The following is a 138,879-nucleotide window of genomic DNA, read 5'->3' as shown; positions in this document are numbered from 1 at the left end:
CGAATTTCACGTTACCCTCCTTCACGGGTGATGTGAAAGGGAATACATGGGTGTATATGGGAGGTGGGAGGAATCCAGGGGCTGTTTGCACACCAGGAATCCTCGTGTTACTGGTCAGACAGTCATAGCGAGACAGGAATGAGTCAAATCAGAATGTCACCTCCCTGCCGAGAAAAGTCATCTCTCCCCAGTCCCCCACCAGCTTGTTCTCCAAACGTTGCAGGCTTTGGCCCACAGCTAAATCAGCCCCAGCACCTGATCCCCAAACGCCTGCACAGAGCAGCAATTCTGCAGCTCACGGTGCTGGGCAGCACAGGTGCAGGCTCCTGGTGCAGCAGAAATGTGTCTGTCCAGGCACGGGGACAGCCCTGAGCGCAGAGCCAGAGCTGGCAGATGGGTCAGCGGCTGGAGCTGCTGATGCTGCCCAGTCTCTGGGCGTGAGGGAGAAAGGACAGGAAGGTCAGGTCTGGGAATCCTCTCCCTGCTCATCCCGAGTGCCCCGAGCCAGGGAGATGCTGGCTCAGCCCCTGAGGGTCAGTCTGGGCAGCTTAAAAATCCCCTGAGTGAGGAGTGCTGAGGGAGGAGGGGGACACGGCGGGCTGGAGAGCAGGACTGACTGCATGCAGCCCCTTCCTGACAGCCTGAACATCTGCACGCACAGCCCGGCCCTGCTTCCCTCCCCTCTGAGCGCCGAGCACACGCCTTCAGCATCTCAGCATCACACGGACGGGCTGCAAGGAGGGAAGGGCACGGCAGGAGCAGCCCGAGGCCACAGCTGCCCCCCTCCTGTCCCCATGTCCCCTCTCTGCTCCAGCAAAAACTTTCCTGAGAGGCGAACTGGCACCTGGCAAACAGCAGCAGTGCAGGCAGGCTGAGCTTGGTTTTAAAAGTATTTACAGCAGGCCCGAAGAAATCTGTAGGCTTTCTTGGCTCCAACAGCATCTTTAGCGAGGACAATTTGTTGCTCAGATGTTCCCGATTGCAGGCCTTTGGGATTTGCATGTGTAATTCTCAGGCTCATTTAGGAATCCTGTCTTTAGCGACCAGCTGCAGAGGGAAAATAGAAAAGTCCACTTTGTATAAATGCAGCTCAGATGCACAGAAATAGAGGACTGGGCACAGAGTGATGCTGCCAGTGCTGCTCTGGGCTGCAAACCTCAGCGTGACCTTTTATTTCCCTGCACCTGAGTTGCCTTGTGTTTAAAACGAGGATTGGTACAGCCTGCCCTTGCTGGAATGTTTTGGGACAAAAAAGAAAAGAAAAAAAAAAAAAAAAGGAGTAGTAGCTGCTGCTGTAAACTGGTAGAATTAAACACTGCAGCTATATTTGAGAGCTTTTAGCTAGAAAATGATGGAAACAAAGATTTTTCCCTAGGAGGTTCACTGACATTTAACTGATACAAAAAAAAAAAAAAAGTTACCCGAACACAAGCAGGAATTGGTCTGTTCCTGCACTCTCTTTCTATAGACTCATTGCCATCTGAAGGCTATAAATAAAGACATTTAGGAGGAAAGGCCTCTTCAATGCCATTGAAACATGGGCTTGGAAGACCTTTACAGAGAGAGAGAGACAGGACACGAACCTGAGAGAAGGGATGGGCCAAGGCTTCAGCTGGTGTAACTGGATGTAATCCCACTGACCTCCACAGAGCTGCATCGACTGATGCCAGCAGAGTCCCAACTTTCCATGGTAGGGAGAGGCCACTGCCACATCCGTGTTTTTAACCCCTGTGGTGACTGCCAAACAAAAACCCCCAAATAATCAAAAATCAGTCATCCAGCCGAAGCACCAATACTTACAGTAGGCTTTGGATTAATTTTTCACTTCTCTGCTGGGAAGTTGTTAGCTGTGCATAAGCTGGCCATTACACTGAGGATGGAAACAGCTGAGAAATACTGGAGCAGATGGAGCTGTGCATAATGCTGCCATAGGGATGGGAGCTACAGAGGGGATAATTTAGACACGCACGTTTAAAGTGGCACTGACAATTTGGGGGATAAATGCAGCACTTTTAAATTTAAAGGGAGAGAATTAGAGCTCAGCTAACACATAATTGCTGGCATTACATTACATGTGAGTCAGTAGATGCTGCAGGGAACATGAAAACCCCCAGCAGGAAGGTGTGGATGTGCTCTCTGACCCCTCTCTGTGCAGGGCAGGGGCAAACTCCTGTGCACCCCAGGGCTGGCATTGCTGTTCCTCCCATGCAGGACTTCACCCTTGTCCTTAGGGAAGGATGCTGCTGTGCAGAGGGAGGCATCAGGATCAGGCCAGAGCTGTGACCTGAGCAGGAGCAGCTGGACCAGGTCCCTGCTGGCATCTCCTGGGCTGGGTGCTGGTTTCTGGTGGAACCTGTGTCAGTGCTGGGCCATGCTGGAATGGCATTATCCAGCCTCCTGCATCTCCATGGAGATGTGCAAGAAGCTGTGCAGATGGAGATATGCAAAAGAGAGAGATAAATAAATTGGAGTTGGAATATGATCAGCCAAGAATCTGGAGAAGTTTTCCTGTGGCTGTTTCTCCCCCTGGAAGACCGAACGGGGCACTTGCATCCTTACATCACCACTTCATCTTCCCAGGCATCTCTCCCTGGTGAGATTAAATCTTCCATGCCCTGCAGCAGGGACATAATGAACTCAAATTGTCAAGAGAATAAACCCCCAGTCCCCAGGAGGGAGGACACAATCAAAAAAACCACAAGGGCATCTTTTCCAAAGAAAGTGAAGGGAGGTCAGTTCACTGTGGGAATTTACTCCTCCAGGGATTCAGAGGAAAAGGCTTTGCTGCCCTGCAATGGCCCCTGGATCTCACCTGTGCTGTGAGCACCCACCTTAGCCCAGTTACATGGGTTGTCCACTTGAGTCTGCTCCTCTAAACCAGCAGAAATTGTTCCCTTTTTCCTAATGCCAGTGCTAGTTTCACTCCCTGACCCAGCCATCAAACACTGCTGCTGGTTCAAGAGATGAGGCAGGAGCACACAGCTGGAGGGTGGGAGGAAGAGGGACCACAGCAGCTGGGGAACAACATCTGAAATTTCCTTCCTGTTCTTCACTCTGACCCTGCCTTGGCTTGCCTGACATGCTGAAAAAGGTGAGAGAGGCACTGCAAAGGAGAATTTAAAATTAAGCAGCTCTGGCTATCAGGTTTTCTTTCTCTCAGTGAGTCCCCAGTGCAGGCCAGTGGTGGAGGGAGGCAGGAGCAGGGATGTGAAATGCCTGAGACAGAGTTTCACTACACCCACACATGGCCCTGGTCCATGCACCAAGCAGGGGCTGCGTCCCACAGGGGCTGCTCTTATTCAGGGAGCTTGGAGAGGAAGGTGTTGGGAAGCAGAAGGTTGTGCAAGTCCATCTGGCCTGTGACTAATTAGGAGCTGGCTTTAAGCAATTAGAGCTGAGGATGCAATAATGCCTGTCTGGAAAGGTTACCTGGATGTTCCACACTGCAGGATGCCCAGGGCTGGAGGCTGCTGGGCTGGGTTTGCTGTCACTGCCCTGGTGGGTGCTGTGGGACTGACATCTGGGAGCTCAGGATGAGCTGGGGGATTCGTTCCGTGTGACAGAAGAGGAAAAAAAGTGTCTGAATGAGAACTGGGAAGCTAAAACCTACATAAAGCTGCTTGGCTGTCAGCAGCAGGGCTCTGCTTGTACCACAAGAAATAGCTCAAAGTTCCTTCTGGTGGCAAGAAGACATTTGTTAAGAGAGGTTTCTTGGCAGCTCCAGGCTCTGGCGATGCCCACATTGGCTCTGAAGGTTTCAGAAGAGGCAGAAACAGGCTTGTCAGTGTTACAAGGCAGAACCTACTGATCTTGGAGCTGATCAGTGAACCCACGAAACCAGATAGCTTGGTTTCTTTTCATGCCTCCTTCCTGCTATTGTCAGCAAAGTGTTTACTGGGCACTTTCTGGTCTCTCCTTGGCTCGACACTACCAGAGAAAGATGCTGATGTAGCCAAAGATCATTCCACAGCATTCTTTCCAAAATCATCCAGTTGTTGGCATATTATTTAACATGGACACGCTCTGCAAGCAGAGGCTGCCAGCCTGGCTGGCACAGAGGCCTTGCTGGAGCATCAGGAAAGGGACAATCACCAGCAGCAGCCACCATGCAGCCTCTGCTCTGCTCCAGTCATGGGATCATCATGAGGCCTCCTTTTTCTGCTTGTTCCAAGCTGTGCAGATGAAGCATGATGATTTTGAAACCCTGGGGTTAACCACACTGGCTAGAATTAGGCACAGCGTGCTCTGTGAAGAAACACAGGCCAGTTTCTCCTTCCCCATTGCTGCCCACGCCTTTCCTCAAGCTGGGTGCCCTCCTGGGCCACCCTGAGCTCTGCTTTGTCCTGGGATGCTGCAGGCTCTGCAGGCACCATCCTGCTCAGGCCCTGACACAGCTCCACCCTTGTGCTCTTGCTTAAATCCTGGGCAAATCCTGAGAATCTCCTGCAATTCCATCCTGACCTGGGGCACTGGGAGTGAAGATGGGGGACAAGAGATCTTAGAGGACCTGCATTTACTGAGCAGAGTCTGCCAGTCCTCCTACCATTCAGCCACCAGCTCTGATCTGAGTAGGCTGGAGCAGCCCAGGAGGTTCTGAGCCTCTGTGGCATCTCAGCTCCTGGTTTGGCACCTCGGCACCTGCAGAGATGCTGTGGCTGCACCACGCCTGTCACCTCAGAGTCAGCCTCTGTCACATCTCAGCCCTGGGTGACAGCCAAGCTGAGTACCAGCCGCTGTCTGAATGGAAAGTAATCCTAAACCAGCAGCTGAAAGGGAGAGAAGAGCCCCCAGATGGGCTTTCGGAGCTGGGCTGTGCAGCAGGGTGGGGTGGGGGCTGCAGAGCACGACCTCCACTCATCCATCAGCGAGGGCTGGGTCACCCAGCACCCCCTGAGCCTTCCCTGAGCCTTCCCTGAGCCTTTCCTGAGCATTCCCTGAGCCTTCCCTGAGCCTTCCCTGAGCATTCCCTGAGCATTCCCTGAGCCTTTCCCGAGCCATCCCCTGCTCAGCTCTGCCTGAAGGGCGCGAGGGGTGGTGAGCCAGGATGACTCCGGTTTGCAGAGCGGAGCATATAAACATCTCTGCAGTGCACAAGGGTCCTGGCAGGACTGCTCAGGGATCTCCTTTTGGCTGCCTTCACTAAAAATTTTCTTCCAGGGAAAGGACTCCCTCTGCCTGCTGGCGATGAGCTCGGGAGGAAGGGATTGCTGCAGCTGCGGTGCCGGAGCTGACAGCAGCCTGTAAATCTGTGCAGGGAGATGTTGTGCTTGCATAACCCCTGGTCCTGCGGCTCAGAGCATCCCTGCATCCCCCGGTCCTGCTGCTCAGAGCATCCCCTGGTCCTGCTGCTCCCGGCATCCTGCAGCCCCCGGGGCACCCCACCTCCTGTCTCACACTTCGTCTCCCGCTGGGGAGGTGTTTGCCAGGACCCCCTGCTCGCATGAAAAAAAGATAAATGAGACCTTTAAATTCCCCGTGGTATCCTCTAGCCACAGCCAGACACAGCTAAGTGCTGAACGATCCAGCGGGCACAAACATGGAGGCACTTCACGGTCATTAACTAATTAACAGTCAAAACAGCCTTGTGAGACAGTCACATCAGCCCTGGCCAGAGCAGCTCATCCCAGAGCTGTGGAGGAGCCAGCCAGGCCGAGCAGTACCCCCAGCCACAGCCTCCTCTGCAATCAAGGGGCTATTTTAAGCTGCAGCACCAGACTTATGAAAGGCTTGGACAGTCACCCTGACCCTGAGGAGCCTCAGGGCGTCCCCTCTGTGTCTCTCCAAGATAAATCATTTCCCAAGTCCCAGCCTGCAGCAGGGAGCCACAAGGCTTGGGGGACTGGAGCGCAGCCAGTCCTATGGCAGGGTCAGGTGCAAACGCCACTGCTGCTGCCACCCAGCCCCTTCTGCCACCTCGATGGCTGGGACATCATCCCTGGGTGATGAGGAGTGCTGATTCATGAGCAGGAGGGAGAAGGTACATGAAGGCACCTCTGCCAGCCTGGTTTTTAAAAGACTGTCCTTAAAACAGCTGCTGTGCACTGAGCAAGTGATCTGTGCTTGTGCCGTCTCAGAGCAAACATCCAACCCTTCTTCTGAGACATTTACAGCAGTTTGCTTCTATTGGCAAATCTAATCTTAAAAATTAAATTGGAAGCTAATGAAAAAACCCGCTCCAAGTTGTGCATCAAGCAGTACAAGGTGACAGGGGACTGTTTTCACTTACATCCCTGCTGGAAACACTGACCTTTCCGTCCCTCTCGCAGGTGAGCGGCGCGGGCAGTTTTACAAGCAGCTCGACCTGGGGCTCTCTGATTACTGTAACACCATCCCCAGCCCAGAGCCTGGAGTGCAGCCCTCCAGCTGGGTCCTTCCAAGGGCTGCAGGAGGGTGGGTTACACTTCCAGCACCAGGCAGACAGCGGGGAGGGACAGTGGCTCATCCAGAGAGAAATTTAGGGGATGAAGGGATTGAGAGCAAGCCTGATGAGATGCTTTTAATGGCAGGGATGAGCTCTTTGAGCAGGATGGCACAAAGGGCACAAATTCCAGTAAAAGCTGGAGAGGGAATGCATCCAGAGCTCTTCCCTCTCCTTTCTAAAATCTGGCATATTTCTAAATGAATGAATGAATGAATTATCCATAATTTGCTATTGATTATGGCAGGTCAAGTTGGGAGCTTCCAGACCTACTGGACGGTAAAATCCAGGCCATCAGTGACTCAGACGGAGTGAACTATCCCTGGTACGGGAACACCACAGAAACCTGCACCATCGTGGGTCCCACCAAGAAGGAGTCCAAGTTCAACATCAGCATGAACGACAACTTCTACCCGAGCGTGACGTGGGCCGTGCCCGTCAGCGACAGCAACGTGGCCAAGCTCACGAGCATCCACCGGGATCAGAGCTTCACCACCTGGCTGGTGGCAACCAACACGGCCACCAACGAGATGGTGACCTTGCAGACTATCAAATGGCGCATGAGGCTGGGCATCGAGGTGAACCCCAGCAGGCCCCTGGGGCAGCGTGCCAAGCTGCAGGAGCCCTCTGCTCAAGAGCAGCCCCAGGTCCTCAGCAAGAATGAGCCAATACCACCCAGTGCCCTTGTCAAACCCAATGCCAATGATGCTCAGGTACTCATGTGGAGGCCAAAGGACGGACCACCGCTCGTGGTGATACCCCCAAAACATCGATAATGCACGCCTGGCGTCCCGGCACCGAAAGGGAGAAAACGAAACCCGAAGCAAAACAATCACTTAGGTATTAGGATACACACGTATAATCTGAGCAAAATCAAAATGCACTTTTTATTCATTCAACAAATGCAACCATTCTACCTTCTCCCATTGGGACGGATTTCACTGTGCTAAAGCTAAAGAGGAGACCTTGGACTGGGTCTGTCTCATCACTGGATTCCTAAGGGAAGAAACTAACACTGATGTCTACCCTATAGCTCTTTTTTTTTTTTCTTCCCTACTTTAGTTCCCGTTTGAACTTCAGCCTCATTAGCTTGTCCAGAACTGCCCAGAACAATAAGAACATTTTATTTGGGATTTTAAGAATTTTTTTTTTCTTTTTGGTTGAGAATGAAACAGGTTCCTGGAGCAAAAAGTTGACTATTTAAGATAAGGTATTTTTTTTTAAGCTGTAAGGTTCTGAGTTGCAAATCCAAGTCATGCGGCCTTATGTAGACTTTGCTTTGCATTGCCAAACTTTTGCCTTAAAGCTATGTTTGAAAAAAAAAAACAAAACAAAAACCAACAAAAACACCACCAGGCAGAATGTCCTTTCTACAGAATTCTGGAGAAAAAGTTTTGGAACAAGGAATAGATTGTCAGCGTGGCATGGGCTGATGGATAAAAAGGGCATGAAATTGGAAGAAGCAAGAAAATCTTCCTCTTTTTAAAACCTGGAACAAGGAAGCACGGAAATAATCTCAGTTTCAAAGCAATGCAAATAACAACCCTGCTGTCAGATGGCTCTCAAGGGGGAGCTCCCAGGCCACCTCCCTGCTTTGCAGGAGGGCTTGGAAGCTCCTCGTGCTGCTCACCCCTGGTGATCTCGGCCTCCCGTCAGCAGTTCAACAGGGAATAACCTCACAGCTGGAATGGTGGCCCTGGGAGTCAACACCAGTCAAGGGGGGGATGTCCCAGTGGGTTTGTCTTTAGGACACACAGATGTTTTCCCAGCCAGCCCACAGCCTCACCTTCTCCTGGATAAGAGCTCGTGTGCCTGCTGCTGTCGGGTGAAGCTCTGTGGCCCCGTTTGCTGTGAATTCTCAGTGGCGGGGCTGTACAAAGAGCAGGGTGTTCAAGGGATCTTCTGAAGTCACGGGAGACACACAGCTGTCAGAGAGGGCAGATCTTACCCACCCAGTCTGCCCAGCAAGATCTGTAGTTCAGGAGCAGCCACTAAAAATAACAGGGACCCACTCCTGGCAAACACAGCAACAGCTGAGGAAAACTCTTCCTTCTGTGGTAACTCTTCCTTCTGTGGTAATGAATCACATTGAGATTCATAGATCATTTTCTTCCCAATGACCTCATGATCTACCTGACTGTCAGGAACGAGGTACAGGCAGGGCCATGACACTGTCCCTGTCTGTCCTGGCACAAACATCCACTGTAGCAAAGGGTAACGCATGAGAAGGGGCAGGCAGGGCAGCACCTGAGCCCTGGGTGTGGATCCTCAGTGAGGAAGGAGCATTTGGAGGAGGAGGTGAAACCTGTGGGTTTTAATAAGGACCAGATGGCTGCTGAGATAACCAGATGCTCCTCTGCAGAGGAGGATGAGGCAGAAGAGCCTTTTGAATGGGAGGGACGGGTTTGAAGGCAGAGGAAGTTCTGTGGTAGAGGTGGCATCTGGAGGCCAGGGCACAGGGTGGGGAGTGGAGGATCTGCCCTGCTCCAGCACATGGCCCGAGGCAAATCACTTCCCTCTGCAGCTCCTTCCCCAGAAAATATTTCTTCCTCCTATTAACAACTTGCCTCAAGAGCTGGGACTAAGGAGAGTTCTGCATGCCAGCTACAAGCCTGGCCCTGCTGAGCTGGTCTGAACAGGTCTCACAACCCCACACACACTGCTCAAAAGGCTCTCCCCTCGGAGAGGCACCAATTAGCTGCTATTCCTATCCCCATCTTCCACACAGGACGTTACCAGCAAGAAATTCTCCTTCCTCACTTCTGCACAGCCACACCACCTCCTTTGGCAACAGGTTGAGCACCAACCCCTGCCTGGGGAATGCACGCCCAGAAGTTGTGTCCCCCACCAAGACAGCCTCAAACCAGCAAACAAGGATCCTGGGGCTCTGCAGCCATTCCCCTGCCTCCAGGGGAGCCCACCCTCCTCATCCACTGGCTTTCAGAGATGCTCGGCCACGGAGCTGCTCCTTTCCATGGGCAGAGCTCCCAGGTGGGACGTCCGGCTTGCAAGCGACTGGACTGGATCAAACCCAAACCCACAAGCCAAAGGGTGCCTAAATCTCGGCTTTGGGACTATAAAGGATGAAGCTAGGGAGACTTGGACTTGCACAGTCACTCTCTGTATTAAACTCCGTTTTCTTACCTGGATTCAGATCCAACTATAGCTCCACTGGCACAGCCCTTTGGGACTTGTCTGTATTTTCTCCGAGGCAATACATGCAGAAGAGGACAAACTGTGAGCTGTGGGTGAATAGCTGATCATGCTCTCATGTATCTTGGCTGCTGCTGAGTCCCATGGGTGGGAGCAGAAGGGGGATTTGTGTCTGGTATTCACTTTGTCTCCAGGTGCTGAGTACTTAGAGTTCTCACTGATGTCAGCCTGGGTCGAAGGAATTGGACCCAGTTGTCTTAATTAGCTGCACAAAGAAATTCCAAGGAAAGATTTCTTCTCAGTCACCAAAAACCACATTCAGGGAACACCTACGTCCTTTTCCACTTAGCTTTGTGTTGGACTTAGTCTCCCAGTGCATTAAGTAAATCTGGTTCCTCCTATTCCTATTCCCTCTACCTGGTGGACTGGATACATCCATGCAATTTGATAGTAACCTCCTGGCTAATTTGTCCTGTTGCACTGAACGGACCCAGCTAAGCAGTAAATACAAAATTCAAATTTCACGTTGGGGTCGGCTTTGCATGGACTTCTCCCTTCCCAAAGAATGCCTTTATCCCGTGCCTAGGTCAAAACGTGCCCCTTCACCTCCATCTGCATCACCAGACACGGCAGAGAGAGTGATGCTGCCTCTTTGGAGATTTCGTGCGTTGTGATTAAAAGTGATGTTTTTCCAATGCTGCTTCATTACAAAACTGATGGGGACAGGTTGTCTACAACAGGAAGGATGGCTGGAAGTAACAGGGGCTCTAAGACACCGCTGTTGCTAAGGCTGGTTAATATCCACGTGGTTAGAACAGGGATTGATTGACAGGGTTCCAGTGGGGACTTAAATGTCTGGGGACCCAGGGCAGAGTGGCACATGAGCAGAGGTGAGTCAAGCTCCTTCTCTGGCAGCTTTTTGCAGAACCAGGAATACACAAAGGACACACTGGGAAGGTGTTGGGGCACCGGCACGGGATACACGGATGAACGTGAGCGTGTCTGTGCCTCACCCTTCCCATCAGTGATGCTCTCAGCTCTTTATAGACCCAAACCCCCACAGGGGCTCAGAGTGCAGCCTGGCCATCCTGTCACAGCCCCATCGTGGTCCAGGGTGGGCAGCAGCCCTGGCCCAGACCCTCACCTGCACCAGGGGCTCTGAGCCCAAGGTGCCGAGTGGGTCGCGGACCTCGTGGTTCTCCTTCCCTACCCTTGACACCGAGATGAGCGTGGGAGGAGAGGGGCAGCCCCTCGGGGAGGCAGTACAGACCCTCAGCAGCCTTGGGGAGGGGTAGAGACCTGTCGAGCCGGTGCCAGGCTGGGTCCATCCCGGGGGGAAGGCGAGGCACCGCCGTCCCTCCTGCCCTGGCTCCCGGCGCAGCAATAAGAATCGTCCTTGGTCTTGCAGAGATACTGTGAAAACAAAACCAAGATGTACCGAGTCTGGACACTTACAGAGATGTAAAATACAAAACCCTGCTTTTATAACAGACAGAGAAATAAAGTGAAATTTTCAAATGTGTCTGCCTGGAGTCGTTTGGGCGGTGGCTGTTTTTAAATGCATAGCTCTGCGCTCACGTTTGGAGGCAGCGATAAATACCCTATTTACCACCAGTTCTCTCTCCGTGTCAGCTCTTGGGCTGCAGCAGACAGAGCCAGGAGGTTTCTGGTGAAAAACACCAGCCAACATCCTGCATTTTTCATCAGCAGGCTGCTGCACATCTCGGGGCGGCCGGAGCCGGGCTGGTCGGCGCAGGCTGCGGCTGAGCTTCCGCACGCTTCGGTTTCCTGACACAGTTTGGTTATTTAGCAAAACCCCGTCAGATGTTCGCTGAAAATACCACATCTGGAGAGAGGCACCACCGCAGAGCCCTGGGCAGGGGAGAGGGTGAAAGCTGCTGCAGTCCGTGACTGGTTTCCAAACAGCACCTGTACTCATTCCATTATTCCCTGCCGTCCCCGAAAATGTTCACGTTCGGGTTTTGTTTGCTTTCCAGTAAAGGAAAGTGCTGACATGGGTTCTGGAGAGCAGGGGGTGCCTGGCCAAGGAGCCAGCACAGCTCCACTGCTGATCTCTTAAACCCACAGGGCCCACGGGCACCTTCCAGTTCCTCCTGCCACAGCCCGACCCCACTGCAGGCTCCCATCCCACCGCTCTGCCCAAGCAAGACACACGTTTCTCCTTTTCACTTTTTTTTTTTTTGGTCTTTGAGAAGTTTTGCTGGTCTCTGATCCAGCTGGGAAAGCAGCATCCAAGCTCCTCCAAAAAGCACCAACCAGAGCAAGGACCTGCTGTGGTGTCAGTGCTGTGGCGGTGACACAAACAAACGCAGGTGGGGAGGAGGAGGAAGGAAACTCCCAGCTCGAGCAGAGGAACGTGCAGGGATGGAGCTTGAGCAGGGGAGAGGACAGATTCTGAGTGGGATTCCTTGCCACAGTGGAAACACTCCAGCCTCATCTGTTGATAGCAGGTTAAATTTAGATGTCCCAGTTTTGGAGGGAGGGAGGGGTGGGGAGGGGACACCAGCCAACTCACAGCTGCTTTGGTGAGATCCTGGAAAAGCCAAACGCTCCTGGTCACTTCTCCCTGCACAGGGAGACTGGAAAAGCCCCTGCGGGGGATGAGGAGGGCACAGGGAAGGTCGTGAGCTGCTGAGCCCAGCACAGCCCGGGTGATGCTGGAGCTCCCTTCTGCTGCTTGAGCTAACACCAATCCTTGACTGCAGCACATCTCAAACTTCACCTTTCTACAAGTTTTGTCCCTTGGTTTTGTGATTTTCTAACCTCAGTTTTAAGCAGACTGAGGCAACAGTTCCTTCATTTGAAGAAACCCTCTGACCTCCACAGTTCCTTCTTGAAACTCTGCAGGGACTTTCCTCTGCTGATGCAAATCAGATTTTGTTCCCTATTTCTTCTCTCACATCTCCTTAAGCTGTTAATGTGCAGCAGCTGCAAATACTCCTTTCATTTGTTCATGTTTTCAAGTTTTAAAGCCAAGCATGTTTAGCAATGCCCTGAAGAACCTTGAAGGACCTATTAAAAATAAAATAAAAACACAGTGCCATGAATTGACACATAATTGTAACAGCTCCTGAAACAACCTCACTGAGATTCTCAGGGCTACCTTTAGTAGCTTTTGTAAATTGGTCCCCACAAAGCTTTTGGTTGTAGAGTGTTGGAAGAAATGATTTCCCTGTGAGGGTGGTGAGGCCCTGGCACAGGGTGCCCCATCCCTGGAAGTGTCCAAAGCCAGGTTGGACAGGGCTTGGAGCAATCTGGTATAGTGGAGGTGTGGAAGGGGGTGGAATGAGATGGGCTTTAAGGTCCCTTCCCCCCCAAACCATTCCATGATTCTGTGAAGAACCCAAACATGAGAGAGCAGCACTGGAGAGCCAGCTCTGACTCAGCCACGATTCATAACTTTGGGGTTGCCCCAAATCCAGGAGAGCAGCACTGGACAGTCGGCTCTGACTCAGCCACGATTCCTTGGGGTTGTCCCACATTTCCCTGTCACCTCTGCCCTGCAGGGAGGTTCTTGAGGAGCCTGAGTGGAGGTGACTGCAGCACCCTGCTCTGAGAGAGGGTGGTGTGGGGGGCTCAGTGCTTCTGTCCATGCTGGCATGGCTCTGTGAGGAGGCAGAACTGCAGCCCAGGCCCCAGCACTTGAGCTTATCTCCTGTCAGGGAACACAGGAGTCCCACCGCAGGCCTGGCAGCACAGAGCCTGCACGAGATAAGGGCAGGCAGGAGAAATTCTGGCTCTGCAGCAGGGGACAGACACACACTGGCACAGGAGGAGCTCTGTGACCTGCTGGGAGCTGCAGGAGAAGGAGGTGGGGATGGAGCAAGGTGAGGAATGTGCTGGGAGTGCCCACAGAGCCCCTGGGGAGCTGAGCCCAGGGACACGTGTAGGAGTGCAGAGCTGGAAGATGTGTTGACGCATCCAAGCTCATCCCTGGGAGAGGAAGAGTCATGGAGTCACAAAGGTTGGAAAAGACCTCCAGGGTCATGGAGTCCAACCTTTGACGCCCATGTCAGTTAAACCAGAGCACTGAGTGCCTGTTCTCCATGGCTGCAATACCCCAGAGCCCCATGGCTGTGAGCGGGGGGACAGGGATGGACTCACTGCTGACCCAGGGCTGCTCATCCCTGCGAGCCACAGCCACCTCTTCCCAGCCCCTGGGGCTCCACACGACATTTATCTAGGAACAAAACTTGCCCTGGCACTCCTGGACTCACTCATGCCAAAGCCTCATGCAGGATTATTTTTCCTTGTAAGCAATGCTGGAAGCAATGCACGAGGGACACATGAAAACTAAGAAGGGATAAATAAAATGTCATTTCAGCCTCCAAGCCTGGACATGTACACAGCTGAGGGGAGAGGGAGCTCTGCTCCAGACTGCTGGCAGGGACAGAGAGCAGTGCCCTGATTCCTGGGCAAAGGGCTGGCAGGAGAGGTGGTGCCACCTTTCCCCAGGTGCCTTCACCTTCCCCAGCCTCACTCCTGCTCCCAGCACCTGGAGCAAGGGAATGTTCTGCAGCACTTTTCCAACCTCCTTCATCTCCCACAGGGACCCCAGGCCTGAACAGGCCAGAGCAGCTCCCTGCAGGGGCTGAGCAGCCCTTCCTGCCCATGGTCTGGTCCCTCCCAGTGCCAGGATTTTGGTCAGGGACACATCAGCTCTGCCCCTGCAGGAGGGTGCTGTGAGGGACAGGCAGAAGGGATGTGACCCAGCAGAACAGGATGAACTCCAGCCCTGCCATCCCTTCCCAGCTCAACAGCAGCAGGATGCCACTGGCATTTGTTCTCTGGTCACCTCCCCACTGTGGCACAGAAGGGCCAAGGGAATGATGTCCTTCCCTTCCCAGGAGATAAAACCAGACAAAGGGATATGGCCCAGACCACATTTTGGAACACCAAGCATTATACAGCAAAAGCCTTTCAAACATGAGATTTAAGTAGTTAATTTTTCCACCTCTGTGAGAAAGCTATGTCTTGGCCTTATTTTTCCAGAAAAAAAAAAAAAAAGCTCTTTTCTTTGTTGCTCTTTTAGCCTTCAAGGAAGCAGAAATCCCTGTTTTGGTCTCTCCATGAATTTGGGGAGATCCTTTTTGTGCCTGAGGCTCTCCTCTGCCCACCACAGTGACACCAGCCCTGTGCTGTCACAGCAGAGCCCTTCCAGCACTTGGCTCCCCACTGCCTTGAGGCCACAGTGTGGTCTCAGGGGAGGGGAAAATAAGTGTGTTCTTTCATTAGAAATAATTAAGACTTTGCCTTTGATAAAAGCCTTGGAAGATTTCTGCTCATACTTAAAGAGCAGGAAAAAAAAAAGAGGCACAGAAGGCAAAGCTCCTCCAGAGCAGAGTGAGGGCTGCTGGTTATCCAGGGATTATCCAGCATGGCAAACTACTGAGTGAGACTCCAAACTTGGCTATCCTTGAATTCTTCCCCCAGGACTACCAAGCCTGGGGTTTTCTGCATTAGCAGCTTTACTCTCTGGTGGATGTCCACCCACAGAGCACTGGGCAGAGGCCACTGAGCACAGGTGACACAGCCTGTGACAGCCTCTGGCAGCCACCAAGCCACTGCCACACACACTTACCAACTCCTTGAGTCATCTAATGAAAATGCAGATTTTCCAGAGCCAACTCTGCTGGGTTTTGTGCATTTTCCTGTGGGCTCGTGGTCACGATCAGCCTCTCCGAGCTGCTCAGCTCCTCCAGCAGCTGCTATGGAAACAGGGAGCAGCACCTGTTTCTCAAGGGCAGATAGTTCAAGGGATTGGGCTGTTTCAACCAGGATTTGGGAAAAATTGCAAGAAAATGTATGTTCAGTCAGGGTCTGAGGTAGTTCTAAGGGCACTTCACTTGCCAGGAGTTAAACAGGTACCAAGCAGCAGAGCAGGGACACCCCCCAACTGCTCCCATCATTCCAAAAGGGAAACTTTAAATGGCTCAGCCTGCCAACACCACATTCTTACCAAGCCAGTCCTCTCCATAGCAGGAGGCTTCTGAGCTATCTGGGGGAGCACAGCTGATATGGCCTCTGAGAAGGTGTCACATGCCACAGTGAGGGGAGATTAATGCAAAGAATTTAAGGTCAATGGTTTGGGCCAGCTGCTATTTATAAAAAGAGGAAAGAAAGCACAACAGCAGTGTCACCTCTAGCCTTAAGAAATGTTGTCTTGTCAAGGAGAACACAGTGGGAAGGGCATGCCTCAATCCATCTTCAGCTTTCCTTCACCTCCAGAGCAGCCAGTCTGGGAGTCTTCTCTCTGTGCCAGTGCTGTGTCCCTGGATCACCAGAACTCTCCCTCTTCCCCCACAGGGACTGGGAGGTCACACCCAAATCCCAAAAGTGCTGCCTCTAACATGACCAGGGTGTGAAATCCAGGGCATTGGAAAAGCCTTGGAGCCCATGGCCTTGCAAAGCCTCTCCACAGCTAAAAATAAGCCCTTGCACACTGAATTGCCCACATCTCTTCATTTTTAAAGGAAACCTGCCTAAGATCATTCCCAGGTACAGAGACAGGAAGGACACCTGGTTCAGCAAGGACAGGAGTTAGGAAAACATTTTTAGGCTGATTTGAAAATAAACCCCAATTTCTTCAGGAACTGTTGAAAAATATAAGTAGTTTATAATGGATATGAAAACAAGAAGTTACCAATTATTTACAATTCCCAAAAATGATCACATGTCCACCAAACCAGAAAATGTCACCTGTCATCGTATCAGGTGACAGTAAAGAGAAAAAGAAACATTAGAATGTTTCTGCTATGAATGTTTCTGACAACAGAAAATGCAGAACTCCCCAAAACATCCCAATAGGACCAAGGAGAAAACCCCACCCAATCTGCATGTACCCAGCTAACACAGGAGCTGCCATTTCAAACGTGTTATCCACAGAGCAAGAAAACCTGATTGCATCATTTGGAGGGTTCATGGAGGTTCCAAACAGAAAAAGTGTTTGGCCAGAAGTCTTTGGGGCATTCTTTAAAACATTTGTTGTATGTTCAAGTATAAACACATGAGAATTTCACAAATGAAAATGACTAAAGCCAAAAGCTACAGGGAAAAAGCACAATCTCATCTCTGTTAGAAAAAAAATAAATGTATCCAACAGTAGAATCCAACAACCAAAGCCAAAAAAAGCAAAATCACTAATGGCTCTAGATGGAGGTCGTGTCTGCTTCCAGGGCCAGAAGTTCTCCCCAGAACCTGAGTTCCATTTTTTGAGTTCTGTAAGATTTACAGAAAGGTAAAAATAGGAGAGCTTTTACTTCCCACCTCTTTGCTGAATGTTACTGCCATGGGAACGTGCTCTGCACGCTGCCAGCTTCTTCCCAGATAATTTCCTATTTCTCCACTAAGCCTCTGGCTCACACATGACTCAGTTTCAGCACTTCACTGAGATAAGCATGTGCCCCATCCTAGACTTAAAATTAGCAGGGCAAACCTCAGCCTCTTCTTCAGAGCCTGGGATAATCAGGGATTCTATTAATGAAAAATGTGCTGGTTTATGTCAGGAACCAACTGGAGCTACTCCTTTGTGTAGGCAAGGGATGGACAAGAAAAAGCTGAGCTCAGCACACATCCATCTCCTCTTGATGCAGGGAGATAATAAAGCTTTCCACCACAGAAAACATCAAGCCAGATAAAATAGTTTAATATAGAGCAAGAGCAAGTATTGCATAAAAATAAGCAAAATCTTTTTCTTAAAAAAAAAAAGAAGTCTGAGAACTCGTATTTAGAAGAAAAGCTGGTTGGGTATTGATCATGGGGGTGACTCATGAATGCAGGAGCTACAGGAAGAGTTCAGGATGTCCCTAGCTTCTCCATCCACTAAATCCAGAGGAAGATCTGTGGAGCAAGATAAAAAGAAAACCACAGCAGTGAGTGCTAGAGCCTCCCTCAGGCAGCATTAATTCAGCAGATCTCTCAATCAAACCTCCAGTCTCCCTAGTACCAGGAGCTTTTTATGAGAACACACAAGTATTTCCAGCCTCTTTCACCTGAGCCTGCAGCAACACACACTGACTAGATATAATTGTGCTTATTCTAGAGCCTGCCATCTGCAGAGATCCATGTTCTCTCTATCTGACAGGGAAACAAAGTTTAAGAAACTTGCTGGAAGGGATCCAGCCAGGCAGAGCAGATGACAGAGTTAACCTTTAACTGTAAATCATCATCTCACTTCAGCCACAGAAGTACCAATTTATTTCATTCCTTGTTTCAACCTGATAAATGGAGCAGACTCCTGATTCACACACGTGGCTTGAGCACACACATCATGTCCCTGAGAGGTGGAGAAGAACATGATCCAAGTGGAAATTTTCTCTTAAGAGACAGGTAAACCTCTCTGGAAAGCTCACACCCAGAGCCTGGACTTTGGCCTCTGCAGCATCACCAAAATGGAAATCAGAACTAGTATTTAAATGCTATTTTCAGAGTTTGCTCTTGCAAACCATTCCACTCTTTATTCTGATTTAATTCCTATTTTTAAGGAAGAGTTAAGACACAAAATGGTACTTACGTGTTAGGTGATCCAAAACCAAACCCTGAAAGAAAAGCAAGATAGAAAAATAGTTGGCAAAAGGGAAAATGAATGCTTAGGATTTGTAGTAAATGTCCCCTCCCACACACAGATTGAAAAATATTTCTTCCCTGCCTTAGGCCAGGAAAAAACGATGGGCAAACAATGAAAGTCAAATCTCCATCTACAAGAGAAGTGACTTGCCTGCCTCCTAAGAGAGCTTGGCTTTCACTGCTCATCAGCCAGGTCATTCATTAGCAGCCCTGCAGACAATGTGCCCGGTGTGCTCCTCTCTCTCTGAGCTGCTTTCTGGAGGAGGTCTGTGCTTAATGCAGGCCCCTGGTGTCAGGCAGCCACCAGGGAACGTGGCCTTGCACGGGCTCTGCTCTGAGCCCTGCCTAAATCACTGTGCCTTCACTGAACTGCAGCAGAAAAACATTTGGCTGTTGGTGTTCCAGCTCAATTTTTCAGTGCATATTCCTCTAACACTATGTACTTACAGCACAGATAGCCAAGCACGTGGTACAGAAGAAATATTCCTTATTTCTCAGTATTTTCCTTTGAGGAGAAAGAGCAACTCCACAAAAAGGGGGGAAAAGCAATAATCAGATGAGGTGTGCAGAGCAGTAGTGATGTGCTGACATTGCACCCAGCAGATCAGTGATGGAATTAGGAGCTGAAGGCTGAGAAGGTGCTGTACCCCACCCTGCACCTCAGTTCTCCTGGACATGGTGCCTTCCCTACAGCACTGGGAAGATTTTTGGCAGGGAGCTGAGGATTCCCACCCAATTTCCAGGGAAAACCAGAGACATGGGGGCTGTTAGGGTGATTTTAGCTTCTCCTACCTCCTCCACCTGTCCCAAAAGCTGAGAATCCACTGCTTTGTGTGCCAAAGCCTGTGCCCTGCTGGGACAGGGAGCCAAATGTGGGCGTGTTCTGGTTTGCCAAGGTGCCAAACGACGCCGTGTTGTTACTGGTACCACCAAACCTGCAGGTTTTAAAGAGAAAATCTGAGTTTGCAAACATCTCTCACTTACACTGATAACAGTGCCCCCCTTAAATGAGGATACATCAAAAGGTGGGACCAGCTGGTATGAATAATTGTTCAATTTGGAAAGAGATTCCCTGCTTTGGGAGAGAGTTTTGTACATAGCAAGTTCTGTTCAGCTCCCATTCTTCACACACACCAGGCAAATATGTTCATGTTTACACAGGGTATGTTTTCAGGTGCTTGGAAATACCCACTCCAGCCATCAAATGGAATATTTTAATTCACCCCTGTGTGTGGTTCTCACCAAAAGCACAGCATTGTTTTGCTTCACAAACAGGGCAGCAAACACAGAATTGGTGTGAGCTGCTCAAAGCCAGAGCACAAAGCAGAGCCCAGATATAGAACCCAGATTCCCAAATTTCAGAGGGTATCTTCCCCATTGCCCAGAGAAATGTGCAGATTTCTCAATTTCTTTCTCTCCCCAGCCCATTTTGAACCACACAAGGTTCCAGTGCTTCCCTGAAGATCTGAACCACCCTGGCACTTCTCCCCAACAACTCTAATCACTTCCCTAATTGCCTTTGGGGAAATGAGAAACACTTTTATATAAGAAAATGTGTCTTTCTCCACCCACTCTGTCCAACCAGGCAGCACAGAGCTCTTGGTGTGACACACTAATGAGACCATGGTATGCAGTGTTTCTCTGCCCTTCTTTCCATTTTGAATATAAGAAATGTTCTCAAAGAACAACTTTCAAGTTTAACTTAAACTGGGCAAAATGCAGACATAAGATTGCCAAATGACAAGCTCTGCAAGTGCACAACAATCCTAAAACCCAGCAGCAGCCTGAGCAGAGCTGGACACATCACAGTGTGCCAGCTCTGCAAGGCTGTGCCTCACACAAACTCCTGTCATTTCTCACTTAAAACCCAACCTGACAGCATGTTAACCCACCTCTCCATCCATCCACGTCTAGGAGACTTAAAAAAACCCAAAACACAGACCTACATCAAAAGCTATCACTCCAGACAAAAGACAGCCCTTGCAGCAATGTGACAAGCAATTCACCTGGCAAAGGACATCACCTCTCCTCTCCCTGACACTGCCAAGTGTGCACACTGCTTCCACAGGCAGCAGCAGAGACCAGGGGCAGCTCAGTGACTCTGCATCTCTGGCCCTGCTCTGGCTCCTCACCTCTGCTCTTGCAGGCAGCAATCAGAACCACAAATGTGCTTTTCTCAGGAAAAGCAGAACAGATTTTTTTTTTTGAGTTTTTTTACAAAAGCAGCAAGATTGGGTGATGTGTTTAGAACAAGAGGTTTTAGAGTGCTCCATCTTCTCAGGGCCATGCTACAACACATATCTTGTCTGTCTTGTGTAAGGAAGAGGTGAAAATAGTGACAAGAAAATTTGTGGTTCAAAGTGCTCCTTTCAGCTGCAACAAGAAGAGGCCTGCTGGAAAGGCTGCACACAGTTTAAGTAAGAAACAGCTTAATATGGACAGATTTTTTTCCATACACACAAAAGACATGAAATGCAGTCATTGCCTGGTAACAATTTCATCCAACCTGTCTTGCCCAGATTTTCAGGCCTTTTGTAAAGCTGCTGTGCAAAACACAACTGAGATGCACTTGAGGTCAGCATCTAAAAGCAAAACATTATTTGCCCACCAATAGTTGGAACTGCAGGCTCTGAAGAAGTGTAGTGGTTTCTATTTCTGACACCCCCATAATTTATCGAGTGATGCAGATTTTTCAGAATTGAAGCAGTATGAATCACATGTATTTAAGTCAGCAGAGTATTCTCAGGAACTTGGAGCTAATACAACACCATGTACTTGCAAGCAACTTCTTTGGAATTGGGATTTTTAAAGTTTCACTTCAAGAGAAAAGCAGAAATGGAAGTCCTGTATAGATGCTACATTATACTGCAGAATTAAACTATTACCCAACATTTTGTGGTGAGATTTGGATTTTTGTAAAGCTGCCTGGGAATTTTGCACACTCTTTAAAAGTTTTAAAAATCAACATCCTCAGGAAACTCTGAAAATATCAGATCAAGTCTGTACCTTTCTAGTAGAGAAAAAATTGTCAAAGCTTCCCATAAGTGAAGTCACTGAATTATCTTTCTCAAGTCTGCAGACTGCTTATGCAAGACCTCTTTTCCATCAACATGCTGCTTGTTCTGAATCCCATTTTATCTTTAAGCTCTCCATGTTGTCACTAAGCAGATCCAGTCTCAGTACAAAATCCTGCAGCACAATGGCTGGATGCTGGAACTGAACAAACCAGCAGTTGATTTAAGCTAAGTCATCCCTACAAACACATCCTTCTTTTAAGATTTAATTAAACTGCCTGTATTTTCACCCTTTCCAAAGGGACTCCTCAATCTCTGCACATTCTGGACAGCAGGAGCATCTGGCTGAAGCCTGCCCCAGCTCAGGGGTACCTGCCCACACCTCACAGGAATTAACAAGTTACACTTCTGGATGCTCCCCTGTGCTTTACATAAAGGCAGTTCCTCCTGAAACCAGACAGAGACACAAACACTTGTGAAATACATAAACACCAAGATTGGGGAGACATCCGGTTTCCTCTCCTCACTGGAAGTTTTTCTTTTTTTAATTGGCTCTGTTCAGTCTGACTGTAACTGCAGGACATGAAGGAGTGTTGCTGGCTGGTAGCTGAAGAACTGCATTTGCTGCCTCCTGCAGAAGCTGCTTGGCAAGGTTTGGAATTTTGTATTTGCTGAACAAAGCAAGGAATGATGTGCCGTCTGCTCTGGTGCCAAGCCCAGGCTTAGGGGATACAGGAACAGGTAAAAACAATCAGGGAGGGATAAATATAAAGAGCTCTGGGAGCACAGACTGTTACAAGTGCCTCATCCCACAGGTGAGAGAATTCACAGCCTGAATTCTCATTAGCATCTCTAGCCCAAATCTAATCAGAGGATAAAGTGTCTGGACAGAGTAACAGATAACAATAATTGTTATTTTCTTTGCTAGGCATAGCTTGTACTCCTAGATTTGCACTCATTAAATACACACAGAGAAAATACCCCTGCATTTCCTCACACAGTTGCAAGCTGACATCTCAAAAGCTAAAGATTCAACACAGGAGTTACCAGCATTAAAACGATCACACGCATTCTTTCCTTCGGGGTGCGAGTTTTAATTTCATACCTTAATTTTTTTGTCTTTTAAACAAACAAACCAAGGACACTTGGAGCTTACCAGTCAATGACAGAATATATCCCTCATGTGCAAGCAGAGGTAACCAAGCATAAGCATAAGAAGGCTCTTTGCCCTGGCTTACCCAAATCCTCCAGCGCTGGCTGCTGCCGTCCCCTCGCCGAACACTTTGCCTCCCGTTGAGCCCAGAGGGCTTGAAAAGGTTGGGGCTGAACCGAATGCTGGCACCCCTCCAAACCCAGGGGATCCCCCAAAAGTGGGAGGGCTGCCAAACACTGGAGCAGCACCGAAGCCACCTGAGCAAAACAGAGGCAAAAAAGGGGACAAGAATATCACATAAACAATAACGCAGAGAGAGAAAACAAAGAGCAGCTTTCCAGGTAGATAATGGGGTGTTCATCCTGTCATATGGACACCAATTTATAGAACTAATTCCAATCTGCAGGGTGTTTTGTTGCAAGAGATATGGGTAAGAGAAGTGCCTGAATGCATGAAAGAAAACTGCAACTGGCAAGTCTCCCCCATCTCTTAAGATCAGAGAGTAGATGCAAGCTTGGGTTTTAAGTGCTTCAGGGATGCAAAGATTCAGGAGGTAGGGTATGATTTAATTCTGGTTTAAGTGGTGGAAACTAAAATGGAAGGATTAAATGCCAGGTCAGTGGAACTGCCTGCAGGGAATCGAGAACTTATTTCTGCTCTTGGCAATTTCTGTTCAGGGGTTGGCTGCCTCGTGCAGCTCTGAATGGATTTCTACCCAGATTATTTTTTTCTATGTTCATCTGCTGATATTATTGGTCTGTTTCACTGTGGAACATGAAGGACACCTGCTCTTTTATTTGACCAGGGATGAGGATGGGATACCACTGCACCTTTTAATACCCAGGGTGAAATTCCAGTCCATGCCAAGGTAATGGATACTGTTTGGCTGTAAACACAAAAGGTCTGGAAAAAAAAATGCTAGGCCTGAATTATTTAAATGCAGATCACATATTTTGTTACCTCTATCTCTAGGAACTTAAGAGCATTTATCCCAGGAGCTGAAGCTTTGGTCAGCAAACACTCTCTTTAGCATATTATTAACATGTTTCACTTTCCTTTTTCCACTATTTTAAGTAGTGAAATGGGAATAAAAGAGGTTACAAAACCCAGAGCAAGGTTTGTAAGGTAATATTCCAAGGAAGTATCTAAAATAGGAAAAATGTATTCAGTTCCACGTTTTGTACTCTTGACTTTACAGAACATAAGACCAGAACTACATTACACAGATCTCAGCTCTTAAATTGCAATGGGAATTTCTGGAATGAACACCTGTGGATGTGGTGTACTGGATGCTGCATAAGAGAGAGTAAAATTCTGCCTTGGACCCACCAGCTAAAGCTCCATTCACTCAGCCATTAGTTATTTTTCATTAATTGTTCAGAGACAATTCTTGTCCATGCACCGAGTCCAGGCTGTGGTCAGCTAAAAGTTGAACAGCAAATATCTCCCAGACAGAGAGGGCTGTCCTACTGGGTGCATTCCCAAAGTACCTGCTTTGTTTGGACTGGAGAACCCAAAGCCTTGGGAGGCCACACTTCCACCACCAGAGCTGAAAGTGCCTGTAGGCTTCTGCTCTCCAAAGGAGGAGCTGCCAAAGCCAAAAGTCTTTGCTCCGCTGTTTCCAAATAAGCTCGAAGAATCTGGGGAGATGAAGAATAATTATAAACAGCCAATATTCAGAGCAGACAATATTCTACACTGCACTTCATTAGCTGAAGCAGGAGAAAGGAAAGTGACTTTTCTTTCCACAACCCCCAAGCACACAATGAATGTCACACTGAAAACAACACAGGGAGAAGCCAAGTTTTCCCTAATTCCTACAGGACTTTGTAGTTGCACCAAGATCCATTTTGGATCTGACAGACCACTAACAACCCTTTATTGCTGCAATCTAGTAAATCACCAGGAGGGATGATTTGTTTAGATGCATCCTGTGGCCCAGTCAGAAAAAGACAATTCCTCAAGTGAGAAATCCCAACAGCTACAATCAGTCTCTCCAGACAACACAAATATCAGCAAACCACAAATTAAAGGTTCTCAGCTGTTTTGGCAATGCTCAGTATTTCTACACAAGATTATCTAACAGGACCTTAAAGTAGGAGCCAAACTTCTCCAGCTTTACTGAGAAATAACTAATTTTCTTCATCCCTCATAAGCCTACAGGGAGTTTTTGCATCTAGAGGCAGGACACAGAACAACCAGAGGTTTTCTCTGGTGAACCATCTGTTTTGTTTCATCACAAACCCCAGAACTGCATTAAATGATTAAATTAGCAAGGTTAGAAAACTGACCTCAACCATTAATCCCAATGGATCATTAAAGATGTAATAAAATTAATGGATTTTCTCTCTTAAGGCTTGAAGTGCTACTTCTAACCACTTGCAGCACTAATTTTGCAGCTTTCCTTTGTTTTCCAACTTTCATGTTCAGCCACTGCTTCCCCTTCTTTGTGCTTTCTACCTGCCTACCATATGTCACAGCAAATTTTGATAATGTACCTTGCATGTGCTGCATAAAGATATTAATTTTTAGGCAGAGGTTCACAAAAATTCTCTCCCTCATATTGATTCTTTACAATTTTTACAGTCTTAGGGCAATGAGAGATGATCAAAGCTTTCCAACTTCCAACCACGTTGGAGGCAGATATTCAGTGACAAGAATTTTGAGTATTTCATTTTAAGGAAGGATTTAGACAAGAATTCTCTACAGAATATAGATATTATTCACACTTTTTGCATCTGCTTGTTTGTTTCAATGGCTTCCCTACTTGCTTTCCATAAACCTAGAAGGAAAATTCTGGATTACACATCACACATATTCCGGTTACTCCCTCAAAGCCTTTCATATTAACACAGAATTTACACAAAAACAATTAGCAGCAGAAAAGCAGATGGGCTCACAAAAGCAGATGGAAATCACAGCACATTTTGTATTCTTGTTTTGTGCACTTACTCTGAGAAGCTGCAGATCCAAATCCTCCACTGGAGGAACTGAAGGGATTCTTATTGGCTGCATCCTGGCTTGGCTTTCCTCCCAAACCACTGAAGAAGCCTCCACCTCTCCCACCACTTCCAGCTCCAAACAAGCTTCCACTGGAAGAAGATGGCTGCTAGAACACAAAAAGGACAAAAAAGGGGATTTTAAGCAAAGTCAAAGCAGCACGTGTTCTCCCCAAGGCTGCTCTGACTGGGCCTTTTCTCTGGATGTCTGAAAGGGCTGACAAACCAGCCAGCAATTACCTTCCAAAATGGAATGCCATGAAATTTTATTTAAGTCTGTCTTAAATCTTGTCCACAGCACAGTATAATGCCTTTGAGACTTGCCCTACACTTGCCCTACTTTCCACTTAGCATGGAATAAAGGCAGGAGACTTACTGCATCTATCTTATCTTGCATGTGATAAAATGTTTGTGTCTCCATGCCCCCTGGAGTATTCATGCAGATGCTGCTCTGGTGCTTACCACAACAGCCAATATCTCCAGTACACGCTGGGACACATTTTATTTAACACATCAAACTGTGTTTTTAAAAAATATATCAGAAATAGGGAACCCTGACCAAGTCCCCCACATGTAACAGTCTTTTGTTTCTACAAAAAGCCATAAGTACTTGCCTGGCCAAAGACACTTCCTCCAGTATTTGCTGCTTGCCCAAACACAGAACCTGTGTTACTGGAACCAAAACCTAAGAGAAAGAAGAAAAATTAACCACCAAAACTATTACCAGAGTGTAAGAGCAGGACAAGATAAGGACAGGTCTTCCATGCCAAAACACAGGGATACAAATGATGTCACCAAACATATCTAGGCTGGACAAATACAAAGCATGTGCCAACACACAAATAATAAATTACACTGAAAGTTTATATGAAAGTCATTCTCATTCTCTCTTTGGCCAACTTAAAAACAGACAAAAGAAGGCCTTTTCACTTGTGGGGTTGTTGCTAACACTATGAGAATTGGATTTCTGTTAACATGGCTACAATAATACTGCAAGTCGTGCACAAGCACTGGAGCATTCTGATTGCCCTTGTGTAAAGAGGATCTGAGCTTTGTTACCTGAAGACTCCTGTTAAAGATAATGAAATGTTTTGATTAAAAAAAGAACTCCCCTTTCCATTTCCCAGTTCAGTTAAATGTGCCTTTTGTAATAAAACTTGCATCTCTATAATTAGGAACACCTTTCTCGAGCAGAGTTCACTTCCCACAATTTAACTATTCTCTGCTACTGTAGTTAAAATGAGCAAGCAGTTGCCTGCAGTGCCATCATTTTTAATTAAATGAACCTAATTAGTTTTTCTTCCTTAGAAATACATGTTCTCCATTATTACTATGCACTTATCACTTTTCCCTGGGAGCTCTCTGAAGATTGTACAGAAAAACCTTTGGAAAAGCCCCAACAATACACTGAGCATGTGGAGAACAAAAAGGGACTGACCAAGGAGGTTTGGTCTGTGCAAGAATCCAACTTAACTGTGTGGACAGGTAGCTGATGCTCATGTTACTGCTATATTTAATTTTGAGATGTTTCCAAATGCAAAAGCGGATTTAACAGATTTTTCCCTGCAAACCCATCACTTTGAGGGCTTAATATTTTTTTTTTTTTGCCATCCTAGCTGATGACACAGTATTACAGTCAGTGTACTGGCTGGACATCCACTGTTGCATATGTTCAGTGCAGGCCACTGAAGGAAGTGCTGCATCTGTGTTTATTCATTGCCTTGGTTATGGTCTCAGAGCTGCTCTGCCCCTTTGGTGCAACAATTTACAACCCTTCCAGTTATTGTGCAACAGGCAGGACAGGATGTAATTCAAAATTAAATTAAGGTAGACTAGTAAGTATAAAATGAAGGCAGGACTGGATGACAAGGCTACATTCAGAGGCCTGCTGATGAATAGTGAAGCAGAGCAAAAGCTTCTTTTGCCTCCAACATTAGTCTGCTTCTCACATACACTGCAGCTCTTGCTCTTACTAATTGAAAACGAAACAGAACAAAACCATACCATACCAAAAAAATGAGACCCATCAGGGGAAAAAAAATGCATTAATGCCATTCTGCTTTCCTCAGGGATACACTCCAAGGCAGACAGTGCCACTGGGACAACACTCTGCTCTTACCTGAGGCCTGGCAGAAGCTGAACCCAGCAGAGGACGTGGTGGTGGTGACAGCAGCAGTGCTACCAAACACAGATCCCCCCTGCCCAAAGCCAGTGCTCTGCCCAAACACAGGAGGGCTGCTCTGCCCAAAGAGCACCCCACCCGTGCTGGCTGGCTGGCCAAAGGAGAAGGAGCTGGCACTGTTGGTGCTGGCTGGGGCTCCAAAAACATTCCCACTGCTCGAGGCTGCTGTAGAAGCTGCTGGCTGGCCAAAGGCTGGCATTGTCCCAAACCCAGACTGGCTGAAGGTAAAGCCACTTGAAGAACTGCTTGCAGGTTGTCCAAAGACTGGTGCTTGCCCAAAGGCTGGCTGGCCAAAGCCTCCCGTGGTGGTGGTGCCAAAAGCAGAGGTACCAAAGCCTGAGGTGGCAGCCTGGGTGGTGGCAGTGGCCGTGGACAGAGTGCTGGTGGTGAGCTGCCCAAAGGGAGAGGATGCTGTGGTACCTGCTGGGAGCTGTCCAAAAACTGGTGGCGTGGAAGGAGTGGCAGCTGCTTCCCCAGCAGGCTGGGTAAATGCTGAGCCAGAAGAGCTGGAACTTGGTGGCTGAGAGAACACTGAGGAGCCTGCAGAAGTGGGGGCAAACACAGAGGCACCAACAGCTGGACTCTGCACACCTGTAGTAACATCAGAGGTAGCAGCCAGAGCACCTGTGGCTTCTGCAGGAGAAGCAACACTTGCTGTGGAGGTTGTTGCTGAGACATTCTGATCTGGTGGGGTGGCTGTGGAGGCAGAGGGAGGCACTGGGGCCTTCAGATCGCTGGTGGAGGTGGGAGCAGCCACGGGGTCAGGGGCAGGTGGTGCCACTGTGGTCCCAGGGCCCTCTGGGACAGCATCCCCAGCTGTGGCCTGGGGTAGGGCTGGCTCTTTAAGTGGCTCTGAGAGCTGTGCCTGGGGCTGTGGCACTGCAGGTGAAGATCCAGCTGCTACAGCTTCGTTTTCAGGTGTTTTTTCTGACCCAGGTGGTAATTTAGCATCCCCTGCAGACTTGCTGGAAGTTGCAGCGGGGACAGCAGTTTGTGATGAACTTGAGAAACCTCCAAACGAGAGGGATGTTGAAGCAGGGAGAGTAGAAGGGGCAGAGGTGGAAGTGCTCATACTGTTTGTTTGCTGAATACCAAATGAAAAGGTGGGTTTGCTGCCACCAGAGCCTCCAAGATTAAACACCCCAGAAGACCCTGTGTTGGTTAACTGGACATTGCCAAAGAGACTGCCTGTGGCACTAGTGCTGATGGACAGGGATGCTGTGCCAGCTGATGACATGACTGATGTTGAAACAGCTTCTCCAGCTTTTCCTGAAGTCAGGGGAGCAGCAAAATTAAACCCAGAAGATATTGTAGACACTTTAGTTGACTGTGTTCCTGCAACACTGGTAGATGGTGCTTTACTGGTGGTCTTGGCATTATCATCTACTTGACCAACCCGTAGTCCTGAGAAGCTCCCCAGAGTTTCCCCAGCTAGACTGCCCTGAAACAAGTGATCTCCTGGTTTGGATGGAGCAATATCCAACTTTCCAGAGGTTGTGGGGGGAGCAGAAGATGATGTTGCAGCAGCTTTGGTTGACTGGGTGCCATCTGCTGAGGAGCTACCTCCTACTCCACCTCCTGGAGCACTTGCTGATTTGTGGGACCCAAACACAAAGGAGGCCTCAGGAATTGCTCCCAGTTTGGAACTCCCAGCAAACAAAAATGAGTCTGGCTGGGCTGATTCTTTTGCAGGGGCTGTCAGTGAGAGAGACAGAGGTAAAAAATCGAGTTAGGGTATGCAAAGCTCATTTATCATTCTTGCAATAATGGTCCATTTTAGTGCTTCACAGCATGTCAGTGCTCTAAAGCCTCTGCCCATCAGGGAACTGCAACCTTCATATCCATTCAGGACACAACAGTGACACCTGAAGCCTTTATGGCCAGGGTGGCAGTGACAAACACTGTTACTGTCACATCACAGCCTCCACTTAACCATCCCTCTCCCTGAGCACAGACAACTCCTGCCTTCGGCTCCTATTTCTTTTTCAGCAGTTTGATAAAAACATTAAAGACCTGGTTATTACAGATAATTTTCTACTGACACCACTTACACCTCTTCTTACTTGGTTCAGGTAAAAAATTCCTGACATTTACTACAGCACTTTCTTTTTAAACTAATGGCTCAGAACAGTTAAGGTCATAAAAATACTTTCTGACACTTGAAGAGTTTTCTACAAAATCAAATCTTTCTTTACAAATTCAGCTATTTATAGACCACCAACCAGTTTTGATACAGTCTGTTTCAGTTTTGAAAAACTAGAGAAAAATTCTCAAATGTAATTGCCAAAGGAGCTCCATTTCTAACCTACACTGCTGTACAACAATGTAAAACTGCTGAGGTTTTAAGGGAGACTGGGCTAGTTTTATTTAATGTACTGTCATTTCATTTTTGTGCACCAAACAAATTCTGACTAGAAAAAATTTCACTGGTGTTTGGACAAAGTACAGGAAATCTGCATGGAGATCAAACAACAAAGAGCAAAAGCTTCTTGCCAGATCTGGTATTATCATTCTGTTTTCCCCTATATTAAATATATTTAAGTAACTGACACTCAATAATGTAGCTTTTTTTCCTTCCTGAGGCCCTGAAATTACATTCTGTAGTTCTTCCATTACCAATTACAGAGACAAAGGTGCTCCTCCCAGTTCACAGAACACAGTGAAGTACCTGCCCTCACACAAGGCTGTGCTTTACAAGTCTGCCTCCTGTACCTCCCACTCCTGCTTTATCTGTGTTATTTACCTAAGCTTTTATGTTAATCTCCAAATTTTAAGCCCACTTCATCCTCTCTGCTTAACATCAAGAGTATCACTGTAGCTGTGATGGTCTAAGGATAGAAATGAGCCAAGATTTGTAAGAAGAGGTGCTATCTTTTATCAGAGGAACCAACAACATTGGGAGCAAATTTTTTGACTGTATGATCTCATCTGCAAGACTGAAATTAAAGGCAGAAAGCTTCAAAAATATTACAAAGCAGATTTTATCAGTTCCCTTTTATGAGACTCGACAAGAAGAGTCTACCTATGACATAAAAAGGCAGCTTATGTATTGTCACTTCAATTTTGGAAGCAACACAAAGCCATTCCAAGCACTTCCCTCTGATTACTAAATGCTCTCTGGGTAACAGTTCTATGTCAGTCCACCTCAGCAACTTTAAATCTACAGATTAAAAACAGCAGAGGAAATGACTACAGATGTTACCCTTTTCATAAACTAGTGCCTCTTAAATGTTCTTGGCAACAAATATTTTGCTTAATTGATAGGTGGGTGGCCCAGATTTCTGTGTATTACAGGGGAGAACCCAGCATATGCATGAAATGTTATTGCAATTTTAGTAATAGAAGTGCAACATAGCACAAGAACCACATGGATTAGGAAGAGTAAACACTGTTAAGAGGGAAGGGATGCTGTTTGCACAACTCTCCCAAACTAACCTTGTGAGGGAGCGAGGCTGGGCAGCGTCTGTGATGAAGCAGCTGATGTGACACCACCAAAATTAAATACAGACCTAGAAGGGGAAAGGAGAAAGGGAAAGAATGACTTAGCTCAAAGTGCAGAAATTTCCAGCCATATGATGAACACAACTCTGAGGCTCAGATTTCCAGTACAGACTTGCACAAAGCCAGGCACACAGGAGCAGTTTCTCCAAGGGCTACATAGGAAGAGAGAAGCACACATACACACTGTGCTCCATTTGTTACCTCTCTGAAAAGGCTTCTAGAGGGTTAAAGAGAGTCAGGGTTCAAAGTTCTTTTGACCATCTCATCCTTGCATGTTCTTTCCTTTCTGCTGTGTATTTCTTCCCCATGCAACAAAACCTGATGGATTTGGGGAGACTGGTGAGAGGAGAAACCACAGGGGCAACTAGAGTTTGAGGGAAGAATCAGTGCATGTGCAGAAGGGAATGGCTGGATAAAACCATCCATCAAAAAGGAGATCACTCAGAGCAAGACAAAAATGAAAAGTTACCATGACTATTTTACACTGAAAATATTTTGTCTTGCAAAAATACTGTGATCTTTCATAATGAGTCTTGCAGAGATCTTCATTCCCTGAGGCTTTTTAAGCTCTCTCTGATTCTCAAAGACCAGCTGCTGATACAGAAGTCAGGCCATGGGACTAAGACATCACTGACAACAGCACTGCATTTAGCATATGGCTTACACACTGAGGCACTGCACATGGGACAAAGGCAGGGTTGTTTGCTTTTTGAGTCTGAATTTCCATCACTCAAAAGGACTCTTTTAGCCCTCTGAAGAGCCCAGCAAAGCATTTGGGTAGCATCCACTTAAAAAAATGTGCAGAGAAATGGGTAAGACTGAAAGAAACCACCCATTTGAATGTGTGTGTATTCTGAAATACTTAATGTTGACAATTTCTTAGAGAAATTCACTTAAGTGTTAGACCAGTAAACATGCAGATTTTCAAAGAATCATTCCTAAGGAATTATCCCTCTCTCCTAAACATAAGATATAATCAAATAAACATTTTTGCCATCCCTGAAATACCATTCCATAAGAGAGATTTCAAAGCAACTGTATGTTCACAACATGTGCCTTGCCTTTGTGTTATTGTTATGTAACAGATATCACCAGATGGCTTGGGGCCCCTCTTGTCACCTTCATGAACTGATCACTTTTCCAAGCCAAAACACAAAATTTGTTCTGCTGTATTAAAATAAGTAAGTAATTCAGTGAGTGTGACCATCAGTACATATTTCAAGTCCTAACTGGGAACTTGCTCAACACTGTAGATAAACCCCAAAAGCAAGCCAGTCATCCTTTACTCTTGATTAGTTATACACTGAAAAATCTCAGAGCAATATGATATTGTGTCAGAGTCTCACAGACCTTCAGACCTCACTCAGGCTTCCACAAACAAGGTCTTCAAAGGACTCTGGTACAACCCCTGCCCTCCCAGTCTAACATCTGCAGGTGCCATTTTACAGTACTGCACAGCTTGTAGGCAACACCTGCTGTAACAGCCACTACTCATATTTAATGTCAACTACAAAGAAATATGAATGCTCATACAGACCCTGCAGAAGAAAACAAGGACGTTTTGTTAAGCTGTGAAGTTGTTGCTTGCACTGATGTCACAGTAGAAGAAACAGCTGCAACTGTTTTTACTGTCCCTTGTCCTGTAAGTTACAAGAACAACAAATAAATATACTTTTAAAGTAAATTTACAAATTAAAAAAAAAACAAAAACAAAACAAAGCACCTCGTCATCTATCCATTAGAAAAGCAGGGATTAGCTTGCACATACAGTCTATAATTTAATACATTTCTAATAAAAAGGAAGTGCTATCAAATTCAGGAGCTGACATTTTCAATAAACCAAAATTTAAGAAGCATTTGCCAATCAAATATGATTCCTAGCTATTTTTACTGCTTCTTACCCCTGGCTAAGAGGCAACCTACATCCACGGATTAAAGGCAAAAGACCAACAGTGATGGATTTCAGATATTTATGCAAGAGGCTTATAAAACCATGTCCAATGCAAGCATTATTATCTAATACACATTAAAAATCAATTGCTTCCTTCCCCTAATGTTTCCCCTTAAGTTGTAAACTGAGAATTCCTTTAGAAGCTTCCCAACTCTATGAGACTGATCGCTGTGTCTGAACTGGCTCTGAAGTTGGTCCTACAGCTCAGTGCTCAACAGATCCTGCACAGGAATTAGATCAAGTTTGTTCAGGTACTCCTATAATGCTGTATGTCTAAAAAGCAAATCATCACATTTAAAATGTTTAAAATCATTAGGATTTTAATGTTTTAAAAACAAAGGAGCTGCTTTTAATTTGCTGTTAAACCACAGCAGCCTTGTGGAAGATGTGCTTTCAGCATCTCCTGATATGAGTTACAAGGCCTGAGTGCACCCTGAACAAAGAATTGTGTCACTAAATTCTAGATGCAGGAACAGACAAAACACAGGGAGTATAGAAAACCACTCTCCTGCACTTCTGTACCTTTGTTTTACAAATTCTCCCCCTCAAGACTGGCACAGCAACTTCTCAGTGGAGGCAAATCTCTTCTCAGTATCCTCATTCTCTGGACTGCGCACACTTGTAAGAGACATCCAGGCCTTATTTCCATCTCCACAAGAGAAGGACAACTTACCTGAGATCTTGTTGCCAGATGATGTTGGAGCAGTTGTGGATGCCATAGGAGAGGGTGCACACACAGAGGAAGGTGGAGTCTGGCTCTTCATTGAGCTTGTCAGAGGTGTCTAAAAACACAGCACCACTTCAGGTCAGTGCAGTCTGTCCACTAACAAAGGTCCTTCTGACTTTGGTTTGCTATTATCAGTGTCATGCAGTGACTTAAGAATAAAACAGAGGTGGGTGGCTGCAGCACTTAGAAGAGCTCTGCACTCTTAGGCCCATTATGTCTTGACACTTAAATACAGGGTCAGACCTCAGCCTTTTCAACAAGTCAGCAAGCCTCCGTGGGCAGCAGCTCAATGATTGCAGAGGACAAAGACTTCTGCATTGGGTTTTTTTGATGGACAGATATAAAACCCAGCAGCTTGTCAACTATTAAGCAATATTTTCAGTAGGATAACAGGGTAATAAAGAACTCTCTTCCCTGATTTCCTGTAACTTTCTTTTTTTTGTGTGAAATTTAGTTGTAGCTACCTAACACAGCTTCCTTTGCTGTTAGCTGCAACCATCACTGCAGCAAGGCTGTGGCCATTAGAAAGCTGCATGTCTCCAGAAGTGACAAAAGGCAAGACATAACATAGATATGCCTGGCATCACACTGTCAAGGTCACAGATACAGAAATGGTTTGTCAAGAATGCAGGGCAAGCTATGAAAATTAAACCCCCAAACTCTGCTGAGCATGCCCAGGTAAGTATTCCACAGGGAAAGGGTTCTGTATCAAAATACCTGTTTGGCTTGATTTGTAGCAACAGTTGCCAAAACTTGATGGACTGCTTGGGCTGCAGAGTGAGGTACAGATGATCTTAAAAAGAAAAATTAAACAATTATATTAATAAGTAGTCTGAAAGAGGATTTCTTCTCCTCTCAGAAAGCACAGCTCACAGAAGCCTTGAACAACAGCCACTATTAAAGATTCCACACACAACTCCAAAAGAACAAATCTGATTAGAGAATAAACCTCTTAAATGAATCAGCCACATTTAACAAAGGAAGTCTGTAAATGTGTTTAAACCTCTAGACTGAAACGATCAAGTCTTCTCCAGACACTCTTGTCTCTGAAGAGAGTCAGGGCTTTCTATTTCACAGGGAGTTGATGAAAAATCAGCAGGTAAGGGGATTACAATTTTATGCCTAGTGGATAACAAATTTAAGCAGCTTCCTTCACAATGTGGAGTCCAGACACGTACACACAATGCTCAGAAATGCTGAGTAAGGAGGCAAAGTTGGGAGGGGGTGGAGGGAGCATTTCCTGTCTTTGAAGTGTACTATAAACATTGACAAAGTCATGGAAAGAACTATGATAAAATTAACCTGTATTCTACATTGTAAGTTCGGTATTTTTGACCATGAAATAAAAACCCCCAGACAATTGCTGCAGAATGGCAGCATCTCACAGGCTGCAGGATCTGACCTTGGCACTGTGGGGCACTAACAAATCACACCAGTGCAACTTGGGAACAGCCAACCAGTTTTAGCATCTCCTCAAGTCTATGGCCCACCAGGTGCAGGAGCTTCACTGCCACAAGACTTCAGAAGCTTAAATTCAACCATGATTGCACTCTCTTGGTGGCAAAGCCCAGCTGTCTTACCCAGGCAGGTAGTTTCCATCTTGACTCAGACCAGAAGTTCCCTAAGGCAATAACCAATCTCTGGCTGAGGCTGCAAGTCCCAGACAGTGAGCAAATTTGGGCATCCTGTCTGTCTGCTAAAGCATGAGGATTCCCGAAGTGCATTTACTGTTTGGTCAGCTGCAGGCCAATTCACAGGAATTTTCTACCATATTCTGAAGGAAAAGGACACAGATATGACACATTTTGCATGGACATTTGGTCTTGGATATGGTTTTGTGCCTTAAACAGCTCTGCTTTACTAGAAAGTCCTTTCATCCTTCCAGCCATGAGTACCCTCTCTAAATTGCCTGGCCTGGATTTGCCCTCTGCCCAAAACAGAAGTACAACAAACAATGAAAACTTCAAGATTAACACTGGAAAAAGTTGGTGTTGGGATGGTACAGCTGTAAATGTCAAGCTTGTACTGAACAAAAAAGAAAACTACAGAAAGCCTTTGAAATTCATGAGAGGATGGGACTTGATCTCAAGATCACTTGAGAATGCTGTGAAAATGCTGGGCTTGACTTCAGTTGTGGAGAAAGGATTTTTTTTTCATTGACAACTAGGTATTAGTAACTGGACTGGGACCACCAACACACCCAGTCACAGCCCACTGAACAACTGATAACAACTGAAAAATCATTCCTGCTTACCAACCAAAGAGTGTGCTGGGGCAGCAAAAGAGAGCCAGGATGTCTGAAGTAGCAAAAACTGGTGAATTAATTTTGCTGGGTGAATGCTTTTCATTTTAGTGCTGAATCTGACTGGCAAGCATGGTTCATTTGGGTAGAATTTTTAGAAAGTACATTTTTATGAGGTCAGCTATAAAGTAAAACTGTAGAAAGCTTCCAAGATATCAAGCTAGCTGGGGCTCTATAAATTAGAGAGATCAATCAATACTGCCAGTCTAAAACTACTTGAAAGTAAGACAGCTCTTTAACTACAGTTCAAGTGAAAACCAATCTCATTACATATTGCTCACTCACAACCTTCTCTGTGCACAGTCAGTACTTCCTACCTTTTTTCATCATAGTTCTGATGAAACAGAGAGTGGAAAACTCTTCCTGGTCACAACACTACTTTTAGCCAAAAAATTCCCAAGAAGACCTGTCTGCAAATTTGACTTTCAAAAGATGTAGCAATTCCCTTCCCCATTCCAGTTTATCACTTTTAGGAAGAAATAAAATAGCAAAAAAGCACCCAAGCTATTTCTCAATTAAAGTGCAAAAGAAACCATGAGGTAAATGTCAAAGTGTCCAGTTGAGTACCACCACTGCGAGACTGCTCCCTTTTTAAAAAGCTCAGTCAAAGGAATTCCATGTTTTTTCTTTGACAGTGAAGAGTACACACAAATGTGTGAAAATCAGTGGTGATGCAACAACAGCAATTGTTCCAGGAGTACATACAGTTCCCAGTTGTATGGATAAAGCATTTGGAACTCCATATATAATCAGAGATACGTGGTGAATTTATCCCTCTTCATGCAGTAAGCCCAACTTTGTACAGACTTCTCAGTGCTGCCCTTGCCTCCCCAGCCCAGAACTGGTCATGCACTGCCCTGGTCTTAAGCAACAGCAGGAACTTCAAGCAAAGACAGTTCCAAGGTCATTACAATGACAGGGAAAAAGCCTAGTCCTAGGCTGGTGACAGAGCTTGGTGATAAGGCAGAAATCTCTGGAATGAACTGAGCTGGCTGTTGTCTGCAGGAAACAGAGTAAGGAAGCCAAGTGTTACAGTTAACTCACAAGAAATGGTAAAAAATTCAAGGTTAAATACCAGAAGTCAACGTTCCTAGTTTACTCCCAAGGAAGAGCCCTGCAGCTCTGTAAGGTTCCAAAGTGACTGACCCTCAGTGACACCCAACCCTTCAGTCAAAATTCTGATGTCAAAACATTTGATACAAGCTTCCAGAAAAGCCAGAGCATAGTTCTCTCTCCCTTCAGGGGTGACTCTGGGAACAGGCAGAAGAGGCAGAACTCCAGAGAAAGTTCTCTCAGCAAAGGATGACAAAGTAGAAGGAAAACATCTGGACAGGCTGAAGTCACAGACCACACTCAGTGACAGAGGGCTGCAATTCCCTCACTGAAAGGGGCAGAAGAGAGGTAGTGATTTGAGAGATACCAGGACCAAATTTCATATTAGCAGTAAAGCCACTGAATCCCAAAAGGAGAGGATGTACATAAATGCATTTCACAGACAAATGGAGAAGGAGGTTAATACTGGTCTCATCATTTGTTCAGGACAAGCCATTAGCAATTCCTTGAATGACCTGGTAAGATCTTTTTTTCAATCCACAAATCCAATCTAAAATGCACCCATTTTAGGTCTTACACAGCCAGACTCAGTAAAACATTGCTACTGCTCCCCACTGGCAGATGTGCTCCAATGCAAATGCTACCAAAGGCCACCAGAAAGAAGGGCAGCACTCACTCACCCTATTACTGCAGAGACTGCTGGGGTCAGTGCACCAGACTTGAGTTCTCGAACATTCACCACCTGAGGAACGTTCTTCAGAGTTGATTCAGTCAAGGAGGTGCTCACAGCTTTAAGGAACAGAAAAAACGGGAGGGGAAAAAAAAAAACAGATGTAAAGAAAATCTCCATATTAAGCATTTAATTTCATTCAGTATGGCCTGAATAATTCCAAAAAGATCCACAAAAGATTCTAGAACATATATAGTGTACCTGGCCTGAAACATTTGGAACCTCAGATTCCATTAAGGACAAAAGAAGTGGGCAGCAATCTATATAGCTGGTACATTTTTTGCTTGCTGACCAAATCGAATTATTATGAACTCTCTCACCAACACTGTAACATCTTCTGTTAACAGAAATGGGAATTTCTCAGGTATTTTGTACCAGCAGCTTACAGGAAAAAGGAAGACAAAGGAACACTAGATAGCTCAGAGGTGCAACAACTACAGATGTGTGCCACATTTTGTTTGATGATCTCCTCCTTTGAGAGCACTAAATCCCTGTGAAAGCCCCATTCAGCTGCTCATAGGTCACTTGGGCAATTAGCCATCCTTTTACCTGGGGACTGGTTAGCAGCCATCTGCCTCTGCAGAGCTGCAGCAGCAGCTGCTGCTTGTGGTGCTGGAACAGTGACAGTGGGAGCAGGGGCTCCATGTTTCACAGTCTTTGTTGCAAGCATGGTACTGTCTGCCCCTTGTGGGATGATTCTGTTTGAAGATGTAGGCACTAAAAAAAAACAAATTAACAAAAGTATTAGTTCAATGTTTCTCTATAAATCAGGGAGTCTTCAAAAGCCTTTGCTGAACTGCAGTTCTGCTAAGTACACAGCTTCCTTCTGACAGGACTCACGTGCAGGCCATTCAAACAATCAACACAATCTGTCCCTGGCAGATTTTGGTATATCCCAAGGAATTTAGTAAGTCTCAAGAGATGTCATTTCAATGCATTAGAAGACTTCCAGTTTGCTGTAACAGACACTTCTGCTGACACCTTATTTTTCTCTCTGACTGCAGAGATTAAAGAAACCTCTCTTGCACAAGGAAAACTGAGTGTATGCAAATGCAGCTCTTACTGAGACTTGCTGGGCTCAGAACTCCTAACCTTGGCCACAGATGCAGTAGCATTCCAGTTTCTTAGTCTTTGGGCAATGTTTTAAGTTACTGCATTTTGAAAGAACCAGGGTGTCACAAAAACACAATCATTGAGTCAAGGTGTTTCAGTGCCTTTAGCTCAAGTTCATGAGGTTACAAAGCCACTCTGTTACTGCTCCTGGGAACCTGGCAAAGTAAATCTGTATCCTGCAATCTCATTTCTCCAGGGCCTGAAGCACTGGCAATGGATAATACAGTAGTTAAAGTACCCACAAGACCACATTGAGAAGAGACACTGCAAACACAACTCACACAAAGTACCCAGGGAGAGCTGTTGTTTCCCAAAGGATGGAGACTGAGCCATCAAACCAGGCTGGATTGAGGGAGTTCGGACCACAGGAGCATGACGAGGGACTTGGACTGGGGCAGCCTCTTCTTCCTGGTCCACTGCTTGGGAATCATCATTCTCCAGTGACTGGGAAACTGAGGATGTTGAGCTGACTTCATCCAAATCTTCATAATATCTTGTGGACAAGAAGGCAGATCGGGACAAATTTGCTGCAACATCAAAATTCAGTATGAAGTTGAGGGAACTACCCAGTGTAACAGCCACGACAAATGCACCCTATTTTAGGATGGTCTCCTATTGGCTTGTTTTATTCATGCATTGATAGGATTTGACTTCTTAACTGCCTGGAAAGGCAGCCTTCAACCAGACAGCAACTGAAGGCAAGCCCTCCTGAGAGCAGATGGGAGAATGGGAAAGGAGAAGTAGGGTTGAGTAGTCAAAAGCTAGTAACAGGTCTCAGTCACACAGCAAGTAAGTCACCTTCCCAGAAATATTAGCAGACTTCTATAGTCACTAAAGGTTTACCTGGAGCTGTAGACCTAATTGGTGGAGTTTTCCTCTTGGCTAGAAAATTCCTCAACTGTGCCTGCTTCACTGGGGATAACTTAGCTGGAAAATGGAAGGCAGTTATTAGTCTACAGTCAAACTGCAAGTCAGAAAAAATAGTTTATGCACATTTCTGGCAGGAAGAAAGAATAAATTAATTACCAGGTGCTTTGGGCAGAGGTTTGGCATGTGATTTCAAAGTAGTTTTCATCAAATCATTGCGCAGGCTTTCAAGGTCACTGTCAAAACTGGGACAAGGCAGAGCAGTGAAAAAAACAGCAGCAGCAGAAAGAAGCCAACCAAAGCAGGAACAAAATCAGGCCAAAGTAGCCACTAGAACCACAAGCATATCTGGAATTGGCTCCTCTAGATACTGCACGATGCACCTTTAACTATTTTGGAAACTTCAGTAGCCATTCACTTCTTCCCCTGAAGTCAGACAACCAGCAGTATCTCAGCCTGGAGCCTCTATTACCCCATTTACTAAAAAAATTCTTTAAAATTTTAGGGGGAATTTCTGCTAAGCATCAGTGTCCAAGAATCCAACCAATGAACTTCTGTATTACCTAGGCATGATTTAATATAATCCTTAAAACGTCCTGTCCTCCCTTACCATGCCCACAACACATCATTCTCTGAAGGATGCACCCTTGCACATTGCTGGGGTAAGAGAGAGGGAGGAATTGATGTTTCACACACCTCTGAGCACTGTTCAGAGGTGCATCACTGGGAACACTCCACTGAGATGTCTGGTTGTAGAGGCGCAGCTGCTGCAGGCTGTTCACCAGGTGGTTCAGTCTCTTCCTCTGCTGGTTGATGATTTCCCGGTTATTTGCCAGGGTGTTGAACAAAGTCTCTCGCTCAGGGACTATCAGACGCCTGCAGAGATCACATCAAGAGACAGGGATAAGGACCATTCTGTGCATCTGGGTCTCAGGCAGGCAAGAAAACACCAATGGTTTAGTGGTTCTGGCTACTGAAACTCAAGGTCAATCACTAAAGCAGTTCAGTTCATTTCAAATACAGATTTCTCCTTTGAATGTGCTGCCAGTTTATTTATTTAGCTCAATTGCTTTAAGATGTTTTATCTATTAGAAAGGTTTAATTAGCTGCCATCAATTAATTCTGCAAAGCTTACAGTCTTTTTCTATAAGCACTATTTGCACCGTGCACAGAGACACAAGCCTGTAACATGTATGAAGCCAGAGAGTTCAAACCTATGGCTCCCATTAGGTGTCTGAGACAAGCTTTACCCCCAGACCCCTCAAAAAAAAAAATTAAAAAAAAAAATCACACTTTTAAACAGAAAAAAGTCTTTGACTATTGATTATAGACTAATTCCCAATTCACAGATGTAGTTCTGTCCTCCACATTCAATTACTTACTTCTGCTTTCTCTTCTGCTCCAGGTGCCGGTCCCACTCCAAATCCAGGACGTCGTTCACATCCTGAACAGCAAACTTCACGTACTGGTGCAAGCGCCGGATTTCCTGCCACGCAAATAAAGGGAGTTTTAAATTCATTTCAGAAATCACAGTTTCAGTTGAAGAAGATTAAGACTCTTTGGGCTCATTCAATCCAAGCCACAGAGCACTTGCCTGTATTTCTGCCTGGAAACTTTTGCAGGCAAAACAGAACCCAACATGGTGAAAATTTATGTAGCAATCAATAGGGTACACACTGTCCAGGGTTTGCCCTGGACATTTCATCTCAGCTCTCAACTAAGAGTAATACTGTCCATAATATTTGCAAAACACTGTCAGGTTTTTACAAAAAGGATTTTACAAACACCAGGCATTATACAAAACAATCCTTATTTCAAATGCCACTACCAGAGCATGAGTCATTTGGTCCCATCTTACAACACTGAAACTTCTAACAATTGTAAGTGATCAAAGCTTTGCAGGCTGCTCAAACAGCTCTAGAATAATAGCATTCACAGACTATGATTCATGAAAGCACTCACAAATGCTCACACCTCCCACATTAAGGCAAGGAATTAATTTGACTTTTATAGGTAGGAAAATAAAAATAAATAAAAAGCAAGGACAGAGAGTAAAGTGACTTATCCATGACCATACAGCTGCACAACTGCATCAGCTATGCCAGAGACCTCTGGCCCCAAGCTCTGCTCCCTAAACAAACCCAGAGCTCAGTCTAATTCCTGTGATCCCTCCTGCCTGGCATGGCACGACCCTGGCTTGGACTCCAACCTAGTGAAATGGGAACTGCAGCTGGTTTCAGGTCATCTCAACAGAATGTTCACCTAAATACAATGAAGCAGCCAAGGAATACAGCTTGAGGAGAATTCCACTGCAAATGCTTTCAAGATACAGCATGGAATTCTAGTGGGACCTCTCCAACCTGAAAGCAAACCCAGTTCTGCTGTGGGCTTAGTGTTAAATACTGCCAAGCCCAGGTTTCCTTTCCCCAGCACCTACGTGGCAGCAACTCTCTGGATACCAAACTGGTAGAGCTGACATCAGAAAAGTCTCGGGTATCGAAAACCTCATTGAAAACTAAGACACAAAGCTGCATAAGGGAGCTTTCCTCACCCAGGAGAATGGGGATGATGTAGACTGAGCAAAATTTCAGAGTCAGCACACAGCTTTCTCAAAGCAAACTTTCACAAAGTTGACCCAAAAGCTGTCTCATTCCATTCAAATACACTTCCACTTCTCTCCCACTGTGTTCTTCTTTCCTCATGCTCCTTTCTCTACACAGTGAAACACATACTTCAAGATTATCATCTCTCTGAAGTCTCAAGCATAAGCTGTAAATGTCACAGAGACACCCTGGACATCAAAGCAGGCATGCAATTAAGACTGTGAATCAATCAACAGAATCCAGGTGAAGATTAGAGATCAGACCTAAGAGAAATTACTTTGTGTCAGCGGATTTCTAGTAACTGCATGCATGGTCTTGATACCTAATGCCACAAAGATGACATTCAATTATGCCTTCAACCTGCCAGTCAAACCTCTTGAGGGGAACTTATCAGTGAATAAAAGACCAAGTATCATTTGTAGGGCACATTCACTCTACTTTGCTTAGGGTTAAATAGCCTTCATCACCAGAGCTGTAACAAAAAGTGCTTCACCCCTACTTTCTTTCTTGTCTTTGAAAGCCTCTTTATGTACTGCTGGTTATTTTCCTTTGTGCTCCAGCTTTCAGAATATCATTAAGCTTTATGCTCCACCATCCATGAAATTAACCACACAATTCTGTAAGTCATAATAAATCATCAAATTGTTCCATAAGGCACTTGCTCAAGATAAAAATAATTCCAAGAACTCTTCTATAAAGTGTAGGAAAAAACCCAACATTCTTTTAACTAAATCCCTGAGCAAACACTACAGGCTGAGAAGGAACAGGATGTCAAGAGCCACATTCTAAGATTAGAATAGACATGGATCTCAGGTGAACTACATCCCCTTCAGAAGGAGTTTTGAATCATCACTGCAAATGGCAACAACAGAGAGGAGCTTCAGGAGAGGATTTCCAGCATCTCTTGCAATCTTATGGAAACCAAAGCTCACCACACATTTACTAGACTATTTACTGAAACAGCAAATACTTAGGGCAGAACAACAATGCTGAGCATTCGCACACACAAACCTAAGTTTTATTTTATTTAAAGCTCTCTCTCAGAAGTTGGCTGACATGATTCATACCTGAAGCTGTGCTTCACTCTTGGGATCCAAAGGTTTCTTATAAAGCAAGTGTAAATACCCTGAGCTATGATTCTGTTCATTCTGTTCTTTAGCCTCTTCTACCCCTGCAAATCCCTCCAGCAGGGTTGTCTTCAGAATACTGATATCTCCATGAAGTGACTGCAAAGTGAAATAGAACAGATGGGACAAGGTTCAAGGTAACATTTTCTACTGCCATTTCTAGCACAAGGGCTTCTGCAAGCATCTGCCTGAAAGCACAAAGGCAAATGCCCCCTCATTAACACAGCAGAGTGAGATATTCCATCTACAGCTCTGCTGCAGCAGGTTAAGGAGGAACATCAGGTGAGGAAGAGTCTCTGCTGGTTCACAGTTTGAAGATAGCCTGCTCACCTCTGTTGTCTCTTTAATTTCCAAGAGGAAGGTGTGAAGATCATCTGACTCAGTTCGCAGCATCTTCATTTCCTCTGGAGTTCCAACTTGGAAACAGGCTTTGGAAGTCCGGGCCTTCAGCTCCTCCATCTCCTTTTGGAAATGGGCAATCTGCAAGGCCAAGTGGAAGAAAGGGCAGCCACTGAAAACACAGCAGGGTCTGGAACAAATGTCTCAGCTCTTGGATCATGCCTCATCTACACCATAAACACTGGTCACTTTGCAGCCAAAGCAGGAAATTCTTCTTGAACATTAACAGGAAAGAATGCTCCATCTTCTCAACACAAGTGACTGAAGATGACTGAACAGGACACACAAACAACAGCTACAAACCAGGCTGATCATCTTAGGAAGAATTTCCGTTCTGATTCCTAAACTACTTACAGACACCATCAGAACACAGCTGAACTGAAGTGCTTGAAAATCTCACCTCTTCCCTGATTCCTGCTATGACAGGGTCTGACTCCTTCCACTGGTGGGTCTGTTTCTCTAAAGCTGTGCTGGGGAGTGCTGATTTGCCCTGGGGGCAAAAAAAATAGACAAAACCAAAACCAATATTAAGGATATATCCATTGCAACAGGGAGTTCAGAATATTAAAAAAGGCATGGTGTTAGAAACTCCATTCAGACACCCTGATTATAACATAGGTCAAAATACAGTTCTCTAAAGACATGCAGAGAACATTGTTTAGAACCACGGATTTGCTACTGTTTCAAAATCAGAACTAGCTAACTCTTTGGCCTAAGAACACTAGTTCAGTCCAAGGAATTCTAAGCAATTCATGGGCCATGAAAAACATTCACCCTCCAAAGAACCCAGTCAAGTTTCTGTTACCTGAGCAGAGCTTGGCTTTGCTGCTGATGGGGTGATTTTGGGTGTCTTCTGTACCAAGGGAGTTGAAGGAGAATTTTGAGCAGGACGTGCCACTGGAATTTAATAAGAACAACAGTAGTTGATGAACTTATATAAAGCTTGAGGAAACAGGCTGTGATCAGAAACAATCACCACTATCAAATCCAAAAGCAGTAGTGCTATGGGCCCCAGTACAAGAACCTTCCCCAGGTGCCTTTTCACTTCCATTCAACTTCTCTTGTGACTACTTTGAACTCTGGTCAATGCAGATGGAAGGTAAGGCACTGATTTGTGTGGCTGCCCAGAAACATTGAGAGCACTGAAAATGCCAGAACTTCTGGGCAAACTTAAGCAGCTGAACATAATTATTTCACATGTGGCTCTCTGAGAAATAAGAGCACAAATGGAAAAAATGCTCAGTTTCAAGACAAAGTGATTCACATCACAATGCTGTGCCAATCAGGGAGGGCCTCTGGAGCAGGAAAAGCAACAGGAAAAACAAGCAAGAAACCAAATGAAGCTCCCTGTGTCTTAAAACTTTTAGAATGTTTTTCATAATGCATTATTCCCAACAATAGGGATCAGACTCCTACCCGTGGCAGGCACAGGGGATGAAGTCTTCAGTGGTGTGGTAGGAAGGGCTGCAACAGGCGTGGACTGGCTCAGAGCACCTCCAGGAGCAGTTTTGGAACTGGTTGAGAAGGAAAACATTGTGGAGGTGCTTTGCCCACTGCTGCTTGTAGGAGAAGAGGTGTCTACAGCACTGAACCTGCAACAGAATGAATAAATGAGTGAATGAATGAATAAATGAATGAGCACCCCCTGGGATCAGCAACTACTCAAGCTCCAGATACAAAATCACGAGTGTAGCTTCTGGAGATAGTGGGAAGGAGCCATTCAGGATAATTTCTGAACACATGGAACCACAAGGACTTCTATCTTAGATCCTCCCATGAGCAAAAGCTAAATGCCAGCAAAAAACACTACCCTGCTTCAAATGCACCTCATCATTTTGTTCCAGCTATAGCAAATCCGAGCTGCCCTTCAGTGCTCATCTCAGAGTAAGGCTCAAACAGAAATGCTGCAAGAAAATATGAATTTCTATTCATTTGCAAACTCAGCTCCTCAAGGCAGCCAATTTAAATATTCAGCCAATTCACTGGTGTATCATTTGCTTGATACACAAAATATAAAAAGTCCTAAGAGCTCCCATCAGATTGTAGTGTAGTAAAGATTTTTCTAATTCAAAAATAATCATTTAAACCATCATAAACTTCTTATGGTGCATTTACATGAAAGTTCTTCTCCTTAAAAAGCAGCTCCAATTAACATAGCTCTGCGTTTTAAACTACTTTTTCTACAAATAAAGAGCAAGTCAGCCTCAGGAGTTGGAGGGAAGAGTGAGTATGACATCTGAGAACACCCAAACCCTTTTTGCAAAGATTCTAATCAATATTAGTTTTTTTCAGTTAGTGTGAACAAGCTTTGAAGATTCCAGATCCTGTGCTCAGTGAGCAAGTGTCCATTTAAGAACAGAACCAAAAGGTCTGGCACCTTCTCTGCTGAACACAGAGTGGCAAAGCAATCCATCAGCTGTGGCTCCAGCTTCCTCTCAGGCTGGGGGTAAGGAACCTTCAATAAGCTGTCAGAGAACCTTGTGCTATCACCACCCCACTAAAACAGTCCCAGACAGAAAGGATTTCCTAGCAGTCCTTAGCCATGATTTGCATCAAACCAAAGCACAGAATCACTGTTTGATGCCTATGAAACAAAGATATAACCACCACCACCCCACCGCCAAGTCTCTGGCAATTTATCAGTTTAAATTTTTGGCACTGTCCCCTGACTACTACCCATGAACAAAACCTCTGACATGGGAAGCACTGAGGGTTTCCACAGCCACGACACTCTTGGATAAAGAGGGGCATCCTCAATGCTTTCCTGGGAATGTGGGGAACTGCTGTCAGGGCAAAAAGCCAGACACCATCTTCAGAACTACCATACACTATCCATGCCTGCAGCAATTTAACAAGTATCCAGCCCCTGCATTCACTGCTAAATCTATTTACTTCTCATTGAGGTTCACTTTGACTGAAGAAGCTGAAGGTGCAAAAGATGACTTCTGTGCAGCAGGAGCTGTGGAGAGCAATGGCCCAGATGAGCTGTCTGCAGCTGGCTTAAAGTTCATGGACCCAAAAGGAAAAGAGGTGGCAGGAGCTGTTGTAGTGCTGCCGACAGAAGCAGGAGTCACAGATGCCTTGGAAGAAGCAGAGGAGAAGGAGAATGTTGCTGCTCCAGTCAGAGCAGGAGTCTGGGCTTGCTTGGAGGCATCAGTGGCAAAGGAATATGCTGGAGGATCAGCGCCTGTGGAGCCAGGAGTCTTCACAGCTGAGGGCATGAAGGAAAAAACAGCTGCTCCACTCCCTGCTGGAGGCTGACTTGAGGTGGGCACAGTGGGAGCAACAGCTGGTGCTGTGTCAGGCTTTAGAGAAGTTGGAGGAGTGGTTGGACTTGTGGCAGCACTCCCTGCAGGAAGACAAATGGGAAAGGAGGAGGCTCATTTGGCTGCACTGAGTAATGGCAGAAGGTATTGCAAGACCAAATCTGTTTGATATGGACAGCTCAGCACTGCTTCTCTCACTGGACAGTGAGGAAGAGAGATGGGAAAGCTGGGCTTGCAGTCCCCAGTCCCAGCAAGCTATACAGAAACTGTACAAAGTCCTGATCAATAAAACAGTCTGTTCAGATTAATGTTGTCTGCAGTTTCCTGTGAAAAAGCTTCACCTTCCTCCATTGATTTTGATGAGGTTCCTGCCATCTCAAATAAAATAGGCAGTAAGCATACAAGGTAGCCAGCACTGCAGGAAGGCAGGCTGCCAAAAACCAGCTTTCTGGCTGGGAACGGAGAAGCAAATTTGGGCACAGGGAAGAAAATGGTGCATTTGCAATTATTTCTCCATGAATGCAGACAAGCAAAACAATCATCTTACCTGCCCACATCACACTACACAGGGAAACACATCTATAACTAAAACAAAACTACTCCTCTTCACCTGCTAACACAATTTTCACAGTGCTGAGGAAAGCTTTAAATAGGATTTAAATAGAATTTTGTTTAAATAGGATTTTTCTGCAGTCAAACCCCTTAGTTCATATCATGACCTCCTGTGGCAAAACTATGAAGGAAAACCATCACCTCTCTGAAGTGTGCTGGCTGTGCTCAGAGCTGGGCAAAGAACCTCCTAAAACTGGTTTGGTCCTATTCTCCAGAGGCTGATTGCACAGGAAAGTCTAAGTGCACTGCCTGCAAAGTGCTTGAGATCCCACAAACAAACAGGTTTAAAGGCTGGACTTGATGATCTTAAAGGTCTTTTCCAAACTAACTGATTCTGTGATTTGGTGAACATGACTAGGTATTTTCACACACATACACAAAAGACAGAGAACAGTCAAAACACCCAAGGACTGCTCCCCATTATCATTATGAAGAAAAAATGTTTTCTGTGACCACATACGACTGACTACTGAACTGACAGATCAGTATGACAAAGATCCACAAATCCAAGTGCTCCCCTGAGCCCCTGGAGCACTCACCTGCTGCCTTTGGAACTCTCTCCCCTACCAACTGCAGCGGCTCCGGGGTCACAATAAGTGACCTGACTCCTGGGTTTTGGTTGATCATGTGAAATGGGCAAAGCACGCCATCCGTAGAGAGCAGGATCAGAACTGGAGCTGGAGCAAGGATCTTCTCATCACCTGCCAGAGACCACACATGTAAGTCCTGCAGTCAAAGCTTCCTGTTCTGTTCCTACTGGAATTGCCTCCTTCATGTGACTTTCTTCACACAATATTTCTTACATTTCTACCTTCTTGCTTTCATTTGCATCTTTGTTCCCTTGCTTCTCTGTCAGTGCTCAGATCTCTTTATCCTTTTGTATTCCTTCATGTTCCTGACTTCATGTTTCATAAAAGGGTTATTTGACAATTGAATGTCATCTCCTGAATGACAAAGCCCAACTTTGTCACCCATCAATTCCTGTGCCAAGCTTTTTCAGATTTTGAAGCAGTCATTTTTCCTCACTGATACTCTGCTCCCTCCTTCAATTCCTTTCAGCAATCCCCACATTCCACTGGGCTCTGTCCTCTCATTAACATTCATATGCATAAACTACAAAACGGAATTGCTATACAGGAAGCTTTTTAACTTTAAAGAAAGCCAACATCAAACAAATATCCTCGTGATCTGAACCACTGATATAAGATACTTGTGTTTTATGCAGCTGCTTTGTGAGTCTGCTTCAGTACAAAAATTCTCAGAACAGTTAAAGGCCCCAGAACACACTCTGTATTTCTAAAATTCTGTAATGGTTTAACTGTGCTTAATTACACGCAAAAAAACCCAAACCCAACTCATGTAGAGTGCAGGAAAAATCTGCTATAATCATGGTGCTTTGTTTGTTAGGCAGCACAGTGAACAGCCATTTTTCTTTACTATTGGTTCTTCAGGAAAACCATGCTAGGGAAGGGCAGTTTCCACTTGGGAACAAGCTCCAGAACAAATCAGGTTTCTCTGCAACCTAAACTTGCTGTGAACTGCAAAGCCAATTAATGTGTAGCCAGACTCTTGTGTCAGAACACAGAGAATGTGTTAGCAAAAAGCTTCTCCAAAAACCTTTCTAAAAACTCTGAGGCAGCACAACACAGGCTTTAAAAAATTTGTCCTGACAGACTTCTTAATCCAGTAACTGCATAGATTAACAGAGAAAAGGCTTCAAATTCAATATGGCATTCAAGTACAATGTTTGACCTCAATTCCCTACTGTAGGTTTTTTTTCAGGTAAAGGTCTCAGTTAACTGGCACCCTCCTGTGCTCTTTAGGAACTCCTGACTGCAGTACCTTCCACTCTGCCTGAAGGCATCTCTATTTCCATCTGTCTCTGGCCTTCAAGGTAGAATTGTCAGAATTCACTGAGATACAACACAATAGCTCAGATGTAGCTTCAGACTTTGACAAAGTACTTTGAAGGGCCTTCAGGCAGCACAGAAGGTACAGCAATAATGCAGCTGAGATGTAGAGCACAGCAGGGTTTAGGCAGTACAGACCCTGTGCTTTAATGCAGAATTAAAACCTACGCATTCACCTCAGCGATCTTTGCTGTTTCTGGCTTTGAAACCAACCCACTTTTCCTTTAGATCCATGCAAATGTACTTGATACAAAACAGTTCTGCAAAAGGACATAAGTGACAAGAATAAAGAACACCTCATGGGCAGCCTGAAATCCCCAGTGTTAGAACACAACTCCTTTAAACTCACTAAAATCCCAGTTCTGAGGACAGATGTAACTCAGGAGCTTTGTTTGCCATGTCTGTTGGTGTCATATCCCAGGATGCAGAAAGCTCCAGCAAAAAAATGTATTTAACACTTCACCCCTGAATCCTTACCCAGAAGTAAAGCCACGTGCTGTGGGTTTGGTATTAAAACAGCAGGAGGTGTGTCACTCTGCCTTTCAGAATGATCTCCTAGAACTCTGAGCACAAAGCTACCCCTCAAAAATATCAAATACACCTAGATTTTGGACTACTCCACAAGAAAGGTAAACAAAACTTACTGATCACGATGGGCATGTTACTGGTGTAGTCCACAGCAACACCAACGGGGAGAGTGTCATCGCTTTTATCTGTCAGAGGAAGTTCTGCTCTGCTGGAGTCCTCCAAAACCCACGATTCCCAGTTCTGCAAAAAGTAAAATTATTGTTACATCAACTACTGCTTTCCTGTGACCAGCTCTCTTCAGCACTCCAGCTTACAACAGCTGAAACACCAGCTAAAGAGTATCTACTTAAATTTGTCAGATTAACAAATGCCAGAAAGATCAGGGTCCTTCACAGATTTGTATGTGACTTCTCATGCATCACTGCATGTCAGAGATCAGACATTTTTAATGCTTAACTTCAAGTGATTACCTCCCATCAATCACTTTATTACAGTGCGTTCGACCAAATTTGAGACTGCCAAGTGAATAATGAAAAACAGACTTCTGGCACTTGGTTCACACATCTCTTGTTCATCTAAGAATTATCTTCAGATTATGTACAATTTAGAAGCTTGTTTAGTTTTGGGATGTCTTAAAAAAAAAAAAAATCAACATCTCATTGTATTCCAGGTCTTATATAGGTTATACTTGGAGAAGGAAAATGTACGTTTGCACAGATGCAACACAAAATATATTCCAAAATTGATTGAAAATGTTACCTGATCCCCCTGCCTGGCAAGAATGCTGACTTCTGTGGAAGCTGCTGAAGCTGCCAGAACTAAATCCCTGTAAGCATGGACACAAACAGGTTAAAACTAACATGACAGTCCACTACAACGTCTACAAAAAGGAGGAACATAATCTGTGGAGAAGAACTGATTCCTCAGACATGCATACCAAGGGAAGGACTTTGCCATGATTCCTGCCACTCACCATTCCTCCACAAAATTGAGGAAGTAATGATGCTGTCTCTCAGTGCAGCTCGTGTAACATGGCTCCATGAAATTCACAAACTTCTCTGGTCGCTTCTCTTCCTTTTTCTGTAGGATCAACATTGATAATTTATCCTTCAATGCACAAACCAAGTAAATTCCCTTAAATTTGACAGTATCAGCACACACCAATAACGTCACAATTGGATCCCAGCAGAGAACAATTTACTCATTGATTTTCAGGTGGACCCTACTTGTTCCACTTAATCCCCCAACCTCAATCCCATGATTTACAGCAGTACCAAACTCAAATTCTACGCGGTGCCAATATCAACAACAAAAGCAACTCTCCATTGTCATGAACAAGTCAGGAACAAGCCACAGACACTTGTGTCACTGTGACTGCTGGCACTTACAGGCAATATGGCTATGACCACTTGTGGAGACATCTCCAGTGTCCCATCAGCCTCTGCATACACGATGGCAAAGACATATGTGCCAATCCAAAGTACATCCAAAACTGAAAGAGAAAGCAAATACCTCAGCCAGAAGCACTTTGTAGTAATACTTTCTTGTTGATTTTAGCACAGCACACAAAAGGAAATGACAAGCAAATGGCAACTAACTCCTAAACTATCAAGCTGAAGAATCACAGAAAATCACACTGTAATTTCATAACCAGGGCTATATAGCTGCTATAACTAAAGACAACAGGGGGAACAATGAGCAAAATACTTTTGAAGAGAAAACAAGTTAAAAAGTAATAAAAAGATGCACCTTTAACAGGATTGTCCGAGTCATAAAAGGGAGGACAAGGGATTACTTTCTTCTCCTGCAGATTCTGCAAATAAAACAACTCTTAGACAGAAAAGGCAATGAACAAATCCAATTGCAAGTTTTGCAAAAAGCTCAGAGAAGTGGTTTAGAAGTGGTTTAGAACTCACCCATTCTTTAACAATCATGGGCCACTCTGAAATCATGACTTCAGTGACCAGTGCAAACCTTAAACTAAACCAAATATTGGCCTAAGACACTTGAATATTCCTGAAGCACTTGGGTAGCATCACGTGGCTCACACCATGTGCCACCTAACCAAATTCTGTAGTTTGTGATACAAAAACCAATCAACCAACCAAAAAACCCACAATCAAAAACCCAAACCAACAAAGTACCATATTTTAAACTCCTGAAATCATGAGGCCTTAACACACCAATACTCACAGGCAGATATTGCACCACAGTGCCATTTTGTCTCCCTGCAGCCAGTTGTTTTCCCTTTGGGCTCCAACACACTAGGCAAAAAAAAAAAAAAAAAAAAAGAATTTCATTTGCCTTGAGGAACTGGAGAGGTCCCACAAAAACAGGACCAATAAATTAAAACTGCTATTTTTTCCACTATAAAAAATCATGAATCTGAATCGAACAAGGCATCATCCACTCATAGAGAAGGCAAGACTATACAGGTCAAAACCCAACAGGTGATGATGCTTATTTGCTTGTTTTCCTGGAAATGAGTCAAGCCTGAGACAGCACAAACCACAGGTGGTCACGTTTGGTAACACACAAGACTCAGCTGCTTCAATCAACTGGGAAAGAGTAATTCCATTGCAACACATTTTCTGAGTATCAGAGTTTAAACCCTTCTGTTTTGTGAAGAATTTTAAGAAACATCCTCCTGAGACAAGCAACCTATACCTGAGTTTAAACCCTTTCCATTTTGTGAAGAATTTTAAGAAACATCCTCCTGAGACAAGCAACCTATGTTTATACACCACTTAATCAGTGTTTCCTCTTTAGTGTCCAACATTCTGCGTGCCCTCCAAGGCTTCCACTCACCACATGTGACAGCAGCAGAGGATGGGAGTGTGGCATAGACCTTCACAGAGTCTGTGACCTGCAGGACAGAGATGCTGCCATCAGACAGGCAGACGGCCACCATGGTGGGACTGGCAGGGTTCCACTTCAGGTCGTTGACCATGGCTGCACTTCCCGAGTCCTTGGCCAGTTTGTGACAAGCAAATGCATGTTTCTGCTGTTTTGCCTTTCAGGAAAGAGAAATACACAAGACAGTCAAAGTGGAGCAAAAAACCAAACTCTCCTGAAGCCACAGTTCAAAGCAGTTTTGACCTGCCTATAAATTAACAACTGATAAAAACAAGCAGATTTCGAGCAACTCCTTTACAAGACAACCCTCACAGAGACAGAAAATCCCACCCCAGCTACACTTCTCCTCTGCTGTATTCTGAAAAAAAAAAACCCAAACCCAAGGCAAAGCCACTTGGCTCATGCTGTACCTGATTTAGGAATGTGCGGACATCAAAAAAGCTGATGAAGGACCCGACCTCACTGGACATCATACAGACAGACAGGGTGAGATTGTCACAGCTCAGAGCCAGGTGCTGCATAGGAAACTTCATGGGAACCAGAGTACTCTGAATATTCTCCACTTAAAACACAAAAGGAAAGGAAGATGGAATGAAGGGGACAAATTTAAATAGCAGGAATTGTTCTTGTAAAACGAGACAACAAATTTATGCAATAATCCTCAGTCCCACGAACAGCAGCTATCAAACGTAACACACAGAAAAACTGAATGAAAGCAAATCCCTTCATCTCTATCAATACAGTCCTGACAGTTACCAAATTTCTAAGAAAAGAAAATGCCACTTTCCTTCCTCAGTAACCTGAGTAATAGTAAGTGGAAAGATTTTTGGCTTTATTTATGTACGTAGAGAGTGGAGCAGTCACTAAGGAGAATGAAAACCATTTTGCACTCAGGTGGTGCAACAGTGATTGCTTCCCCTCTCCTGGACAGTCATTTAGTCAGAGTGGGTGACTCAGTGTGACAACTCCCTCAGTGTGTCCCCTCCACTCTCACACATCCCTGGCACGTGCACAGGCTCACGGCTCAAAGAATGGCTACCAACCATTGCTCCTGCCTTCCCCCACAAGAAAATGTGGCAATTCAAATGCCTGACACAGAATGGCAAGGACTGTAACATGTATCAGAAGCCAAGAGCTCCATGTCACAAACCCCTATAAATCTGTCTCTGCCAAACCCATGAGTTTCAAGTGTGTGTTACCAATTTTATTGGGATCTTCTCCCGGCTGTTTCTGCATGAGAAGATCTCTGGTGTGGAAGATCTGCAGGCTGGTCCCCCCTCCAGCAAAGACCAGCCCATATTTGTTGGACACTGCGAGGAGGCTGGAGCGCTCTTTGGGAAGATCATCAGGAGCATCAAAGATGCGAACCTTCTTCAGTGCTCTGAACTGAAAATCCTGTTTGAGAGAGTTGGGAAGAGGCTGTTCACATGCTGCCCAAGAGGAACAGTTTACTTTGGCTTCTCTAAGACAGTAAATGCAGGAGCCTCTGGCCACTCCATCACATTTTCTGTCTCATCCATGAAAGACTGAGATCAACTACTTTTTTTTTTTTTTTCCCATTGGTTAAATCCCACTTGTACCCAGTGCTTGTGTTCATAAAATCTGCCTGGGACATCTAACCTTCCCAGGAGCACACCAAAACCAGCCAAGGGATACAGAGGAAAAGAGAAAGGAATAAAGAAAAGATGGGACAGGACTGAACAAAACTTGCTGCTACATGCACACATTTGCTAACCTACATACCAGTAACTCCAATCAAGCACCTGAGTTATTCCCAAATAACTGCCACTAAATAAGTACATTCCTACAATCTGAGGAGGATGTAGGAACTCAGAAACTTCTGCAAAACAAACAGCCCAACCACCCTGTTTGTGAGGGCAGAAGACAGCTGCACAAAGACCCATAATCACTCCAGGAATCTGTTCCCCCGTGTCCCTTCTTGCCCAGCCTCACAGTAACACTGGGTGACGCAGGACGGGCTAGGCTGGCACTACACAGCAAGACTCCAGCTCACCCTGCCCCACAGCCACACTCCCCCAGACCAAGAGATCCCAGCACAAAGCATGCTGACAGGAGGATTTGGAAACATATCACTCTTTTTCCAAAACAAGGTTCTCCAACTCTCCTTCATCCCTGAAACTGCTCAAGGCCAGGCTGGATGGGGCTTGGAGCAACATGGTATGTTGGAAGGTGTCCCTGCTTGTGGCAGAGGTTAGAACGAGGTGAACTTTATGGTTCCTTCCAACCCAAACCATCTCCCCAAGCATTAAACACCCTTCCACACCGAGGCCATGCCAGCCTTCCCTTTTCCACCCCACAGGCTTGTACCATACTACACTGGAAAGTCCTCAAGATTGCCCAGAAAGGCTGTGGAGTGTCCCTCACTGGAGACATTCCAGACCCGTTTGGACTCAATCCTGTACCATGTGCTCTGGGACGATCCAGTCTGAGCAGACAGCTTTGACCAGATGAGGTTTGAACCCCTGTGGTCCCTTCCAGCCTGACCCACCCTGCGGTTCTGTTTCACAAACACTGCAAGGATGCCTCAAAAAGCCCCGCCATACCCTGAGCTGACCCGCCCGGTTTGTCAGCCCCAAGGTCCCAGCCAAGCCTCCCCCAGAACTCCCGCAGCCCAGGCCGAGCCTTCTCCAAGCCCCGTTCCCCTCCGGCTCCAAGCCAAGGCCCCCCGGCCCGAGTGAAACAGCCTGTCCACCCTTCCCCCCGTGGGACTGCCCTCACACCCCCGCTGTCCCCGTGCCTCACCTTCATCTCCCGCTCGGGGATCACGTCCATGTCGTCCCCCATGGCGGCCCCGCGGCCGCGGTCCCGCCGCCCGCGCTCCGCCGGGAGAGCCCCGCGCCGCTTCCGCTTCCGGCGGGGCCGCTCTGGCCGCGGCTCTCGCTGCTCCGGGTCCTCCCAGCGGCTCCTCCCCTACCGCTGCTGTGCTTAATAAACCCTCTTTGCACACAGTCTGTTAGATGGGAAAATATCTCTGCAACCATCGAGCCCAGCCTGTGTCCCAACACCAGCTTGTCACGCAGCCCACAGCACTGAGTGTCGCTCCTTTAACACCTCCAGGGACCGTGACCACCACCCCTCTGGGCAGCCCGTTCCGATACCTAATCACCCTTTCTGTGAAGAAATCCCTCCCAGTGTCCAAACTAAACCCCCCGGCGGAGCTTAAGGCTGTGTGCTCTGGCCCTGATTTTTCCACAGGTTCTGAGGCGCCGGGAGCCGCAGGACGCCCGTGCCCCGCTCCGTCCTGAGGGGAGCGGCCCTGAGGGGACAGACCCCGCTGGCACCGGGCATGGGGTCCGGCTGAAGCGGGCATGGGGTCCGGCTGTCCCTGCCGAGCCCTTGTGAGCCTGGCAGGCGGCTGCTCCACCCCGGCCACCAGCCCTTGGTGAGGGGCTTTGATGCTTCTCCTGTATCAGCGTTGCTGAAGGGCTAAGGAATCACAGAGACTTCCCGATTGGAAGGGACGCTCAAGATCGTTAAGTTGAACTCCTGACGCTGCACAGTCCCTGAACAGGGGCGCCCACAACTCCTGACCCCTGGACATCCCCAGAATCCCACCCTGTCCCTGGGAGCCATGTCCAAACATCCTGGAGCTCTGGCAGCCTCGGGGCCGTGCCCATTCCCTGGGGAGCCTGGGCAGTGCCAGCACCCTCTGGGGGAAGAACCTTTTCCTAATTCCAACCCAACCCTACCCTGACAGTTCCATGCCTTTCCCTCAGCTAAAATCCTGCTCCCGTAGCAGGAGCAGGAACTCCCAACTCCCTTCGCAGTGGGAACACAGGGATGCTCTGGGTCAGTGCCAGTGTGGGGTGGCTGAGCTGCAAGCACAGAAGCTCTGTGAGCTGGAGGAGCCTTTTTGTGCTTCAGGACCACACAAAAGCAGAATGTGGGGGCTTGATCATACCAGGTCCCCGATTTCTTTGCTTGTTCAAGTTTTGAGGGGTTCAGCTCCCACTCAGAATACCAGCACTCAGCCCTATGGGGACATTTTGAGAAGGGCTGTTTCCAGCAGGTCATTCTCTTTTCCAGGACTTAAAAGTACAAGGATTTTCACAGAGATAAGCAGTCATGGCTTTGGGCAGTGACCTAAACTGTGGCAAACCACATCCAAGTTTCCCTCGTGTAATATGCTTCCTTTATTTCCTAACTGAACAACAGCTTCAACACACAGCCAAGAAAAGCAGGTGCATTCCCAGAGGCCACCAGGCAGCAGAAAGCAGACATGGGGCTGTGATCTCAGGGAAATTCTGTCCTTTTGAGAAACACACAGAAAAAGTGCATGCAGTCATTCCCTGGGAAACCTGGTCTCCCCTTTAGATAATTCACATCAGACAAGAACCTTGGGCAATTGCTTCAAAAGCAGAGAGAATAACAAGAAAACCCTTCCTTCAAGAGAAGCCTTGCAAGTGTCTGCTCTCAATAAACAAGTTCTTCCTTAAAACAAGCACTGGCACCTGCTCTTTTTTAGTAAGTCAGAAAAAAGCACCAGTTTTCAGGAGGTGGCCTCTATATTTCATCACACAAACTCCATGGTTTCAGTCAGTTATTACAGATAAAGATCACATCAAGACAGTCCAAACCTATCTCCAGGATCTGTTTAAGGGTTTATATTAACAGACTTGGAAACCAGCTCCCTTAATCTTCAACCAGTCATATGGACCAAACTTCAGAGGAGATAACAGTAAACACTGACACACTGAGTAGCTTCAAAAGATTTATTTTCAGTCCTTGAAGTAGACTGGTGCTGCTTTTGCTCATAATTTTTCTCTCTGTTACAGTTTTGGTTTTCACACAAACAGTAGTGAGAATGTTTTTGTTGGTTTTTTTAATTACTTAAAAGTGCAGCTTTTGGCAGGAACAATCAGCCTAGTAGAGTTAATCAATTTCCTTTAAAAAAATGTACTTACTAAACCATTATTTAAAAAAGTTAAAAGCTGTCAGGAACATTTAAGAAAAAAGGAGGGAAAGGCCAAAGAGCAAACACCTGAATTCCAGAAATTGTGTATGGAACAAGAATCACCACAGTACCCAGAGCATGGATAGCACAGTCCCAGCTCATATTCCATATTTACAGCCCTTCTTATTTTGCAGATTTGAGGGTGCATCCATCAGGGAAATGGATAGTCCCAGGGCACCAGGCTGAAATACATACAGGAGGTCTAGCAAAAATCAGAGGGACAGAGCAGCTGCCTGAGGACAGATCCTCATCTGCAACTGCTCTGGCCAGGCTCAGTTTGGTCACTCAGCTTCCTTTCACCTGGAGGTTTCACTTGCCCCAGGAATCCTGTGGGGCTGCAAAGGCATCACAGCTTGTTTCTGGACTCCATGGATGGGACAGACAATCACCTGCCCAGAGGTTACACTCCTGGTCGGGCCCAAATTGTGATTTATGAGGAAGGGGTCCCCAAGATAGCATTAACCATCCTCATTTGCAGTGGCTGGTGCTGGACCCCGAGATCTGCCTGCAGGATGAGTCCCCAGGGCAGACAGAAACTGTCCCCACTCCAACAGGCTGTGCAGGCAGATCTCTGTGTCCAAGCACATTCCCACATTCCCCATATGATCAGACAGATGTGGGAGCCTGATTTGCATTTTGGGGAGGTCAGGAGGGGAAGAACTAAGTCCAAAGTAGGAACAGGAGGATGGAGCAGAGAAGGCACTTATTTCTTTGCACCCATGAAGCCGCTCCCAGGGGCTTTGTCCATGTCTGGCAGCAAGGACCATTAGGAACCTGTCCTGACAAGCACAGCTCTGAATCCATACGCTGGGAACAAAGTAGCTCCTCGTCTGAGAAATACAGGAAGGGCAGAGGAAAGAGTAAAATCACAGGATATTTTTTGTTCTTTTTGGTCTCACATTACACTTGGTGCTACAGCTTCTGTCTAACAGATCAAGTTGGCTAAGGGATGCAGCAGAAAGACACGAGCTGGGGGTCTCCAGCTTCCCTTGCTGTTCCTCTAAGGCAGGTTAGTTGAAAACTAGGACTGTCCACAGTAAAGAGTAACAAAGCACAGGTAACCTCTGTTACAGACCAGCAAAGCAAACAGTGCCCATTTTGCAGCCTGTCCTCTTCAAGGGAGGCTGGCTATGTCTCTCTCTGGAGGTGGACCAGAAGGTTTTGGGTTGCTTTCATTGGCTTTTCCTTCAAACATCATGACCCTGCAAAACACAACATAAATTGCCAATTAAAAAAGAAAAAAGCAAATGTATATTTATCCATCATTGGGGGTGGCATTCTCTGCTGAAAAAGAGCATCTGGCTCCCCTACAAAGAGCACTCCGATAATTAACAAAGCAGGAAAAGCCAACAGAGGGCAGTGCTGCCAGGCTGGCTTTTCTAGCAGCTACCAAGAGCGGGTTCCCAAAGTCTCTGCCGGTTTTCCTCTCAGAGACCAGAGGATTAGCACATTTTATTTAGACAGCCACTTCCGAAATCCCCTGGGCACACACTGCATGCCAAGTGTTCCTGATGCATGAAAGCAAATACCACTCCTGGCCCACCTTGCACATAACCACACAACAGAACATTCAGAAGCCAACACCGAGCAAGCAACAGCAATACAGCCAGGGGAGAGAGCAAAAACAAGGAGCAAAGCACTGGCTGTAGGAATCTCAAGCATTTTGTAACCACTAGCACTGTCTTCCTCCCTGAGGACTGCAGCTACGCTGGGAATGCCAGCTGCCTCGATGGATCAAAGGGCTGTACTGCTCTTAGGACGAGTTTTACATTTCTGCTCCAGCTCTACAGGGTCCAAAAGACAATGGGGTGTCTGTTAGCAAGAGAAGGGACCTGTTTGTGAAAGCTGCTGCAATTGGGAGGAGGGATGGGAGATACAGGACAGGCTGCAGGCTCAGTCTGGTTCTGTGGAGAAAAAGGAGGAGCAGGGATGTCAGAAGTCTGTGTCTGCTTGGAAGAGGAGCATCACAACAGAGACACAGCACACAGTGGGGAGAATCTGCCAGCAAATGTGTCCCAGCTTAGAGAAACCACGTGAGAGGTGGGTGCAAGATCCTTCCTCCCAACCTGCCCAGAAAGCTGGCTGTGTTTCTAAAGCTGCCTTCAAAAAGGGGTAAGGAGGATGGAGAGGATCAGATCCTATTCATGGTGGTTTCAGACACAAAAGCAAGGCCAGCCTCTGAGCTGTGAAAGGAAATGCCAGGCTTCAATGGGATGGAGATGGAGCCAAGCAAGGGTTTGGAAGCCATTTGTTAGAGCAGCACTTTCAGAGCTCTGTTGAGAGGGCAGAGGGGGCCGTGGGAGGCTAGTGCTGGCAGCCTGTACCACAGAAAACCTCTCCCAGCACGAGCCAGCTGTTTCAAGCATGTGTCCCATCTCCATCTACTGCCCATCCCTCCAAGATCAGGCAGGGACGGTGCATCCTGTGGGATACAGGAGCCAGCACTACTGGTGCTGGCACGACCATCATTCACTCAAGTCCTGCCACAGGAGAAGTCTGTGTCCTCAAAGCCAGCAGGATCCTCAGGGAAGAGATGGGAAGAAGTCCTGCAGTGCTGAATGCCTGCACACCCTCGGGAAGGGAGGGGGATGGCTCCCATGGAGCACGTGGGAGGAAGCCTGTGCTAACACACAGCAGGCAGCTCTGCTGGGAGCACTCGCCACTGCTCAGCCTCACCACGGCCTTATACCCTCTCATGGCACCCTGCAGACTCCCCTGCACAAGAGTCCTCATCTCTCTCCCTGAACACTGAGTGTGCACAGCTCCAGCTCCACCAGACAGAACAGCCTGTGCTTCCCAGCTTCCCCCCAGAGCAGCTCGGGTGCTGCTGCTCTCCCCAGCTCCACCCCGGGACACTCACAGTTTCAGCACAGCAGAGCGTTTCCCAAGCATCACGTTGACAAAGTCCTGGTAGGAGATGGTGTCGCTGACCCCTCCTGTCACCTCAGAGATCATCCTCTTCAGCTCTAGGTGAGTCTTCGGAGCCCCCAGCTTCTCCATCATCCTTTTGACAGACATCAAATCTACAAGAGTAATCACTGCTGTCAAGGGGTGATCCCACTGAGCACAGACCAACCCTAGGGACAGAGCCTTGAGCTTCTACCTGAGACCATCTCACCCATGGACTCTGTGGCTGACAGCATTAAGCTGTTGCCAAAAGCCACGAGAAGCCTTCCAGCCCAGCTCACTGCCACTCTGCCCAGTACAGAGCATCCCTTCCCAGTTGTGCAGCTCAAGATAAAAGTACCACACACTCAGAGAAGAGGGACAACTCTCCAAGTGCTCCAGAGACACGTGGGGATGGTGCTCTCTGGCTCAGATTGCGTTGCCAAGAATCACAAGGATGGGGAGGAGGGAAGCAACGCTGGGGTTAAAGCTGGAGACAAACAAGCTGTGGGGAGCAGACACCCCTGCCCATCGCCACAGGCCATTTCCTCCCATTGCACTGCTGCCTGCTGAGACCTGCGGGCCCCTTCCCTCCCGGAAGCCCTGAGTCAGGCCTCTTCAGCTCCACACAGGCTTCACTTCAGCTGGAAGACTTGTGGAGGAGGGGAACGAGGCAGCCGCCTCCTGGAAGGGCACAGCACACAAGTGGTTACACTTCGGTGTCAGCTCCAGGCCTGCAGGAGGCTGGAACTTTGTGTAACTGCTGCTTTCTGAACCCAGAGCAGGGCTGCTCAGCTGAGCCAGACTCACACCCAAGTCCTTGGCTTCCCTCTGCTCCCTTCCTTGCAAGGCAAAGAGCTTCTCTGCACCAGAAGTGCTCATGGATTTATACAGCTCCTGCCTCAAGCCAGGCAAGCCCTAGGATTGTCCAAGTCCTGCAGCTTCCCAGCTCTGAATTCCCAGCTTCGCAGCAGAGGACTGAGAAGAAGGCAGTGAGAGTGGAGAAAAAGGGAGAAGAAAAAAAAGGATTTAGAGCAGAAAGAAGTGGAGGAGATCAACAGAACTTCAGGAGAACAGCACTGAGAAGAGCTTATATCTTGAAACAGGCAAGGAGAGACTGAGGAAGCTGAGAGGCAGGGGCTGGAAGAGCCAAGGAAGCCCCTGGCTAGCAGTGAAGATCCAAGCAAGGCTGGACATAGGAAAAGCCCACAAGTTTTCCTCCTCAACACCATGAATGCAGAGCAAAGCAGCAGACAGGCTGTGGCTCTTCCAGCCCAGCATCCCTCAGAATCACTCACCAATTTCGCCTTGGTTGTTCAGGTCAAACTCCATGTATTTCTCTGGAAGAGACACAGAATTAAGTTAGCAGGACTCTAGAGCAGGGGGGTGTGCAGGGCTTTGGAGCACTGCCTGCTTACAGCACTGAAATAAAGCATTTGGTGATAAGATTGATATACTGAATTTGCTGAATGCAAAGTTCAGAGGGGGAGACCATCTCAAGGCCTGGTTTCAGCACCCTTATCTCAACTCTAGGGCTCTAGAGTTAAGTTCTCTGTAATTGTGGCTGCTTTTCATTTAAGCTGAAGGAAAACACTGGCATGAGAACAAGGTATCAGCTGGCTATGAACAGCGTTAAGAGGTTTCCAGCCAGGAAAACAAAGCTCTGGAACAGGCTCCCAGAAGGAGTAGCAAGGAAAACAAACCCCTGAGCACTCCCGAGATGAAGCTTGATCGGATTAGAAGGGGGATTAAATGACGCAGTTGCCTGCAATAATGAGGGACAGACTCCACAGTGCTCCCGTCACTGTGCTCCCTCCCAGAGCAGCACCTGCCAGGAGAGATGCTCAAGGACCACATCAAGAGGGTGAAGCCAAGAACATGCCTGGGCACAGTGATGCTGGAGCAGGTTGTTTGCCCTTCCAGCCTGCTGCCAAACACTGCTGACTTGAGCAACTCCAGCACTGTCAGAGAGAGGCAGAGCCTGCTCCAGAAGGTCTGGTTAGCTTTGCAGGACAAAAAGTTGCATGCTCTAACAGGCAGAGCACTGATTTGAGTTAGAAAATTCAGGAATTCAGTCCTGTGCAGTTTCTGCCCTTTGAAGTGGCACACCTGAGCTTCCTACACACCCCCCACCCCTTGATAGCTGTTCCCCATTTAGACTTTAAGCTCTTCAGGCAAGGATTTGTCTGTCTTACAGACCATACAGCTCCCAGCACCACAGGGGGCCCCCATCACCTCAGCTCTACTAAATGGAAAGAGCAAGATGCCTGCTGGCACCATCCATTCATGCTGAGCTGGAGAAATCACCCTGCAGTGAGCACTCGCTCCCCACAACAGCCTTGGAGGACTCAACCGAGCCCTTCCAGGCTGCTCCTTTGCCCCAGGAAGGAAAATGGAAAAGACCTTTTGCCTCTGCTCCAGGGACACCAGCAGGCATATGTGCATGAACACAGAAGTGGCAGGCTAATTTAAGGAGCCAAAGGGAAGAGTGGTTATTTCACACGATGGAGTCTTCCTAGGACCTGTGCTCCCAAAGGAAATTGTTGGGTTAACTGGACTGATGAGCAAGAGGCAAAGGAATGGCTTGGCTTCACGTGGGTCTCAGCCCATAGATTACTGCTGCCATGAGCTGACCGGAACAGAATACGGAAATACCATGTACAAACCAAAGCTATTCATGCTTCAGGCTGGAGTAAATGTCTCCCTTCAAGCATCAAGCAACCAATCCTAGAAGAAATCGGGGCTGTAACACACATGTTTAGGGGCCAGAGTGATGCTTGATGTGGGGCTGCCTCTCCCCACACTCTGCCTCACCAGAATGACCTTGTGCATTTTATCTGCCACCTCCCTCACCAGGGTCAGGCACCTCTGCATATGCCTGGGGCACAAACCCTGCTCTGCCATGTCCATGCCCAGCCCATGTTTTCTTTTCTTCTGAGCTGACACTTAGCCAACAGTGCAGAGAACAGAGGCAGCTTTACATCAGCCTCAGCTCACACATTCATGTTTCCCTCCCATCCCAGCAGAAGAGATATAGTGGGGCAAAAACTATGCATGGTCCCTCCCTCACAAATACATTTACACAAACACTGCATGGGGGCTCCATCTTTGCCTCCCCCAGGCTGGGAGGGGGAAGTGGGAAGGACAGCAGAAAAGAAATATTCCCCCCATCATCACACAATGAGCTGATTGTTGGGGGAGCTGGAGGAGGCCTTGGAGAGAGGGACAGGCCACGGAGACAAACTCACGAGGCAGCAGGAAGAGATGCCAAAGGCTCTCGTTACAGGGAATTCTGCGCCTGTGACCTACAGTTGCAATGTTTGAAGAGCCCCAATTGTGATGGGAAAAATAATGCGGGGCTGCAGCCAAAAGCCAAAGCTACACAAAAGGCAACACAAAGAGATTGGGGAGCACAGGAGGCTCCTCTGTGCCCAGCAGTGTAAGGGATCACAAAACGCCAGCCAGCTTCTTCCTTGCTGGATTGCAAAGCCAAAATTCAAAGGGAAATAGCAGACAATGTCTGAAATGGAAGCAAGGTCAGGTTTTATTTGGTTAGAGCCAGGCTGAGCACAAGCCTCGAGGCAGTGTGACGCAGGCATGTTTTCCCAACTGCCTTCAGCCACTGCTTGGAAATAAAGTGGGCACACCAGAATAACCCTGCCAGATCTTGTCCTGTAACCAGTCTGGGGACAAGCTCCAGAGGACTCCAGGCTTTTGAGCAGTTTCTCTATCCCCTCTCCCAGCAAAAGGCCCAAACCTAAGCCCTAGATCTGCTGACCCACTGGAGTCAGGCTTTGGCAGGAACTAGACATATCAGCACTGTGTTCCCTCTGGTGTCAGGGGACTGGGAAAGAACTAAAACTTTTTGAGAGATAAAGTCCCCAACTCCTCCAGAAAGCAGCTGATACTTCTGCTTTCTGGAATGAGGCTCTTCTACTTAGGAAAAAAAAAATGTTTCCAGCTATTGGATCCATTATGCCAGTTAGCTTGCTGGGTAACTAGACAGAAACCGTCCTCCTGGGCTGCTCCCCAGGGTTTTGCCCACACAGCAGGTTTTGTAGTAACAGCAGCTGTCAGGCAGGATGTCTGTAGGGTGACAAGTCCCTGCCCTGCAAGCAGGAGAAGCACAAAGGCTTGTGTGGAAAATACCTCTCCAGAGAGTCTCACCAAGTTCCACAAGCAAAGGGGAAACATCCATCCCAGCTCAGTCACTTGTATTTGGCAGAGAATCTCAGGTTGGTGAGATTCAAGTGCTGAGGAAAATAATCTGGTTCAGAGCAAACAGTAAGGCTCAAAGGACAGGGCGACCCTCCAGTTCTCACCTTTGAACACTGCCAACTTCTCCTCCAGGTCTTTTTCATTACTGAACTTTGGGTCACAGAGAAACTCCTAAAACAGAAAAAAAAATATCCTCAAGGTTAAAGATGCAAAGGAAAACACCCTAGAGGGCACCTCCAAAGGCAGCATTAGCCAGAAGACTCACAATTCCCAGAGAGTCACAGCTGAGCAACAGCACCAGGACACTTGAAAATGGGCTGAATCCCTCCACATCTTGTCATTAACATTCCAGAGCAAGGGGAATCCCTCTGATGTCTCAGATTTCCCACCAGCAGCTTGAGGGAGGACTGGACCCCACCTGCCTTTGGAATAACTGCATGAAAGCCTCTGTTCTTGCCCCAGGTTTCAGCTCCCTACATCTCTGCTTAAGCACACTTAGCATGTGGATTGGGCACTTATTTCCAGCAAGGGCTCCTAGTCCTTGCAAAAAGCACTCTTATCTGAGATTTCAAACTCTTAGATAAACTCAGAGGGCTTGCAAATAGAGCAGGCAAAGTTTGCAGAATGTCATATGCCCAAGAGAACTGGTGTTTTGGGCTTAGGAACTCTTACACCAAATATCCATTTCCCCCCTTCTACTCTGCTCAGGCTGGAGAGGAAGCTTTGAATCACTTCTGGTCACTTGTCCCTAGCCCCATCTCAAAAACCTTCAGATACCCAAGAGAACAGACCACAACATGCACAACCAGCTCTTCTGCTGTGCCCTCACAGCAACACTCCCCACAGCTGAGAGCAGCAGGGTCTTGCTCCTGTCCCTGCCCTCCCACACCGCCCAGCTCCAGCCCAGCACAGCTTAATGACTCGATCTGTGTTCAGCAACAACACCACATTCTTCAGTGTAGAAATCATTAACATCTGCACAGCTCAATCATGGCCTGTCCAGGACAAACCCCTCGAGGGGTTAGTGGATGGAGGGCTGAGGCTGTTCCCTACTCTGGGAATGTGTTCCTCACCACTGCTCCCCGTGCTCATGGGGAAGGCAGGAGTGGGTCACTAAGAGCCTTGTGTGCTGATCACTGTTGGCTATCCTAATCCTGCTCCTGTGCCCTGGGTCCCACACACCTGGAGCTCTCCCTCCTTCCTCACTGGGACAGGGGAGCTTGGACTGCTCAGGGAATCCTCAAACCTTCACTGCCAGGTAACCACTGCTATGGCAAGTCTTCCCTGCAGCTGAACTAGGGTTTTGTAGGAAGCCCACTGGGACAGAAGTGACTGCCACCCCCTCCTCCCACCCCAGAAACTCCAGATGGGACACCAGAGACCATGGCCACCAAACTAGCGTGACACTGGCTTCCCTCATCACCATGGTCACCAACTCAAATTGAGAGCTGTGGTGAAAAGCAACATTTCCAGTTCCTTCTTTTGCTCTCCTTTGCAAACTCAGTTTCATTTAGCTCAGTTATTTCTACCCAGGGGTATCATTTACCAGCCCAACACAAAGGGCACAATTCAGCTTTGAGACCTAGGCCCAGGCAGCAGCAGGAGTCACCAGAATAGTGTTACTCTGCTGCCATCACCACTGAACAGTCTCTGGAGAAGGTAAACATCACTGAAAGCCAAAACACCTCCTGGCCACCAGGTCACAGCTTCATTGCTGCTCTGCAGGAGCAGCAAGCAGCTTCCACCTCCCAGCAGGACAGGGGAAGTGAAGGCAGAGCACAGTGTCTCTCTGGGAGCAAGAAGCAGCACAGAAATGGTGAAGACTGAAGGGAATGCATCCATACGTGATGGCTGAGGGACACATGCCCAGGAGCCCACCGGCCCCTGGCAGCATGACACAGGAGCAGCACAGGTGACACTGCCCACAGGATTAGGATTCAGTTCCCTTGTGTTTCGACTGGAGGGGGCTGGAGAGGCCACCAGCACCACGGCTCTGCTCCAGGTGCAAGGAAACAACAAGGAGCTGTATTTGAAAGGCATTCCACTCTCCACATTGTGTGTGAGCTGGGCTGCGACTGTGATAAGGAAAACACTCACAATGGCACACAGGAATTCAGTCCCCAGGGCCTGCGACTCAAACTCAGCGTGGCTGAAGTTCCTCCTAGAGCCCTTTGCTTAAGTTCCCATTTTAAGGGGCATGTTCTATTAATAAGAACTGCTTTAAAAGCCTCTCCCCCGCTCCTGGCCTGAACAGCCTTTCTTGAGCTGTTGAGAGACTTTTCTAAGCCAATAAACTCAGTCAGGCAAGTCCCAGCTACCTGCCCCACAACCTGAGCAAAGCCAGATCCATCCTTGCTCCCCAAAAAGGTGACTCCCACTGGCAGGCCAAGCTCTCACTGGGATGTTTAAGTGCTGAATGCCAGCCACTCTGCCTGCAGGAGCTGGGAAGGACTGAGGGATGCTCGTGCCTGCCTTGATGGGAGAAGTAGGCACCTGCTCTCTAACAGGCTGAATTCCTTCCCTGCAGCCCAGAGCATTAGAGGGTAAAACAAGGTTGAAACTAATCTGTGCTGGATTAGACCTGCCACCTTGATGCACGAGGCTGGACAATGTGATTGCATTGCCCAAAAAGAGGGGAATGACCAAGAAGGGAGCCCAGAAGAGAGTTTCAGGCTGGAAGACAGAAGCCAGCACTAGGACTCAGCTATCCTTCAGCAGCACATGTGCACTCAATCTACTGCCTGCCAGACCCATATCCCAGAGAGAGCTCTGGGGTAGAAACCAGCCAGGAAAACAGGGCTGGAGGGAGCTAATTGTTAGGATGAGATAATGAGATTAAGCCTGATAGGAATTTGGCCTGATAGGTTTTATTAGGAGCACTTGACTGTTTTACAACCTTAGGGCGCTTCAGTGCTGGGGAAACCCCCTCCCTGGCTCCAGCCACAGTATCAGCCCAAGTTTCTGTATCAGCTGTTTGTCAGGGAGGTGTGAGGCTGTTTGCTGCACTCCCCCATTGCCACGCAGAGCTGGCAAAGCACAGCAGCGTGGGGGTTGCTGCCCAGAGCACAATGGCTTCTGAGAATCCATGGGCATCTGCCACCCGTGCTATCTGCAGCTTGGTTTTGAGCTGCTCAAACCCCAGCTCGTAGTGCTGAGCCAGCACACAGGGCATCAAGGATGCAAACAAGCAGCTCTGTCAGTGGGAAGTCACATAGCTTGTTTCATTTTTGTCACCCAAACCTCAGCCAAAAAAAAAGGCCAGAAGTGATGTCAGCTTAGGGAAGAGATAGGGAACCTGTCCCTTGCGTGGGAACAGCCCTGAGCCTCGGGACACAGCAGTGGCACACCCCCAGCATCCCAGGAAGCACAGCTTCCCAGACTCAGTCCTGCAGCTCCTACCAGCTTAAGGCTCATGTATCCACCTTGTGCCTGTGTGATGCTGGAGGACAGCTCTGGAGAAGCAGAAACTGCAGTAGGTACAACACAGTCCCCTGAGCCTCAGCCCAAGGGCCAACACCACCTTGGCTAGGGGAGGTGTGTTAGACCCAGCTACACGTCTTGGTGCAGGGTGTGCTGTGTCTGCCTTCCAGCAGTAAGTTACAAAGGCTCCTTTTAAACCAAGTGCTCTTATTCTACACCTTATGCCACGACATCTCTTTTTCCACTCCTATTCCACAGCACATCCTCATTTCTAGTTAATTGAATAATTTCTAATGACTTAATTCCCTCTCCAGTGACCTAAACTTCACCTCTACTGTCTCACTGGAGGAGCATATTGCCACTTTTCAGAGCTTAGTCAGTGTGAGGGCAAGGTGAGCCCATCTCCTCTGGGCTCTCATCTTGTACAGCAATTTGATTTCTGCACTTGTAACACCAAGGTGTCACTAACTAAAGGAGCATCTAAGAAGTGCAAGAAATCCCAGCACTGTTTGCTTCAAGGTTAAAACCTTCTTTTCACCCTCAGAACTGCTCTTAGCTGGGAGGGATGCCAACAGAACTGCCCCTACAATCATGCCAAGCAAGGGACGGGGTAAGCCTGGAGCTCGGGGGAGAAGACCTTGCCTGACCCTGGCATGAAGGGCACGAAGCCCAGCGCACTTTGCACTAATCCAGGAGGTTCCATTCCCCCTTCCCGAGGCTTGTGGGACGTCCAACCATCCTGGGCAACCCACTCACCCGCTGTAAGGAAAAGCTAGGAAGGCTGGAGTCAGCTCTGAATAGCAGAAACTTCTTATTCCGGGAAGAAAAAGCTGAAGCGCACGATACAGCGGAGAGGAGGTTAAAACCCTCCAGGAGGACAATGGTCCCCATTCTTGCTGGAGCACGTTCCCAAAGGGAATTTCATAGCAGTGAGCCCCCGGGCGCCCAGCAGCCCCCTCGGACCTGCCGATGTGCGATGCACGGGGAGGAAAGAGCCGCCTGAGACGGCAATACCAGCGCATGGAGAGCGATCCCGTAGAAACCCCGCTTCCTCCTCCGGCCGGATCCCCTCCCCAAAGGGGTTTGAGCAGAGGGGTCTCCAGCTCCGCCTGCACCCACCGCCTCCCTCCTCCTCTTGCCCCGCCCGCCCCGGCAGCCCCCTCCCCACTCCCCGCGGGGGTCGGGTCGGGTCGGGAGGCGGCCCCAGCCCCACCTTATTGATCTCCTCCAGCCGCCCGTCCTGCGGGGCCCTCCGCAGCCCCCCGCCGCTCGGCCGGCGCGGAGCCGCCATCGCACCGAGCCTCCCCGTGCCCGCCACCGCCTTAAATAGGGGCGGGCAGGGCCGGGCCGGGCCCTCCGCCCCCCGCCCTTAACCCATTCCCCGCCCCAGCGGGCGGGTGCGGAGCCCGCATCGCCCCGCGCCGGGACGGCAGCGCGGTACCCGCGGTGGGCTGCCCGAGCACGGGGGGAGGCACCGCCGCCTCTGGGCTTCCCGCAAAGAGGGAAGGGACCGGCTCCTTCTGCCCGCACCGCCCGCCGGGTGCGACTCCGGGACAACCGGGATCGCTCCGGAGCTGCCCTAGGAGCGGCATCGCCCCGCCGGTACCGGCGGCAGAGCGACAGGGGCGGGATGGTGCAGCCGCTTCCAGGCGCTGGATTAACCCTGGAGTGCGAGCAGCGGGAAAAGGGATGGGCCGAGCGAGTCTCGGCAGAGGTGATGTCCCTCGGCCCGTGGCCAGGGTCGCACGTCCCCGCGGTGTCAGCCTGACACCTTATGTTAAAATCATGTACTAACGCGGAGTTTAGTGGGAATTTTCAGACATTTACCCCTCACCACCCCAAATGTCGCCGCATCTCAACCCCTGCTCTTTAAAAGCAGCAAATTCAGGTCCAGTGTGCTCTCCTGCCACCCCACACCTTGTATGGACAGCTGTGTGTTATATTAAGGATTTTTAATGGATACAGCTCTAGGCAGGTGGCACCAGCTAAAAACAGAGTTCCAGGGAGAGCAGGAGGCAGCGTGAACCACATCTTCAGCAGCAGGCACACAGCAGAGGCTTGACATTTCTGTAAGAGCAGCAAATTTGTGTGGTCACTGGAGATGTATAATTGTCCTCCCAGGGAGACAGTAAGTGGCCATGGCCCCCTGCCTCTGGCCAAGCCGGATCACGCTGTGCTCTCACTGTTCCATGGTTTTGCTTTCCCAGAGCTGTCCTTGGGCAGCAGCAGGGGCAGCAGCCCCTGCCATCACACCCCCACAGCACTGCAGCTCTGGCACCCCACTCCTTGAGCAGCTTTTGTGCAGAATTAGAAGGACGATGCTTTGTTTTCAGTAGGAGAATCCTGTGTTCTTTCCAGGCCACTGGACCCACCAGAGATGTTGCTGGGGGAAATCAACATCGATGGCAGCAATGTTACATAAATTACACAAGACTTTAGCAAACCTGATTTGCAGCACTGTGAGCAGAAAAAACATAGGTAAAACCGGTTAAAAAATGAAGCAAGCTCCAGCCTGGGGACTCGTTTCTGGTCTCACGGGAGTGACTTCAGCTACCTGGAGTCACAGCACAGCCAGCACAAGGTGGGCTGAGCCAGGACCTGGCTTGTCCTGCAGCCCAGCCCACATGGGAGCACCGAGGAACATAAATGCCTTTCCTTTAAAGGCAATACAGCCACTGACCTCTGCCACCCCGTGGGAGTGACACAGGCAGGAGCGGGTGTCCAGCTGTTCCCCATCCAGTCCACACTGGCTGCACAGCCTGCTGCCATCAGCCAGCTTCTCTCCAGTGGGGCTCGTGGGGCTGTGGGTGCTGCTGCTCTGACACCTCCCTTGACTGCATCTCTGCCACCCAACCCCTGGGACTGGTGGCAATTGGCTGTTTTGTAGCCATGCCTGCTGACATTCAGTGAGCCAAGCAGAGCTGGCTATGGCCTTGTCTTACCCTGGAGCAAGGGAACAGCAAGACCTGGGCTCCTCTCATATTGGAGCAGGCTGAGAATGTCCCAGCTGCCTTCCAGGAGCTGGGTGAGGATCCATCTTTGCTTTGTTTCTGCTCATTAATTTAGCCCTCCCTACTGTGAACTCCCTTCCCTTGGGAAGCAGGCAAGCTGTGTGCCCTCTGGCAAGCAGCTCTCTGCCTGGCTTCACCAGAATTCCTCTCTGCACCTCTGTGACCACAGCCCATGAGCATGACACTGCAGGGTGCTGTGCAGCAGGACCAGCTTCCAGCACGTGTGAGAGCCTCTCTCTTCTCCTGGGGCAGGAGGGAGTGCCAGGCAGTACAGCTTGGGTACATTGCATACTTGGTAAGCTGTTCCTGCCGGCTGTGATGCGATGGGAAAGGAGGGATGGAGGAGGTCTGTGAGGATTCTTTGTTCACTCTGCAGTGAGAGACCAACCCTGGAACGGCTCCATATCCTGCACAGAAACATCAGTGCCCCTGGTAGGTGGGTGTCCCCCATCCCAAGGACAGAGGTGGTGTCTGGAGTCATGCTGCAGAGTGCTTGAGACGTGGAGCCTGAATGGGTGTGGAGAAGGACCTGGGGTGTGATACTGTACAGAGGGCAGTGCGAGGAGCGGTGGGAGGGATTGATGCTGGTGAATGCAGAGTGTCCTTCCCTCTGCCAGTCCCTGTGTAGGGTGGGCACACAGGACATGTGGCAGCAGCCAGCAACCTGTCACTTTGCGCAGCTCTCAGGGAGGCTCCGCAAAATGTCCTCCAAGTTCTGCTTGTCAGCCCGGATCTCAGCCAAGTCGCTCTCAAATGCTTGGATCTTCTCCTGCTGCCGTGCTGCCTCCTGCTGCAGCTGGCTGAGCTGGCTGGCCAGGGGACCCGGCGAGGCCAGGCGCAGCCACAGCTGCTCCAGCTGCAGCCTCCCTGCGCTCAGCACTGCGTCCACCTCCTTGTCCTGCTCCAGGTTACCTGGGCAAGGAGAGACAGGACATGGATGAGAGCAGAGAGGTGGACAGATGTTCTGGATGTACTTCATGGTGCCACAAAAACTATAGGGAGTGGAAGCAGCAGGGCATGGAGGCTTTGCAGCTTCTCACTGATCACAGATAAGCAAACAGAACTGTGGCTCCAGGCAGGGCCTGGGCACTTCTCACTCTTACAAATAGGTCATGCTTTCCACCCTTTTGCAAAATTTCTTGGATGCAAGAGTCCTGGAATGCTCAGAAATATACACATGTGATAAAAACAGGAGGAGCTGGAGCAAGACCAAGCAGCAACAAGGAGCAAACCCAGTCTAGCACAGCCCTCAGTTCTAAAGGGACCTTGCCAGCCTTGCTCCCCCTGAGGATCCCAAGGCAGATCAGTGTACCCAGAGCAGACATGAGCACACACATGAGCAAGCCCCAATTCATTCTTCATGAGGTTTTCCTCAAGACAGGAACCTTAAAGAAGTTTGCTGAGACCATGGATGATCTCAGCCAAAGAGCATCCAGCTCGGCCTGGATGGCCATCAAGCAGGAGTCCCAGTAAGCAGGAGAGCCCTGGCCCCTGAGAGCCCAGCCCTCTCCCTGGAACCTGCACCCCATTTCCCCAAGGTCTCACCTAGGCTGTTCAGCAGGTTGTTCAGGATCTCGATGTCTGACATGAGTGAGCCCCGGGCTTCCTGGAGACTTTTTGCCATCTCAGTCACCTCTGACCCCACCTTCCAACAGACACAGACACCCAGGTCAGGGACACCACTGACCCTTGGCTGGATGGTAGAGGAGATCCCAGGAACATCCCCAAGGTGTTGTCCCTACAGTGGCGCTCCCAAGCTGAGTTGTTCCCTATGCTTTGGGTTGTGGTCAAAGCCACTGCCATGCTCTGGAGGACACAGCCTGCCTGAGGGAACCCAGCTGACCTGCTGTGCTTCCTCCAGGTCTCCCCTGAGCTTCTCTGCCATGTGCTCCTGCCGGGAGAGCTCCCACTGGGTCTCATTGGCACGCGTGGCAAGCTGGCTGGCGTGTTTGAGGGCCTGTTTGCTCTCCTGCAGCACAGCCCGTGCCATCTGCAAAGGGACAGAGATGGGAACAGTCACCTGGGGACACACAGCCCTGCCTGCAGCAGCCTGGGTCTGTAGCTGATGGCTGCCAGCCTGGCCATGCCCAGCAGCTCCACCCCAATCCCTCAGCTCCGACCTTGGCACTCTCCTTAGAGACTTGCTCAGCCTCCCCTGCTGTCCTCTGGGCTGTGGTGGAGATGGACAGGGAGTTTCCCAGTGTCTTCTCTGCCTGTTTAATCTTCCTCTGAGCATCCACCATCACTCTGTCCCGCACAGTGGCCATCCTCCTCCTCAGGGCAGCCTGACTCTTCCGATGCCCCAGCACCTTCTTCATGCCTATGGGAGCAACCATCACCAAACTGTCCACTTCTCCCCTTGTCACCTATGAGAGCCAGGTGTGGCTGGAGATGCTCTGACTGGTGCCTCTTACCTTCCAAGCTGGCCAGGAGGGACTCAGCCTCGGAGAGCACAGCTTTCCCTCGGGAGACAGCCATGGTGGCCATGTCATGGGCAGAGCCAGCCTGGTCCTGCAGCTGGGAGAGGAGAGAGGAGGAATGAGGCTGGGGAGTGGGTGAAGAGCTGCACCCAGCTGGGAAATGTGGGATTCAGCCTACTCCCTTTTGGCAGGCAAGCTCCTAGGGACATCTGGGGACCCAAGGGAAGATGTCTCCCAAAACATCCTCTCCCATCTCCCTGGCTGCAGGCATGGTCCCTCCAGTTGCTGGAGCAGCAGGGATGAGGGTCCCCATTCCTGTGAGCAGCATTTACCTGCTTGAAGCCATGAGTCCTTTGCAGCTCCAGGTGCAATCCAGCTGCCAGTGTGCGGGATGCCTCCACAGCCTGCTGAGCCAATGGCTCCTGGGCTGCTGCTGCCTGCTCCAGTTCTGCCAGCTCCCGTGCCAGGTCTCCAGCCTGCCTTGGCAGCACCTGCTGCAGGTTCAGGAGTGCCAAAGGCTCCATGAGATCATCTCCCAGCTCAGGAGGCAGGACTGGTAAAGCAGGAGGTAGGGATGCCAGCTGGAGCTGTAGCTTGGGTGCTGCTCACCTGCCCCAGAGCAGCCACCTGCAAAAGTCTCTCAGCCAGGTCAGCATGTGCCTGTTCCACGGCTGTCAGAGCTCTCCTGGCCTCCACTGCCACCTTTGCCATGCCAGCACCCAGCTCCTCCCGTGCCCGCTGGATTTCCTCATACCTACACAGAGAGGACACTGCTGTCAGCCGGGGCCCTCTGGTCCCTTGAAGGATGAAGAGGACAACTTGGCCCTGGATGTGGATGTAGCAGGAAATTCTGGGGGCTTTTCCTGAACCCCCCAGCACACAGCACCCTGTCCCTCTGCTTCACAGCACTGTGGTGCAATGAGTTTGAAGGTGCTCAGCATGTGCCTGTTGGGCAGGTGCCAAATCCCTGTGACTGAGCCCTGTAACAAGGACCTGGCCAGAGGAAAGGGGCTCGGGTGCCCTGCCAGCCCCTCACCCGGCCTCCAGCTCATTCTGCATGTCCTGTGTGGTGTTCCTCTCCAGCAGGTTCTGCAGGAGCTCAGAGCTGGCGTTGGAGGCACGCAGTGCTCTCCTGACCACAGCCTCCACCTGTGCCATGGAGTCCTTGTGGCTGCAGGGACAAGGACACCCAGACAGAGGAGATCAGGATTGGCCTCCTGGCAAAGGAGTGCCCCCTGCACCCCCAGCTGTGCTGACAGCTTCTGCTGCCTGTTCAACTCCTACCTCTTGCACAGAGCCTGAGCCTCCAGTGCCCAGTGGCTCCAGTTTGTGGGCTGCTGTGGGATTTCCTGAGGAATTTCCTTGGAATGCAAACAGCAGCATTGAGACCCTGGCAGGGAGCAGGCATCTCTGGACCCTGCCAGCCCAGCACCACCAAGAACCTCCCAAAGGATTACAGCAAGGAAAATATCTCCTCTTGACTCAGCTGCAAGGAGGGCTATACCCACATGGACCCCAGGTTTTCCCACTCACCCACTCTGCTGGTCACATCCCACCCCAGCAGTCCTGGGAAGCATATCCCAGTGCCCCCCAGGATTGCCACCACCCCCCTCAGGAGCCCAGGGCCACTGAGAGCCCCCACCATGGTAGCCAGGGTGTCTGCAGCATGCAGGATCTCCTGCTGAGCCGACTGCAGCACGCCCCCAATCTCCGAGAGCAAGGTGCAGGTCTTGGGGGGTCCATGCTCAGAGCATCTGGTGGCTTGGCTGGCGTTGGTGAGACGGCCTTGTGCAGTGTTCAGTGCCCCTGCGAGCTGCCCCACCTGTACCAAGAGGGTGGCCCAGGCACCTGTGGGCAGCACAAGCATTTTGTTGCCCATTGGGGTTGCTCGGGGCTCCCTGCTTCCCTGTGGAGCTGCCCCATGCTCCATCCCCTGCCTAACACCTACTAGTGAAAGGGAAATACAGCCTCTCTGGGTGCTCAGGAGGGACCCAGGAATTCAGCACCCAAAGGGTACCCACGTGTTGGTGCTCAACCCCCAATAATGCCCATCACTGCCTGCTCCAAGACCTCAGTGGTGTGAGCATCCCTGCAGTGCTCTGTCCTCCCAAAAAGGCATGTCCCCTCCACTGCCCTCCCCCCTAGTCACACCACACTGAGGCCAGCACCCACCTGGGACCTCCTTGCACCCACCCAGCGTGTCACAGCACCCTGAAGGAGCAGAGGGTGAAATAGGTGGAAGGAAGGAGAGTCCCCTGTACCTCTCAGGAGGTGTGAGCTGGGCAGCCCATCTCCACGGGGTGAATCTCCCAGCATGGCAGTCTGGCCCAGGTGGGCATCACAGCCTGGCTTCTGCAGCCATTCCTCCATCTCCTGCAGCCTGGCCTTCAGGCGGTCAGCCTGGCAGGACAGGGGGGACATGGGGGGACAGTGAGGCACTGCGGGGTGGGGTTCTGTGCCTGCCTCAGCAGTGTACAGGCTGTACCTCATCCTTCACCAGCCCGTAGCAGGCAGGACACTGCTGGCAGCGGGAGCTCAGTGGCTCAAGGAAGAAGTTGGCCTGGCAGCGGTCACACTTGTAGCCCACGAAGCCAGGGTGGCAGAGGCAGGTGCTGTTCTCGTGGCACTGCGGGGTGATGGAGCCCAGCGGGGAGCAGTTGCAGGCTGCAGTGGTGGCAGAAAGGCATCACACTGTGGCTGCCAGCCCTGATTTAGGGACACAGACGCAGTGCCCATTCCCGTTACCTCGGCAGCCCCTGGCAGAGAAGCCGAAGAAGCCATGCTGGCATCGATCACATTTCTTCCCTGTGACACCTGGTTGGCAGGAGCACTGTCCTGTCAGCATGTGGCACCCACTCTCCCGTGACCCTGTTGGGTGGCACTCACAGCTGGCATGAGAAGTGGAGGGTCATGAGCAGGCAGTCAATGCAGAGAGCAGAGCTGGGAACACGGAGCCACTCCCTGGCAGCCCCGTGCCATGCCCCACATACCTCTTGCACCCCACGGTGGGCTCCAGGCCGTAGTAGCCGGGCTGGCACTGCCCACAGGCTCTGCCTGTCACGTGTGGGAGGCAGTGGCACTGGCCTGTGCCAGGATCACAGCCCTCCAGCCTCGGGTCTGAGCCACTGGGGTTGCAATCACAAGCTGTGGGAGAAAAAATAACCCTTAAATCCCAGCATGGGGCTGGTGGATGGGACAGCAGGAATGGTGCACTGGGGCGTGTAGAGCCATGTTCCCACATCAGCCAGGGCTCCAAGGAACCCCTGCAGGCCAGAGTATCTGAGGAAAGATGGCAGTGGTGCAAGAGGGCAAAGGGGAACACGTGGGGGTAACCTGGACCATCCATCAGCCCCTAAACCTGCTGGACATCCCCTTCCACCCTCTGCCTTCACTGCTGGGAGGATTTTGGCTGCAAGTGAGCTGTGCCCGGGGGCTGTACGTACGTGCACACTTCCCAGCAGGGCTGGGAGCCAGCGCATCCCCGTAGAAGCCCGGCCGACAGCTCTCGCAGTGGTCGCCCATTGTGTTGTAGAGGCAGCGCAGGCATCGGCCGGACACGGGGTCACAGTTCCCCACGGCGTTGGGATCCACGTTCCCGTGGCACTGGCAGGGCTCACAGGGATGCACGGCACCTCTCTGACCCAGGGGGTCCCCGAAAAACCCGTCATCACAGAGCTCACAGCGTTTTCCTGGCGAAGGTGGAAAGGTGGGGAGGATCCAGCCGTGCCCACGCTGCCCACAGCCCCTATGCCCACCCAGCCCCAGCCTCACCTCTCTGCCCCGGGGGGCAGTGGGTGCAGACCACCTCCCCACTGCTGGGCACCTCGGTGCAGGGCGAGCGGCCGGGGCAGGGGCAGGGCTTGCAGTCATCAGAGCGCCCTAGGAAGGGGTTGCCGTAAAAGCCGGGGCTGCAGCGCTCGCAGGAGGGACCCTCTGTGTTGTGCAAGCACTGGCACTGCCCTGCGGGGAGGAAAACGGAGCTGAGGGTCCGCGAAAACCCAACCCCAAATAACAGCAGCGACTGCGGGAGGGATGGAGAGCCCAGCGCTGAGCGTGGCGAGAGGGATGTGCAGCTCCAAGCGAGGGGTTGCACATCTCCAACCAGTACTCGGGATATTTTCCCTCCTTGCCCTGTCTTTGGTCGAAGAAGAAGGTTTTGGAGAGGACACAGAGGCCACAGCGATGCAGGGACGAGGCAGCGCTGGCACAGACAGCACCATCAATGTGTGCGGAGGCTGCCGGCGCCTGCTGTAATCCACAACACATTTCCGAGTGTCGAGGCGCGTCCTTTCCAGCCCGCCTTGGAAAACACAAGCAGCCGGGCCGGCACCCACCGGGGAGCATCTCCTCCAGAGCGAGCCGAGCCGGTGAGTCAGCCTCCCGAAATCGGCTGTGAGGAAGAGAGGGAGGAAGAGGAGGAAGAGTGCCCAAGGAACCCCCCACCTCCAGGCAGATGCTCTGCTTCACTGGAGAGAGAGGAGTCGGGGGGAGGATTTCCCCCCGTGTTTTGTGGGGTCGGGTCATACCAGGAAGGCTGCGCAGGAGGGGGTGTTATTCCATTTTCCCCACATCCAGGCAGAGTCAGACGATGGAAAATAAAGAAAAAGCGGGTGGCAGGAAGAAGTGGAAAAATAAACTAAAGGAACTAAAGGAAGTGCGCAGGCTGGCAGCGCCCAGGCCGGAACATCAAAAGCCTGGCCCCATCCCTGGGGATTGTGCAGTCGGCGGCGCCAGCCCCACTCTGCGGGATGAGGGCGGGTTTGCAGAGCTGCTGCCGTGTTTTCGTGGGCAAGGCAGGGGCATTCACCGAGCACTCTGCCTCCTCCAGCCCTCTCCATCCCTGCCGTACATCATTTATTGAGGAGAGCCAGCCACCGAGGGGTTGGGCTGGCAGCACAAGAGCTGGCTCCTCTGGTGTCTTTCTTCTGTGTTTTCCTGCTTTTTTCTTTGTTTCTCTGCTCAGGTTAACCTCAGTTTGCAGATTCCAGAGCTCCACCCAGTCCTGCTCCTCTCATCGGGCAGTGAAGCTGCCTGTGAGACCCAACCTAGCAAAACCCTCTCTGCTGCCCTGACCCTTGCTCCCCTACTCCTCTGAGCACCAGCACCCTTCCCTTCCTTACAGGTCATAAAGTATCATGAAAAATGCTGCTCTAATTATAAATTACCACCATTACTGCACTCCATTAATAATCTCCATCTTTACAGTTACGAACCCTGTCCCTAGAACCACCCAAGCAATTCAGCTTGCAAATTTTGGGAACCACAACCTCACCAATAGTTCCCAGCTTCCCTCAGAACAAGCAAAGGCACGGATTTGTTCCACCCACGCATGGAGCAGCAGGTGAGTGGCGGGCCCAGGGGGTGCACACCTGTGAGGGGGTGGCAGTCCCCGTGCTGGTTGCAGGTGCAGGGCATGCAGCTGATGAAGGGGCCGCCAAATGGGATCTCCCTCTTGAATCCAGGTGCGCAGGACTGGCAGAACTGCCCGGTGTATCCCATGGGACACGTGCACTCCTCCACCCAGCCCGCCCGAGTGCCTGGCCCAGGACGAGCAGATGTGAGCTGGACCTCGCTCAGGGACAACCTGCCTGTGAGAGGGGAGAGCGGTGTGGGAATGGGATGGTGCATCCCCTGCTCTGCTCTGAAATGCTCCAGACAGGCACAGGAGACCCCAAAACACCTCCTTGAGAGGCCAAGGGGTGTTCACAGAGAGGAGGCAAACCCTGCCCCAAAACACCCCCGACAATCCCTCTCATCCTTGAGAGCCTGATGCTGCACGGATGTCTCCAGTCCTACCCCGGGCTGTCCCCTTGAGGACGTTCTGTGGAGCCACCCACCTCTCACGGGGCCGCGGCTCACGCGGAGGCGGAGGGAGGTCAGGTTGGAGAGCAGGCGCTGGAAGCTGAAGGCCGACAGCAAAGGCTCCGCACCCTCCTCTGCCTCGTGCAGCCTGTTGGAGAGGGAGTGGGGGAGGCAGGACAGGGCCAGCCTGAGCTGGGTGCTGCAGGACAGCTCAGCTCCTGGCTGGGACCCAGGCACTGCACAGTTAAATCCCGAGGGGGGCAAAGAGCAGTAAAGGGCAGCCCAGACAAATCAAGCACTGAGCCCTAAATCCCACTTTTCCGAAAACTCTATAATGGGCACCTGAAGGTGACAGCCTGCTTTCCATGCTGGAGCTGGCTCTTGCTGCTGGACATGGTGATCTTCATCCCCTCGCCCTCCAGCAGCAGCTGGACCTGGAGCAGGGGCACCGCGGGTTCTGTTCTTGTCCCGTTCTCCACTCCCAGCAGCAGGGACAGGAGCTGCCCGTAACTGAGGTGCTGGTTCTGCAGAAACTTCTCTGTGAGGGGAGAGAGGAGCAAAGTCTGTAGGACATGGAGGCACCAGCTCTGCCAGGACTGCCAGTGCAGTCCTATTCTCACCACCACCATCAGGAGCCCCAGTCACCCTCCTAGAGTGGTGCCAGCTCCAACCTGCCCTCCTGGGATCCTGGTCCACTGTTCCAATAACCCCCACTGTCCTCTGCTACAGAAACATGCTCAGCTCTGGAATGGAGCCCAGTGCCTCCTGCACCAGCATAGCAGTGGGATGAGAGCAGCAGGGGGTCCTCAAGGCAGAGCAGCCCCCCAGGAACCCCGCACACACAATACCTGGTGCAAGAAAATCCACCGGCTCCTCTCCGTCCCACTCAGTGATGATGTCCCGGCCAGCCCAGTGCAGAGGCAGGTCTGTGATGCCTGGAGCAGTGGCAGCCCAGCCCTCCAGCCCTGTATGACAGGATACAGTGACAGGCACAGCTAAGGGAGCAGTGAGTCCCTGCCAGCACAGCACCAGCAGGGTGCTGCTTTCAGGGGCTCTGTCCCTCCTCCCAACACTCTCTCAATTCTTGGAAGGGGCCAGCGCTTTGTAATACCCTGCCCCACTTGGGCTCTGTGCTCTCATGCACTGGAGGGTAGCCTTAACCACTCCTCATCTATTTATTTTCTTAGATTTGGAGGAAATTATTATCTTTAAACTTTTGCCCTCCTGCCTGTGCTGCCATTCTAACATTACTGTGGGCTGGCGAGCACAGGAAGCCTGAGGAGGAATGCTGGAGAAGCCCAGAAGAGACGGGGTGTAGCTGCATTAAGTTGGTTTCCTTTAGAAACCAGTTAAACTCCCCCTCACTCTGCAGGGTTAGTTATTTCTTCCAGCCCTGCAGGACAAACACTTGGAAATCTCTCAAGTGGGCTGTGCTCTATTACCAAATTATCCCAAATTTATACTTTCACCCAGTATAAGAAAATTCCATCTGATCCCCCTCCATTGTGGACTGGGGAATGTTTTGGGGAGCTGGGATTTAGGAGGGTGCTGCGGCCACGTCTCAGCTCAGAAACTGCCAAACCAGTCCCCAAAGGAGCAGCCCCAAATTGGCTATGTGGAGGACGGAAAAAAAGACTCGTTTTAAAGCCTGGCTCAGTTTCAAGGCCGTGGAAGACATTCCAGCAGCACAGCAATTGGCAGCGCGGTTTGAAAGCAATTAAGATCCACCCGTGCCTGGCGCATTCGTATCCATCTGGGAACAGGGAGGCAGAGCGGGGTGCCTGCCGTGGGTGCCCGTCCCTGCCGTGTCCCGCAGCGGGGCTGCACACGCCGGCGTGCGCGGCAGATGGCAGGGTTTCCCCAGCATCCCGCAGGCGTCCAGCCCTGCCAGCAGCCGGGCAAAAGCACCACCTCCCGCCCGTCCGGCCGAGCTGTCACATCCCAGCCGAGCATGGGGAGAGAAGGGAGTAATTGGGGAAGTTCCCAGCAGGCTCCGGACTATTATTTTTTTATATTTCTGAGATGATCTTTAGTGCTCCTGCAGTCCCTGGTGTGGTGCAATGTCCATGTCTGGCCCCACAGCCCTCCCTGAGCCACGCACAGCCCCAGGAGCAGGTTGGCATGGAGGAGTGGCACGGGGAGTCACGGATACCCTGTCCCCACGGAGCTGGGGGCAGAAGCAGAGGTGTAACAGCAAAACAGGGGCAAGCCAGAGAAATCCATCTCCACCCATCACCATCAGTTAGTTCCAAAGCGAGGTGCTCAGCCACAAAGAGGGACATTCAGCCACATCCTTCCCAAATATTTTTGGCTGAAACTGGCAGAGCAGTGCCCTCCGTTTCATCTGGGTTGTTACCTTGGCTGAAGTCGGAGCGGATGTGGGTCTCCTCGTAGCCATCTGCCGCCCTGCAGGCGCTGGAGTGGCCGTAACAAAAGCAGCTGGTGCAGCCGATGGGGTTGTGGGGCTGCAGGTTAAACCAGCCAGGCTGGCACCTGGACACGGGGAGGAAACAGGAGTATGTGGCACAGGACAGGCAGAGCTGCAGGGAGCCACGGCAATGTCTCTGTGTGGGACACTGGTGACAGCTCCTGTGAGCCCAGTCCCAGTGGTCCAGAGGAATGCAGCCCCACAGCCTTGCCACCAATTTCAAGCCTGGAAAGGGACAGTGTTCCTGTCCCCATGCCAGGGCCACGGTGCTCACCTGTTGCACAAATGCCCCTCCACCCTCTCCTTGCAGGTGCAGTGCCCCGTGTTGGGGTCGCAGGTGCCCACGCTGCCCGCGGGGTCACAGGTGCAGGGTCTGGATGGGGTGAGATGAAGGCAGGAGGTGAGCCCCAGTCCCATCCCGCTGCCCCTGCCCAGGGCCGGGTTCCTCCTCACCTGCAGCCACCTTCGCTGAGGCTGTGGTAGCCGTCCTTGCAGCGCTCACACTTCCAGCCCGTCACGTTGGCTTTGCAGACGCAGGTCCCCGAGTTGTCGCACTGGGGCTGCAGGGAACCTGCGGGGACCCCGGCCAGCCCTGAGGCTCAACCCCAGCCGGGAAGAGACCGGGGGAAATGGGGAAACCCCGAGAGAATCCTCCAAAACCATCCCTCCCAGCAAACTCTGCAGGACAGAGTTTGGGTCATCAGTAGTTTTGCAGCCGGAGTTTGGCACAGCCGCTCGCACCTGCGGGGTGGCAGTGGCAGGGCTGGCAGGCTCCCTGCGGCTCCCAGCGGTAATAGTTCTGCCTGCAGCTCTCGCAGTGGGGCCCGGCCGTGTTGTCGCGGCAGTTGCGGCAGTGTCCCCCGTGCCCGCTACGCCGGAACAGCTCCCGGTCGTAGAAACACTCCTCGGAGCGGCCGCTGCAGTTGCAAGCTGGGGGAGAGGCGGGAGGACAGGTGGGCTCCTGGAGGGCACTGGAGGTTATGGCAACCTCCTGTGGGGTCGGATGGGCCAGAGGGACCCCTTGGCTCAGCAGTGAGAGCTTCCAGAGGTGCCTCTGCCCTTGGAAGCAGAAGTGGATGCAGTACAATGCACGGAGCAGATGGCTGCACTCGTGGGGTAAAGGGAATGGAAATACTCGGGGTGCTGCAGTGAAGGGGAGCCCCGGGGTACAAATCCTCCCTCCCTCCCAAAATGGAGCAGGTGCAGGAAGGGCAGGAGGTGCCAGATGAGCTGATGCAGCACCAGCACAGCCCATCAGGGCCAGCCACCGCTGTGGCCACGGAGTCACCCGGGGATACTCACGGAGGCACTCGTTGGCAGCCTCGGCCGTGCCGCGTGCCCAGGGCCGGTCCTGGTAGAAGGGCTGGCAGCGCTCGCAGTCGGTGCCAGCCGTGTGGTGCTGGCACACACAGACCAGCTGCCCGGCCTCGTCCGGCGCGCACTCACTGGCGTGGCCATTGCATTTGCACCTGCGGTGAGACCCCGTCACAGGGCAGCGGTGTGGGCAGAAGCAGCAGCAGTGGGACGGTGCCCAGGCTGTGCAGTGTGTGACCCTGCTACTGGGCTGGCTGTGGGGTGAGAGCAGCTCGGGCTGTGCTGTCCTTGAGGCCACCCATAGTGTCCCTGAGGCTCTCCCAGCCTGGCCAGTCGGGAGGTCACACGCCGAGGGTGGCCTGTGCTAGCCAGCTGCAGCTGCTGACCCCAGAGGTGGGACAACAACTACAGGTCTGCCTGGGGCAGACAACGCTCTCAGGGATGGGAAAATTTTCCACTTCTCCCAGCTGGGGAAGGGCATGTGCAGCACAGCCCAGAGGCAGCACCAAGTGGGTGCCACCTGCATCTCTATTCCACATCTGCTGCCCTTTCCTGCTTGCAGCTGGTGCAGCTTCTCTGCCTGTGGCCATGCTGACTCCAAGCTCCTCCAGCAGCCTCTGCAGCTTCAGGTCATCTTTCCACTAGAACCCCATGGCTCCCCTTTTGCAGTGCCCAGGAACCAGCAGGGTCACAGGAGGAACAACACAAGCCCCAGTGTCATTAAAAGCCATTGGGCTGGGAGAGAACAAAGCAAATACAGCTGGTGGCACATGGAGCGGGACAGTGGGCAAAAGACAATCTTTCTGCAAAGCTGGGAGGTCTCCAAATTTAATCACCCATCTCTGCACTTCCAGCTCCAGCTTACACATGGAGGAAGCAACATCTGAGCAGTTTGCCCCAAAATCCCAATTCAGACAAGACTGAGGTGGGGAGCAGTTGCCCCAGTCCCACAGCTCCAAGAAGATTCCCATACTTCTGCCTGGCTGCCCCTCACCTGCCACCAACGGAGAAGTCAGATATGGCATAGTAGTACGACTGCAACACCTTGGGGTCCTTGAAGATGTCGTCCCCAAATGTGTTGAGCCGGTTCAAGGAGATGAGCAGGTCAGTGACTGTCACCCACTCCTGCAGGGGACACGGGGAAGCCACCTTGGTGGAGAGGTCTGGGCCACCATCTCCCCCCCAACCGGGACACATCCTGCAGCTTTTCAAGCAGGGATGCATCTCGTAGGCTTTGCCTGGAGACAGACCCACCATGCTGCGACCCTCTGCCAGCCACCCAGTGGGCACCACAGCTTGGATTATCCCAACAGCATCACCAGCACTTTTACCCCAGCTGGGTGCAATAATGCCCTTGATCCCAAGGCTCCATGCACCACGCCCCCTCCCATCCTGGTGGCACCTGCAGCGCGGGACTTCCATCAAAATTGTAGGCGCTGGGCCGTCCCTCCAGGGTGGAGAAGGCCACGTTGCCCCCACTGAGGGGGGAGATGTCACTGAACTCATCGCTGCAGAAGGCCACCTGCTCGTCCTCGCCCGGCTGCAGGTACTGCCGTGGCTGCTTCCCGTAGGTCTTCTGGCAGGACGCGCTGTAGAACTGGAAGGGCACCCAGGGCCCCCCGGCACGGCTGCGCTTGTAGATGGCGAAGCTCTCGGGGCGGCTGGTGTGGAACTTCAGCCGCACGTAGGTGATCTCGTAGGCTTTGCCTGGGGATGGACACGCCATGCTGTGACCCTCTGCCAGCCACCCAATGGGCACGCAGACTGGGTTATCCCAACAGCATCCTGCAGCACCCACCACAGCCAAAAATGGACAAATCGCCACCCCTACCCAGCTGCCCTCAACCAGCTCCTCCTTGGTGCAGCCCAAACCCTGTCCAGATCCAAGCTGGCTCTCCCCCCAGTGCAGGGCCCACCCCTTGTGTGGTGCACTAGGTGGGTTGCATGGGGAAAGAGCAGTTCCAAATCCAGGCTCTATCCAGCAGCTGTGGGGGAGAGTTAGGCCTACAGCACTGAAAGCATCCCCAGGGTGGTGGAGCTTTAGGGATGGAGAGTTGGAAAGGGTCAAGGCCAATCCCTTCCCAGGGAGCTGCATGCCAGGACCTGGCATTGCTTCCATCTTTGCTGGGATGAAGACAAAGAGAAGCCACCAATCCTTGGGGTGTCCGGCGAGCTCTGAAAGAGCTTGAAAGGATTAGCAGAAAGGAAAAGAGAAAACACCAAAGTGAACATCAGACCCACTTAATTGCCAGAGATGAAGGACCAGCTCAAAGCCCGAATTGCTCCATAACAGCACCACTCCTGACAGCACAAAACAATTAGCTGCAAGGTTTTGGCTTTATTTGAAAAGATAATGAGTTGGGAATGTTAGAGGGGTTATTCCGGGACTAGGAAAACAAGCCTTTAATTGGGCCCATATGAATACTGTCGCGTATGTGCTGCGACTTTGCTGCGGGGGAGCCGAGGCAGCCGGCTACCAGCGCTGGGAAAAGCAGCTGCATCCCATCAGGGATGCAGGAAGCGCCCGGCAGCGCCTGGAGAGGGGGACAGACCCACTCCCAGCTCACCCGGAGGTGATGAGGGCCAAGAAGGGGCTGCAGAGGGGCTGTCCCACCCTTGCCTTGTGCCTCTCCCCTCCCTCTGTGACTGCTCCGGGCTGGTGACAGCGGGGGTGCCGCTGTCCTGCACCCGGTGCAGGGCGGACGCCTGGCAGGCGCCGGTTCCCAGACAGCGCGGTCCCAAGGGGGTTGTCTACCAAAACAGCGAGGTCGGGGCCGTCACCTCCCGGAGCAGTTTCCTCTGGGAGAGGAAGGGAAGGCAGGGCTGTGTCAATAAACTGCCCCAAGTGGCCCCGTGCGAGGGGAGAGGACGGCCACGCTGGGGGAGCCCCATTTTGGTGCCTCCAGCTGGGATGGAGCAGATTCACTTTTCTGAGGAATTTTCGTGAGAGGAGAAATTTGGCTGATTAAAAAGCCTGTCTGAGAATTTTCATGTGCTTTTCCCAGACAGGCTTTTTAATCAGCCAAATTCTCCTAAGGAAAAAAAACTAAGATCCAGAAAATAAACCAGGCTGATTGTCTCCTCTTTGCTGCTCAGGTGTGACATGTCCCAAAGCCAGATGTGCTGCTGGACAGTGATGCTGGGAAGGGTGCACAGGCAGCACCAGGACCCCTGGGTGCTCTCCCAACTGTGCTGTCACTTGAACAAAATGTGCACCTGCCTTTCCTTGAACCCAAACTGCAGCTTGTACTGCTCTGGGGCTCCAAGAAGAGAATTCTGGAGAGGCGGAAAGGAGCATGTGGGACGGTCACGTCACCTATGTGTCCTGTCATCTCAAGTCCCACAGGAAAATCAGAGTCACAGACACAGATAGTCCCTGATCTAGACACTCCAAAGAGAGCCATTGGCATTCAGATTGCTTCCTGAGGAGCCCTGGTGTCTGTTGTCTTTGCAAGCCACGGATATTTTGGGATCCTTCCTGACGTCTGACAGGGCAAATACAAGAGCTGTGGACACTTGGGATGATCGACCAGCTGCGAGCCCACTGCACCATAACAGCATGGCTGGAACCTCACGGAGAGAGGAGATTTAAAGGAGCATAATCTAATTAACGCCAATCAACAACAGGCAGGTAAACACGGGTCTTGTCCAAGTCATCCCATGTCTTATTTAATAAGCTCCCCAGGCAACCACGCTGGAGAACTTACAAGAGGTGTGACTGAGCAAGACAGGCAGGCTGAGGGGACACACTACATGGGATGAAACACCCAATTATTTGGTGGAGCTCAGGAGCAAGGACTCAGCCCAGGCTGCATTCCAGGGACTGCAGTTGGGCTTTTCCCGCTTAACCCAAGTGAAAGCATTAAGGCTGCAATAAAATCATTTGGGGCTGGGACAAGAACAGGGCCTGGAAACTGTGGGAAAGGTCAGACAATGATGTGCCAAGCACCAAGAGGGTATTTTTTAGCATGGCAAGATACAGGAGCCATGCAGGAAGAAGGGTACAATGGCAGAGATGCTCCAGCTCATGAAGGGCTATAGGGACGGGCTGGAAGATGAGCTTGGTTCAGTGCTTTAGCCTTGGCTGTGTTAACAGACAGACACAGCAGGGCAGTCACAGGGACTGGACTCCACTGGAATCCCAGTGTGGGGTCCAAGAAAGACCACAGAGGAGCCAGGGAAGAGCTGGAAGAAGGACAGAGAATGGGAAAGAAGCCCCGGGGCTTGCAGAGCCCGCACATGTCGCTGTGCCGAGCTGGGACTGGTGGCCACAAAGTCGCCCAGCGGCAGCTGGCTCAGCCACACAGGCTGCACTCGGGTGGTCTGTGCCCCGGGTCACCCACGAACGGATTCGGGACAATCTGACAGCCTGCGTTAGGTGGACAAGAGGCCGGCGAATGCCCCCTGTCAGGGCTGGCAGGAGCAGGGAGTGAGGATGGCAGGCTGCTCCGGCAGCGCTCCCCGTGCCCGGCGGGGAGCCCGGCCCCAGCCCGGGAACAGCACCAGATGTCCTGGTCCCGCAGGGGGCTGGGAAAGCAGCGACCTCCACCCAGCCGGGCAGCTCCCGTCACTGCCGGGGCAGGCACGGACCCTCCACCGCCACCCCGAGCGCGCTGGGTCCCACCAGCAGGGCTCAGTGCCACACCGACACCCAGCTGTGCCCTCAGCAGCTCCAGCCGCAGCCCCTCCACTACCCGCCTTCGGCATGCAGATGGCAGGAGACTGCAGAGAATGAAGATTTTACAGCGCTGGCCAGCAGCCAGGAGAGTTTAGATGGCAGGAAAATGTTATAAAACCTTTTTAAAATGCCAGGCATGCCCCTTGGGTTTAGGTACCCTCCAGGTGGGCGGCTTGCGCGGTATTTAAAACACAGAGGGTCGGATGCCAGCTGGGGAAACCTACTGGGATTGCACGGTGCGTCTGGAGCTCGGCACCCTGAGCCATACCAGGCACCCTGAGCAACGCACGGGGGAGAAACAGGAGGGGCTCGGCACCCATGGCAGTCACCCTCCCCGGGCAAGGCTCTCCCAGGGTAGGAACCATCTGCCTCCTGCTCCGCAGGCTTCCATAATCAGAGAAAAAAAGCAGCCTGGGGTGAAGGGGGGAGCAGGCACTCCTGGCATGGCTGGCTGGGAAGCAGCACAGACAGGCACAGCTCCTGGCACCCTGGGGCTCGGCTGATGGACAGGGGAGACTCCCCGAGTCCTTTCAGTGCTTTGCAGAGTGCAGCTCCCTCCACACACCCCACAAAAAGCCCTGGGGAGGGTCCTGTCCTTAATCCAGCACTGGCAGCAAGAGCTGCAGGGTGCAGGAGCACCCACCCCCATCTCTGCACCCCGATCTCGACGCAGCCTCCACCGACACCGCCCGGGCTCCTGCTGGCACTTACCCAGGCGCAGGGTGATGTTGACGGAGTTGGGGTACTGGATGCCAAAGGCCATGGACTGGCTCTGCCACCAGGTGCTCTCCTCCTGGCTGTGGAAGTCGGTGAGGAAGGAGGCGTTGTGGTGGCGCCGGGGGTCGCTGGCGTCGCAGCGGTGGCACAGGGCGCTGGCGTGCTGGGTGCCCATGTGCAGGCAATAGTCCTCCGGAGGTGACCCGCACGTGTTGGTGGCCTGGACGGCCCGGCCGAAGGCGGCGTTCTCGAAGACGGGCATGCAGCGGCGGGGCTGTCCCCGAGGGTCCCAGCAGGGGGACGAGCCCCCCGCCCCCAGCCCCAGCCCCAGCAGGGCCAGCAGGCAGAGCCCGGGAGGCCGTGCCATGCCGCGCCTCTCCCGGCCGGACTCTGAGCCTCCTCTGGATGGCAGGGCGGCAGCAGGCGGGACGGGATGGGATGGGATGGAATGGGATGGGATGGGACGGGGTGGGATGGGACGGGTCCCCCTACCCGGCACCTCCTCTCGCTCCGAGGTCCATCTTGTGGAAGCTGCTGGGAATGTCGAAATATTCGTGTGTGAGGCAGAGCTGTGGAGTTTGGGATCCCTGCAGGACACCCTAGTCCTCAGACAAAGGGGATGGGACCATTCAGTGCTCCATCCCCAAAACAATTCCATTGCTTTGTGGATTGGGGATTTGCGTCTTCAGCTGTGTGGGCATAGCTGAGCTCCTCCATTTCTCAGCCCTGGGAATGAGCTTGTGGTGCCTCACATGAGGCTTTTTCCTTCAATTGGTAGGGGGTCACCATTATTCTTGCAGCCCCAAAATCAAGAGGAGAATAGGGAAAGGCTTTGAAAGAGATTCAGCACCTTCTTCACCCCACACCGATTTATGGGGGGCATTGACTGCTCTCCCGCTTACACCAGCCTGCCTGGGTCTGTGACACCCCAACTCCTCCACACCAGCACCCTCGAGTGGGGGGTCCCATCCCTGCCTGTTGCCCTGAGCCAGCCCAGTCCCCTGACCCGAGTCAGGGCACCTTCCTGTGGAGGCATCTCCATGGGGTGGCAAAACCAGATCATCACCAGACCTCATTAGCAGCTCTCAGCTAATGCTAATTATAGTCTGTGCCAGGGGAATCCCTCTGGCGACCATGGCACCCTCCAGATCTGACCCGTGACAGCAAACAGGGAGAGAGGCAGCCTGGCATGGTGCCATGCCCCTGGGCAAACCCTGACCCACACCCCATGGGGCTGCATTTGCAAAAGTGGGATGCACAGGGGATCTCTGCCTCTGACCCCCACACCACTTCTCTGAGCTGCCCACAGGGCCTCTGGAAACTTAGTACTCATTTATAATTTAAGCTCCCTTCCTCCCCTTCCCTTCTACTCTTATTTATTTTATTCTCCTTCCCCTACACACTGCGGGAGAAAGCACCAGAGGGGAGCTGTGAATCAGAGTCCTGGGCAGCAGCTCCCGCAGCAGCGCCGTTTCAAAGCCCCATTATCATATATTGACCCAAGCTCTGACAGCCAGAGCCAGCTCCTCTGGGAAGGCTGAATTTCCCAGCATCCAGGAGCTGTGCAGCAGCTGCCTGGGAGTGGGTGGCCAGTGGGAAACCCACTGTCAACCTCCGGGGAGAAGGAGAAAGGTTTGCAGCTCAATAATTGCCCTGCGCGTTTCCACCACCAGTTTTGATGGGATTTGTATCCTGCAGAGATGAGGTTTTCCAGGTGTTTTGCTTTTCCCGTGGTGCTGAGGCTGTAAGCTCAGGACAGGAGATAGAATCATAAAATACTCTGAGTTGGAAGAGACCCAAAAGGATCATTGAGCCCAACTCTTAAGTGAATGACCCACATGGGGACTGAAGCCAGGACCTTGGCACTATTAGCACCATGCTCTAACCAAATCTTTTGTGCCAAGGGTTTGCCTCCTTCTCCTTGGGATGCAACACACATCCCTGAGAGGGTTTACCTGCCCCTGTTACAGAGGGGTCCATGTTAAAGAGTGATGACACCACACAACCAGGGCTTGGGATGCTGATGAGTACCCCAGTGTCACCAATCTCCTCCTCCAGCACAGCCCACTGAGCGTGGGGGGATGGCCCACAGGGCCAGAGCTCGGTGGGAACCGGTGGTGACACTGCTGTGCTCAGCAGTGGGGGTGCTGCAGCTGGGGTGGGAAATGCACATTCCCAGATGGATTCAGCTGTACCCCAGACTGGATCAGGCCTCACCACATTCCTGCCACGTGGTGAGCACAAATTTGCCCCTTGCCCAAGGGGATGCCCTACACTTGCTGTGGTCCACTGGTAACAAAGCCCAACCTGACCTGAAGTCCTCTGTACCTGGAGAGACTTCATCCAATGCTCCAGAGATTTGGTCCAAGCACTTGAGCGATGTGGTGACCAAGGTTGTGATGACACCAACCTGTCCATGAGCCTTCTTCTGCCCCAAAGCAGACCTGGAACCCTGCAAGGGTTAAAAGCCGTGGAGACGGAGAGGAGAAAATGTTCTTCTGATTTGCTTAATGAACGTTAATTAAGAAGACAGAAGATAGCAGATTCCTTCAGGGTAGAGATGAAAGGCCCGTTAATTAAATCTGGAGAGCAGGAACAGGGCCAGCTGATCCTCCTCCTGATCAGACCTGACAAGGCAGGCGCGGGGTAGGAGCGAGGTGTGCCAGATCCCACAGCCCCTCATGTCCCACAGCCCAGCTCCAGGCTGGCAGCACAGCCACGTTTTGACAGGGTTTGTGGGCCTGGGTGCCACCTACCTGCCTCCAGTGCCCGTGAGGCTGAGGGTGGCCCCATCCATGCCCTGGAGCTGGGTGAGAGCTGGTCAGTGAACATGGCTCCACTGCACTCCTGGAGTGGTTCTGTTCTTAGTTTCCAGCAGGACCTTCTCCCAAAGGGATGAGCTGACCTTGCTGGAGGAAGGGGAACACAGGATGGCCAGCTCCATCCTGAGGAAGAGGAGGAGAAGGTTTGGTCACCCAGCTTGGTGGTGCCACCACGCACGGGAGCTGGCCACAGGTTAAATGGGAGAGGGTCAGGAAGGCACTGACCACCACCTTGTGCCATGGAGGGACAAGACCCTGGGAGGGACACCTGCCTGTGTTTCAACACACACACTGCCTCACCTTCCTGGAGCAGGCAGCTCCTTCCACCAGTGATTTGCCAAAAATGGCTTTTATGCCTGTAGCTGAGACCTGGGGGCTGGGGCACAGTAACAGGATTCTGCTGGCAGCCTGCTGCCTCCATGCTCTCCTCCCGCTTTCAGCACAGCCTTATTTTTAAAAGCAGAGCACTTGAGCATCCCAAATCACAGCCCAAAACCCACAAGAGCCCCACCTGGTCCTCCCTGACACTGTGGCCAGTTCCCTTTCCCCCTGCATCCCTCGCCCTGGGGCTGGAGCAGGGGTTGGAGGCAGGCTGAGCTGCAGGATGCCACGAGCATTCCAATGAGCACAGACACTGCTCTGCCGCTCTCCCGGCACAAACAGCCCTGCGAGGGAGTGCAGCTGGGGTGGCAGGGTGCTCTTTGCCACAAACAGCAGCCCCTTGGGCAGCGAGGAGGAAAGGGCAGCTGCCAGCACCCCCTCCAGCTCTGCCGACCACGGAGTGAAGACCCCATCTTCAGTGCAGTGGGAAACTGAAGCTGCAGTGTAAATAATGGCTGAAGCATCTCTCGTGTGCGCTGGCTTATTTTGTAAACCTGAACTTTGCAAAATGTCACAAAACGGAGAAACGAGAGGCCTGGGATGAGTAAATCTCTATTAGAAATTCCCTGGGATGGCAGCAGTGATGTTCTCGCTCGATGATGGCACATTGCAGCCCAGCCCAGCCCGGGGAGCGGGGTCATGCGTGGCGCTGATTGCAGAAAGTATTTAATTAACACTGCCGTAAAGGCAGCGCTGGAGATGCCAGCCACACCACGGAGGGCCACGACGCTGCTGAGCTGCAGGAAGTTTTGCCAAGGCTGACAGGAGATGAGGGAGGGCAGAGAAAATGCAGTAGATTTTGCTCCCTGCTTTGCCACAGCCCTCAAGGGGCAAGGGGAGGATGGGACAGTGGCACTGTCAGGATGTCCCCTGAGCCAGAGGGCTTCACTCTCAGTGCCCAGAAAAGTGGGGAAACCCCACCATGGGTAAAGGAGCTCTCTCCCAGAGCAATTGTCAGGACACACATCACCATCCTCTTCCCTGATGCACAAACGGTCTAAAGTCACCTTTTCAGAGATAATCATCCCCAAATTCTCTCAATACCTGGCAGACAGTGAAAATAGGAACATCTCAGCTTCACTCGTGCATGACCACAAGCCCATCATCTCACTGATGAGCTGCACTACTCCAGATCTGACCCAGCTCAAGGACACAGGGTGACAGCCAAGCCACCGCTGTCCCCAGGACACACATTTCACCCATTGCTTGGGCTCAGGAGGCCGGGGAGCACGGCAGGAGCAAGCACCAGGTCAGAGCAGGACCAGCCGGTTTCAGGCACGGCCAAAAAGGACCTTTTCTCTCCTGAGCTCATCAGCAGCTTAATGACACTGGCTAAAAAGCTTCAGAGTCCCTAATCGCTCATCATATTACGGCTGCTCACGAGTGAGGCCAACCAGCACAAACCTCCTCGAAGCCTTTCTAATTAACGAGCAGAGGCTTAGGCTCTCCCAGCCCAAAAGCAGCATCTCAGATAAAACCAGCAGCCTCCTGCCAGCCCCAGTCCCCTTGGTAAGCCCTTTTAATGGGCTTGTCAGCATTACCTGAGGCCACTCCATTGGCTAGCAAGGCACATCTGTCTGTCTGTCCCCCCCTGCCTCTGTGCTGTGGGTGGGGAGATGTCCATCTACCCATCCATCCATCCATCCATCCATCCATCCATCCATCCATCCATCCCCACCACGGCAAAGCCATGGGATGTTCCTGCCATGGCTGCTTCTAATCCTCTGCTGGATCCCTGGACATGTCCCCTGCCTACCCCATCCATGAGGTGCCCGGATTTCCCCTTCACCAGGAGGGTAGGTGACAGCTGAGCAGCAGCAGATGCCACCAGATGGTCACCACAATGAGAGACCCAGCTAAACTGGTAACTGGGAGGACACTGGAGCCCCTCATTTGCTGAGTGACTCCCTGTACTGGTCCCAAGGGGAGTGAGCTCGGGATGGTGGCACTGAGCTGCTGCCCACAAAGCCTCCAGGACCTTTGCAGCACTGAAACACCTCCACTGGCACTGCCACAAAGGTTTGTGGCCACAGTCACAGCCTGGGCTGTCCCCTGAGAGTGGCTGAGCACTCACACCTCATCACAGAGATGGTTTCTCAGGGGGCTTTGGAAAATCAGGCTTGGGAAGCACTTAAGAACTTTGTAAGCCTGCTTTAAGCCTGGGGGCTTTCCCACAGCCCCCCAGAGCCTATCTCTGTGATGAGTGGTGAGTGCTCAGCCCCCTGCCAGGGGCTGCCTCCCCCTCCCTCCATCTCCCATCAATCAGAGGTGCCCCAATACGCTCTGTGACAAATAAAAGTTGTTGCGATACCTTTGACTTTAAAGTAGGAGAAATAACTCCTCTGTAACGTGATCTACCGTGTCTTTATATCCCCAAGCGTGTCGCCCTGGATTGGGGCTGGGGCTCTGATTTAATATTCTCATGGAAACCGGTGCCCTCATCCAATTACCACGGGGATTTCGGTGCAGGCAGCAGCTGAGCCACCGGGAGCCCCCGGCACGGGAATGAGCCCCCGGCACGGGAATGAGCCCCACGGGGGACAGAGCCCACGGTGACCTCACCGGGGTCACCCCAAAAGTGCTGCAGGGGGTCCCGAGTTAATTTGGCACTCCCAGATGTGGCTGTGCCAAGGACTGGGTTAGACTGGGGAGCACTGGTGGGAACTGGGAGAGGAAAGGAAAAACAAAGGCTCGCTCCAGGCGGCGGCAGAGAGCTCTGTGGGAAACGTCCCTGGAGATTTCCACTTACCACGGGAATAAAATCCTTCTGTTTCCAACTGGAATGCCTGCTGCTCTGCATCCCCCTCCAGCCACGGAGGCTGGATGCTCCCTGGTAATCCTGCATCATTTATTTTCATTGGCTGACAGAAAAAAAGTGCCGTCAGAAAAGCGATGTTAGCTATGCTGGCTGGCATAGAAAATGTTGCTTTAATTGTATTTTATTTGGCAATAAGAAAAGAGAAGCAAGAACAAACCCTCGAGATATCCCCTCTCTCCCCCCATTTAAAATTTCAATTTGGTAATTTTATGACAATGTTTCTGATAAAACCCAACAAAGCACATTAAAGTGAGAGAAGTGATTTATCCTTTTCAGTGACACGTGATCTTTGGATACATTTCCCTTGTCTATATCTATTAAGACAGTTAAAAAAACCCCAAAAACCCAAACAAACTTGTTTGGGGTTTTTTTTTTCATGTCAGTTGTTATTTTTCAACCATAAACCCCACTGTTTTTTCCAACCCTGGTTTCCTCCTTTCTGATCTCTAAAGGCACAATCAGGGAAGTATTGGACATCCCATCTGAAAAAACCATCACGGAGCAGCCCCACTTCCTTCATCCCAAGCCTGGCCATCACACCATGTCCTGCTGTGATTTTACACTTTCAAAGGCCATTTTCCTTGAAAATTTCCCTTCCATCCTGTCCTCAAAGAAACTGTGTCATTGATTTACTGTTGAAATTGGAGGAAGTGGCTGGCTGGTGCTCAGCCTCTCCTGATGCCGATGCCAGCTGGGAGCTGCACGGGCTGGCCATGATTTGGGGGTTCCCTGACCTTTTCCCATCATCCCCACAAGCCAGGAGGATAAAACCTTCAAAACTAACGCGACATTTAGAAACCAAACCACCAACACATAAACCTGAGGGTTTCTCTGTGCCACCTGGAATCAAACACTCTTGAGTCTTGGCTAACCAGCCCGCTTCTCCCACCCAGCCGAGCATCCTGAGCTTCCTTCCAGCATCCTGCAGATTTATTTGCTGCATAAATCCCCGCTCCCACCCAGTGTGGCAGCGACGCCTTCGAAGCACCGGGTGTTCCACACAGCGTGGGGAGGGCTTGGGAAGGGGTTAATGGGTGGGCACAGGCAGAGCTGGGGAGTTGCTAGGAGACTTGGGGCTTTGGGATGCTGGATGTGATGCTCAGCCAATGGAGAAGTCCTCTGAGGAGTAAATCTGCTAATTTGGGCATCGTTGACTGCAGGGGCTAGGGGTGGATGTGGGTGCTGAGCAGAGCTGACCCTGACCCCCTCCTCCCAGCCCCACACTGATGCTTTCCCATCCTGCTCCTGTGGTTTCAATTAAACCGCTGAATTAATCTCTCGCAATAAACTCGGCTGCTATTGTAGTTTGCTTTGGGATTCATCATCACTTTTGCAGCAAACACAGCAATAAAACAGAGAGGTCTTGGTAGCTCAGGAGGGAAAGCTGGGCTCCCCCAGGCTGATGTTTGGGATTGGGGTACCCAGGACCCCCCTGGGTTTGTTTTCACCAGCCCAAAGCCCTTTCTGGAGGCTGCTGAGAGCAAGGGGAGCTGGAGGAGGCACCACTGCCCCCCCTCACCTGCATATGCTCCTCCAGATGGCCCAGGCTGCTGCTCTCCATGTGGGAAAAGGTTTTAAATTAAAATCTTCCCTGTGTTTTTTGGCGATTTTTGGCTGGGTTTCTTTCCCCTGACTTTCCAGCTCTCTGGCCCGTTTGCCATCATGAAGTGCAGATGGAGTGGCAGCACAGTGGAGCTGGGTGGGTGGGTGGGCACAGGGGGGTCTCCAGGCAGGGTCCAGACCCACAGAGGCAGCCTTGCACCCCACAGTGAGCCCCTCTCAGGCTGGGGTCAGCCCAATCTCCCCACAGCCCTCCTTGGCTGTCAGGAAATTGATTTTTTCTTTCCTGGAGATCCCTGCTGCCCCCCCAGCCAGCCCCTCTCATCAGCACCAATGTCCCTCCTGTCACCAGCTCCTGCCCTGCCAAAAGGGCAGGAGGGCTCCTTCAGCAGCCCAGCACTCCAGATATCCATCCCAGTGGGGTCTGACCTGGATCTGCTCCAAACCAGAGCCTTTTCCCACCCATCAGCTGCTCATGATGACCCTCTCACCAAGTGTAGAGGTGGGATGGGACAGGAGAGAGGGATGGGATGGGATGGGATGGGATGGGATGGGATGGGATGGGATGGGATGGGATGGGATGGGATAGGAGGGATGCAGCTTTATTGCTATTCACAAGCCTGGCAGAGGAGCAAGACCCACACCAGGGCAGGATCTGGCCCCTCCAGGGACTCTGGGATGCCAACTTTTCAGAGAAACAGAGGATTACAGCACATCAGCTCCAATCAATACTCTGCCTTAGCAGAAAGCAAAGGGGAAAGAGGAACAAAAAGAGGTTTCTCATTTGCGGGGGATTTGGGGCTTTTGTTGTGTTTGGAGGGAGGAGGGAAAAAAAAGCTTGAGAAAAGGCTGGGAAGGAAGAGCTGGGGGGAACAGAGCAGCACCCACCCCTGGGACACTGCTGCAGGGTGGGACCCTCCGAAACACTCAGGGTGCCAGGGAGAGGATGTGGGCATGGGGTGGGATTGGGATGGGAGCAGGGTGGGTGTGGGGTGCTCCGTCTCCACCTGGCACAGAGGGTTCCATTCTTTCCACCCCAGACCATGGCATCTGCAGCAAAGAGGGGCAAAAGTGGAGGAGAGGGTCTGGCAGAGGGGAGAGAGGAGAGGCTCAGCCCTGGTCTGGTCCTGCTGAGACCCTCACAAAGTACAACCAGGCTTGGGGATGCTCTAGACAAAACGGGAATGTTAAAGGAGGGTTTTTGAAAAGCCAAATATCTTGCAGGGAGAAGAGCAGATGTGATGCCACTGACCCTGTGCAGGCTGCAGCCCAAGACCTCTCTGTGGGTGGTTTGTGTCTCGTCTGAGCCATCGATTCCTCCCGTGGAAGAAAAAGGCCCTGACACAGCCAGCGGTGTCCTGCAGTGTCACTCAGCCCTTGGGAGAGAGGCTCCTTCCTTCCCTGGCAGCCAAAACGGCCTTTCCTGCAGAGCGAGGGGGACAGGGGAGCCTGCGCAGGGCAGTGCTGGAACAGGAGCTGGGGACACCGTGGGCTGCCCTGCTCCTGTGCAGGGACCCCCGCAGCAGCCAAACTCCCAGCAGAGAGAGCACCCAGCGGGGACCCGGGCGGGTTTTGTCACTCCGGGTGGTGGCCCGGTGAAGGACCAGCGAAGGACCATCCGGGCACCGCAGCGTTCTCCCGCGGCTGCTTGGGATGAGGCTCACGCTCTCCTCTGCATTCTGCGCTCTCGCCGGCGCGGGGACGAAGAGCTTTGAAGGAGCTGCCCTTTCATTATTAATATGATGATGATGTCTGACGCCCTGCGTGTGCAGGGACGGCTCTGCCTTCCCTGGCGCCCTGCCAAGGAAAGCACACGCTGTTCCTGGGGGAGGGCTCGGTGTCCCCCCCCGGCCTTTCCCCAGCCCCGGCACCGTGTCTCGGACAGTGCCGGTGCTCCACACAGCCCCTCTCTGGGCTGGACCCACGGGACATCGGTGCTCTCACCAGCTCTGGCACCCTGGGGATGCACACCGAGTGTGGCTGAACACAAGGAGGGTAAAGTGCCACCCTCTTGTCCCACTCCCTGCAGTGTCCTGTCCCCACGGGTCACAGCGCTGACCCGAGCCCAGCCTCTGCCCGACACCCCCGCTGCAACTCTGCTCGCTGTCTTGGACCACAGCGTAGAAGAGAGCGTCTGAAATGTTTTTAAAAGACTCTGTTTAGAGCTTGGGTCTGATCCTGTGTTGCTTCAGTCGTTTTCTTCCCCCAGGCCAAGCCGGGACCCCGGGGCAGTGCGGGCAGAGCCGGCTTCGGGAGGGGAAGCGCTGCCAGGAGCCGCAACTCCCGGCAGGAGCCGCAGCCTCCCGGCATCCTCACATCAAACCTCTCCCCGCTTTTGCCCTCGGGCCACAGCCTGAGACATGAATCATCCTCTCAGATGCCTATCGATCCGGGCTGGGCTGCTGGCAGAGCCCCCTCCTCACCCCGGGGGAGGGTCTGTGCCCATCGGTGCCCAGCCATCACCGTGTGCCCAAGACAAGGTGCACCTGAGCACCCAATCCCTCCCGACACAGCCTGTGGAGCTGGGCCCAGGGCTGTGGGGCCGTGGGTCTCAGCTGGCCATGGACACCCCTTTCCATGTCCCCATTCCACAGCTACAGCCGGACACTATGACAGGAAACAGGAGGTGACACGGCTCAGTGTAAATCAGTGATGAGCCAGCCAGTGTCCCTGCTGGCCCCTGGCCCGGGCAGGGCTCACCCTGAGCATCACTCAAGCTCCCAAAAACACGGACCCCTCTGCCAGGGAAGCAACCTCCACCCTGCTCACAGCATGGCCTGGGACAGCACTGGGGCCGGGCCGGACCCTGCACCCTCGCAGGCACCCCGGTGTCAGGGTGCAGGGGACACCCCGCACCTGGCAGGGCTGCGAGGGGCCAGCCCGACCAGCAGGCTGCCAGGCATCCCATCCTGCACCACCTCCGCCATCCGGCTGTGGGTTATGTCAAGGTATGTTGGATTGCAAATTAAGCGTCAGCTCGCTGCACGGTCCCGGCTCCATCTGCAGAAAATGAGTTGCTGGACTTGGAGAGTGTCCAGTTGTGCAGCTCGGCGTGCCTAACGCCCAGGGCTGACAAGCCACTGAATCACTCCTCCCCGCGCTGCCAGGCCACATGAAGCCAAGATGCATTTCTTTTTAATGATAAGTTTTTATTGTTTGGAGTTCAGCTTAAACAGCTTCCCGAGGGCCAGCGCCTCCTGCTTCCAGCACGGCTGAGTGGAGCAGGGAGCAGAGCCTGGCTGGTGTGGGCACCTCGAGCACCAGTGACACGAGCTGGCCGGTCTCAGCTGCAAAGGGAAGTCCTTGAAAACCATCCATGGGGAAGGAGCTGGGCTGCCAGCCACGAGCATCGCCTGGTAAATCCACACAAAACATCCCTGCAGCCAAAGGCAGGATTTGCACCTGGCCGGGAGACTGCACACACACACCTCCCCCCAACACACACACACGGGAACGACGGCTTGAGGCAACGCCTGTGCTCCCCTCCCCACCCCAGAGAGCTCTTTGAGAATATTTGCCAGCCCAGCACGCATCCAGCTCTTCCCAAAATAGGGTGTGTGCCCTGGAGAGAAGCTGCTTGAACCCCTCGTCCCCCACGCACGCACCCTGCCACCCCTGTGCCACACCTGCCCCCGCAGGGAGCCAGCCCCCACCCCAGTGAAGCCACATGGAGCTGCTGGCAGGTCCTGACTGGGGCTGAGCTCCAGGGACAGAGACCCAGGGGGGTTTGGGGGGATGCCCTCTGCCCAGGGGACAGCGTCACGCTGCACGACAAGGGGCTGCAGGGCTGCCCAGGAGGTTTCCCCGGGGGATTCTCAGCCTGGAGAGAGAACTCAGCCTCCCCCCAGGCGGATTGAAGCAGCGCTGAGCCATTGCTGCTCTCACCATGCTCCTCTGAACCTCTCAGCAACGCTCCTGCCCGCAGGTCAGACAAGTGGCAAATAAAAGATTTACGGGAGGTGCGGCAGAGCTATGGGAAGGAAAACCACATCCACACGGGAGTGGCGGCACATCAGGCCGGGAGGGAGCCCTGGCACGCAGGGCCAGCACCCCGGCTTTGGGCTGGCAGCGCTGGGCTTCGGGCATCGCTGTGACCCTGGAGGGGGTGGGGGCGGCTGCTGCCTCGCCCCGCCAGCCCCAGCTCCCCGGAGCGCGCTGGGATTTGCTCAGAGAGCCTCCCAGCACTTTGGCTACCCTTGGGCACAAAGGTTTGGGCGGGTGGAGATGCCAGTGCCACCCCCTCCGCCCCCCCGCCCGGCACCCTGCCCATCCCTGCCCACGGGTGGGACTGAGCCCCACCAGCTTGGGGCGTTCCACCGGAGGATGTAGGCGCGTATCTCCGGGAAGGGGGTGAGCGGGTTCCGGGGGCACCCCCCGCTCTCCCCCCCGGGCCCCTGCAGCACCCCCGATCCCGCTGGTACCAACCCCCGCCTTACCTGCTGCCGCTCCTCCAGCTGTGCTGCCACATCTGGGCAGCTGCGGAGCCCGGGGCTGGAGGAGGGGTTCGGGTCCGGGTCCGGAATGGTTGGGGCTCCGCCGCCGCCGCCGCCGCCCGTCCTCCGCCGCGGCCAGCCGGGCAGCGCGGGCGGGCCGGGGGCTGCGCCGCCGGGGAGGAGGTTTGGGGGGGCTTGTGGGGGTCCGGGCACTTACTTGGGCTGGAAGTTGGCGGCGCGATGGGGAACGAGCGTTGGAAAACCGTGGGAGGAGCCTCGCAACTTGAGGATGGGCAGCAGGAGAAATCACAGGTACGGGGGGGGTCCCAGCGACCCCCCGGTGTCCCCAGCGAGCTCTTCTCCCGGCGCATCCCAGTGTGCCGAGCTTCTCCCCAGTCCCCCCCATGCGAAGCTCCCCGGGCTGCACCCCTTCCTCACCCCCCCCAATCAATTTTTTAATTAACCTGCGACCAGCGCTCCCACCCAGCCCCGGGCTACCCCGGCCGGGCAGCGGGCGATGCTCCGGTGCTGCCACACGCCTCTGCTGAACCTCTACACGCTCTAAACTGCTTAAATAACCCTTTAAAAGGGATTTGGCATCTCAGCTCCGCGCTGCAGCCGGAGTCATCCCTCCCGCTTCGGGGGCTCCCCGCCGCTCGACCGGCTCCCAACCCGCAGGAGCCGCGCTGGTTTTTGGGGGGAGGCCGGCGTTGCGGCGGGGTGCGGTGGAGCGGCGGCAGAGCCTGCGGTGACACGCGGGGATCCGGCACGTGCCCGAGCCCGTTCGCACATCCCGCTGCACGTGTGCCAGCTCCGCCAGCCCCCCGGCACGGCCGAGCAGGCAGCGAGCCCGAGAAACCCAGCAGGGCTCGGTTTGGAAGGGACATTAAAGATCGCCCCGTTCCAACCCCGCTGCCACGGGCGCCTTCCACTAGACCAGGTGGCTCAAATCCCCATCCAGCCTGGCTCTGGACAGTTCTAGGGATAGGCACGGGCATGGATGCACGCTGAGAGCGGGCAGGGTGGGAAGAAGGAGTGCGGAGTATGGGGAAACGTGTCTGCGAAGAGCTGGAGGACAGCAAATCCCCCGCAAGCCTGTCAGTGAAGGGAAGGGGCCGAGAGCTGGCTGTGCTGCCCTTCCTCGGCACCCAGGAGCTGGGCAGGGTTGGGGGGAGCAGCCCTGAGGCACGCTGGACCCCAGGTCCGCCACTTTCCTGTCCCCTGACACCCGCAGCAAGGCAAGAGAGGGGCTTCTGCCTGACTTCTCCCTTCTGCCAGCAGCTCCCGCGCCTCCTGGAGAGGGGCTGCGCACCCCGGCAGACCCCGGACCCCCCGAGAGAGAAACCAGCCTGCCCTCCCCTCCCTGGCAGGGCTCCCTCCCTGTGCGCAGCCCTTGCACGCAGGGATTCCAGCAGTGCCATCGGTTCGGAGCTGCCACCCCGCCGGTTTTGTGCCCCCCTGGCCCCGAGGGCGAGCCGGGCAGGATGGATCCGGCCCCAGCAGCCCTGGGGGGCTGGACAGGGCAGCGCGGAGCCGGATGGTTCTGGGCGGGTTCCAGGGGATGCACAGAGTTTGCCGTGCAGCCGGTGCTGCCCTCCCAGCTCCCGCAAGCCCCGGTGGAATCCCAGCCCAGCCCGCCTGCCTGCTCACCCCAGAGCGGCCCCGGGGCTCGCCATCCTCCCCGTCCTCTCTCCTCTGCTCTTCTCCACCCGCAGAGTGTGGCGTGCCGTGGCAGCGGGTGATGGCTCTGGGTGACGGAGGCTCTGGGTGACGGAGGAGAGCAGGAAAAGGGGAGCGGGATTCAGTTCAGCCGCTCCGGGAGCGCGGGGGGGACACGGCCCCGGCCCAGGGCGAGGGGATGGGGGCTGCAGCCCCGAGCCCGGCGGAGCGGGGATGGGCAGCGAGGGTGGAGAGGGACGGAGCGGTGGAGCAGAGCAAGGATGCAGTCTGAGCTGCTCAGGCAGCCCTGAATGAGCGATAGGTTCGGGCTGGGGGACGGACCCTCGCTGCCCTGGGGCGGCCGCAGCGCTGGGTGGACCCCGGCAGGAAGGTGCTGGTACCTGGACTAAAGTTTGCACCAGCAGCTGAGCCTGGGCGATGCAAACACAGTGTCCACCTGCCTGGGAAGCAGAACACAGGTTCTGGTTCGTCCCTGGCTTAGGGCACAGTCCAGGGGCAGAGCAGCCAGGCTGCAGGACTGCTGCCTGCCATCCCAAGGCAACGCTTGTCTGCTGAGCTGGAGAGGAACAGGGATTTTGGCAGGAGAAAAGGGGACCTCCTCATCCTAGAGCATCTTCCAGGGCAGAGCTCAGCCTCGCCTGCCACCACTCTCCATCCATGATCTCCAGGGAGCAGCCACCTCTGGGTGCCCTGGGGACAAGCCAGCTCGTGTCCTCCCCTTCCCACAGGCTGCAAGTGCTGGAGCTGCTTGTCTCCATCCCCAGAACAGCCAGTCTGGCTGGCTGAGTGGGCTGGGGGCTGCTTTGAGGGTCCTGATGGGATCCGGAGCTCACAAAGTGTGGCTGGGTCACCCAGGACACAGCCCCCATGGGTAACCAAGGGCAGATCTACTGTCTGTGCCAGGGCAGGGCATGGAGAGCCCAACTCACCAGGGACACAACCATCCCTTGGATCCTGCCTGGGGCTCCCTCCAGGCTCCAGAGCAGGTTTGCAAGTGAAGATGTGCTCATCCCAAGCAGCACTCAGTCTCACAGCTTCTCCTCTCCTTAGGAAGGAGTGATTTGAAGACACTGGGACCCCCAGCTCAATGGATATCCCCATGGGAATATCAACAACCAGGGCAGGGGGATGTCTTACAGCTGTCCAAAAGTCTTGACAAGAATTTCAGGGGTTTGAGGCTATGGAACAGATAGCAGGAACCCCATGGATCATGAGAGCTGTGGTCGTGGTGAGGCAGGAGTGTGTGGCAGGGGGTATCTGCAGGGTCCCATGCCAGCAGCTGGGCACTCTGCTGCAGTGCTGCTTTGCTGGGGGGGCTTGGGGGGACCCCCACCCAATTTTGGAGTGCTGTTGGTGCCACTGGCTGAGTTTGCCTCCTCTCCCCACTGCAGGTTGCCAGGTAACACAACCTGCCAGCAAAATGCTGTGGGACTCCTGAGGCTGCTGCCACTCAGGATCCTGCAGCCACAAGCAGAGAGGATAATTTTGGAAGGGGATTGGCCTCCAATTCCTGTTGCTGGTGGGAGGGCAGTGATTGTGTGGCTTGAAGGCTGGAAAACAGCTGGATACAGCTCCCGGTATGCTGGTACACCCGGGCTGAGCTGTGAGGTTTTGGTGTGTTACAGCCCAGCTGGGAATTGTGTGGCTGTGGAAAGAGCAGCCTCATCCACTCATGGCTCTGTTCTGGGAGTCCTTAATGCTCAGGGGGGATCCTCAGGCCCTCCAGCTCCTCATGTGCCCCTCCAGCCTGGGCATGGCAGCATTGTGGGGAGCAGCAGCAGCAGTACGGGAGGGCACAAATTCCTGGAGGTGAGGGTGCTGTCACAGCCAGGACAACCACAGGGACAGGGTCCCTGCTCACCCTGTAGATCCTAAACCCCCTGACATTGGCCTTTGGGCAGCAGCCCTCCTGTCCCTTGTGTGCTTGCAGGGTGCTGAGGAGCCCAGCTGAGCCCAGGTCCTGGGTGTCCACACAAGGATCTGAGCAATGGGAATGTGCCACCTCTGTCTGCCACCATCCCGCTGCCCCTGGGTGTCCCCTGTGTCCCCAAGCCAGGGCTCTGTGTCTACACACACCAGGCAAACTCCTCAATCATCTGCTTGCCCAGAGCTCCCCTTATTGCCTTTGACATCTCCTTTTAACCTGCGCGAGGGGCTGAGCCTGGGGCTGTCCCCTCACAGAGCTCCTTGCAGGTGGCTTCCCACCCAGCCCAGTGCTGTTTGCACCTGCAGCCTCACTCCGTGGAGAGGGAGAGAAAGCCAGAGCATACCTGGGGCTGGTGGGGATCCTCAGCCCCCCAGCCAGACCCCTGCAGCTGTGGGGTCACCTTAATGCAAATGGTTGTGTGAGAGGGAATGAAATGAAGGGTGCTTGAAGGAAGATGTCACTCCAGATAGATGTGCACAGGAGGGGACAGGGCCCGGGAAATCTTTGCAGATGCAGCAATTTTCCCCTCGTTTCTGGGGAAAGTAGTCTTTGTCTCTCTGAATCTGCAGTTTGCTGCCAGCCCTGCAATTCCTTGTGACAGCCTTGGCCAGGGTCAGGGGAAAATCACAGCCTCTGTCCTGCAGGTGTAACGAGGAGGGGAGGGGACCGGGAGCCGATGGGATCGGGTGGCAGCTCACCCGCTCTGCACCGACTGTGCTGGCACTTGAGGCTTTGCAGGGAGAAAGGCTCTTGGTGGGCATGGAGCGAGTGCCACGGGCTGAGCCGATGGGTCTGAGCAGCAGCAGAGCTGCCAGAGGGGCTGGGGGGTCAGAGACCCTTCCCACAGCAAAGGGAGTGATTGTTACGGGCTCTCCCTTGCCAGGAGGCTCTGGGACGGATCCAAAGGCTTTGGGAGCAGCTCTGCCCCGCTCCAGCAGGAAATGAGGTGGCAAGGGGGATGAAGATAAGTTGCTTGCCGTAGTTGGGAGCTGCCCTATGCAGAGCAGGTCCCCACGACACTCAGGGCAACGTGACCCCAGCACCGACCCACAGCCACCCGTGCTGCTCTCCCTGCGGTCCTGCTGTGAAGGACACGAGGTGTTTTCCCTTTTTCTCCCCACATTTGTGCCCACGGCAGCAGGGAGCCCCTCACACATCGCCTGGGGAGCCGGGGCTGCTCCAGCAGCCGAGGATCACTGCTGTAAATAAAACATGCCAGCGGAGCCGGCGGTGCCGTGCCTTCGCTCTCGTTATTATTTCATGGCCCTCTCCCAGGCTGCTCTGCTCACTCCGTGTTCGCCCGTGGCCTCCGTGTCCCTGCCAGAGCCACAGGGCTCCCTGGGGTCCCCACCCTCCCTGGGGTCCCCACCCTCGCTCCTCGGCCGATGTCATTGCCAGCCCCCAAAGCCCTGCAGAGCCTACCTCGGGGGTGGCGGGATGGGGCTGTCCTGACGGTGTGTCTGTGTGCGCCCGCAGAGGATGAGCTGTGGCTACATCCTGTGCACCGTCCTGCTCTCGGTGGCCGTGCTCCTGGCGGTGACAGTCACGGGGGCCATCCTCTTCATGAACCACTACCACACGCCCGTCACCGAGTCGCCGCCCGTCATCAGCACCAACCCCGAGGAGGCCAACGCGCTGGTGACCATCGAGAAAGCCGACAGCTCCCGCATCAACATCTTCATCGACCCCAACTGCCCCAGCGCTGCGGGCACGCTGGGCCGTGTGGAGGGGCTGCAGAGCTCCCTGCTGCGCGCTGTCACCGACCACGACGCCGAGGCCAAGGCCACCAAGAGCCAGCAGAAGGCCCTGCTGGTCACGGTGGCGGATGAGGTGGCCAAGCTGCTGAGCCATGCCGTGCAGCTGCGAGCCGACTGCGACGGCCTCAAGAAGGGGCACAGCGCCATGGGGCAGGAGCTCAGCGCCCTGCAGGGAGAGCAGGGCAGGCTCATCCAGGTGAGCAGGGCTGGCAGTGCCGGGCAGGGCTCCCTGGGGGTGGAACTCCCTGTCCCAGGGGTGGAACTCCCTGTCCCAGTGTCCCTGAGGGCATGGCTGCTTGCAGCCCCTGCCCTCAGCATCCAGGGGAGAGCTGCAGGAGAAGGAGCTGAGGTTGAAGGCAAGTGCTTGGGAATTGGAAGCTGGGAAGTGTCTCCCTGCCAAACCACCCCAGTGTCAGTGAGCCAGGTGTGCAGCCTGCCACACTGTGGGTGTCCCAGATCCAGCTCCTGTTTGGGAGCTCCAGACAGAGCCAAATACAGAACCTTCTCAAGGGCAGTTCATGCAGCAATGAGCCCTCTCTCTTTACAGTCCCCAAAATCTCCTAGCCAATGAGCTGTGTTGAAATGCTTACCTGATCATGCCAGGGGTCTGCCAGGTGTTGTAGCAAGATCCAGGGCATGGCTGGCTGCTCCATGCCTGACCCTCCTGGTACTCAATTCCCTCTGCCCAGAGCTGCTTGTTTCTTGCTGCTTCTCTTCTCTCCCCATCCTGATGCTCTGCCACGGCCACCCCGTGTCACTGTCCCAGCCTGGGTCACCTCAGGGAATGATAAGAGCTGGCGGCTGCCTCAGGACACGGCTATTCCTGCCGCCTCCGTCATCCTGTCCTCTGCCCAGAGATGCTCTTTATCCCATGGGATTGCAGCACCAATGCACCCAGGTTTGGGGATTTCTCCTCCCTGGTGGCAATAGGTGCTTATCTGGCCCCTGACCCCTGCCAAAAAGCAACAGAGATGTTTTATGGGATCTGCTGTGGATTTATGTCCCCACCAGCCCATGCCCCTGCATTGCTGAGCAGAGCGGCCAAGGGGCTGGGATGTGGAAGAGATTTAACCATTTAACCACAATTCTGCGTCCCCCGCGTGTCCCCTGCCCACAGCTGCTCTCGGAGAGCCAGACCAACATGGCTCGGCTGGTGAGCTCTGTCAGTGACGTCCTGGACACGCTGCAGAGGGAGCGCGGCGGGGCCCGGCCCCGGCTCAAGGCTGACCTGCAGCGAGCTCCGGCCAGGGGAGCACGGCCCCGCGGCTGCTCCAACGGTGAGAGGAATCCCTGCCAGCCCCGGGGGAGAGGGATGTGCCTGGGGCTGCTCCAAAACCACCCAGCATGGGGCAAAGCATCCTGGAGAAGGATTTAATACAGCGCAGGGGCTGGCGGGGAGCTGGAGAAGGAGGGAGAGGGGAAGGTGTGTCCTGGAAGGGGGAGTTCTCACCGTGCAGCTCCCAGTTGTCCATAAACCAGCCCAAAAGCTCCTTCACACTCCCGCAAACCCATCTGCTCCCCACAGAGTGTAGCAGGGACCAGGCAGAGCATTCACCTCCATCGGGTGTGGAGGGTGTTTATCCCTGCAAGGGACAAAGGATCACGTTCCTCAACGTTGGGTTGAGATGCAGCTGAGGGAGCCTGTGCTGGAGCTGGGAGCCCACAGCCTCCCTGGGCATTGGCTCTCCCTTGTCCCCATCTGGGTCCCAGCTTGCCCTTGCCATCTCAAAGGGACATGAGGACAGTCCCTGCCAGCTCCTGGGGAGTCCCCAGGGTGGTGGCATCCCCCTTGGCACTGCTCACCCCGAGCATTGGAGGAGAAGGGAGGGAAAGAGCAAAGTAGCACCAAGCTGCCAACTAGAGCTGGCAGCAAGGCTGGGAGGCTGGAAGAAATGGCAAGACATTAAATTAGGCCATTAATTAACCAGCTTTCCCTTCATCCCACCCCACCCCAATGGCACGCTGCAGGCTCCCGGCCCCGAGACTGCTTTGACATCTATGCCAGTGGACAGCAGGAGGATGGCATTTACTCCATCTTCCCCACCCACTACCCCGATGGCTTCCAGGTCTACTGTGACATGACGACGGACGGGGGCGGCTGGACGGTGAGCTGCCACCACGCTGGGGACACTGGTGATGGCACTGCTGGCCAGGGGCTGGCCCCGTGCCGGGCTGCTGGGCGTGGGACACCTCACTTTGGACACTTGGGGGTGTCATCAGGAGGGCAATCAATGTCAGGGAGGCCTGGCTGTGCAGGCAGAGCTTCCCAGTGGTGCCATGCAGAGCCCTGAGCTGGAGCCCAGAGCCTGCCCTGGGCTGGAGCTGGAGGGGGTTCAGGCAGGGACGTGGGTGCCACCTCTGGAATTTGTCCTTCTCAGCAGGGCCGGGCTGTGGCTGGGCTGTGCTGGGGTGTGTGCCTGTGCTTTGCCCCGTGGAGCCCGTGAGGCAGTGCTGGGCTCAGGGCAGACCCCAGACCCCACGTTTGGCCTCATCTGAGGCCGGGGTGCCCGGGGCAGCTGGGTGCTCCGCTGATTCACTGCCTGTCTGATTCACTCTGCCGTGCTGCTGCCATGTGCTGTAATCACAGTAACGGGGCAGGGAGCAGGGCTGGGGGCACGGCTCTGCCAGCCCCAGGCCCTGGGGAGCAGCTGGGTGTAAGCAGCTCCCTGCCCTGGAGGGCATCACTTGGGGTGCCAGTGGGACAGAGAGGGGGTGCCAGGAGGTGGTGGGGTCTCACCAGGAGGGGTGGGCAGGCAGCCTCTGCCCTGAGGACATGCTGGGTGAGCCGAGCTGGGCAGCGCCCCTCCAGCTGGGCGCTCTGGGAAACAAATCCCCACGATCTGATTCCCCTAAGCAGCTTTGAGCAGGGCCAGGAGGGAGCTTAGCCCCCCTGCCCTCAGGGGCTGATGAGCCTTCGGCCTCCGAGAGCCCACCCTGGGCAGGAGGAACCTCTGGTGTCCGGGTGGGACCAGCAGCTCCAGTGGGGAAACTGAGGCACAGCACAGCCAGGGGCTTACAGTTCTTGGGGCTTACAGAGGGGAGAGGGGGACCCTTCTGGCTACCCAAGGTGTAGAGGGTCCTTGCAAACCCCGTGCACAGTCTGCACAGCCTCCAGCAGCCCCAGCCAAGCCTGAAGAGCAGCCCAAGGTGATTAGCAAGGCACTCAGAGGCTTATTAAAAGCTGCAGCAGGCGGGAGGGCTGGGCTGGGGAGGGGGCACAGCAGTGACTCTAAGCCTGGCAGCACCGGGAGGGTCTGGGAGTGGGGTGGCACAGGCACCAGCTCGGCTCTGCCCTGCCTTGGTGGGGCGAGGAGCCAAACCTGGCGCTGGATCCCAGAGGCAGCCAGAGCTGGGCTGGGGGTGCACACCCCAGGCTCCTGTTTCTTGGGGCAGCAGAGGGTCCCAAACGTGCCTCCAGTCCCCTGGGAGCAGGGATTGTCTCAGGAATCTCTGGGGGGCTGGGGGTGTGGGGGCACTGGCTGATCCAGGCTGCAGGTAACCCATGGCACAGCTGGGTGCCGTGGGACAGAGCCTGGGAAATTTCCCTTCCCTTCCCTTCCCTTCCCTTCCCTTCCCTTCCCTTCCCTTCCCTCCTCTCCCCTCCTCCTCCTCCTCCTCCTCTCTGGAGCGATTTCTCCTGACATTTGGGCTTATTTGCATGTGGGCGGGTGGGTGGAAGAGATGGCAGCAGCTGAATCAGTTTTGACTCGGGAGCTGCTGAGCTCAGCTTTAGGCTGCCTGGACAGCTCCGAGGCCATGGGGGCCGGGGGTGAGCTCAGGACCTCACTGTCCCCACAGCCTGATGTGAGAGGCAGGTCCTGCTTGCTCCCTGTCCCACCCTGGGGAAGGCTGAGCAAGGCAGGGCTGGTTTGTCCCCCCTGGGTGCTGCCCAGCAGCAGCAGGGCCACGTTTCTGTGGGTCTGGGTCAGTGCCCACCAGTGCTGATGGAGCATCCTCATCCTGCAGTGGCTGCCCTGTGAGTGCCCAGCCCAGCTCTGCCCCTCACTCTCACCTCTGGCTCTTTCTTAAAGTAATGACAGTGTGGTAGAGGTCAAGGGAGCTCAGCAGCCCAGGAGGGCTCAAAAAGTTGCCTGTTCACATGATGTTGTCTTCAGAATGTCTTGGCAAATGCCCCACGCTCCTCCCAGTGCCCCTGAGCATCCATTGCTCCTCCTCTGGGGCAAAATCCCCTGGGATCAGCACCTCAGCTCTGTGAGCAGCAGTGCCCTGTGTGCCTCAGCATCACCTCCATGTGCAGCGTGTGCTGGGAAGTGCTGGGAAAGCCAAAGAGTGCAGGAGAAGAGGCTGTGCCAGCAGGACAAGGGCTCTGGTGACATTAAGTGACAGCTTCCAGCTTCAGGGGTACGTGCTGTGCTGGGACACTGGTGGGGACAGCCTCACCAGCCTGCTCAGCCCCTGCTGGAGGGGTCCCGAAGAGGGATGGGGCTGGGCAGACACTGGGCTGGGGTAAACCCCAGGCAGGGGCTGAGAGGAGCCACAGAAACACGCTCTGTCTCCAAAGGATGTGCTTTATGTGTCACCACAAACAGGACAAGACAATTCTGCTGGCAGGGCCAGGCAGGAGCAGTTCCTGGGACAGGCAGTGCTGCCACTGTGGTGTCCCCAGGCTGTCCCAAGGGACTGGCACTCGCTGGGGACTGGCTCTGCACTGCCCAGAGCCTTCTCCCTGCTGTGACAGGGCTCAGAGGACACCCTGGGGACAGGGCTGCAGGGTCTGTGCCGTGGCTGCCAAGCCTGGCCCAGGAACCTGAGCTCTGTGGTACTGAAGTGATGGCTGAGCATGTCCCCACATTGGGAGTTTCAAGCCCTCCAGGAGTCTGGTGGAGCTGAGGGAGAGGAAGCTGCCAGTGCCATGGCAGGCACAGCTTGGTGCTCCCACTTTTCTCTGCTTTTAACCCACTTTTCAGGGTTTGTGGCTTTGCAGAAGCCTGTCCCTGCCCCACAGGGGCAACTGGGGGAGGCAGAGAATGAGAGAGATAAATATTTCAGCCTTGCCTTTAAAGAAGGGAGGGAAATCCTTTTTGCTTAAGAGGGGGGTGATGCATATTTGATGAGGAGGAAAAGAGCAGCGAGGCAGGGCTGGAGCACCATGAGCCTGCGGGTCACTGGTGCACCCAGCACTCCCAGCACTCCCAGGGGTGATCAGGAGGCTCCCACAGCCCTGCCTGCACGTGGTGGGTGCACAAAAGAGGCACAGAAGGGACTGTGCATGAGAGATGATGAGGATGGAGCAGGAGAGTCGGGAGGACACAGGAGCTCCAGCACCCACCAGAACCAACCTGGTCTGAGCCCCCTTGGGGCTGAGCCTGGTGGGCAGAGGAGCACCGAAGGCTTCTCCTGGGGTGATTCCTGAGGTTCAGGCAGTGGAACTGTGTCCCACATGCTTCCCTGGGTGCCACTCAGGCAATTGGCCTATTTAGAACTGTGGGTCAAAGCCGATTAGAGGGAGCCCTGGTGCTGCAGCCAGCGCCTTCCCCAGCACCAGCCTGGAGCCGCTGGTGCCTGGGGAAAAGCAGCTTCAGGCCCCTGGCCAGCCACGCTGTCCCCCTTTCCCAACAAGCCTGAAGAAAGCCCCTTTAAATGGGCTTAACCACGGCTTCTCAAGTGCTCAAGGCGGGGATAAAAATTAAGGCTCTAATTCTAGAAGGTAAGTACAGCAGGATCAGAGCTGCGCCATGCCCAGGAGTGTGCCGGAGCCTCCGCCAGCACACCCAGCCCCAAAAACACCCACCTGGGGAAGGGCAAGCACTGAGAGGTTCACAAGGAGGTTCTGCTTCACATGACAGGATGAAACCCTGTGTGGGAGGGCAGGAGCAGCTGGGGGAGCAAAACACGGTGGCTTCAGCAAAGCCCGGCCGACTTCAGGGCTCATCCACATTCCCCAATCCTGGGGAGCTGGAAGCTCGGCTGGGCACCCAGCTCTGAAGATGGGGTGCTCTGGCCCCTGGGCTGCCAGAGCCTGGGAGGGCTCTGCCTAAATCACCCAGTGTCCCAGCTCCACAGCCTTGTGGAGCTCGGTGGGAGCGGGGCAGGCTTGCTCAGCCAACTTTAATGCAATTAAGCCAGAGCTGGAGGCTTAATTAAGTTCAAATGGTCGGGCATGAAGCAGCATTTTCTGGATCGCTGTCAATAAATCAAACCCAAAAGTATGGATAAAAGGGGATGAAACACACAGGGCACACGGGCCGATGAGCAGATGGGAGAGGAAAAGGGAAAGGCTCCGAGCAGAAAAGCTGCATTGAGCCCTGGGATCTGGCTGGGATCTGGGGGCTCTGCAGGGCTCAGGGCAGTCAGCAGGCAGCTCCACAGTTAATTTCTCTGGGAGATTAATGAGGCTGTCACAGAGATGATGTTTTATAATGGGGTGCCTGCCCAGGAGAGCAAGGAGACCCAGGAGGAAGAAATCAGCCCCGCTGGGTTTTCACAGATCTGAGCACCCACGACTGGCAGGAGAGCTCACAGGGCAGCCCGTGCTGCAGGACAGACCTCGGGTCGTGCCCTGCGTGTCTCTGCTCCCCGGGGCAGGAGCAGACCCCCGCTGTCCGGGTGCCCCCCGCTCCAGGGACACCGACAACTTCCCAAGGAGCTTCAGGTGTCCTGAGCTCTGCTCACATTTCCAGACAGAGCATCCTGTGAAGGGTTTTGCCTGAACAGACTCGCCCACCCCTGGGATAGAGGATTTCCCCGGGGAGCTCATCCCTGTGTAATTACTGAGCCGACAGGGTTTAATTTGTGCCGCTGTCTAATTAGGCAGTGGCAGAGAGGGGTGGGCAGCACGGTGGGGAGCAGAGGGGGTGCAGCCCCACAGCTGATGCTCTTTGTGTGTCCCCAGGTGTTCCAGCGGCGGGAGGATGGCTCTGTGAACTTTTTCCGTGGCTGGGAAGCCTACCGGGACGGCTTTGGGAAGCTGACAGGAGAGCACTGGTTAGGTGTGTGGGGTCGCTGCTGGGTCCTGGCAAAGCCTGCGCTCCCCTGGGGATGTCTGGTGGTTTTTTGCCACGGAGGGGACACCGAGACCCCCCTGCACAGCACCCACAGGCTGGGAGTGGTGGGCTGGGGGCACCCCATCCCTGCGGGGTCCCCACACTGACCCCTTTCCCTCGGCCAGGGCTGAAGAGGATCCACCTGCTGACGGTGCAGGGCAGCTACGAGCTCCGCATCGACCTGGAGGACTTCGACAACGGCACCGCCTTCGCCCACTACGGCAGCTTCGGGGTGGGGCTCTTCTCTGTGGACCCCGAGGAGGACGGGTACCCCATCAGCATCGCCGACTACTCAGGGACAGCAGGTGGGGCAGCAGGACGGGGTGTTCACCCCATCCCCTTGCTGGGGTGTTGCAGGGTCCTCTGGCAGCAGCACTGGATGCATCCCTGCGGCCTCGGGGAGCTGGAGGGGGGTGAGGTTGGAGGAGCCCCATGGTAGGATCCCCACTGGGGTGGGTGGCCAGAGGAACCCCACGGGGCAGGGCAGGAGGTGCCCATCAGGATTCCTTTCCCCTGGGACAGGTGACTCCTTCCTGAAGCACAACGGGATGAAGTTCACCACCAAGGACCTGGACAACGACCACTCGGAGAACAACTGCGCCGCTTTCTACCACGGCGCCTGGTGGTACCGCAACTGCCACACGTCCAACCTCAACGGGCAGTACCTCAAGGGCCACCACAGCTCCTACGCCGACGGCATCGAGTGGTCCTCCTGGACCGGCTGGCAGTATTCCCTCAAGTTCACCGAGATGAAGATCCGGCCCATCCGGGAGGAGAATTAGCTGATGGCATGAGCCCCCCGCACCGTGCCCGGTCCCCTGCCCTTCCCCAGCACCCTGCAGCCCCACTCCCTCAGCTGCCATCCTCCCCATCCTCTCTGAGGGCTTGCCCACCTCTGAGGGGCCCCTGGGGAGCATCTGCTGCCAGTGAGGGTGACTTTGGCTCCTGAGCACCCACAGATGTTGCCAGACCTTTGCTTCCCTCTGCCGTGGCTCCCCTGCAGCCAGACCAGGTGTCCTGGCCAGAGTGTGACCCTTGGCCTGTGCTTGTGGCTGGGGTAGAGAGGATGCAGTGTTTGGGCAGAGGTGCCCAGCAGGGCCCTGCAAGGAAGGAAGGGGCTGCCTGCAGGGAAGGAAGGAGGGAGGGAGGAAGGGATGCAACAGCCCAGGCAGGCTGAGCACCTCTGGTCACCTCTGCTCTGGGCACTGACACCTGGCAGTGGGCTTGCCAAGCTGGCAAGGGGCTGGGGACACTTGTCATGGGGAACCCCAGGCCCCCCAAACCCCCAGGACTGGGATGAGCTTGCTGCTCCACAGCTCCAGCTCCCCCCATGGTGCTACTGGTGATGGGGAGGGCTCAGCTGGATCAGCCTGACCGTGCCAGCAATTCCTTCTCTGGACTGCAGAACGCTCTCCTCTGCCCCTGCAAGGGCAACGCAGCTGGGGAGGGACGACCACCAGCTCCTTAGTCCCTGTTGTCCCTGTCCTGACTCCTGGAGCCTCCCAGCAGGTCAGGACACCTCAAAGTGAGCCAGAACAGCGCTGCAAGGACGCACACCCAGAACTGAGCACGGCATGGAGCTGTTTTGGCAGTGCTGGGGAAACAAGGAGCACAACAAGGAAGAGGAAGAGGCGAGGAAGGCTCACTTCTCAAAACAGCTCTGCCTGCATTTCACAGCCCCTCCCTCCCAACCAGACCCACTCGGATTCACATCGGACTTTCACCATCCAAAAGCTGTGACCTTTCCCCAAACCCTTTGGGCAGCTCAGCCACATCTCCCAGTGAGCTCCCTCTGCTCGCTGCTGGCCTGGGCACCCGCATTCATTTCCACCCCGGCTGAGCTGTGGTACTGGCTCGGCACCTGCAGATATCCAAAGCCTTTCATTTCCTCAAATCCCGTTAAGGTTTTGCAAAAGAGAAGCCCCAAGTGGGGCTTAGCATCTGCAGGGCCCTGATAACCAGGCAGCAGCACCAGCCGGCTCAAGCAGGAGCTGCCATGGGCTGTGGGACTGATGTCTCCTGCTGGCTCCCTGGAAGGACTCAAATGGGGGATTTTGTCCAAAAAAAACGAGAACCAAATGTGGCAGACTCTGGACAGAGAGAGGAGGGGACAGACAGAACCCTGCCACCCTTTACATCATTCTCTGCCTGTGCTACAGCACAGCCCTGCCCCAAGAAACACCATCAGACAGACGGATGGACTGAGGAGGGGAGGAAAACTCCCCCTGTCTCCTTTTCCAAGGGAGCTTAAAGCACGGGGAGATCAAAGGCTCAGCGTCCCAACTGTGCCGGGTTTGTACTGCCCTCTGTGATTCTTCTTTTTTTTAAGCCTTCCCCACCTCGGATCTTGTGCTGGACAAGATCTCTCACCTGCTGGGTGAGTGGCTGTCTGTCTGCCCTGACAGAGAAATGGACAAACGATGCACTGGGATCACCACAGCTTTTTACTCTGCCAGAGAGATCCTTCAGAGCCCTCAGCTGAGGGAGAGCTCTGAGTGAAGGGCACTCAGCTCTACACACTCCATCCGTGCCCAGAGCAGCTGGTCAGGGCTTTCTGGAACAATGGGAACTGGGGGGGCTCAGCAGTGGCATTTCTCAGCACAACAGCAGGAGCCCTGACAGCTTCCAAGGAGCTTCCTGCATTCCACTGGACCTTTCTGGAAAGGGTCCTGCCTGCACCCATCTTAACTTTTCCATCCGTTATTTTGGTGGATTAGCTGTAGCTGGGTTTTCTGGTGCTTTGGGCAGGAATGCACGTGGAACCATGTGCCAGGTGGGAAGGCTCATCCCCCACAGACCCCTCCACTGGCGTTCTGCTGTGCCAGGGAGGGAACGTTGTACATTGGTTTGTTGGTAGCACATCCTTGTGTAACTGCCTGTGTCACCCAGGACCCCCCAGAGATTTGTTTTGACTTGCACGAGAGGTATTTAATCCATGCCAAGACACAGGATTTCCCAGGATTATTCCCAAGAGCTCATGCCTTGCTCCATGGCCCTGGATTAGGTTAAACCCATCTGTGGTGACACCTCCCTGGAAAGGGGTGGGCAGGGGTGACTGGGGGTCTGGGATGTGGCCATGGACCTTCCCAGAGAAGCCCTGGGCCAGGCCGTGGTGTGTAGCAGTGCTGTGAAGTCTAGGTCGTGTGTGAGTGTGTCCAACGCTGTACATGTGGACTTTCTAAACTCCTTAATAAAAGGATCTCATCGTTACCCACCGTGTGACAGCTGTGACAGCGCGGGGACACGGCCAGAGGGACAGCAGAGGGAGTGACACTGAGTCACTGCAGCTCCTCGCTGTGCCGGGGGATGGCTCCTTCCCCGTGCCAGGCTCATGGCACAGCACCCTTGGGGACCTGCCCACCACACCAAAACCACTCTGCAAAACAACAGGGGGGCTGAGGAGGCTTCCCAGCCCAAACCAAGGCCTTGCAGGACCTTGGGGTGGCCCTGGGACTGGGAGGGTGGCAGGTGTCTGTGCCAAGGGGACCTGCCCCGATGGACAGAGCACCGAGCGATGTCCCCAGTCCCTCCCTGCTGCCCACTCCACATGCCACTACCACAGCCCAGGACAGACCTGGAGGGGACAGCAGGGTGCCTCGGGGACCATGTTCCAGCACTGGTGGCTGTATGTGTTGGCCAGGGAGGGTGGGAGCACTTGGGCACGTCCATGTGGGGCCAAGCCCTGGGCAGGTTTGGGGTGCAGGGGTCTCCAGTGGTGCTTGTGCACACAAACAGATGGGTGGGACCCCCAACAGCTGCACACAGGACACACCAGCCAGACGAGGGGGACACACTTGAGACCCTCCATCCCAGCAGCATCCCTGACAGCTGCCAGGGACACAAGGCCAGCTCCCAGCTGCTCCTCCAAATGAGGCAGCAAACAAAGGCGGCGCGTTAATGAGCGGTGTTGCCGTGTTCCCATTGTGGCAGCTCCACCAACCCCTGTCCCCTCTGTCCCCTCTCCAGCTCCCTCCCCGAGGATCCCACCCTCCTCTCTCTGTGGCCACACGCCCAAGGGGTGACATGGCAATCACCACCCGTGGCTATTTAATGGCCCAAGGAGACCTGGCCGTTCATCCGGACACAGGGTGGGCAGAGAGGTGCCAGGAGTGGCAGCACCAGGCAGCACCGAGGTAAGCAGAGGTAAGTGACTGCTGCCCGTGTGTCTGTCTGTCTGTCTGTCTGTCCCTGCTTTACACCCCTGCCTCGATGGGCAGCACAGCCAGGGAGCAGCCAAAGGCTGGTGGAAGCAGCTGGGGACCCACCAGCACCCCCAGACCCCAGGACGGGACTCAGAAATTTGGACCCATGACGGGCAATGGGGTGCAAAAAGGGAGAGAGCAAAACAGAGGCAAGGTGTGAAAAAGGTTGGGGTGAAGCCCGAAGTGAAACCTCCGGGCTCAGGGATTTTGGGAAGGGCAGGCAGGGGCCTGAGAGCACCTGGGTCTGGTGCAGGAGTGAGAAACAGGGCAAGCGTGGAGCAGACAGCCTGGCCCCAGCACCTGAAGCAGCTTTTAAGGCAATATATAATAATAATAGTAATAGTAATAATAATAACAATAATAGTAGTAGTACTACAACCCGTTTCCTCTTTCTGAGCCCCTGTGGGAGGAGGAGGAAGGGAGGCCGAGCAGCCCTGCCCCTGCTGAAGGTCACCCCCTGCCTGCGGCACCGCACGAGGCTCAGGATTCACTCCCTTCTGCTCTGCTCAGACCCTTCTCCAGGGCAGCTTTCACCCCATAAAGCACAGGGGTAAAGCCGAGCACTTTCCTCTGCCCCTGTGTCACCACGCAGGCACAGCGGGCAGGACCCGCTCCTGGGGACGATCAGGGTGATGCTCCCGCGGTGCCTCCAGGAGGAGCGGGCAGCTCCGGAGCCCCCATCCCTGCCCTGGGCTGTGAACCAGCGGGCAGCTCCGGAGCCCCCCGCCCTGCCCGGCTCTCAGCCCCCATCCCCGCATTCTGCTGCGGGGCAGCTGCGATGTTGCAGTTTGTGAACGTGGCCCCTCTCCCATGAAAGGCAGCAGCTCTCAAGGAAGCAGGGGGGAGTTCGGACTCTCTCTGGGGCTCCAGAGGCTGCAGAAGGAGCAGTGGATGCTCGGGGGGCGGCAGGGCTGCTCTGGGGGGGGGCTGCAGCAGGGATGGGGAGCTGCCCAGGGCAGCCTGTGCTGCTGCCTCAGCCGCTGCCCCAGGATGTCTCTGCTCCCCTGACATTCCTCCCCTTTCCTGTGCTTCCCCCAGATGAGAGCCCCCTACTCGCTGTCCTGCCTCCTCCTCCTGAGCCTGGGAGCCTGCTTCCCTCCCGGCGAGCGGTGGGAGCCAGGAGAGGCCGGGGCGGGGGCTCTGCTCGGTCCCGGCTGGCAGACGGCGGCGGAGGGCCGGGGTCCCGGCTGGAGGGCAGGGGCGAAGCGCAGGAGAAGCGAGGAGGAGCTGGATGCGCTGCTGAGCATCGCCCGGGAGCTGCGGGGACGCGGCGCGGCCGGGGCCGGGCAGCGGCCGGGCAGAAGCGGGGGCCCCGAGGCGCTGCCCAGCGCGGGGGAGAAGCGCAGCGGCACCCTGGGGAACCTGGCAGAGGAGCTCAACGGCTACAACAGGAAAAAAGGCGGCTTCACCTTCCGCTTTGGGAGATGAGAGCTTGGAGTCGATTCCGCACCTCCTGCGGGTCACCCCCGTCCCGTCCTTCCCGTCCGTCTCTCCTGGGTTTGCTCGGACAAAAGGGTTTTGCTGCTGGGGTTGCCTTGGGGAGGGGACGCTGCGTTTGTTCCACTCCCAGCTCTTGTCTAGCTCTCCCATCCCTGTTCCCGACCGATGCAATGGAAGAAGAGGAGGGTGCCTTAAGGAGAACTCACCAAATCCCTTCCCTGATCACACACAGCTTTTGCTGGGGCACGGGGAAAGGGCCTGGTGCTGGCTCTCCGGTGCTGGTAGAGAGCACAACGGGATGGGCAGTGCCAGGGCCAGGCAGCAAGGCTGGAGGGTTACAGCAGGATAGCTGTGGTGCTGATAGTCCCCAGAGACTGTCTGTAGTCCAGGGCCAGCCATCAGGGAGGAGAGGGTCCCTCAGAGCTCTCCACCGAGCTGCTGCTCTCCTGCCTATTAAGGAAAAGTCCCTCCGGCAGCAAATTCTGCTTAGTGTCAGGATGCCTCTTACACGAGGCAGCTCCTGCCTGCAAAACCAGGGCAGAGCAGCAGGGTTTGAGAAAATCTTGTCCTTAGCAACCCCTGGGGTGAGCACAGAATCCTGCCCTGGCACCACCAGCCCTGCCACAGCCCCACAGCCCTGCTCATGCCCCAGACTCCCCACCAGGAGTGATGCCTGACCTTCGACGTCCTTGTCCCCACCCAGCTCCTGCTGGCAGCCTGGCCCTTCCCAATGCCTTCCTGGCCTCGTCACCACCTAATCCCAGCTGTAGCTACTGCAGAACTTGGGTGCAGAAGGACTGAAACACGAACTTCTGAACCTGCCTGGACCATGGGAGGTGCTCAGTGTCACTGGTGCTCCAGTCACCAGTGGTGCAGTTTTGGGAACCATTAACCCCAAAAGCCAGCACAGGAAGAGCCCCAGCCACTGCCTTCCCCTCTTTTGGGCAGATTTAGCTCTGCCAGTCCCAGTGTTTTCTCTGTGCCTGCCAGAGGTACCAGCAATCAGAGCTCTAACTACCTGCTGCAGGCACTGACGGCAACTCACACACCGAGCCACGGCTGATATTTCACTGCAGGCACAAAAATGAGCCTGGAGATGATTTGCAAGCGCTGAATTGCACCCTCAAAAATCAGAGACCGTGGCAGGACTTGGTTGGGGGAGTAAAAAGATTTTAAAAAAACCTAAATCAGGCTACAAGATGTGCATTGTAATATCCATCAAGCAGACAGACCACTTAATGCAGTGCTGCGTGAGTCGCTCTGGCAGCAGGAGCAGCGACTGTGGCTGGATGGAGGAGCTGGAACCCAGGGGAAAACAGTGGTGGGGCAGCAGGTCCAGGGAGCAGTGGAGGCACAGGACCAGGCTCAGGGACACAGACAGTGCCAGGGTTTGGCCTCAGGTGAGGACAGCGACGGCTGCGAAGGTGAGGACGGGCATTTCCTTCCCCTGCATCCCTGCACCTTGAGCATCTCGCACTGGGGAGCACAGCAGCGACCACCCACGGCACTCAGGGCGGCTGAGCCCACGCAGACCCGCACCCCAGGCACCCCCAAACCCATCTCCGTCCCTCCCCATTCCTGCCCCACCGAAGGATCCCCTCCCTGTTTGGATCGGGACGCAGGCTCCGCGCTCGCACCACGCAGCGGAGACGGAGCTTTATCGATGTTTCTATGGCAACGACTTCCCCCTACCCCTTTCTTTTGAGTGTTCAAACCATCAATAAACACGCACTGATCAATTTTACCCTGCACTGGAGTCGGGGGGAGGGATGGAAGGGAGGAAGGGGGAAGAGTTTGGGAGTAACTCTGGGTTAGTGAGGGCTGGTAAATCCCTGGTTTTGCTGTGATGGGTCATTGCAGGGGAAAGCGGCACTGACTCCTGAGGGAAGGGAAAGGAAGCCTGCTGGGCAATGCTGTGGCTGCGAGGATGCCTGGGCTCCTGCACTCAAGCCCCGGAGAGGAATAGGCTCAGAACAGCCTCATAAAAGCTCTCACATAGCGAGGCTTTGATTGATGTGCAATAACCTCTGTAGAACTCACTGAAAACTGGAGCACTTACCTGGCAGGTGGGACAGAGTTGGGCTCAGCCCCCACGCCTCAGGGCTCCTTGATGGGCAGCTCGGTGCCAGCAGGGCAGTGCCATCACCCTCCTCATCCTCTGTCAGGAAAGGGGCTCCTGCCAGGCTGTGACATGGGGCAGGTGAGGGGCCATGGCACCCCTGAACTCCCCCGAGCACACCTTAGGGTGCCTGGGAAGAGCAGCATTCCAGGCTCTTGATTACTGCTCCTTGGTGCTTATTGCTGGGGAGGGGAGGTAAAAGTGAGTGGAAAATAACTGCCCGGAGCCTGGGGGTGTAGCTGGGAGGAAGGAGGGGAGAACATGCCAAGAACAACACCTGAGGGGCTGGAGAGCCCACCCCTGAACACTGGACACGGTATCTCCCACAGGAAGCTAGAACCCTGCCCAGCTCCTCTCCTCCTGAAGGGGGGAGCAGCTCCCGAGGGGACACCCAGACCCTGAACCTCTGAGAGGTGGAGAGCTCAGAACTCACCCACAATCCATAAGGAGCTGGATCAAACAGGCCCTGGATTCCTCTGTTCTGGCCAGGGGACTAAGACAGTGGTCAGGCATTGCCTCCACAGCTGGGACTGTCCCTGAAGTGCCCCGTTAACCTTCCCTGCCCAGCACAACCCTCAGCCCTCCCCTGGCCTCTGCTCTCTGCTCCTCCACCCCGGGCAGGGCTGCAGCACTACAAACACACACAACAGGAGCAGCAAATGTCAGAAACCCCAAGGATCCTCTGCAGAGGAAGAGCCCGGATTAATTGCATCCCAGGGACTCATGAAGAGGCTCTGTGTATCATAACTGGGTCACGCAGGCTGCAGGAGCACAGGTGGGACCTTTTCAGCAGAATAGATGCCAGGACAAACATAGAACCCTCAACAAGGGGGTGATTGCTGGGAAAACGTTCAGCACAGCCTGGTTTGCAGGTCAGCTTTCTGCTGAGCTGGATCTACCATTGAGCACTGAGATGGCTGAGGCTGTCCCTCACCCACAGCTCTAGGGGTGTTGGCACTGCCAGGACATCAGGACTGACCAGGAATTGCCCAGCAGCATCATTCTCAGCAGCCCACCCAGGCCAGGTGTCACCTCGCACAAGGAGTGTGTGCCACTCTGCTGCCCGCCTGCTTTTAGGTGCACAGGTGATGGCAGGAGCCCTCTCCTCAGAGGTGACACTGTGCTGAGGTGTATTTCCCTCTCTTTCCAACTGTGGAGGGATGAATGTCAGCCAAGGGAGAGGCTGTGGGCTGTCCCTGACCATCCTGGGGGACAGGCAGTGGTCTGGCACACCTGAAAACACCACTGGCCCAGCCAGGCTGCCATGCCAGCCTCACCATAAAAACATGGGATTTGTTAGAAAAAGAGTGAGCATAAAACACTGACCACATTTTACATCTCGTGACAAGCAACTTCTCAACAAAAAGCAAAATGACATTAAATGAAAACTTAAAAGAGTGAACATTGTAATTTCAAAGACACGAAAACCAAAACAAAACCACAAACACAGCTATTTTTCCCCCAGAGCACTCTCACTTTCAAGCTCAATAGCCTTGAAAATTGGAGCAATCAAACTGTTAAATGCATCGATCTGTTAAATCAACTCCTACTGTACTCAGCTAAATTTAGCCTTTAATCCCCTCTCTCACTCCCAACACCAAAGATCCAGGGGCTTTCCCCAGCCAGGTCAACCAGCCTCTGCCTTCCCACGACACCACGAGCAGTCCCTAAGCCAGCAGGGGTGGAAATCACCAGGAGTGACAGCATTTGGGGCAGGTGAAGCTTCTCCATCCTCCCTCAGCCCACAGCTACTCACCATATGCAATTCTGGACCTTTGCCAGGGTGCTGGCCACAATCCCACCCAGAACTCCCAGAGTGCTGCAGACCCCTTTGCTGTGCCTGTGCCTTGCCAAGTGCAGGACATTAATTTTGTTTATATTCACCAGTGCATCATCCTGCTTCTCCTTCACCTTCTTCAGCCTCACCAGCAGCAGCCCAAGGTTCCATCAGCCTTGTTCCCCCAGCTCACATCCCAGTGCCAGGACCCACAGATTCCACCAGGGACTCACTGAGGGGATTAGAAATGCGGAGAACTGGGTTACAACCCTAAAACATCACTGTGGAACTGTGGGACCTCAGGCACATCACACACTGTCACCTGCCCTTGTTTTCTTCTCATCCTTTTTTAGTCTTTAGCATCTTCATTAATCAAAGCAGTGGCTGATTTTAGAGGCTGCTCAGTACCTGGAAATATCCTTCCCCTGAGGTTTACTAGAAAGGCTGGAGGGAAACAGAAAATAAGAATGGGCAACCAGAAATGAGGGAGGGAACTGTATGAGCAGAGAAACTCATGGGTCATTTCATAGCAGAGGAGGAGGAGGAGGAGGAAAACACAACAATGGCTCAATTACAGAACACAAACCATTAACAGAGGAGAAGTTTAGTCAAATCTCTGATATAAATCTCCTTGAAGACAACAGCACAGTCTTTGATTCAGAAGAGGTGATGACACAGTCTTACTCTGTGCATCTCTTTTCTCTCCTGACTTTTCAGAGCCTGATCAAAGGAACACAGGAAGGGGCTGCTGGCCTGGCTCTGACCATCCCACTGTGCTGCAGGGTCACAGTGAAGCACCCCAGCAGGCAACTCCTGGTTTTGGATAAGGGGTCTAAGGGGAGTCAGCTGGGTTGGAAAAGCCTCACTAACAGACAAACATGAGTTTTCCTCAACATTGATTTATTTTTAAATATACTACGCAAGAGAGACTGGAATAAAAAACAAATCAAAAAAATGGAAATAGAGAAAGAGAGAAGAATTGAAAGTCATGTACAGAAACAATCTGTACTGGACTAAATTAAAGGGGAAATGACCCCCTTAAGTATCACAGAGATGAAGGACAGAGCTATTTACACACTGTAAAAAAGACAAGTCTACAAAAGTGTGTAATAACAAGATACAAATGTATAATATAGTGGCACAATATGTTATCAAAGTAAAAACAGTACCTCCAGGAAAGAGACAATTCAAGGGTTGGGGTTTTTCTTACATTTTTAAAGGCAGCCTGTGGTAGAAGTGTGTATTTTCTTTTGAACATTTGTCACATGTTAAGTCATGGCTGTTTGTGAGGGCGAGAAGTGGCATGAACACACACGAGTGAACTACTAGAAATCATATACAAAACAAACAGTTCCAAAGAGAACAGCATAAAATACAATTGAAGGCAATTAGTGTTTAAGATACACAAGAGGGGTCACGAGTTACAGGGGAACAGAGAATGGGAAATGTGTTTTTCTCATGTTTGGAACTGTTAAGAGGAGTTAAATTGCACTGTTAATAGCCCTAAACCTTGTTCTTTCACTATTGTCACCAGTCACAGTTAGTTCCCAGCATTAATTGGGAAGGTCACAGGACCTTGGCAAGGAAGGCCAGGAGTCTTGCAGTCAGCATTTTGTGGCAGTTTCCTTGGGAGAGGCACCCCAGAGAAGTGTCTGCAGTCTCCCCAGATCCTTGTTTGATGCTGGATGGAACCACGCTGGCAGGAAGGTAGGAATGCTTTAACCCCAGAGCACTGGCACTGGAGCTCCTCCCAGGGGGTTCCGGCGGCACAAAAAGCAGGCACCACACCCCCCAAGGCTCTGCAGGAGGGCAGGGGCCAGGCTCCATCTCCCTTCACAAAACAAACAGCTGGAAATCCAACTGGAGACACAGCAGCTCTCACCCACCCCTGGCGAGGTGCAGGCTCAGCCAGAAGAGCTGCTGGAGGCACGGTGGTGCCACAGAGCTCAGCCCGAGCCACCCCTTCCCACTGCCACCCAAGCTCTGTGACCCCCAGCCCAAAGACCAGCCTGATCAGTGTCAGACATCACCAGAGTGCCACATTCCTCCTGCAGACCTTCTCCAGGCCTGTTCTGCTGCTGAGGGGGATCCACAAACAGGCTCCTGGGCTGTGACATCAGCAGGTGCTGCCTCCAACACTGCGAGCCCAAGCAACTCACTGGAGCTCAACAACACTGAGAAACTACTGAAAACACAGAAACAAAGGGTAGCAGGTGCAATCAGAGGAAGAATTTGGGCAATCATCACTTGTAACATTCTGTCACTAAAAAAACCTTACATTAATAATTTCCCCCCTTCCCTCCCGAGCACCAAATCTGTTGCATTAGTCTCAGGTAAATGTCAGACTTGGGCCAGGGCCATGTGCTGGGCAAACTCTCCCAAGAAATGCAGTGGGTATATTGCTATCCAAACACTCATCCTCATGTACAGGAGGGCAAAAGAAGGGGACAAAAATGCAGTACAAAGTCCTCCTGAGGAGGAGGTCATCTCAGTGTCCACCAGTCCAGCTTCAGCCTCAACGGTCTGTCCAGAACATTAAAATATTAATAAAAAGGCATGGTGTGACATCAGCATTTAGACTTGTAGTCCACAAGGCAAGAACTCCACAGATAAAACGATTACAAGTATATGAAACACAGGGAATCTGAGTTCAGAGGGTGGGAAGTGCCTCCTGAACACAGCCCTGCCCTTTGGAGCTGGGGTGTCCATTCACAGTCTGCGTCCTTGGCACAGCCCTACCCGAACACCCCTCTCCTTTATCAGTCCACACGCTACTCTCTCCACAGCTGGCTTTGGCCCATTGTGATTGATTGATTCACTTGTTTGTTTCCCAGCCTGGTTTCTTGCTACCTCTGAACAATGTCGCTGATTTCTTTCACCGAGCTGAGCAGTTTGCTAAAGTCCTGGGTGGCCGCGGGGCCGCTGCCAGCGGTGGCGGGGCAGATCTGCAGCTCCCTTAGGTTGTTCTCCAGCTTATTGATGGCCTCCCGAAAGGCAAATTTGTTCCTCATCTGCTGAATGGAGTCCACGTAGCTCACGCAGAAGGTGTAGAGGTTCTTGCCAGCCTCCAGGACGGCGCTGTGGCTGGCCATTTGCTCAGAGTTCTTGCTGATGGCGAGCCGCAGAGCCTCGGTGCTTTCCAACACCACCCCTTTGGTGATGGTGCCACTGGCAATCCTCTCCGGGGGCTGCCGGGTCTTCCTCAGCGAGACCCTGGTGGATATGAGGGGGATGAAGGCTGTGGATGACGTCTGGTCCCCGCCTGGGGCAGAGGGTATGGATGAGGAAGAGGCAGCTGGGGTTGCTGTGCTCAGCAGCAGCTTTGTAGAGGACTGTGGCTTTGGTACAGAGGGGATCCCCAGCTTTTTCACACCTTCCCCTGACTGGTTTGGCTTGACAGCATCACTGCCTGCAGCCTCTCCAACCTGAGTCAACTGTTTGGATTTCGGCCCAGACACCACATCTGCTGCTGCTTCATGGCTGGGACTGTGAGAAACCTTCCCAGGCTTGGCAATGGAGGATGAAGACAGTGGGAGTGGAGGGGCTGGTTTCAGCTTCGATAACTTCCCTTTGTCCTTCCCTGCCGACTCTGAGGTCTGCTTGAGCCTCCTCAGGCGTGGCTCCTCAGAGGAAGCTTTGCTGGCCCCCACGAACCCAGCAGGGTTGGGTTTGGCAGCAGAACCTTGGTCCATCATCACAGTGGTACCTAAGGCACTGGATTTGACTCCATCATCCTTGTGGAGCCCGCTGGAGGAAGGAGGGGCAGCAGGCTGCCTACGGCCAAGTTTTGGCGTCAGGGTGGGAGGGCTGGAGCCAGGGCTCGACTCTGCATCTTTGAACACATCATCAGCAGTCTCTTCATTCTTCTTAAGCAGCCGTGGAGGAGGGGTCACCGTTCCCCTGACAGCAATGTCAGCCTTGGCCTCGTTCGCCCGCTTCCGAGGCAGCGCTGGCTTCTCACTCTTGTGCCCCCCGAAAGTGGAGGAATCAAACTGGCGTCCCGTGGACTGCAAATCCCGAGGCAGAGTCACGGATTTCCACTCTGTGTCCTTGGCTCCATGGGGCACACAGGAGGCTGAGCAGGACCTCAAGAAACGCTTGCTGGAGTTGGAAGTGCTCTCCTCCTCACCAGCCACCCCTCGACTGCTGCTCATCGTGCTGGACTTCTTCCGTAGGTGGGGAGACAAGAACCCAGAGTTCCCAGCCACAACCCCGTTGGTGACACCAGCCCCATTGCTCGGGCTCTGGAACTTGGAGGGGTCAGCTGTGTCTGCAGGGGGGGCAATGAAAGCTCCGTTGCCAGCATCCCTGCACTCCTCCTCCCCGCCCGCCCTGCGCTCTGAGTGTCCGTCCATCTCCCTGAAGGAGCTGCTCCGTTTCGGAGGGGTAGGGGCTGTTTTCTTCTTCTTCTTGATCAGGGCACTGAAGAGGTTGTGCTTTTTGTCTTTTGGAAGCAGCCGCTCATCTTCATTCAAACTGCTCTCCAGGGCTACCCTCTCCTTCCGTGGGAGCAAGGGAGAAACAGCAGGTTCATGATCCAGGAGGTCTGCAAGGGAAAAGGGAAGTTTTCTGAGCATTGCTCAGAGAGCCAGAATAACGCTTTTTCTTACAGGATCAAACCAGTGCAGCACCTCCAAAAGGTGCAGGTCCTCTAAACAGACACAACTTCAGAGCAGAAATAAAGCAAGTGCAGCCACACTCAAGCCTGGACTGAACATGATCCATGATTCTGCATCCATTCATTCCTGAGGTGGCTGCCAAACTACTTTCCCTGTGGGTTTCTGACTGGAAGAGCAACATACAAACACTACATGTTTGTGTTCAGATTCCCTCCTCACATCTGGAGATTTGTCTGAACTTCACACTGTGAAGAAGATAAATAGGAAGAAGCCTTTGCTTTAGTCCCTGTGCTATTGCTGTCTTTTGAATCGCTGACCCTCTGAATTAATAAGGCACCTCTGTAACCCACCTCCATCCCCAGGCTCCTCGTTCATTTTCCTGATGTCATCCTTTGTGGGGAATGGAAAGAACTGTTTCATGAGCAGAAATTGAGATCAAGATATGACACCTCAGGTTGTACCACTGAGAAGATGCTCAGCTTTGTGCAGCAGCAGAGAAAAGGGGCAGTGCCAGCCTCCTTCAGCAGCGCTGCTGCAGAGGGAAGCGATGGGGTGACCCTCTCTCCACTTACAAGCAGTACTTAGAAATGAATAATGGTTTATAATAAATTCATAGAGAGTCCTGAAGGTCTCTGTGCTTGACTGACAGAGGGGCTCGTTCCCAGGCCAGGCACTCCAATGGCATTCTAATCCAAAGGAGGAATGCCTGCAGGGCAGCATATACATTTACAGCTTGACTAGGCAGCAAGAAGGGAGATGAAGCAGAGTCATAAGGAAGGATGCTTCTTAGTCACAAATTGGTGATCATCATGCTATGGGTAGGATTTTGGCTGAGGAACGGATTTTGGTTGAGGGGAGTGAATTTGAAAAAAAATATTTATGTAGTTTGAGAGGACGACATGTTTGCACAGGAACACTGCAGTTGCACCATTCCCATGGGACTCAGGGGGACCTGAACAGCCAGAAGAGCCAGAGCATGGCCTTACTGAGTACAGACACAGTAGAGGAGCAGAAAACCAGAGAAAACTAGCAGCTAGCTCTAAGGATCAGCTACCAGCTGCTGGACTTGCTATGGAAACACTGACAATTGGAAGGGAAATTGCAGTAAAACTTTATTGTGAAAAAATTTCTTCCACAGTAAAGAATGAAATGATTCCCAGCATAATATTAAAATCATATTATGCCTGCTGTACTTTAATTTCTCAAAGCTCTCAAGTATTCAAATGAAATTATTTTAACTTCAAAAGCTTGTAATAATAGGCAATTATATTTCCTCTATATGGTAAATAACCTTCCTTCCTGAGTCACTGATACTTTCTTTTTCCAACATTTTAAATCCCCTCTCTTTCCTCCCCCTCTGCCCAGATGTACTTTGGTTACTGACACATGTACCACTGGGTGAGTCTGACATTACACAAAAGAGGTCAGTCACATGAGCCTCAACAGGAGCTGGAAAAAACCCCACTGCATTTCATTTTACATTCTTGTTTTTCAAGCATAGAGCTAGACACAAATCTCCTGTACTCATTCAGCCTTTTACCACTACTTTTATTACCTCGGGATGGAAGGTAAGTGCCTGAAAAAACTGATTGGAAGTTTAATTTTATGGAAGAGTCTGTAAATACCTCTTTGTCCCTCACTGAAATTATATTTGGTGCCTGCCAAGAGTAATACTCTTCTGTGCTGCAAGCACAAATCTGGTAGGATGCAACAGTGAAAAAAACTCCCTTATGGGGCTTGCTAAACCCAAGCTATCACCCTGCTTTAAATTATGCAGTGTGGTAGTGTAAAGTGGCTTGAACACAGCAGATTACCCAGCACTCAGATGCAGTGGGAGATCCCACTGATAGCTCCTGCCAGGGAATGGGAAGAGGATATGATCAGAGAGCTCTGTGCTCAGGCTCTGTGTCTTTAGGGAGATGCAGGCAACAGCCATTAAGTTAAAAGAACTCCAAGGGCTTCTCTATGCAACAGCAGGGAGATCACCAGTCCCTCAGCCAGTTAAGGATTCACACTCCCAGCTGCTGCGTGTATGTGGCTCCAGAATTAACAACCCACCTTTGCAAAAACTAATAAAAGGAGCTCTGGACCCAGGACAGCAAACTCAGCAGCCTGTCACCCAGAAACACAGCGCTGGTACAGAGAGATGGCACCTGTGATTAGGCACAGCTTTGCCTACGTGAGGGCCTGGAGCTAGATGTGCATTTTGTTTCCCCCTGTATTTCCTGAAGGAATAATGACTTTAATTAAAACCTACCACATTCCCCCTGGCCTCGAGCATGTGCAGTCTCCAAGCCCTCGTTGGCATCTTTGCTTTCGGCAGCTCTCCTCGATGTTCGCGTTTTGGTTGGCAACTCTGGGGCTTGCAGGAAATTGCTCACTACACTCCTCATGCCCTTCTTTCCCAACTCCTTCTCCACCTCTGCAATGCACAGAAGAAAAACAATCACTGCAATCAACTGAAGATAAAAAACTAGTGCTCTATTTGGAATTAATAGCACAAAGAAAAGTGAACAACACAAAACTGGGGCTCCCTGGGGTTGTTCGGCCATTTGGCCCTTTAAAATGAGATGTTTGCCCAGAAAAAAATACCCACATGTAAAAAAGTAACTGCTTTCTACATCATTTACACCAGTAGTATAACACAGGGCTGAGTTTCACTGCAAAGCAGTTTATGAATAACAGCAGAGTTAAGGATGCAGTCAGCTCTGACCTCACCCCTGGAACTGCTGGTCCAACAGGGACCCAGACCTACCATCAGAGATGCTGGATTCCTGAAACATCGTTTCAAAGGCCTGATGGATCTCAGCAAAGGATGGTCTATCAGAAGGACTCCACTGCCAGCCTGAAAAAAAGCACACCACCACTCAAATCTTCCCTGCAGCAGCAGACACTCAGTACCCTGCACCAAGAGGAGCCAGAAATCACAGTTCCCTTCCAATACACTGAGATAAAATACTGACATAGAAATGTGATTTACAGGGTGCTGAGTGTCTGCAACCACTTTGGCTCAGTGACAGCTGCAGACACCCAGCACTCCCTAAATCAGGTTTTGGTGTCAGTGTGTGACAGTAGGTGCTGAGCACTGCTGGGGAAAAGTGCAGGGCACTGAGTCACGTACCAAAAGGCCACAGTGAAGAGTCACAGTCAGTCCTGCAAGAAGCCAAATGAAGCTCCTGCTTCATCCTTGGAGCACAAGCTTTTCTTTAAGTTGTCAGGAAAAAGGAGACAAAGGAAGCATTGAGATCAACAACAAATCTCCTCTCTGGGCCTGTGGGCTCCCAGTAGAGATAAACAGCTGGTTTCATAACATATTCATCCTCTAGAGAAAGCAGTTTTAAGCGAACACTTCCACACAGCACTGCACCTTCCCTGATACTGGCAGGGGATTCTCATGCCTTGTGGTACATAGCCAGACCCCTGCACTTTTATTGCACCATTGCAGAGCTAAAAAGCAGCATCTGCAGGGCTAAGAAACACTTACATGCTCTCATGAGCTCATAAACTTTCTCAGGACAGCCTTCAGGACGCTCCATACGATAGTCCTTCTCCAACAGCTCATAGACTTGAGACAGGTCAATCCCAGGGTAAGGGGACATACCATAGGTTGCAATTTCCCACAGCAGAACACCAAAGGCTGCAGTACAAGAGAACAAGAGGAAAGGAAAAAAGAAAGAGGGAGGAAAAAAATCAATAAGCTTTGTTTTCATCTTGAATTTGAGAGGATGTTTAGCGGGTGTAGTCACTAAACAGTGCTGCACACTTAGACCAGCCCTGGGTGGCTCAGATCCCATGCTCAGCAGCAGCTTAAATGTGAAAGAAGCGTAACAAGCCTCTCCATCAGCACAGACAAGTCTCCTGCGATATGACAGGGTAGAATTAGACTAATTTTCAATGTATCAGTTGTCTCAAACCTGAACGCCTTGAGATCCTTCAAGTCCTATTAGAGGCACAATTAAGAGACTTCACAGTGGATTAGCTGAAACCGCTTCACTGCTGCACTGCAGTCGCTCCCCCAGTGTGACAGCTCCTCTCATTTGCAACCTCTCCCTGGAGGACTCACACCTTTTAATAGCTCAGTGTTTTTGGGGTGCCCTTGTTTAGCTGCAGTGTGGTCTGGAAGGGGAATTTGGGAGGCAGCAGCGAGAGGAAAGTTTCAGCAGTTGCTACCAATGAGATATGGTGAGGGTGAGACATTTTGGGCCCAGGGAAAGCTGAATAGGAAAAGGGAGAGCACAAAAAGGGTCTTGGAACAGGCATTCAAGTGGCAGCAGTCAGTGGGGATGCAGGTCAGCAGCAGGGTCAGGCAGCTAACCCAGGAGTCAGGCACACAGAATAAACCCAACACCAGTTCAACAACCTGCATGTAATTAGTTCAGTCACCCTTTTCTGTTCTTAACCTGAAGAGAAAGCGATTACAATTCTGCATAAGTAAGGAAATCACATCACATTACATGGCAACGCCACCCAGGGCAATTTACATTAGACATTTCTGTGCACAATTTTCTTTGATTGCTGTCTTGAGGCAGTGAGGTGAAAACATCTAAACCCTGGCGTGCCCAGCAGCAGCCCTGGCCTCTGGGGACAGCTGATCTCTGATGAGATCCCAAAGTCCACTGCCCCAACTCTGCTTCCTGAGGTTACATTAACCCTAACTAAAGACACCCCTTATTCCTTTGGGATCTTTCCTCACCCCAAACACTCTGCTATTGAAAGGCACCAGGGATCCTGCAGCCACCACAGCAGTACAGCAACATCCTAAGACGGTGGCAGACACTCAGCAGCCAACACCACATGGAAACCCAAAGCAGCAGAAACACCTTGGTCAGCAGTCACATACTCCTTGAGAGGCTGCTTTGGCTTTTCCTCCTCCATCTACAAAACATTTTACATCAGCCATCTACCTAAAAGTTTCTTTAACATAAAACCTTTCTCTGCACATTTTCCCCCAAACTGCAGAAAACTTCATCTCTGCTTCACTATGTCTGCTGGTTTATACACAGAAGATGCTCAGGATATCATTTTCCAAGTGTCTTTGGGATCACATTCCACAAACTTCTATCTCATGTCACTGGGCACTTTTGAGAATTTGACCAACAGCTATTGCAGAGATATAAAACCCAAAGAAATGTACTGATAAAAGTACAATGAGATTTTCTGTGGTCAGATTTGATACAATATAGCTCAATTTAGCTAAGTCTACTCTTATCACCAGCACTTCAGGGCTCTTCAATAACCATTTGTCATCAAATTTTCCCTCTGCTTCTCCTCATCTCATTCCAAAGATTATTCTTTTAAAATGCAGAAAGACGAGCTTGGAGCTATCACTAGACAGATACACACATAATTATTTTTTTAAACATAAAATGAACCAGATTCTTTACTCCTTGAAGTACTTAGAAAGTTTTTGGCTACATAATAATGTATCACTTGACAGTCCTGTGCCAGAACCCCACCAAGGCAGTAGCACTGATGCACTTCAGCCCCATTTCACACATTTCTATAAACACTACAGTACCCTTTACTTTTCATATTTGCCAACAACTCAAATATATAAAATCAGGTGAGCATTCTCTGTGCTCTGCTGAGACTGCCTAAGCAGAGATTAGTTCCTGCACTCTGACAAGCCCACAGAACAACGTGCCTCAAATCAGGGAACTTGCTGCTCCCTGCTGAAATGTTCCACAACAGCCTCATTTCCCAGCCCTAGAAAAGAAGGCTATCATCTACATTAATTTGGCCATGCAAATTCTTACCCCAGACGTCGGATTTGATGGAGAACTTGTTGTAGGCCAGGCTTTCTGGTGCAGTCCACTTGATGGGGAATTTTGCTCCAGCATGGGCTGTGTAGGTGTCACCCGTCATTAACCTGCTCAGGCCAAAGTCTGCCACCTTCACCAAGTGGTTCTCCCCTACAAGGCAGTTCCTGGCAGCAAGGTCCCTAAAAAGAAGAGGCAAAAATAGGCAATGAGAATTCTTTACCATCTCACTTTCAGCGACAGCAAGGAAGCCTGCTGTTCCCAGAGAAACCTGGGCCTGTGTGATTATTTTGATCCAAATATTACACAGAAATTCTGGAGTTACACGCACGCACAAGAGGGAAAGTTATTTTCCATTCCGTCTTCGTAAGACTGTCATCCGAAATTTTTTTTCCTTCTAATTTGAAGTGAGAGCTTCAAGAAGCCCCCTCACTTTCAATAAAAGCTGCCACCCTCAGGATAAAAATATTCCAAAGAAATGTCAGTGCTCAAGTTATCAATAGCTGGGATGAGCACTGAATAAACTGAGTTTCAATTCCTCACTTCTTGCCCACCTCTGTGGCACTTCAGTCACCCCGGCCAACACCAGTTGTTCTCCAGAACTCCTTTTCCAGTCCTTGCTTAAGCACCAGGATGAGCTCCCAGCCCTGCTCTTCCTCCTCCCAGGTGTACCACCTTTCACAACACAACTTGTTCACAACCAGCATTTGGCCTTTGCAAACCTGCTGGAGCCTCTGCTATCAGTGCTGGCATTTTCAAAGGACTGGGCAAAAAGCAGATTTAACTTTTTCTCCGCATTTTTTTCCATCACTGGCGGCACCCTGGCAGGTGACAGATGTGCACGTTGCATTTGCCACTTCCCTGGCTTGTACATGCTGTTTGCATCCTTGGAAATGCTTCAGGAGGATAAAAATGTAAAGCACAGAAGCACATTTCTCACAATATTAGGTTTTGTTAAAAACACTTTTCAGATTATGTCACATTGAACTAAAAATTGATTGTACCAGGAAGCTCCTGTGAGATCTTTAGATATGAGGCAGACACTGCTGTTTCTGTTGTTCTGTTCAACTGGAATAAATTAAAAAACAGAAAAAGTACATCTTACTGGATGCCCATTTAAATTTCACAGTGTTTTTGAATGTACCTTCTTATCACTGCTGATTACTACAATGTGTATCTAAATAAAAGCTCCTCTCCATAATCAAATTCCTCCTCCTTCCGGATTCATTAAATGAGGTCAGAGCACAGCATTTGAATCCATGGATGTGAATTGTGACAACACTCTTCAAATAATTGGGTAGGTGGTTATGGGGGTGGCTGATAAGGAAAAAAGCTACTATTTATTTTAGATAAATGGGTCATCAAAAGTAAGAGGAAATAAAATGAATGGCAGAGAAGACAAATGAGATTCACACAAAGGAGTTTTTAAAGTTTACTTCCTGCGGGCTGAAGGGACAAAATCCTTTTAACAGAGTAAATCAAAGGCTGGAAATTTTAATTGGCAGCATCACTGTTCAATTTATTGACTGATAGCAGCATTTAACCAGGCCTTTCAAGCAGCAAAGGCAACTCACGGCTTAGAAGAGCACCTAGAACTTTACACACGATCGTCATATTTGTCTCTATGAAAAAAAACACGTGCTAATTCCATATTCCAGTTAATTGGGCAGGAAAGGTCACTCTACAACACCGAGAGCATCTTGTACAAAGCTCAGCCACTCTCGAGCCCTGGCGCAGGATGTGTCATTACATTGCCAGGAGCCCATTTCTGCAGACAAGGAACGCAAAGCTCCAGCCATAATTGCAGCACACTTTAAAGGTCAGAGTCCCTGAGACTTTTAAGACAGTAGAAATGCTTATTAAAGTGAATACACAATGTGGACAATAGCATGGAACAAACCCTGCAGTGGAAAACAAAGTGAACCGAACAAGAAAGAACAGGGGCTGGGGCAGTGCTGGGAGGGTGATTCTGCCGTGGGGACCTGCACACATCCAGCATCACCAACTGCAGCTGGTTTGAAAGGCTGTTAAAAACAAGGAAGTGGCTTATCTGGTCCATTAAAAGTCCATTACTTTGGGCTTAAATTCACATTTCAGGCCTTGCCCAAAACATGGAAGTACTGATGTGTCTTTCACCTGCATCTACTTCAAAGGCAGGAGAAAACCCTGAGAGAAAACCCATCCTTTGGGCAGGTTAATAGACTGTGCTAGATTTGCACTAGTGTGTTAAAACACACGACACCAGTCAATGCTGTGATAGACTAAAAGGGAGGAAAATACATCAAGGATTGTTCCGTGCTCAAGATTCAAGGGTGCTCACTGTCCTTCCTACCTGTGGATGAAGTTTTTCTTCTCCAGGTACTCCATGGCTGAGGAGATCTGAGTTGCCATGTACAGCAGCACCACAGCATTCACCTCCTGCCTGTTACACTCCCGCAGGTAATCCAGCAGGTTCCCATATGTCATGAACTCTGTGATGATGTAGAAAGGAGGTTCCCGTGTGCACACCCCTGGGGAACAATGTAAAGTTGACAGTGAATGTTGGAGAATATCAGTGAGTCTTCAGGTTTCATCCTAGAAGGCAATTTGTACCTCCAGAAGGCAGAAAAATGGGGCTTGTGGAAAGAATGGATTCTGCTTGGAAGTGGTTAATAGAAGGGCTTAATTTTCTGCTTCAGCCTCTGGCAAATTAAACATTAGGGAGACGAGATCATTAAAAATCATGTATTAGTGGTACAAATTGTGAATTTTGCCAGACAATAAGTGTCTGTATTTAAACCCTTGGTATGGTAAGCAGCTTATCTGCTCCTTAACATCCATATCATTGCACAAGGGTTTAGTTCAAATCCCTCTGCTGGGTATTTATCACTTACCTAATAATTGCACCAAGTTTGGATGCTTGATCTCCTTCATTACTGCGGCTTCTTTCAAGAACTCTTCCACCTCCATGGTATCCTCCTGCAGAACAATGGCAAAGCTTTGGCAAAGGCAGTGTACACAAAGGAGAAACAGATTTTTGTATGAGGACACAAAAAGAACTGCAAACTGACAACATACGCCACAGTTCTCACACAGTAATTTTTCCCTGTAGCCACAACACAAAGCCAGGGAGTTACAAACATTAATTTTTTGTATGATTTAAAAAAATACATATTTTTTTCATTTTCAAACTAGCTGAGCTTGCTAGGGCAAGAAAATCCATATCTCTTTTGTGAAGGGTCTCTCATAAAACGCTCGGGAGCGGAAAAGGAAAAATAAGCTTGTTCCTAACAGAAAAAAAAACCTAAAACATGAAATAAAAAGTACAGAAAAGGAACAAGAACGAACATAAAAGAAAGGATACACCACAATCAAATGCTTGAGAGGCTGCTGAAAGGCAGGCCCTTGTGTTCACTGAGCAGGAACAAGAAATCCCCTCTCTCAGTCAGGGAGGCATGACCGATGGCAGCCGTGGTGTGACTGAAAACCTAAGGTTTCACAGATTCATTTCTGGCATTTAGAGCCTGACCCATGACGTACCCATCCTGGGTAGAGGTTACTGCCAATTTGTTGGGCACCATAAAGTTACTCGGCACGGCACAAAACCAAGGAAGATACAATCTTGCTCAAAAGACATATTTTTCTGAAGCAGATATGCCCCAAATGGCCGGAAGGTCACTTCAAAGTGGTGCAAAAATACAGATCTATTCCTAAAGCAATGTTTCTTTCTATATCCATATTTTTTTCAATGATGGATTAATGTTGACAGGCTACATGGACAAAGTGTTTTAGGGAAGGATTGGAAAGGATTTACTGCTGCTGGTGAGAACGATAACAGTGGGCTGCCACTGTGAGATCCAGCCAGCTCCCTGCTCTGCACTTAGCACTGAGACCATTTTTCCAACACTTCCATTCAATCATTTACTATTCATTGCCAATTAGCTTGATTGACAGCTGCAATTTGCTCAACACACTGTCAAAACTAATAGTCCAAAGGTCCTTGTGAGCAGAATCTTAAACTGTTCTCTTTGGCAAAGGAAAATGGGTTAATAATCCAGGTTGCAAAATTATCCTAAATATGCCTTTGTCTTATTCATGCTACACAAACCTTGGAAGGTTTGTCCTTTGCATAGCTGCTCCGCAGTTTGAAATTTCTTACTTCTCAGTGACCATATTAATAAGAAGGACACATACAGAGAACCACTGTAGCAATGACCTCTCTGAAAACCTGATCTCGTGGAAAGGACCAAGCTTTAACTGGCTTCCAGCTCTCACTATACTAAACCATGGCAGAAATAAAACAGTTCTGGCTGTCCAGCATTTTCCCAGCACAGCACAGGGCCATGCCATGGCATTAAGGGACATCAGGGTTACATGTTGCCTAATTTAAAACACAGGCTTCCCTGCTGGGGAAAAAATAAAGGAGAGATCAAAAAAAAAAAAAAAAAAAAAAAAAAAAAAAAACCAAAAAAAAAGAAAAAGCAGCAGCAGTCCTAGGGCAGCAGAGCTGAGGTGAGCAGTAAGAAATGTGCTGAGCTGACCAGCTCACAGCAGCTCAGCCATTAAATGGCCCTCAGGAGAAGCAGCTGTGGCCAGAGTCACAACTGGCTGCTCTTGGTCCAGTGCAGGTCACAGAGCCCCTGTCCCCACCCTACTGCCTTGTGCTGCTGTCCAATTTGGGGGTAAAACCACAAATTCAGAGTGTGTCCTGCTATAATAGCCCCTGATAAATACTGTGCCCTGTGTAACTCACAGAGCTGCCAGGGATGGATTTTAACAGGCAACATCTCATAACCAAAACATGGTCTTGCCCTCTGCAGTTAAACACTGAGGAACAGCGTGTGCTGCTTCCATCGCTTCTTCTCCAGTTCTGAGCCAGACATGAGCTATCTTTAGACACTTGACAGAAAACTGAACAACAAATGGGTGCTCATAAGCATCATTATTCAAAAAGATTCTGGGAGGACTTTTTTCCTCCTCTTTCTTTTAGTCTTCGCTCTCCTTTATCTTTCTTATAGAGATATCTAAGGTAGAGGGGGGAAGGAGCAAGAAGAATCATACAAAGTTTTGAAAAACATTCTCTCAAAGGAAAATAAAATGACTCATCCAAAGATTCGGGCAGAAGCTGCAAAAGGCTTGTTTTTCCCAGTAGAACTGGGATATAAATGTGATTTTTAAATGTTTCCCAAAACTTTGAAGAAAGCTATAATCCCACCTGTCAGGCAGTAGACTAATGGATTTAAAGAAGGTGGATTATAAATTTGCTTTTAAGGATGGTTTTAGCGTACGTAATTGCAGGTTGAAGTGTTTCTCAACTCTCTTCCTGGTTGTTCTTACACTCCCCAGTGGATCATGCTGCTCCATACTACATTACGAACCACTTTTAGTCGTGTTTCATTAAATATTTATTTATTTGAAACAGCCATGGTCTGTATTAAGGTTTCTCCTTTGCACAAACAGATTTGATGGGATAACATGCAGCTTGTCTTTGTTGATGGGTTTTAGGGAGAAGAGAATGAAAGCAACAACTTCAGTTTGGAGCAAGACAGGAAGTCTGAAATCATCAGGAATCCTCACACACTGCAATCAGCAGCAGGAAGATGCTCCTGCAAGCCGTGCTCCAGGGAAGAGCTGAGCTCTGCCCAGTGTGAGCAGGTGTTGTGCTGATCCTGGTCACATCCCA

At 51.8% G+C, this 138,879-nt stretch overlaps 7 protein-coding genes across 10 annotated transcripts in view; 3 read left to right on the top strand and 4 right to left on the bottom strand.

Annotated features, from left to right (window-relative positions):
- The window catches only part of FAM78A (family with sequence similarity 78 member A), a 13,257-nt gene extending 2,164 nt beyond the window's left edge, over positions 1 to 11,093 (top strand). Inside the window, exon 2 of the mRNA XM_041475010.1 lies at positions 6,666 to 11,093. Within this exon, the coding sequence (XP_041330944.1) occupies positions 6,666 to 7,194 (529 nt within the window). The 3' untranslated portion in view covers positions 7,195 to 11,093. The remainder of the gene's footprint in view (positions 1 to 6,665) is intronic.
- Positions 11,094 to 17,216: 6,123 nt separating this feature from the next.
- Positions 17,217 to 55,916, bottom strand: NUP214 (nucleoporin 214). Of its 3 annotated transcripts, none has more exons than XM_041474845.1 (36): positions 55,814 to 55,916; positions 54,250 to 54,445; positions 53,461 to 53,612; positions 53,003 to 53,207; positions 52,388 to 52,458; positions 51,944 to 52,007; positions 51,583 to 51,686; positions 51,168 to 51,274; positions 50,954 to 51,020; positions 50,311 to 50,434; positions 48,296 to 48,457; positions 46,771 to 47,227; positions 45,295 to 45,470; positions 44,684 to 44,775; positions 44,279 to 44,368; positions 43,810 to 43,959; positions 43,420 to 43,578; positions 41,132 to 41,235; positions 40,446 to 40,625; positions 39,909 to 39,994; positions 39,726 to 39,809; positions 39,164 to 39,409; positions 38,319 to 38,486; positions 37,720 to 37,828; positions 34,402 to 34,477; positions 33,631 to 33,739; positions 32,544 to 32,646; positions 30,941 to 31,014; positions 27,443 to 29,200; positions 25,938 to 26,008; positions 25,277 to 25,433; positions 23,815 to 23,964; positions 22,410 to 22,581; positions 18,950 to 19,092; positions 18,105 to 18,129; positions 17,217 to 17,431 (listed from the first exon to the last, which is right to left on the bottom strand). In XM_041474845.1, exons 1-36 carry the CDS (start codon positions 55,853 to 55,855, stop codon positions 17,398 to 17,400), a joined length of 6,267 nt encoding a protein of 2,088 aa, XP_041330779.1. In that variant the 5' UTR covers positions 55,856 to 55,916; the 3' UTR covers positions 17,217 to 17,397. The 3 variants fall into 3 exon arrangements, with proteins under 3 accessions (XP_041330779.1, XP_041330781.1, XP_041330782.1); XM_041474847.1 differs by having other exon boundaries at positions 25,277 to 25,430; XM_041474848.1 differs by having other exon boundaries at positions 39,173 to 39,409.
- Positions 55,917 to 57,771: 1,855 nt separating this feature from the next.
- AIF1L (allograft inflammatory factor 1 like) lies at positions 57,772 to 69,850 on the bottom strand. The gene is made up of 5 exons (XM_041474849.1): positions 69,763 to 69,850; positions 65,234 to 65,300; positions 62,210 to 62,251; positions 60,886 to 61,048; positions 57,772 to 59,227 (listed from the first exon to the last, which is right to left on the bottom strand). The coding sequence occupies exons 1-5, from the start codon at positions 69,838 to 69,840 to the stop codon at positions 59,140 to 59,142; spliced, it is 438 nt and encodes a 145-aa protein (XP_041330783.1). The 5' UTR covers positions 69,841 to 69,850; the 3' UTR covers positions 57,772 to 59,139.
- A 1,671-nt stretch (positions 69,851 to 71,521) lies between these two features.
- LAMC3 (laminin subunit gamma 3) lies at positions 71,522 to 89,286 on the bottom strand. The gene is made up of 28 exons (XM_041475009.1): positions 88,914 to 89,286; positions 84,927 to 85,231; positions 84,519 to 84,649; positions 83,513 to 83,679; positions 82,952 to 83,140; positions 82,664 to 82,781; positions 82,485 to 82,583; positions 82,139 to 82,275; positions 80,631 to 80,747; positions 80,125 to 80,320; positions 79,818 to 79,930; positions 79,350 to 79,568; positions 77,752 to 77,940; positions 77,424 to 77,669; positions 76,971 to 77,124; positions 76,726 to 76,868; positions 76,466 to 76,644; positions 76,242 to 76,380; positions 75,623 to 75,828; positions 75,265 to 75,341; positions 75,017 to 75,151; positions 74,590 to 74,734; positions 74,313 to 74,474; positions 73,975 to 74,077; positions 73,681 to 73,880; positions 73,404 to 73,550; positions 73,106 to 73,205; positions 71,522 to 72,472 (listed from the first exon to the last, which is right to left on the bottom strand). The coding sequence occupies exons 1-28, from the start codon at positions 89,284 to 89,286 to the stop codon at positions 72,228 to 72,230; spliced, it is 4,734 nt and encodes a 1,577-aa protein (XP_041330943.1). The 3' UTR covers positions 71,522 to 72,227.
- Positions 89,287 to 101,170: 11,884 nt separating this feature from the next.
- FIBCD1 (fibrinogen C domain containing 1) lies at positions 101,171 to 114,083 on the top strand. The gene is made up of 7 exons (XM_041475063.1): positions 101,171 to 101,245; positions 106,017 to 106,493; positions 107,415 to 107,574; positions 108,266 to 108,402; positions 113,151 to 113,247; positions 113,427 to 113,606; positions 113,824 to 114,083. The coding sequence occupies exons 1-7, from the start codon at positions 101,174 to 101,176 to the stop codon at positions 114,081 to 114,083; spliced, it is 1,383 nt and encodes a 460-aa protein (XP_041330997.1). The 5' UTR covers positions 101,171 to 101,173.
- Positions 114,084 to 118,541: 4,458 nt separating this feature from the next.
- On the top strand, positions 118,542 to 118,931 carry LOC121357678 (pyroglutamylated RFamide peptide). Its single transcript, XM_041475204.1, has one exon. The coding sequence runs from the start codon at positions 118,542 to 118,544 to the stop codon at positions 118,929 to 118,931; it is 390 nt and encodes a 129-aa protein (XP_041331138.1).
- A 4,791-nt stretch (positions 118,932 to 123,722) lies between these two features.
- ABL1 (ABL proto-oncogene 1, non-receptor tyrosine kinase) overlaps positions 123,723 to 138,879 on the bottom strand; it is a 77,604-nt gene continuing 62,447 nt past the window's right edge. For both annotated transcript variants that reach the window (XM_041474868.1, XM_041474869.1), the window contains exons 5-11: positions 136,091 to 136,175; positions 135,550 to 135,727; positions 133,215 to 133,399; positions 130,943 to 131,095; positions 130,214 to 130,303; positions 129,716 to 129,880; positions 123,723 to 127,385 (exon numbers count right to left, since the gene is read on the bottom strand). In XM_041474868.1, coding sequence (XP_041330802.1) covers positions 125,686 to 127,385; positions 129,716 to 129,880; positions 130,214 to 130,303; positions 130,943 to 131,095; positions 133,215 to 133,399; positions 135,550 to 135,727; positions 136,091 to 136,175 — 2,556 coding nt within the window. In that variant the 3' untranslated portion in view covers positions 123,723 to 125,685. The remainder of the gene's footprint in view (positions 127,386 to 129,715; positions 129,881 to 130,213; positions 130,304 to 130,942; positions 131,096 to 133,214; positions 133,400 to 135,549; positions 135,728 to 136,090; positions 136,176 to 138,879) is intronic.

Source organism: Pyrgilauda ruficollis, unplaced genomic scaffold (assembly GCF_017590135.1).
Source record: "Pyrgilauda ruficollis isolate IOZ18807 unplaced genomic scaffold, ASM1759013v1 scaffold34, whole genome shotgun sequence".
NCBI lineage: Eukaryota > Metazoa > Chordata > Aves > Passeriformes > Passeridae > Pyrgilauda > Pyrgilauda ruficollis.
Note: the sequence above shows the minus strand (reverse complement) of the source record. Positions and strands in the feature narration are given on the sequence as shown.

Bases quoted from the DNA above. Each gene is read 5' to 3' on its own strand.
- LAMC3 (XM_041475009.1), bottom strand. From the start codon at position 89,286: ATGGCACGGCCTCCCGGGCTCTGCCTGCTGGCCCTGCTGGGGCTGGGG. The intron at 76,645-76,725 runs GTAACGGGAATG...CCACCACTGCAG, and splicing joins CTCTGCCAGGGGCTGCCGAG to CCTGCAACTGCTCCCCGCTG. The intron at 73,551-73,680 runs GTCGGAGCTGAG...GTCCCTTTGCAG, and splicing joins TCTCTAAGGAGAGTGCCAAG to ATGGCACGGGCTGTGCTGCA.
- LOC121357678 (XM_041475204.1), top strand. From the start codon at position 118,542: ATGAGAGCCCCCTACTCGCTGTCCTGCCTCCTCCTCCTGAGCCTGGGA.
- FIBCD1 (XM_041475063.1), top strand. From the start codon at position 101,174: ATGGGGAACGAGCGTTGGAAAACCGTGGGAGGAGCCTCGCAACTTGAG. The intron at 107,575-108,265 runs GTGAGAGGAATC...GGCACGCTGCAG, and splicing joins GCCCCGCGGCTGCTCCAACG to GCTCCCGGCCCCGAGACTGC. The intron at 113,248-113,426 runs GTGTGTGGGGTC...TCCCTCGGCCAG, and splicing joins GACAGGAGAGCACTGGTTAG to GGCTGAAGAGGATCCACCTG.
- AIF1L (XM_041474849.1), bottom strand. From the start codon at position 69,840: ATGGCGGCTCCGCGCCGGCCGAGCGGCGGGGGGCTGCGGAGGGCCCCG. The intron at 65,301-69,762 runs GTGGGGCTGGGG...TTTCTGTTTTAG, and splicing joins GGCTGGAGGAGATCAATAAG to GAGTTTCTCTGTGACCCAAA. The intron at 62,252-65,233 runs GTGAGAACTGGA...TGTCTCTTCCAG, and splicing joins GAAGTTGGCAGTGTTCAAAG to AGAAATACATGGAGTTTGAC.
- NUP214 (XM_041474845.1), bottom strand. From the start codon at position 55,855: ATGGGGGACGACATGGACGTGATCCCCGAGCGGGAGATGAAG. The intron at 53,208-53,460 runs GTACAGCATGAG...CTTTCCTGAAAG, and splicing joins TCCGCACATTCCTAAATCAG to GCAAAACAGCAGAAACATGC. The intron at 44,369-44,683 runs GTAACAGAAACT...TTTTGCCCCCAG, and splicing joins CAAAGCCAAGCTCTGCTCAG to GGCAAATCAGCACTCCCCAG.